Raw genomic sequence first — 144179 nt, 5'->3', positions numbered from 1 at the left:
GGTGTAGGGTGATTATTGAAGATGGTGGTGCACCAGAAAATTTGCTGCAGACAGGTAACAAAAAAACAAGACTTTTGAGATCCTCCAGCACCCAATATCTCATCCTCTAGCAGACTTAAAATCTCAGCATTGACTCCAGGCCATAAAATATTAATTAGATGTTTATCTTTTTCACACAGTTCTTATATTAAATCTAGTATAGAAAGGCTATCAAGAGGATGAGGGCTTGAGTACCACCGGGGACTGTGGGGAGATGATGACCAATAATTAAAATAATAAGGATGGAAAAATTCCTCACTCTCCATACTTGCTCCTGTGTGCATGCAGGATGGGCTCTACTCACAGCCCGCCGGATGTCCTTGTTCTTCGGTTGTGAGCAGGATGGGCACTGCTTGTGGCCCGCCAGATATCCTCGCTTTTTCTTCCACCCTTAATACGTAGTGAATTGCACCCCTTTCTTTGTTTGGATTGTCATTGCCCCAACAGCCCCGGTCAGTGGGTCACAGCACTGGCAATCGCTTATGTTCGGGGGAGGGGGGAGCCAGAGAAAAGGTGATTGGGTCAAAATTGGTGGTGCACGGCCCAACCCGTTTCAAAGCTGGTCTTGCCTGTGTACCACTGTGCAGGATAGATGCTAAGCCCATGGGTCAAGGCAGTTACTGTAGCTGGGTTTAAAAAAGGTTTGGATCATTTCCTGGAGAAGTCCATAAACGGCTATGAATCAATAAGTAATAGTGGAAACACTGAGAGGAGAGGATCACCTTGCTGGTGGCTGAAAGGAATCAGTAAGTTTTTGCTTGGGACATTGACATTGACTTTTTTAAAAGTATTGGGGCAAAGTTAACTATTTGGGAATATTATGTAGTGTGTTTGTGCCTTTAATAGTCAGGCAGTGAATAAACAAGTTAGACTGTTTGCATTTTTAAATAGTCAGTCAATAAGGTAGCAGTAGGTAGGCAGTGAATAAACAAGTTAGACTGTTTGTATTTTTAAATAGTCAGTCAATAAGGTAGCAGTAGGTTGGCAGTGAATAAATAAACAAGTTAGACTGTTTGTATTTTTAGTCAGTCAATAAGGTAGCAGTAGGGTTGGCAGTGAATAAACAAGTTAGACTGTTTGTATTTAGTCAGTCAATAAGGTAGCAGTAGGTAGTGTGTTTATTTTTTAAAAGTCTGCCTGACTATTAAAGTGTCCTCCAGACTTTTAAAGAGCTAAGTGTTTTATTTAATAAATAACTGAGTGCATTGTATTGAAAAACAAAAAAAAAACACAAAAAAAAACCCCCCACAAAAAAGTAGCCAGAAGCTAGAAATAAGCTAGGAGCAGTATATACCAAAGTAAAAAAGTTGAATAGTTCAGCTCAGTTACTCACCTTGGAAAGGTGTTGAGGTAGTGTGATTAGGTTTGAATAGGGAACAACATTTTTTAATCAAGGGAGCTGTGAGTCACTCAGGCTGACTAACTAAAGTTAGACTGTTTGTAATTCCCAACCCTCCCACCCCTCGCCCACCCACCCCTAGCTCATCCCTTAATTTATAGGCAGGTGCCACTTGCACAAAAAAAAACAAAAAACCCATCAACAAAAACTTTATTGAGAATTCGATCAGACCCCAGTAGGCCATTACCAGACACATAGTGAATTCACTAATACATTTAAAGGAACTTAGACACATTCCTACTCCCATAGCAACCTAAAACTTAACTAGGAACTGATCAAAATTGAGATGAAGGCAGCAGTCCAGCAGCAAGAGGGGGGCTTCCCAGTCTTTTGCATCGAGTGTCACATGTATGATTTTTTACCCACCGGTGAGAAGTTGTACATGTGCATGCGATGCAAAGAGCTTCTGGCTCTCAGAGAACGAGTCCGATCTCTGGAGGCTAGAGTGGCAGACCTGGAGGAGCTGAGGCAGACAGAGAGGTATATAGATGAGACCTTCAGGGACATAGTATTCAAGTCCCAATTTCAGACTGGCAGCCCTGGTGCTGCCTTGGAGGAAGAAGGTCTCATAATGGGAGAGCACCAACCAGGTGTAGCAGGAAAGGATCCTGTAGCAAGGACCTGCTCTCTAGGTGATGCATTGTCCTTTCGCACTGAGGATATCTCCCCAAGGCCTACTGCCCAGGAGGGAAGGGTTAGGTCGGCCGTCATAGTTGGTGATTCGATTATTAGGAATGTAGATAGCTGGGTGGCGGGTGGGCGTGAGGATCGCCTGGTAACATGCCTACCTGGTGCGAAGGTGGCGGACCTCACGCGTCACCTAGATAGGATTTTAGACAGTGCTGGGGAGGAGCCGGCTGTCGTGGTACACGTGGGCACCAACGACATAGGAAAATGTGGGAGGGAGTTTCTGGAAGCCAAATTTAGGCTCTTAGGTAGAAAGATTAAATCCAGAACCTCCAGGGTAGCATTCTCTGAAATGCTCCCTGTTCCACGCGCAGGTCACCAGAGGCAGGCAGAGCTCCAGAGTCTCAATGCGTGGATGAGACGATGGTGCAAGGAAGAGGGATTCAGTTTTGTTAGGAACTGGGGAACCTTTTGGGGAAGGGAGAGTCTCTTCCGAAGGGATGGGCTCCACCTTAACCAGGGTGGAACCAGACTGCTGGCGCTAACCTTTAAAAAGGAGATAGAGCAGCTTTTAAACTAGAACAAAGGGGAAAGCCGACAGTCGCTCAGCAGCGCATGGTTCGGAGAGATGTATCTTTAAAGGATACTAATGATGCATTAGAATTAGGGCATCCCGACAGTGAGGTTCCAATAATTAGAAAAGTAGTCCAAGTGCCTGTAAATAAAAACTCACCTGAGCTAAAAAATTCTAACTTATCCCTATCAATTAAAAAGCAGAATAAAAATACAAACAAAAAACAAACTTTGAAATATTTGTATGCTAATGCCAGAAGTCTAAGAAGTAAGATGGGAGAATTAGAATGTATAGCAGTAAATGATGACATAGACTTAATTGGCATCTCAGAGACATGGTGGAAAGAGGATAACCAATGGGACAGTGCTATACCGGGGTACAAATTATATCGCAATGACAGAGAGGAGCAGTCGGGAGGAGGTGTGGTGCTTTATGTCCGGGATGGCATAGAGTCCAACAGGATAAACATCCTGCATGAGACTAAATACAAAATTGAATCTTTATGGGTAGAAATCCCTTGTGTATCAGGGAAGACTACAGTGATAGGGGTATACTACCGTCCACCTGGTCAAGATGGTGAGATGGACAGTGAAATGCTAAGAGAAATTAGGGAAGCTAACCAAATTGGTAGTGCAGTAATAATGGGAGACTTCAATTACCCCAATATAGACTGGGTAACTGTATCATCGGGTCACGCTAGAGAGATAACGTTCCTGGATGGAATAAATGATAGCTTTATGGAGCAATTGGTTCAGGAACCGACGAGAGAGGGAGCAATTTTAGATCTAATTCTCAGTGGAGCACAGGACTTGGTGAGAGAGGTAACGGTGGTGGGGCCGCTTGGCAATAGTGATCATAATATGATCAAATTTGATTTAATGACTGGAAAAGGAACAGTGTGCAAATCCAAGGCTCTCGTGCTAAACTTTCAAAAGGGAAACTTTGATAAAATGAGAAAAATTGTTAGAAAAAAACTGAAAGAAGCAGCTACAAAAGTAAAAAATGTCCAAGAGGCGTGGTCATTGTTAAAAAATACCATTCTAGAAGCACAGTCCAGATGTATTCCACACATTAAGAAAGGTGGAAAGAAGGCAAAACGATTACCGGCATGGTTAAAAGGGGAGGTGAAAGAAGCTATTTTAGCCAAAAGATCTTCATTCAAAAATTGGAAGAAGGATCCAACAGAAGAAAATAGGATAAAGCATAAACATTGGCAAGTTAAATGTAAGACATTGATAAGACAGGCTAAGAGAGAATTTGAAAAGAAGTTGGCTGTAGAGGCAAAAACTCACAGTAAAAACTGTTTTAAATATATCCGAAGCAGAAAGCCTGTGAGGGAGTCAGTTGGACTGTTAGATGATCGAGGGGTTAAAGGGGCACTTAAAGAAGATAAGGCCATCGCGGAAAGATTAAATGATTTCTTTGCTTCAGTGTTTACTGAAGAGGATGTTGGGGAGGTACCCGTAATGGAGAAGGTTTTCATGGGTAATGATTCAGATGGACTGAATCAAATCACGGTGAACCTAGAAGATGTGGTAGGCCTGATTGACAAACTGAAGAGTAGTAAATCACCTGGACCGGATGGTATACACCCCAGAGTTCTGAAGGAACTAAAAAATGAAATTTCAGACCTATTAGTAAAAATTTGTAACTTATCATTAAAATCATCCATTGTACCTGAAGACTGGAGGATAGCAAATGTAACCCCAATATTTAAAAAGGGCTCCAGGGGCGATCCGGGAAACTACAGACCGGTTAGCCTGACTTCAATGCCAGGAAAAATAGTGGAAAGTGTTCTAAACATCAAAATCACAGAACATATAGAAAGACATGGTTTAATGGAACAAAGTCAGCATGGCTTTACCCAGGGCAAGTCTTGCCTCACAAATCTGCTTCACTTTTTTGAAGGAGTTAATAAACATGTGGATAAAGGTGAACCGGTAGATATAGTATACTTGGATTTTCAGAAGGCGTTTGACAAAGTTCCTCATGAGAGGCTTCTAGGAAAAGTAAAAAGTCATGGGATAGGTGGCGATGTCCTTTCGTGGATTGCAAACTGGCTAAAAGACAGGAAACAGATAGTAGGATTAAATGGGCAATTTTCTCAGTGGAAGGGAGTGGACAGTGGAGTGCCTCAGGGATCTGTATTGGGATCCTTACTGTTCAATATATTTATAAATGATCTGAAAAGAAATACGACGAGTGAGATAATCAAATTTGCAGATGACACAAAATTGTTCAGAGTAGTTAAATCACAAGCAGATTGTGATAAATTGCAGGAAGACCTTGTGAGACTGGAAAATTGGGCATCCAAATGGCAGATGAAATTTAATGTGGATAAGTGCAAGATGATGCATATAGGGAAAAATAACCCATGCTATAATTACACGATGTTGGGTTCCATATTAGGTGCTACAACCCAAGAAAGAGATCTAGGTGTCATAGTGGATAACACATTGAAATCGTCGGTTCAGTGTGCTGCGGCAGTCAAAAAAGCAAACAGAATGTTGGGAATTATTAGAAAAGGAATGATGAATAAAACGGAAAATGTCATAATGCCTCTGTATCGCTCCATGGTGAGACCGCACCTTGAATACTGTGTACAATTCTGGTCGCCGCATCTCAAAAAAGATATAATTGCGATGGAGAAGGTACAGAGAAGGGCTACCAAAATGATAAGGGGAATGGAACAACTCCCCTATGAGGAAAGACTAAAGAGGTTAGGACTTTTCAGCTTGGAGAAGAGACGACTGAGGGGGGATATGATAGATGTGTTTAAAATCATGAGAGGTCTAGAACGGGTAGATGTGAATCGGTTATTTACTCTTTCGGATAGTAGAAAAACTAGGGGACACTCCATGAAGTTAGCATGGGGCACATTTAAAACTAATCGGAGAAAGTTCTTTTTTACTCAACTCTGGAATCTGTTGCCAGAGGATGTGGTTAGTGCAGTTAGTATAGCTGTGTTTAAAAAAGGATTGGATAAGTTCTTGGAGGAGAAGTCCATTACCTGCTATTAAGTTCACTTAGAGAATAGCCACTGCCATTAGCAATGGTTACATGGAATAGACTTAGTTTTTGGGTACTTGCCAGGTTCTTATGGCCTGGATTGGCCACTGTTGGAAACAGGATGCTGGGCTTGATGGACCCTTGGTCTGACCCAGTATGGCATTTTCTTATGTTCTTATGTTCTTATGTTCTTAGTAGCTTGGGATCTGTCTGGTATTTGGGTACTTGCCAGGTTCTTATAGCCTGGATTGGCCACTGGATTGGCCACTGTTGGAAAACAGGATGCTGGGCTTGATGGACCCTTGGTCTGACCCAGTATGGCGTTTCTTATGTCCGTTATCATCGTCATTTATTTATTTATTTATATCTTGCTTTTCCAGCAGAAGAGTTCTAAGCATCTTACAGTAAAATTGGGCCTTTCATTAGGCCATGGCACATTGGTAAACAACATTCAACAAGTACACGTTTCTTTTCACAATTTAGTTTAAACACTTTTTTATTGAGCAATGAAAAAAAGCAATACATAGCAACCTGCCCGGGAGGCTGTTACCCTTAGCCCCCCGTAGCATTCACATAAACAAATAGCTCTTTTACAAAGGTCTTTCCCCACCCTACCAAATCAGATCAAAGCAGATATTAAAACAAGTTGAGGCTTAACAATAAGCGTAGAGTACATCTGTAACTGAAAATGCCCAAATATAAGTGGGTGGTGACCGGTGAGTGTGTCTTAGTCCAGCTCATTTGAGTTGTAGGAAGCTAGGACTTTGGAAGAAGGAATACGGTTGTGGGGTGACGGTTTGGGCCGAGGGCCGCGGGCTGGCCTCTGGCACCTGATGACCATTATGAACAACTTTCTTCATGCAGCCTTTAAGTGAACATTGTACTCCACAGTGCAGAGGGGAAACGAGGCATCTGAGCATATTCTGCTGCTCGGGGCCAGGCAGGCCTGAAATGTGTCTTCCCCCCTCCTCTTTGGCATCCCCTGCAGCCTCTGCTTCGAATAGTAAATATTTGTAGTTGCCCAATCTGCCTGAATAGCTATTCTTCTTTGCAGCCTCCACTTGGGTGAATGGAGCCCAAAAGGAATGGCCTGGCATCCGTAACTATTGCCCAAGCCAATCACTAGGAATGCTAAGCAATGTCCTGAACATCATTTTTGGGATGCCGTGTAATTTTGTTGCCACTTCACAGTAGGGTCTACAAACTACCACTGGCCTATAGCGCATAGAGATTCAGTGGATTCAGGCTCATTAACAATTTAGTCATCATTAAGAAGCTCCAGTAATAGCAGGTAGGCAAAGTGCACTGACTTCCCACTAATCGGAGGTGAACAAGCACATTTCTTGTCCATTTAAAATGGTTACAAAGCTTTCAGCGCTAAGTGACACATCATTGCAGTCATTTTTCATCATTTTGGCTGACTGACATGGTAAAGGGAAGAGAAGGCCCACGGACGTGCTGTGGATCTCCGAATCCTCGTGCTTTCTACAGCCTGTGCGGTGAGTGGCCATTGGGTGAGTTGTGTTTTTTGCGTTGACGACACTTGCTTCCTTGCGCTCTGAAAGCGGGACAGAGCGGCGCCGGCTGGGTGCTAGCACCGCCCGCCGCCACGCGGAGACATCTGGATTCCGATTCCTGGCTCCGCTTGGACTGCTGCTGTTGGCGCTGCTGTGGAGGCGGCGTTCATAGCCTCCGCACGTTGGCGACACCTGCTGGCCACATTTGGAGCCCATGGTCACAGGGCTCCAGAAGGAGGTCTGGAGCTTGGCCGTCGCTGTGATGGCTGCACTGAAGTACGTTGGAAGGAGGAAATAAAACAGGAGAGAGAAAAACAAAATCCCCCAGATAGTTGCGAACGATGGCTCAGCTGGGTGCCAGATCCCAGCCCCCTACAGGAGGTACTCCCGAGTCGAAAAAGGACAACGCACGCAGGACCGAGGCCACGTTGTCACTTGGTTAGGAAAATGTTGCAGGCTGTACATTATATTACAGCCCTCTTTAATACAACTGTTCCTCCTGTGTTCAGAAGGATACGCATTGGGCACATAAGAAATCAGATAAAGCGAACAGACCTTATTAATCCTGCATGTCAAGGGAGGGGTGCGACGTTGCAGGTGGAAATCCTGATGATAAAATACTTGCAGGCCGATATAGTACGTAAGGGGTAATTGCGCGTGGCCAACCCCCCCCCCCTCCCCCCCGAAACTAATAGTGCTCATCTCATGCACATGCATGTTGATGAGCACTATTAGTTATTTGCCCGGAATACTGAAATAAAATAAAAAAATTAAAAAAAATCTGTCGGTAAAATTAAGCGTCGGTTGCTGGACCCGCTGACAGCCGACTCTTCCGCTAATAAGGAGACGCTAAGGACGCGCTATTGACCCTAGCACCTCCTTAATAGCACCTGGCCTAAGTTAAATACAGAATCGCGCGCCCAGGAGAGGTGCCTGGGCATGCGTTGGGAGAGCGGTCGCTCAACTCGGAGCGCCGGCTCCCCCCGCGGGTAACGTGTTCTCTGGCACATTTTTACCTCTCTTCTTGGTTACAGCCTGCTCCGGTGTGCTGATTCGGGAGCCTTTCACGTGGAATGACACGCAGATATACACGCACACGCGACAAGTAGCCAAAATGCAGGGAGCAGCAGCCCTCACCCTCAGTGGGATGCTCTGCGGCCTCGCTATCTTTTTATTTCAGATGCAAGAGCTGATATTTTTAGACAGCTGCGGCCGCTTTCTTCCACCTCACAGTGGTGCTTCAGCAGCAGCAGTAGAAACCTCCCACGGGCCCATCTAAGCAACCGGGAACTGGCGGCAATCTGCGCTCCAGTGCTAATAGCCCTGGAAAGGTAATTAATGATACAGAAGAGATGATCTTTGGCTGCCTGGGAGCCATGGTTTCTTCAGCCCAGAGAATTTGTGTTGCTTAACCCTCTCAATTTGGAGCATGAAAATAAAAGAATTTCCTGTAAAAAAATCATAGCAGTGGTAAAAAAAAATAAAATAAAAAATGTTGAATCTTGCCAATTACTTTCAGGTTGCTAAGATACCTGGGAACTTCTGAGCAGGGCGTGGGCCGGGGGTGTCGGAAAAGCATCAACTCTCTCTCTGTTCCTTACCCCCTCTATTCCAGACCCTCACACACACACACTCACTGTCTCTCTCTCTCTCTCTCCCCCGGCACAGACCTTCTCGCCTGCATCCTCGGGCCGGCCCCCAGCATTCTCCTTTCTTCCCCGTCCCCCTACCAGGGCCAACCCCAGCGCACTTCTCCCCCTGCCCTCATGCCCCACCCAACACCAGCACTCGCCCTCTTTTCTCTTCCCCGACCCCCAGCACTTCTCTTCCTCCCCCCATCAACCCCAGGCCAGACCCCGCTTCCTCCGATCATGGCTGCCGCGGGGGCCAATGTCGCTGTCTTTTTCCAGCCAGCGTGACACACATGATGCCTACACCGAAGAAGGTGTCAGTGGCGTACCTAAAGTATTTGGCACCCGGGGTGGATAATTCCTTTGGCACCCCCCTAGACTCACTTCTCTGTCCCTCCCGTGATCTCTGGTTCCCCTCTCCCTCGCACAGGCTCCCTCTCTCTCTTGCACACACCCCTGCTCGCGGGCACCCTCCATTTCTCTCTCTCTCTCACATACACACCCCTTCACACAGCTCCCTCTCTCACACACACAGGCACTCTCACTCCCATTCACACACACACACACACACAAAGACATAAACACTCTCTCACTTCCTACCCCGCTCCCCATCAGGAGCACAGCAGCAGCTTCAGCCCACAGATGGGGTCTCTTCATTTTTCTTGAGGCAGCACGGGGAGAGGAGGTGGGGGCTGGTGCGGCTCTGCTTCCTGCATCTGCGGTGGGGAGGGGGAGGGGGGACAGTGCTGTTGCTCTTCCTACTGCTTCGGGCCGCGACTGCATGACCTTTCCTTCTTCCCGCCCGTGCGGATCCACCACTTCCTCTTCCGGGCTGCGGGGCGGGGGGGGAGAAGACAAACCTGTGCAGTTGACGGCTTCAGACTCGTGGCGCTCTAGGCGACCGCCCAGTGCTCCCACCGCCCGCGGCTCGGAGGCCTCCCTCTTCTTCTGCCTCAAGCGGGATGGGCTCCCGCTCGTGGCCGCCGACCTCCCGGCTGTCACTCGGGGGGCGGCCTGCACCCCCCCCCCCCTTAGTATGCCACTCTTGCAGGTGCTTGTGATGCTTCATCCCGCCTGCGTCGCGATAGCGGGGGTAAGACGGGCAGCAGTGTGCGCCTGCGCTGGCCCCACTTACCCAGAGGCCTGGCAATTTGCGCTAAAACCTGGAATCTCTGGGCCAAATCGAGAGAGTTCCCGGGTATGAAGATTGCTGGGAGAGCTTAAGGGGCCTGGTTACAACAGGGGTTGATTTTCTGGAGGGCCCGGCAGTTTCCCCTTGCTCTCTTGAGCTTCTCCAGTTCCATCAGAACCATCACTGGGATCCGGTGCCAGGACATTTCATTCACCACTACCTGTTGTTTTTTTCCTCCTTGTATCATTATTATTATTATTATTATTATTATTATTAATATCCCCTCCTAAATCACCTAACCCTATTGATTATAGCGACAGCCCCTCGGTTGGGAACTATTCACCAGGGCCTTCTTCGGAAACGCAATCGCGGGTCCTAAATTCACCCACTAGGTGTCAGCACATTGCGCAATGATCGATGCGCCTTCCTCTTAGAGCAGTGGTTCCCAACCCTGTCCTGGGGACTCAGGTTTTCAGGATATCCACAATGAATATGCAGGGTTGGGAACCACTGCCTTAGAGGATGTGAGCACCATCTCTGCGGCATGCCCATACTCCTATGGCCTGGAGAGGAGACGATCTGACCCAGGAAATCAAACCCAGGGTCTCCGCCTGGCAGTGCAGCGAGGCACTGAGCCTGCCTCAGCTTGTTGGGTTTTGAGGGTTTATTAGTGACCTGTTATATAGCAGGAGGTTCCCTAGGTCGTCAAAACAAAATCCAAAGAGCCATGCCTACAAGGTGCACTATTTTGGATTTTACAGATCTAATTTATATTTTGTAAGACTATTTCTTCAGGTTTATAGCAGTGTTCGATTGTAGTAGCTATCCTGGTCCTGGAGAAAACGGTAGAGAGTTCCCCACTGTGAAAATGTGCTCGCAGGCCCATGCAGGTTATAAAAAAACAATTGCTTCGTCAAAAACTAGAAACCAGAATAAAGTTTTTCCAGAAAACTTATGGAGGTAGCACAAAACTGAAAAAAAAAAAAAAAGTCATAATATTTTCCTATTAAACAGAGGAAAAAAAGTGCAGGCACAACCTGCTCTGCAATTCTTTCCTTTCTTGTAAGAAGTTTGCATGACAGTGATAATCTTATTATTTATGACTGGCTGGAGTTAATTTGATAAACTATCTCATGATGTATCTCATGTAAACCTCTTCTACCAAGGAGAATTTGCAAGGTAGGCATCGATCGTTGTAGCTACGATTTTAATATGATAACGGTGGACTGTGAAAATTGGGTTTGTTCTATTAAGGAGAGCAAGCGAGCTGGTTTCATATCTTATGCCCAGGAGTCATTTTGCAAGGGGTATAATTTTTCACAAAGCATGAGACTGGAACACAAAATATATTCTTCCTTGCCTGCTACAGTCAGTGACCGTGCGCCATGAATTGTTCCAGTTATCGGAAGGATAAGCCTCATGAAATGTACTGTGTTTTTTTTTAAACGGGAGATATGACCTAAGGGGCCTGCCCCTTAGTGCGCCCCCTTGTGGATCCCCTTAAAACTGTCCCACAGTTTTTCCATTTCTTCTTTCTCTCCCACTGCAAATATTCACAACCCTACCAGCTTCAGAAACTACCCTCCTCTACCCATGACTCCCCTCAGTTCATCAAGACCCTAACTTCAACCTTTTGAAGTTGCCCGCTTCTCGTCCCTCACCCCCCATCATCCAGGAAAAACTCCGGGAGTTTTCCCCCACCTCCTATATCTACTCCCTATCCCAGCCTACCCATTCGTTTACTTTTCACCCCCCCCCCCTACCAAAGAGTCTCAGGTACTTTATTCCCTCCGACTTGTCATCTGTCCCTCTCCCGGCACCTCATGCCCTCCTCTTCCTCCTCACCCTCTCCAAATCCCCACAGTGCATCTACTATGCACACGTCCCTCATCTCCGCCATCAAAACTATCCCTTTGCACACCATCTCCCTCTTCCCAAATTCCCGATAAAGCACCATAGAAACCTCCTCCCCATCATGACTACTCCCCTCACACAATTAATAGGCCTAATCACTTTCCTTATCCTCCTGATAAATACCCAATCTATTTCCAAAAAACCCTCCTTAATCCATGACATACTTACAGATGACAAACCAGACATACTAGCCATTACTGAAACATGGCTGAAGGAAACTGACACCACCCTCATCAATCAACTTCCAATTGACACCTATGATATCTTCTCCATCCCCAGACCCCCCAAAAAAGGAGGCGGCCTCCTCCTAGCAGCTAAAAAGGCCTTAAAACTCTCCCACAAACCCGTCCCCTCACCTCACAAACTAGAAATCAGCATTTTTACTGCTCTGAACCTACAAGTCTGCCTAGCTTACGCCCCCCCCCCCCGGGCTCCTCGAAAAGAACCCCTCCCTCATAATTGAATACATATCCAAACATATAAACTGTCACTCACCTACTATCATCCTAGGAGACTTCAACCTCCATGTTGATGCCACTCCCAATTCACCATCCTGTGAAGCCATACTAACTGCACTAGATGCGCTAGGATTCAAGCAGCTTATATCTAACCCCACTCACCGAGCAGGTCATACCCTTGACCTCATTTTCATTAATACCGGTATCCAATCCAACCATCCTATATTCTCCCCCATCCCCTGTTCTGATCACTACCGCATTGACATCACCTGCACTACAAATAACACCCTGCACCACTACAATCCAATAAAAAAAACATTCACTTTAGGCGTAACTGCAACCAAGAAGATTTAGTAGCTGCTCTCACCACCGAACTTAACAAACTTGACTTAACTAATGCTGAAACTACGCTTAATTCCTGGAGCCACTGTACTGACTCCATCGCTAACAAACTTTGCCCCATGCAATCTCATGTGATTGACCCAGCAAAATCCAAAAAACAACCGTGGTACACCTCCGATTTAAAAGCTATGAAGCACAATCTTAGAAAACTAGAAAGAAACTGGAGAAAAAACCCCACTCCTACACTGCTTACCACCTTCAGATCCTTCCTCCACACTTACAGAACAGCTATTGAAAAAACCAAGAGAGACTTCTACTCACGCAAAATCCACAACCTCCAATTTAACCCTCACGCCCTCTTTGAAATAGTAAACAGTTTAACTCAATCCACCCCTAATTTTGCACCCTCAGAAACAGACAATCAAGACAAATGTGACAACCTGGCCAAATACTTTCACAGGAAAATTGTCAACATTATGTCCCGTTTTCTTCCCACTCAGGCACCAACCAGTGTCTCCTCAACCATACTCATGCAAGCCTACCCACTTTCGATACCACCTCCACATTGGAAGTTAACTTGATCCTAAAGAAAATGAAACCATGCTCACACCCATTTGACACCCTCCCCACTAAATCACTACTCTCCATCCCTGACACTATTGCCAAGCCAATCTCCAATATCATCAACAGATCTATCACACTTGGCATCGTTACCAAAAATCTTAAACATGCCATTATAAAACCAACTCTGAAAAACCCCACACTTGATCCCTCTGACCTCGCCAACTTTCATCCTATTTCGAACCTTCCCCTATTAACCAAAATACTAGAAAAGTCAGTCAATTGTCAACTAACTGAATACCTTGACGAAAACAACATTCTTTCATAGTCTCAATACGGCTTCCGGCGACATCACAGTACTGAGACCTTACTTATCTCTCTATCTGACTACATCCTTAAAAACCTCGACAAAGGTCTCTCTCATATCCTGATTCTCCTTGACGTCTCCTCAGCCTTCGACACAGTCAACCACAAAATACTAATAGAATGCCTGACTGACATTGGCATCACAAACACAGCTCTCCAATGGTTTCAATCCTACCTACAGGACAGACAGTACAGTGTCCAAATAGGTAACCACACTTCCAAACCCATCCCCCTTACACAAGGTGTGCCTCAAGACTCCTCACTCTCTTCCACTCTGTTTAATATCTATCTCCTTCCCCTCTGTAACCTTCTGTCCAACCTCGGCCTTCTGCACTTCATCTATGCTGATGATGTGCAAATTCTTATACCTGTACATGACACTATTCATAAAGCTACTGAGACCTGGAACTCCACCTTACCTATCATTAACTCTCTTTTGACAAACAACTTCCTTGCACTCAACACTGCTAAAACAGAGATTCTCTACATTGCTCCACAAAACATTCCCCCACCCATTCTCTCAAACACCCACCCTTCCACCACTGCCTCCAACCAACAGGCGCGTAGCCTTGGAATTACCATTGATAACCATTTTACCCTCAAAAAATTCATTAATAATACAGTCAAATCCTGTTACTTTAAACTTAATTTACTTAAAAAACTGAAACCCCTTTTACACCTCAATGACTTCCGCACTATCCTGCAGGCCTTCATCCTATCTAAAACCGACTACTGCAATGCCCTCCTCCTTGGTCTACCCAAAAACACACTGCAACCACTCCAACTTCTCCAAAACGCTGCGGCCCGGATATTAACCAACACCCACAAACGTGACCACATCACCCCCGTACTCCAACACCTGCACTGGCTTCCAGTCACTGCTAGGATAACCTACAAAACGCTCACACTAATCCATAAAGCCCTCTACAGCCAAAATATGCACTGGTTTAATGAACAACTTACATTTCACAACTCAAACAGACCCACTAGACTGCAACACCAAGCTACACTGCATATCCCCTCACCCAAAGACGCTAAGCTAAGCTCCACTGAAGCCCGGGCACTATCATTAGCTGCCCCCGCTCTTTGGAACAAACTCCCCCCTTCACTACGACAAGAAGTATGCCCAAAAAGAATTCAAAAAAGACCTGAAAACTTACTTGTTCATGCAAGCATTTTCTGAAAAACACCCCCCCCCCCCTCCCATGACACCTTCCCCCTCTGTCACCCTGGTCTCCAGTTTCAATAATGACTCTTTTGTAATTAATGACTCCTCTGTATATAATGTCTCCTTTGTAATTAATGACTTTGTTAAGCTGCTTATGGCATACTATCTGTTCTTTTATCTATAAGTTGATTATTATTATGTGTGTCGTATAGCTTTCAGTTTCATTGTTTCACTGTAAAGCGCTTGTTGCGGAGTTTTGTTCTTTGTGAACCGGTGAGATGTTCCCAACGTTCATCGGTATATAAAAAAAACCCTTCTAAATAAAATAAATAAAAATAAAAAATATGTTCCTTCCTGTTTGGCCAGAGTCCAAATGATTTCATGACCCCAATGGGGTTGGCGGGGCAGGGTTGTTAACACCTCCCCCCCCCCCCTGCCGACACAAACACCCACAGACCGCACAGGTTCTTGCTAAGTCTGCTCCAGTGTCTCTTGGAAACCCTTCCCCTCCTCCAGACATTGGGAGCTGGCAGGCATGGAAGAGCTTTCTTGAATCTGCCTGGCCCAGGTGCCAGTCCAGGTCTGGCACCTGCAGTAGAGGGGGAGAGAGGAAGGGGATTCGGCACATACGCCTGATGGTTTTTTTTTCCCCCCCTCTGCCACTGGTCCTGCCCCTTTCTTGCATAACCTGAAAAAAATTACTGCTGAGCCCACGATAGAAAATTTGCCTGCGGTTATCTGTAGGTTATTAGCTGAAGAGGACCCAAGCCGCCTGACTCCCCCCATCCTCCCCTTCCTTTTTCTCCCGCTGCTGCCAGAAAAGACGAGCCCCGGGGTTATCAGAATAGGATGTGCTGGGTGCCAGCATCCGAGGGCCAGGCAGGAGGATCTCATCATCAGCCACCCAGGGGGAAGCGGCCGTCTCAGGTCTCTGTCGCCGGGGGGCTTAATTACGGCCTGGGCCTTCCAAACGTCAGCTTCAATGTATCATCAACAAACGTGGTGCTGGGATGGAAATATCATTAAAGAATGCAATGCTGTCAAGGGGCAAGTGATGTTCATTCTGGCTCGGGAACAGAAAGTGATGATACGAGCATGGGAAGGAGAAGTCGCTGGCAGTGACAAGTCATCTGTGGGAATAAAAGTATTGTCTAGGGGTAAAGGATAGGATCTGGATTTTTTTTTTTTTGGTCCTATGGCTGTGACCCGGAGGAGTGACATTTGGCTTCCCATGGTCGGCTAGCATTGCATGCAGCCAGGTGAATTTATTGAAATGCTGCAGTTTTTAATGCAACACCTTTTTAAAAAAATTGTTTTCTAGAAACGGAACCCACTTTTTCTTACCTCTCAGAACTGGCACTCGTTTTATCTGCCTCAGAAGGAGGAATGGCCAAGCTCTGATCCTGTGTGTCACAGCTCTGCAAAGATGCCAGCGGGGTCGCGGCTCGGACATGAGAGACACTGGAGTGGAAGGAGTGCTGGGCACAGGGGGCTTCCCAAATCCCTCCTGGGCACCCCAAGTCCAGTCCAGGTTTTCAGGGAGTCTGCAATGAATACGGATGGGACAAATTTGCCTATGTAAATCTACTGCATGCAGACTCATTGTGGATATCCTGAAGCCCAGCTGGCTGTGGGATCCAGCGGACACATTTGGGGAAACCCTGAAAGCGGGGATCTTGCCCGCTCACCTGCCCACGGAGATGGAGCGTAAACAAGGAAGAGAACAGATACGGCTGGCAGCTGGGACGTGGACAGGAATAACTGAGCAGACTGGAAGGGATTGGTGGATCTTTTTAGCCATCATTTACTGTGTTACCACCTTTCCAGTTATCTTTTAGCAGGCAAGCTTCCTATTCTTTTTCACAACACAAAGAGAGCAGGTGAAGGTGAAAAAGAGAACATGAGAGAGAGAGAGAATGTTAAGGAGGAGAGATTTCAAGATTTGGAAATACTGAAAAACATTTGGATTTCGATGCAGGAATCTGGTGTAGGATGAGTATGAGTTAGAGTTACACTTTGCTGGGCTGTGCAAGTTACACTCGAGAGCAGAAGGGGTCGATTTCTGAGTTATCTGATCCAGCATCAATAACTGGTTTTGCTTGCATTAGGTACTGGTGAAACCACTGAGCACTGATGCATTCCACAGTTTGGGGGTAGGGTTGGCAACTGGCCCCATATTGTCAGGACAGGTGGATCTTGGTCCAGTTTCATCCCCACTGCATGCAGGGACCTGTAGTCCTGATTTTCTTGCCATAATTAGTAGGGAAATCAGAACCATGCAATGGGGTAAAACCAGGACTGGATCAGCCTACCCTGAAAATCTGGAGCCAGTTGACAATCTAGAGCCGGGGTCTAGGATAGGGGTAGGCAACTCCGGTCCTGGAGTGCCACAAACAGGCCTGGTTTTCAGGTCTCCACAATGAATATGCATGAGATAGATTTGCATGCAGTGAAGGAGTGCATACAAATATACCTCATACATATTCATTGTGGAGAGAATAAAAACCAGACCTGTTGTGGCACTCCCAAAACGGAGCTGCCTACAACTGGTGTAGAAGATGTCTGATTCTGGCGGAGGCTCAGCGAAGAGAGCCCATCCTTGAAGCACAGTACCAGACGGCTTGACATCCTCCTGAACTGATGCGCATATCTAAAGCATGAGAGCATGAAAGTTAAATAGTGGTAAAAACACTTTGCATGAATATCAAGAGCAGTGGCTTCATGCCTGACCCAAATGTTTTAACATTGATCACTGCAAACCAGCATGAAATGTAAGCAATAGAAAACTTCCAAGTGTAATCATTTATTTAGCAGTAAGCAGTTGTCTTACAAGAATAAAGAGACAGGTATATGACTTACAGAAGGTCTTCTTCCACCATGGGCAGAAAATCAAACCCTTTTCTAAACAAGTCACTTAGGTTTCTGTTCTGTTTTCTTATATCAGAAGCACTTGAAAAAAATACATTGGCAGTGATTTCTACCTGGAGTTCAAGACTTGGAAAGACATACTTGTGTTATTGCCCAGGAACAAGCACTAATAACGAATCTTATTAAGAGAACCCATTCTTTCATCCAAAGACAGAGAACTCTGCAAGGGTTAATTTGCATCCAGCAGCATCAAAACGGCCATTCATCTTGAGTGAGGTAACAAAATCAAAGGGAGGATTTGGCACTCCTCAGACTGCGGGGTCACTACCACCTGTAGCTAATGCTGGGGGACTTCAGAGCAGCAGCAGCTGAAAAAAACCAGAATGCCCTGACTCGAAAAATCTATTACACAGAACAAAACCGGCAGTGGTAAGCAAACTCCACTGCCATGCACCTCCCTGCAAAGTGTCGTCAAACATAGCCTCTTGGATTCTGCTGAATTTCTCTGCAGTAAAATGAGTAGTGAAGCAATTGTGCATCTCTCTCTCCCTATATATGTATGTATGTATGTACGTAACAGGCTCCTGATTCTGTTACCAATCTCTGCACCTCTTCTCCCCAGGGTGAAGACTCCAGATGGGGTCCTACGTTAGGCACCTATTTTTAGCCAAGCTTAGATCCCTAAGTTTACAGCTGAAAATTCACATACATTTAGGACCCTAAAAGTTAGGGACCTAAATTTAGGTCTGCTGGGGTCAATTTTCAGAGATTTTTGGCACCTAACTTAGGAGGGGACTAAGTTTAGGCAATAGATAGCAGACCTAAAATTTAGTAGGTGCCTAGTTCTGAAAATCAGTGCCAAGCTCCTAACTCTGTTTCCCCACCCCAACTCCGGCCCCATAACCATTCACGTTTTAAGCTCCTAAATTTACATAGCAACATAGACATGATGGCAGAAAAGGACCGATGGTCCATCCAGTCTGCCCAGCAAGCTTCCCATTGTAGTAAGTGCCGCGCCGTGCAGGTTACCCCCAGGTATCAGTCGGTGCTGCTTGATGTGCTTTGCTTACGGACTTGGCTGTAGAAGCAGTCCTGTGTTTTTTCTTAATGTCTGAGCATCAGTAGTCCAGACTGTAAAAAAAAATCATGGCTCGGGTTGGTTGTCCCTGAATCCAAATTCCTCTTTCCTATCAGCCCCCCCCCCCCCCCCCTTCAAAGCAAAGAGCAATGTTGCAGTTGCATCAAAAGCTTATTGGTTAAGGGTAATAATCCCATGCTTCTGTTAAGGGTAGTAACCACTGCACTGTGCTGGTTTCCCGCATGCTCATCAGTTCCACAGACCGTAAAAGCAGGTCAAGTATCACACCCTCCCTCATAGGCTCCATTACCATTTGTTTGAATAGAGCCTCTTGCAGGGCATCCACTATCTCTCTATTTCTGTTAGAGTCCGCAGAAGGGATCCTCCAGTCTACATCTGGCAGATTAAAATCTCCAACAATCACCACTTCTCCCTTCTTTCCCTCCTTTTGGATGTCTTCAATCAGATCTCTGTCCAGTTCTTCTGTTTGAGTTGGAGGCCTGTAGACCACACCGATGTAAATAGAAGCACCATCTTCTTTTTTTTACGACAGCCCATAATGCTTCTTCCCTAATTTTAATGACACCACGTTTTTACGTTTAAGAACATAAGAACATAAGAAATTGCCATGCTGGGTCAGACCAAGGGTCCATCAAGCCCAGCATCCTGTTTCCAACAGAGGCCAAAACCAGGCAATTACCCAAACACTAAGAAGAATCCATGCTACTGATGCAATTAATAGCAGTGGCTATTCCCTAAGTATAATTGATTAATAGCAGTTAATGGACTTCTCCTCCAAGAACTTATCCAAACCTTTTTTGAACCCAGCTACACTAACCACATCCTCTGGCAACAAATTCCAGAGCTTTATTGTGCGTTGAGTGAAAAAGAATTTTCTCCGATTAGTCTTAAATGTGCTACTTGCTAACTTCATGGAATGCCCCCTAGTCTTTCTATTATTCGAAAGTGTAAATAACCGAGTCACATCTACTCGTTCAAGACCTCTCATGATCTTAAAGACCTCTATCATATCCCCCCTCAGCCGTCTCTTCTCCAAGCTGAACAGCCCTAACATCTTCAGCCTTTCCTCATAGGGAAGCTGTTCCATCCCCTTTATCATTTTGGTTGCCCTTCTCTGTACCTTCTCCATCGCAACTACATCTTTCTTGAGATGCGGCGACCAGAACTGCACACAGTGGGGTAGATTTTAAAACCCCTGCGTGCGTAAATCCTCCTGGATTTACGCGCGCAGGGCACTCGCGCGCTGGCACGCCTATTTTGCATAGGCCGCCGGCGCGTGCAAAGCCCCGGGACTCGCGTAAGTCCCGGGGCTTCCTAAAAGGGGTGGGAGGGGGCGTGTCCGGGGCGTGTCCGGGGCATGTCCGGGGGCAGGGGGCGGTCCGGGGCGAGTCCGGGGGCGTGGTGACGGTTCGGGGGCGGGCCGGGAGGGCGGTCCCGAGTCCCCTGGCACTGTGGCCTGTGCCGGGGGATGCCGGGGCGGCGCACGCAAGTTACGCCTGCTTCAAGCAGGCGTAACTTGCCCAACAAAGGTAGGGGGGGGGGGGATTTAGGTAGGGCTGGGGGGTGGGGTAGACAGGGGAAGGGAGGGGAAGGTGGGGGGACGTGGAAGGAAAGTTCCCTCTGAAGCCGCTCCGATTTCGGAGCGGCCTCAAAGGGAACGGAGGCAGGCTGCGCGGCTCGGCGCGCGCAGGCTGCCGATTTTGCGCAGCCTTGCATGCGCCGACCCCGGATTTTATAAGATACGCGCAGCTACGCGCTTATCTTATAAAATCTGGTGTACTTTTGTTGGCGCCGGTGGCGTGAACAAAAGTACGCGCATGCGTATTTTTAGAAGATCTACCTCAGTACGCATACATATAAAAAATATATCAGTGGATGGAGGAGGGACGTTAATGATTACAAATATTACAAGAACACCTGGTTGGTGTTTCATAACATTAATATGAAACATTCCTGTCATCCATAAAAATTTTTCTTTTGGTTTTGATTAGAGTTTTGACCATTTTTGAATAGAATAAAAAATGCTAGCATATCTGTTTAGGAGGCATATAGCTTGTTTTCTATGGTTAAAGAGTTGTTGAAATAATTTCTGTTAAGAGGTGATACGTTCTTCATTTTTTGGTGTCATTATAGTAAACTCCCTCTAGCATCCTATAGTGCAATTTTTTTCCGTCTTCCCTACCTTTGACACAGAGCCTCTTAATGTTACCTACATGGCCCCAGCCCCCAATATATTCCAAACTTTCTTCCTTACACCAGATTTTGAATCATGCATTGAAATTATTTATACGGCTTAGCCTATCCTTCCCCTTTCCATAAATTTAGGCACTCAGCCCTAGTAAATTTTCAAAAGGGTTAATTTAGGAGCCTAACTCCAAAACCTAGAAGCCTAAACATATTGAAAATTGGCCCCCTATGAAAATACCCCAAAACTTTCAGGTATTTTCATATTTGTGGCATTTTAAACAAAACAAAACCAGCCTCTGGTTGCCTTGGCAGGGCCTCCCAACACCAAAAACCTGGCCTGCCTTCAAGGCCTACCCAGAACCGGTCCAGCACTGGGATCTGCCTGAAGTTGCCACAGCATCAAAGTCTACCTGGCACCAGAACCTGCCCCGAGCTGGCCCGACACACGCCTACTCAGTGCCAGGGCCTGCCATCAAGGCCTACCTAGCACTGGGGCCTGCTTGAGCTGGTCCAGGATTTGCAGTTGATCTCTCTCCCTGTTCCACTTTAAAATTGCCAGAGCCAGGGAGTTCCCACCCCAGCCCACACTTACCCTCTTCCCAAATCCTCCAAAATGGGCACGAGCAATGCCCAGTTGATCCTACCCTGAAGTGCCGTCACGTTGGCGACTTCCTCTGGTGCAGCCAGCATCATTTGCTGTACGGATGTACATTTTACATAAGGTCTCTGGTAGGCCTGATGAGGATTCTCTGTGGTTAAACAGGTGTTTATCCACAGAGAGAGCCCTTTGAAAACTGCCCTCTGCCCTGCTGGGATCAGAGGGCATCATCAGGGATGAGGCTGGTCCAGCAAGGTACGCGCTGGGAGTTTGTTTGTAACTCCTTATGTATACTTCCTGGTGGGGAGTTTGTGCCTGTGAACTCTGTACCCTCGGGCCCTGCCAGGGAAGGAATTTTCAAAGGGAAAGCCACCCTGGGTCTTGGCGTATTTTTTTTTTTTTTTGGACCATCCCTAAAGGTTCCTTCTCCCGAGGCTTGGGATTGGTTAGCTCTGCCCTCTGACTTGAGGTGGAGCATGTGCAGTGAGGGGGTGTTGCAGCTGAGAGGAGTTGAGAGTTGAGGTGAAAGTTGAAGAGGACCCTTTTCTAGGCCCCCTCCCGGCTCAGTCAATAAAGGAACGGGACGGCAGGAGTGAAGAGTGAGAGAGGGTTTGGAGGTTTTGAAGAGGAGCTCCGTGGTTCGATTGGTGTCCTTTCAGGAGGGAAACCCCCCTGCCTGAGGGGATCTGGGATTGGGCGTTGCTCTACCCGACCACCCATTCAAGTGGGGTTTGCAGTTGCCCAAGAGAAGAGAAGAGATGTTTTTCGAGAGGAGTTTTAAATTTTGGAAATTTTTGGACTTTGCCATCCAAAGCGTTTTCATTACCATCAGAGAGGGAACGAGACATGGCCTTTTTTTTCCAGGAGCGCACTTTCAGTCGCCCAGGACTATGGGTATTGCAAATGTACCATCCCCATAGGGATACTGCTTCAGAGACACTAGTTTGATAACAGACACTCTGGACTTTTGTCTTAATTTTTGAAAGATTCATGGACATCAGTTTTGTTTTTGAAGTGGACTTTCAGGTTTAGTTGCAGCAAAAGTTTACTTTGAACACCATTCAAGTTGTCCTAACTGTTCTAAAGGAAAACAGCCACAAGTTGAGTCAACTGACGGTGAGTACCAACGGTGAGAGAGTGAAAGGACCCCCCATCCCATGCACTCGGGCCATGGAGGTTGTATCCTTCTCCCAGCTGGAACAGATCCCTTCACTCCGGTGGCCTGTGGAGAACAGTGTGGAGAGAGAAAGTGGAGAGAAACAGAGGTCCGGATAGATAAATGGCCCCAGGGAAACTGTATGGCAGGTAATTTTGAGACTTTTATGTTTGCCTGCTCTTTGAAGATATCTCACGCTGAACCACGAGCTCCTGAGTGACTGTCGAGACAGGTATCAGAATGAGGTGGGCCCAACCAAGATCTGGCCCTTTCCACAGAATCGCTCCAGGGGATCCAGGGCCAGGTCAGGTCAACAGGCAGTGGTGCATCAGCCACGTCTTCCACCGCTGCATCTCTGTGCTCAACTTTGAGCCGCACGGGGCTCTGTACAGCTGCGCCGTTCAAAGAAGCAGTCGGGCCAGGCAACAGAGGAGGGAGAGGAGGAGGAAGACCCGAGGCATCACTGCTCTCCACCTTCCAGTGCTGATCAGCGGAAAAGGGGTTAAGGGGGATGGTAGAGAAGAGAAAGCAAGAGGAGAGTGAGAAGGGGGTGAGGAAACGGGAAGAGAAAGAGGGATGGGAGGAGGGTGTGGGGTCAGGAGGGAAGAGAGAGAGACCAGTGGGGGAGGGGGGAGCAGGACAAATGGAGGGGGTGAGGCTTGGTTGGCTTGGCTCCCCCAACCAAAGGCGTTTTGCTGCCCCTGACTGTCGGCTTTTCCTTATATTCTAGTTTGAAAGCTGCTCTGCTTCCTTTCATGGCAGCAGCCGGGGTCCCCCCTGATTAAGGTGGAGCTTATCCTCTCAGAATAGGCTCCCCCTTCCCACAAAATGTTGCCCAGTTTCTAACAAATCTACAGTCCTCTTCCCTGCACCCTCATCTCACCCATGAATTGGGACTCTGGGGCTCCTGCGCGTGGGAGCATTTCTGAGAACGCTAACTGGCGTGAAAGTTTCCTACCAGAACCTCCCATTTATTTATGAGTATTTGATATTATGACTTTTCCCAGAGTTGGTCTCCGGGTGGATTACATTAAATTTAAAGGAACAGAGGCGGGTGGTGAATTGCTTTTAAGAAGGCTCAGGCAAACAACTTAAATGTCATCCTGAGTTTGACAAGTGACTCTTCCTGAATGCAAATGGCAGCGACTGGGCTGATCAATAAGCATATAATGAGCTGGCCCCTCTCTGAACAGAGGAATGAATTATCTGCCTTATGAAGGCAATCAGAAACCCTCCCTGTTGCGCTGAACAATTTATTCTGGCTTAGAAATTCTATTGAAAATCCTGCACAAACCTTAGCCTGTCTTATTCAACTGTACAAACGTCATTGATACTGTGTTCATGGGATGGTCCACATGTACAGAATTCTGATTTCCTTTATTAAATAAAAAGTGGTGGACGGGTCTAGCTTGATATGCACTGAAAAAAAACAAACCAGTCCAATTCAGGGTTTTCTATCTGAAATGTCATGCGAGTTTTAAAACCGCTCTGCTTACGCACGCTCAGACACCTTGACTTTCCATATTCATTTGAAATATTTAAGCAACAATATGTTTTGCTGGAGAACAAATGGCTTCATGATCCCCAAGGCAAATTGATCTGGCATCCATGGAAACCGGTGCTGTTATCCTATAATGCATTTACGCCTGCAGTGGGAAAACACTCCATCAGCTGAAGTAGGTCAGGGTTTCAGTTACCGTACATTACTCGCCTTGAAAACTCTTCTCCTTTGGTGCGATAGGATCCCTGCAGGAACCGAGAGAAAACCGAACGTGGATGGAAAAAACAGAAAAGGGGGGCAAGGAAATGCTGAACGCGGCTGGCAGCGCTCTTGGCGTATAATGGGGGAAATAAGACTGAAGCTGTCTGCTGCATCTTGACGCTATGGAGGCGATCAAATTCAGATGCGTTCAGCGGGAGATCCTGAATGTGAATCTCATGCCGGTTTGAAAAATGTGTCTTGCCTGCCGGGTGGAATTCCCTCCAGGCCTGTGACTTCATACCATGGCTAAAAGCTAATGCTAGACCATTGCGGATATTTATTGGAACTGAAGTTATATGAGAAAACATTTGTTTCTCTAGAGGACGCTCTCAGATAATTTGGGACAGGCCCCAAGCTCTATGAGGAAGTGGCTTAATTGGTAAAGCATTGGCCCAGCACCCCTTTCCCCCAGATTTGTTCCCAGTAGGTCTGATGGGGAGTGCCCTCTCTCCCCCCCCCCCCCTGAGGAAAACAATGTTAGGGGATGGGGGCTGGATCCGAGGCCTGTATGGTGAAAGTTGTATTGCAGGTCCCGGCTCTAATTTTATCTTCTAGGTCATGAAGATTCAGGAAGAAGACTTCACGATACAGTTTTTCCCACTCATCACAATTGGAGGCAAACAGCACCAAAGGACGCCCCTGCTTTGGTAATCGAGCAGCAACCAAGGCAGAGGGAGGCCAAGGGCAGAATCAGTGGAGGCAGCATGGAGATTCCACCCTCTGCTGATGGGGACGCACATGGAGACATCCCAGAGGGCTATGGTCAGCACTTGACCCAGCACTGGAGGCCGCAACTAGTGGCAACAGTTGACGGGAGCTGTGGGATTTAGTTGGGATGCTCCAGGTGTGATCCTCTCAGCTCAAGATACATCAGTCATGCCACTTCCAACGAGGTCATGATCTTAGGGACAGAGGCTACGCTCCTCAGGCCCACCAAGCTGGTTTCTAATCCACAGTAATTGCAGACTTGTGGTCATCTTTGAGAAAGGGGTCGATGTGGTCTCAAAAGCTCAAGTACAACATCGTTGAATAATTCCTACACTGATTCAATAAAACGTATCAGGATCCGCAGAGAAACTGTTTTCCTCCAGGACCAGTATGAGTACCAGACCTCTACACTACTAGAGAATGGGGGGAAAAAACCACAAGAGAATTTTTTTCCTGGCCCAGCCCTCATAAGCTGTTGGCCCAGTCCTCATAAGCTGTTTCCAAGATTGGCTGATGCAAAAAGAATCCATATTTAAGGCTGGATTTAAAAACCCTGATGTGCGTAAATCCTGGGGTTTACGAGCGTGGCCGGGCCTTACGCTCGCCAGGCCAACTTCAAACAGCCACGCGCGTAAACCCATTTGCTGCTGTGCTGGCGCACGCAACTTGCTCCTGTTCCTTTGCAGGAGCAAAACATGAGTTTACAAAATGGGGGGAGGCTAGAATAGGGATAGGGTGAGGTTAGGATAAGGGAAGGGAAAGGGAGGTTAGGGTAGGGGGGTTGGAAAGTTTCCTCCCAGTCCGCGCGCACATGTTATAAAATCGCATGTTTTGTTTTTTTTTTATTTACCCCTTCTTGATTAATTTACCTAGATTTTAAATCAGCTTTCCACAAAGTTCAAAGAGCTGTACAACATTACATTAATGATTAAAACATATCATAAGCCCAACAGCAAGAAAATATAAAACAAACATTCTAAAAAACTTTCATAACACAGTCTTAAGTCAATACATCATTGTAAGACATACAATTCATGTGCAATGGCTATGTCTGCAAAATACAGTCCCAACCCAGGGTTCTTATGCCTGACTTGCTAATGTAAGAGTGTCCCAAAAGTGTCACTTACTTGTTGCATCAGTGTCTCCCCGGACACTGGAGTATGAAATCAGAGCAGGAGTGTAGTGGTTTTCAGATGCTCCTCAAAGGGAGTTGTCTGGCAAGGAGTAGGTTTTCACAAAATTCATCAGCCTAATTTGCCTCTGGTTTCTTTCTTTCAGTCTTTCATCCTAGGAAGGTAGCCATGCGTCCAGGGCAGAGTTCTCAGATCTCTAAGATTTTGGAAGGCTTTCTGGGGTCCAAGAAGATCCCACGAATGTGAGAATATAAAGGTGGTCTTGTGTGAGAGAGGCATTAGCTCCATGTTCCTCGTCTGCCTTGAGAGATTTCCTCAGTTAGTTGGATGAGTGGATTTTGCCCTGCTGGAGGACTGCCACGATGTGAACTGACAAAAGAAGTCTGCAGGAACTCATCTGTGTCTTATTTAGGAAGAGTTCCAGTTCCATCAGCTGGAACCTGGAGATCTGCACCATATTAATCAGGTACCCGTGGAGGGAGTGTCATGGTGGTGGGGCATCTCTAGAAGAGTGAGTGCACCGGGAGGGAGTTCGGAGGAAAGGATTCCCTAGTGCAGCAGATTTCTGAGTCTGTAACCATTGACTGTCTTTGGATTTTTACATTTCTGTAGGACTTGCACTACTCACAAATGCTAGACTGTTCACTTGCATCACATACCCCAGTAAACAGATTTATTTTGCATCCTTGCGTGGTGTTTGTATACTTGGAGGTGCTACTAGAGGACATCCCACAAGCCTAAGAGCCTTGGAAGATTTGTCTTCCCCCCACCTGCATGGGGTGTTTAGTTGCCTCACCGATCCCAAGTTTGCCCCCAAGTTCTACCAGATGGTGGAATGGGAGTTACACTGACATCAGTTGATTCAGAATTGAAGTTTGCTGCCATAATTTTGCAAATGTTTTCCAAAATGATTACAGCATTGGGACCTATCTCATTTGATTATCGGCCACATGAAAGTCTGGGTAGAATATCTGAATCTATAATTCGTAAACAATCCCATCCTTCAGCCTTTTCAGAGTAAAAGCAAATGTGACCTGGCCTGGCTTATCACTAAGATTCCCTTAGATTTTTCTAGCCTAGATAGGGGAAGGGGTTTTGGATTGTATTAACTCCACTTTTTTTTTTTTGTGTGTGGGAGGCTTCGATGGACTATAAATGTCCCAGAAGCCTGCTCAGAAGACAGTGGAAATGAGAGAAGAAGGAGGAGACGGTCTCTGCCATCCCCAAGGGGGAACGAAGCACGAGGAGAAGATTTCTCTGACTTGGGGATTGTGCTATTTTGGGATTTGTGATTGGAGCCAGTTCCTGACAGGAGGGAAGTCTTCTCCTCATCTTGAAGGGCTGGGATCTGATTCTTTTTTTCAGAAGTGAAGATGTATGGAAGCGTTTTGATCGGTGGGCTGTGACTTCCATGTTATCGTTGGACGGTTTTTGAACTGATCTTTCTAAGGATCTGGTTTTTTCCAGAGTGTTTTTAGGACTAGAGGTATTTGCCCCCTTTTTCACACACCCCCCCCCCCAGCTAATTTGGATACAGGCGCTCGAATGGGGATATCCTACCTGTCAAGGGGAGGGATTTTTGGATCCGGATACTGGCGCAGGGCTGATAAGAATTGAAAGGAGGAGAGGTATGGATAAGGAGTCCATGGCTTTTCTTATCTTGATTTTTCTGATGCTGTTTTTGATTTTTTTTTTTTTCCCCATTCTTGCTTGGATTTAGATTTTTAATCTGAAGTAAATATTTTCCTTTGAAGATCACTTTGCACTCGCAGACTCTCTATTTAATTGGGATCTCACAACCTTGAGGGACCGTGGCTGGGGTTTTCTTTTCTTTTTCCCTTGCGTCTTCCTTGATCCTACTACAGACCCCCTGGCACTGCAGTTGAGACGAGTGAATCTTGACTGGACTGCCAAGGGCCGAGGAAGTTAAGCTTTCACGCAGCATCGCGGCGCCCCGGATGCAGCAAACGAGCCAGACGACGAGGATACTGCTGCACAAAGATTTGCATCCATTCTCTTTCAGCCGTTCTTGTTTCCTCTCCGGCTCACCATCCTTCACACCTGATCTTGCAGTTTCAGTCAGAACCTGTCCCCAGCCCCCCCTCACAGCCATGGATCTTACTTGATGGGCACTCCAGTACGATTTCTCTTTCCATAACCCAGGAGGAGGCCTCAGATCGTTGTTCCCTTTGAAACCTCGTAGGCGTCACTGCATCGGTTCCCCCTTGCACTTCGGCATACAATTCAAGCTCCTCTTAACTCACCGACAATTGCACTCACACTCCACAGCTCCTTCTTCCCTCTCCTTTTGTATTGCCCTCCTGCCCCCCCCCCCCCAAACTCCCTTCATCAGTCAAGATCCTTTCCCATGTGCCCCTCTCCTCCATCTCCAGTTCCAGCTCCCATGCTTTCCACTCTGCTCCGCCGGACGCCTGGAAGAGCCATCCTGAAGCTGGCACACCGAGCTCCCTCTCTCACAGCGTGGAAGTCCTGCTTAAAACCTCACCTAAAACGTAAACCCGGGTTCTCCCTGATCAACCATTTTCTACGAGGATCCTAAACGCCATGGAGTGGGTGGGGGTCTGCCCAGCACTGCACCTGTCGTGCAGTGCTCTATGAACGATTACTAGGGGTGGCAGTGGAAGAAGCTTCGACTTTCTCTATGCGGTGCAATTAATGCTTGCTTTCTGCATCTCACCCTCCCCTGCTGCCTTTCTCCTGTGCCTGCAGGAAGAAGGAAAAGTGACATCTCTTTCATCGCTTCAGGTCAAAGGTATCCCCCCCTGGTAAACACTCTGCATTTTTAATTCTATTTCTGCCCTAACTGTTGCAGAGGAAAGGAGACTGGGCCCTGCCAAGTGGTGCTTATCTGTCTGTGGCCATTTCCTGGGATCTGGTGGCACTAGATCTCAAGACAATGTTCTGATGCATTCTGGTAGGATGCAAGCACTGTTTGGATCATGGCAGCGGCGGTTGGTGGAAGCAGAATTGCATCATTTCCTTTGGCACAGCCCTGGCAGAACTGTAGCAAACAGGCTGGGTGTCTGGCCTTCACGGTTTGCATTGGCACAATCTTCTGTTTTCTACTGCAGTCGGTTTGACATTGGAAGAAACCTTGGCACATTCCTGCCACTGGTGAGATGGATGCCTGCTGTAACAAAACCGTAAAGCCATTATCTGAACCGGGCCTCTGTTTGCAGGTGGGGGTTTATTGACTCGGACAACACAGCATATGATGGCACGTTAGGAACACAATCATGCAAACTGGAGAATTGCAGAATTCATTTTGCCTCCCATCACTACCCTGTGAGATGCCCCCCTGCTTCCCGTTTGCCAGACTGAGCTGGAATTTTTTTAGGCCTATCAGGCTCTTACCAATGTGGACATTTCTGGCAAAGGGTGCAACAGAAGGAGTGTGTGTGTGTTTTCATGGTCCATCCCCGCAGCGAGAGTCCTTCCTGCCAGAAGTATAAAAGAACTTGAATTGTCACTGGGTCAGTGAGAGGAGCCGTGTGGGTAGGAAGGGAGAGGCCGCACAGTGTGGGCTCTCTCGCTCTCTGAGCTGGAGCAGGAAGGGACATTTTGTTTTTTTCCTCCAGTGGAGAGAAATGTAAGGCGTTCTCCTGGTTGATGTGTTGAAGTATTGGCGTGGAGTTTCAAGGAGTAGGAACCCACAACAACGGTCCTTGGAAGGAGACCCAGCCCAGCCCAGGGGACAGGGGATCGATCCAGGAGCTGCTGCACCAAAGCAAAGCGGCAGTGAAGCAAACCCGCCTGTTCTTACTGAGGAGCTCGGGGGGTAAAAGACACCCACAGCAGCCTGTGAAATTTTAAGCCACTGCAACCTCTCTCAAGTGCCTTGAGGATTTGGATCGTGTGATTTTAGTCTATTGAACGCTTTGGAGAACTGTTTCTACCACTGCATTGATGCTTTCTATTTTTCTTTCCGTACTTGATTTTGTGTGAGGACTTTGAGGGACTGAGAATTGAACCCCTTGGGCCGTGGAGCAAGCGTTCCCTCTCTTCCCCTCATTAGAGGAGCTCTGTCCTGGGACTACAGCAAATCTTTCCGGGACTCTGTAGCACCTGAAGGCAGCCCCTTGGTCTGCACAGCGAGGACCCCGCAGAAGGGGATTGAACGAGTAGATGTGACTCGGTTATTTACACTTTCGGATAATAGAAGGACTAGGGGGCCCTCCATGAAGTTAGCAAGTAGCACATTTAAGACTAATCGGAGAAAGTTCTTTTTCACTCAACGCACAATAAAGCTCTGGAATTTGTTGCCAGAGGATGTGGTTAGTGCAGTTAGTGTAGCTGGGTTCAAAAAAGGTTTGGATAAGTTCTTGGAGGAGAAGTCCATTAATGGCTATTAATCAAGTTTACTTAGGGGTAGATTTTTTAAAAAAGCGCGTTCGCGTACTTTTGTTTGCGCATCAGGCGCAAACAAAAGTACGCTGGATTTTATAAGATACGTGCGTAGACGCGCGTATCTTCTAAAATCCTGGATCGGTGCACGCAAGGCTGCCGATTTTGGGCAGCCGGCGCGTGCCAAGCCGCGCAGCCTGTCACCGTTCCCTCCGAGGCTGCTCTGAAATCGGAGCGGCCTCGGAGGGAACTTTCTTTCGCCCTCCCCTCACCTTCCCCTCCCTTCCCCTACCTAACCCACCCCCCCAGCCCTATCTAAACCCCCCCCCTACCTTTATCCTCGGATTTACGCCTCCCGGAGGGAGACGTAAATCCACGCGCGCCAGCGGGCTGCTGGCGCGCCGAGACTTGACCCGGGGGCGGTTCCGGAGGGCGCGGCCACGCCCCCGAAATGCCCCGGGCCGAAACCATGCCCCCGGGCCCGCCCCCGAAACGCCACATTGTTCGGCCCCGCCCCCAACACGCCCCCTTCAGAAAACCCCGGGACCTATGCGCGTCCCGGGGCTCTGCGCGCGCCGGCGGCCTATGCAAAATAGGCGCGCCGGTGCGCAAGGCCCTGCTTGCGTAAATCCGAGCGGATTTACGCGAGCAGGGCTTTTAAAATCTGCCCGTTAGGGAATAGCCACTGCTATTAATTGCATCGGTAGCATGGGATCTTCTTAGTGTTTGGGTAATTGCCAGGTTCTTGTGGCCTGGTTTGGCCTCTGTTGGAAACAGGATGCTGGGCTTGATGGACCCTCGGTCTGACCCAGCATGGCAATTTCTTATGTTCTTATGTTCCTATGCATTTATAGTAGACTTTTAATGACGCCTGAGTTGACTTTATGCTGCTTTATGAAGAAGGATCCGGCCCAGTTAACCTTTGACGGTTAACAAAAAACCACTTGCACAAAATAAGTTAGGGATGAACCATATTTTAATGCTAAACACAGTGCAAGAATAAAGCAGAAGTACATTTATTATGAAGATAAATGAATCACAACCAGAACAGCGAGGATAATAAATCTCTTCTATCTTCTAGGAACATAACTGGAAATTAGTGAGGCAGAGACCCCCTCCCCCCCTACCACCACGTACGCCCCCTCCTCCTGCCCACACAAACATTCCCTTAGCATTTAACAGTTCCAGGAACACTTCCATAAACGGAGCTGCAAGTCATTACAAGAATAAAGGTTTTCCTTCTGCAAAACGGTCCATCCAATACAAAAAAAAAGCACTGGAAGGGGCTGCCTCAGCAGGGACCCTTCGCTCCGGTGCCCGGAAGCGCCCTGGTGTTTAGTGAGGGGAAAGCTGCCTCCACAGCAGTGACACCACCTGCACTGTTTTACAAAACCACTGAAGCAACATGGAGGCAAAAAGCTTACAAATATTACAAAAGAATGCGCCACCCTTAGTGTTTTCTTATTTATATCCATGAAAAAAAAGAATCTTTCTGAACGGTTCGCGACGTCTGTTCTTCGTGGAGGTCGCGCATCGCCCCGTGGTGACGAAAGCAGAGCCTACCGCGCGTTTTATCTCGTGCGGCCTTTGACTTGCACGCTCCCACCGCACTCGCTCAGCGTGGAAGGCTCTTGCGGTTGTCGCGCCAATTGGCCGAGCTCATGGTGGGCGGCCTGTACGCAGGGCTTTGCAGTTCTGATTCCCCCCATGGAAAAGCAGGGCTACACGTCTCCGGCCACACAGTGTGGTTAAACAAAAAAATAAAACCAGGACCGGGGTCAGCCTGTCCCGAACAGACAGAGGCAGGCGATAGCCAGCACCTTCCTCCCCGACCCACCTCACTCCTGCCTCCTGGACTGCACTTCACTGTAGTCCTTAATAGGAAAAGGAGAATTACAGGTCCCAGAAGACCCTGGGGATAGGAGTTAGAAAGAGACAGGGCCAGCTCTAGAGGTCCAGAGTAACCCTGGCTCATTTTGCATCTCTGAGTTTTCTTCCGTTGCGGGCTCATGGAAAAATATAATCTTTACTAAACGCTGCGTTCTAACGGCCTGCTGATTCAACAGGAAACCCGACTTCTCACGTAAAACAACCTAACGAGGCTTTAATGACGGAGGCCTGCTCATGCCCAGGGTAGTAATCCATTTCTGCTGCAGTGGCCTTAGAGCCGGGCTCTACAGCACCGCTGTCCTCTGTGAAATACATTTCGGACAGAACGTTCCCAGGTGCATCGCTTCGTGCACCGTCCGGCTGCATCTACCATGATCTGCCTGTGAGGGCAAAAGGCATTTTTGGCTTTGAAATGTCTTAGTGTCTCTGCAGTCGAAGCAGGGAAACAGAACCATTGCAGTCCTGGGGGGTTTTTTTGTGTTTTTTTTTTTACCAAGGACTTTTCTCCTGAACTGGAATCCAGCGCCGTCAGCCATAATTCGGAACTAGGCAGGGATTTTTTCCTTCTATTTTATATCGTGCCCCCACCATCCCCACTTTGTGACTAGTCTGGTCACTGCAGGGTCAGTCCTTCAGCTTGGGGGCCACGCACCAGGGCGCCCTCTGGAACCCCCTGTAATGGTCCTTGAATTTGCCACTAGATGCCACCCTTCGGCAATGATCGCAGCTACCTCTTCCCCCTCCCCTGCCTCCCCAGGGTGAAGAAAACAGACTTGACTCGGGGATTGAACCAGGGGCCTTCCACACGGCAGTCTGCCAGCACCACCAGGCCAGCCCTGCAGAACCAACCAGCTCTAGGTTTTTTTTTTTCAGGATAGGCGGATCTGAGCCTTATACTTCTGATTTTCCTAAGCGAAGCATGCAGTGGGGTAAATCCAGGACTGTATCAACTGGTCCTGCAAAAAAAAAAAAAAGAATGGAGCCATTCAAGAAGCCCTGCATTATAGATCATCCTCCTCATCTAGGCAGGGATAGGATTAGCTTAATTTACTTCCAAAAGCCACTGATCTCAACCGGCAAGGTGGGTGCTTCCATTACGCAAACTAGGCAGTTGCTCAGAGCTCCGTAACTTTTGAGGGAGGCAGCAAAATCCTGCCAGGCCCTGACGGTTGCTGTGCCAGAGCCAATGCTAGCAAAGAGAAGATGATGTACTGCAGCCCCTGCCGCCGGTAGTGAGCTCTCTGGGGAACAGGGAAATACTGACACTCTTAGACTCAAAGAGGGCATTCTCATCATGTTTTTTCCAGTTTAACTACAAACAGGCAGCGAATAAACCAGGCACAGTGCGTAAACCACCAGGAAGCAATACAGTGTCGCACACACCAACTGCAAAGGATGTAGAAACCCAAAAGGTCAACGTCTTGCAAAAACGTCTGCATGCAATCCATTTCTGTCTCTCAACTCAGAAGTTCTTTAAAACAGTAAAATCATTTTAAATGAGTAACTGTTATGAGAATCACTCTTTCCTGCACCGTTATACCTTCAGCCAAAGATGGTCAAACAGGTTCTTTGCTCTCCTCCCCCCGCCCAGGCTAGGCAGGTTTTCAGGATATCCCTAATGAATATGCCTCTACTGTATGCAAATACATCTCATGCATATTCACTAAGGATACCCCAAAAAGCCTGACTGGCTAAGAGGTCCGAGGACCTGGTTGAATACCACTGTCTTCCATCGATGCACTTCAAGCTCCGAAAGCCTTCAGTGAATTAGGTCTCCGGCCAATCCTCAGTTATCAGCCTTAAGTCACAGGTGGCAGTTTCATGCTAGCGTTAGCCGTCGGATCTCGGGAAAGCAGTACTTTTGAGGCTATCTCTGGGTGAGAAGATTGCTACTGTTGGGTTGGGACACCCTGCCAATGACAGACCACCACCTGCCTCAGCACCAAACATCCACGATGCAAACTGATGAGCTGCCTGGGCTGGAAGTGGAGGAGAAAAGGTTTTGACAGGCAAAATGCAGTCTGGAGAAGTATATTTAATAACTGGGCACAATGTTGTAGTACGCTGCATGTGGCTGACTCTTATAAAAAAGCCTACTGACGTATAAAAAATACATGTACAAAATTACAAGGGAAAATACAAACGTATTAAGATGGTTCCACAGAGTATTCTAGTGCAGTGCAAGTCAAAGGGAAACATAGTTGTAAAATTACTGTGATCAGGCTGTCATTTCAAATGTAGGACTCTGCATGCCCACGGGCTGCCTCGCACTGTAGATCGGAGGATATTAATAATATAAACATGACAGAATTACAAACCACCAGTTCAACTGATTGAACTGAAACTGGTCGCCCATGCTTTCCGGACCTTTGAAGAGTATTACCTGGTGCACCAATGCCATTATGAACACCACTGACACATAAAACTTAACCTAATTCTCCGTAATCAGAGCTCTGTTGTAAACTGGCTGATGGGAATCTTTTCACGATCCTGAAATCCTTTAAAAAAAAAAAAATTCTCTTGACAAAAGCAATCTAGCATCAAACACTGAATTCACACTTGCTGATGATTTTCTGCCTATTTAATTTGTTCTGAACGGCAGAAAATTAGGGTATCCCAAGACCTTAAGACTTTTTGTTGACATTTTCACCCAAACTGTTTTAACTCTGCATGGGGAGCTCTTATTGTCCCACATTTAAGAGTATACCTTACCGAGATCTGAAGCAAAGTCATGAAACCGAGGTTGGGCACGACAATGTGTGTGTGATCCAAGAGCTGTCTCCCATCAGTCTAGGCTTCTCTGCTGTACCTGAGGGAGAAGAACGAGGGGGTCTAGAGCCTGAGGCTTAGGGGTGAATTTTAAAAGCATCGCTCATGCTAAAAGGCCCATACACGCGAGTATCTGGGCCACGCGTGAGCAACGCATATTTTAGAAGCCGCAAATTACATGCTTATATGCTCATGCTCAAACAAAAAGGGGTGGAGTTTGGGGGGGTGCGGGTCATGAGTGTTTCGGGGTGGGGCTAATAGTTACACGCATAAATCCGTATTTTAAATCCAGCGGCTGCAATACGTGGCGGGCTGTTAGCTGCGCGTGTTTACTTCTGTTTTTGATGAGGTACAAGTCTGTATAAATCTGTTTAGGTCTAACCTAACCAGATGAGGAGTCTGGGTCAACTGGGGGAGTGCAGGCCGAAGAAAGAGAGGGATCTGGATGACCTCGAGATGGACAGGGCCAACTGGTAGACTAACCGGTAAAACTGAGAATGCCCTTCCTGTGAGCATGTTTTAAAACGCGCTTACACAGGCGCGTTAAAGCCGACAAAGTCCTAAGCAAGATATGCAAATCACGCTTGCTCGAATCACGGCATCAAATTAGGAGCACACATACATGCAGCAGGCATGCTTCAAACCACGCGGTAAGCATAGTTTAAATCATACGCACGCAACTGCACACACAGTTTAAAATTCCAGTGTAAGTGTGCTTGTGCGCCCATACACACCTATATGGGCACCTACGGGCTTGTTCTAAAGTTACCTTCTTAAAACATTTGCTCCTGCTTCAGAAGAACTCATACAGGAGTTCAAGAATGCGCTGTGCCACTGCCATGCGAGTCGCCCTCTCCCTGTGCTCCAGAACCAAGCTGAGAGCAAAGATTCTGCCCTCATTCTGCTCTTCACCTCAACTCTTTTCTTCTTCTTATTTTTCTGTGTTGCCTACTCCTATCTTTTAGGATTCTGCATTTTAAATGGCCAGGCCCTATGCAGCCAGGTCTTCATAAGCTAATGGTTCCCAGGCTGATCCTCGAGGTCCTTTCAGAGGGCTGGGTTTCAGGATGTCTAGAATAAAAACGCATGCAAGCGTTTGCACAGTGAAAGGTGAATTTTCAAAAGGTTGCACACACAAAAATTAACGTAAACAGAATATACGGAGTCAACATTTCCACATATAAGATGTTATTTTTATAACACAATGTGGGGTAGATTTTCAAAGGGGTAGGCGCATAAAACCTACCCCAAACCCCCCCTGCGCGCACCGAGCCTATTTTGCATAGGCTCGACGGCGCGCGCAAGCCCCAGGACGCGTGTAAGTCCCGGGGCTTGCAAAAAGGGGCGGTCGGGGGTGTGGCCAGGGGGCATGGTTAGGGATCGGGGGTGTGACCGGGGGTGTGACCGGGGGTGTGACCGGGGGCGTGTGGGCGGTCCAGGGGCGTGGCCGAGTGCCCTGACACAGCGGCCTGTGTCGGGGCCTGCTGCGCCGGCGCGCGTAAGTTACTACTGCCCAGAGGCAGTAGTAACTTTTCCCATAAAGGTAGGAGGGGTTCTAGATAGGGCGGGGGGGGGGGGGGGTGGGTTAGGTAGGGGAAGGGAAGGGAAGGTGCGGGGGGGTAGAAAGAAAGTTCCCTCCGAGGCCGCTCCGATTTCGGAGCGGCCTCGGAGGGAACGGGTAGCGCGCGCAGGGCTTGGCGCACACAAGTTGCACCGGTGTGCACCCCCTTGCGCGCGCCGGTCCTGGATTTTATAAGATACGCGCGGCTTCACGCATATCTTATAAAATCCAGCATACTTTTGTTCGCGCCTGATGCGCGCGCGCTCTCTTTTAAAATGTCCCCCAGCATGCTTATAGATTTGGTAGCTTACTAATATACATTTACTCCTGCTCTTTATCTGGCATAAGTAAGAGTAAACATCTTAAATGCGAAATACTGACTAGGTGGGTGGTCTGGGTGAACTAGGGTAAGTTCAGGCTGAAGAGCCAGAAGGGTCTTGATGACCTACAGATGGACTGGGCAAACTGGTAGACAACGTGGTAAAATTCATTGATACGCGCATGTTGGAAAATCTGCCAGCTTGCACATAAAAGCTGATTTACGGGGGATAGATGTGTATGAATTTCGCATGTAAAATTTCCCCATGTATATTTTTTAAAGTAAGAAGTAAAAATATATGCGTAGAGCAGTGGCATGCTACTTAGCTGGATACATTTATGAGGGGTAAATGTGTATAAATTCCGACTTATCTGGCAATGTAGCACTACTTAGCCAGCTAAGTCAGATCAGTTAAGTCTCAAACTGAACTGCTTATCTGATAACTCTCTCTATTTGAGACTTATCCGGCTATATTATTATCCGGCTAAGTAGCACTATTTGAGACTTGTCCATCTCTCTTATGTAGCTGGATAAGTAGTGCTTTTTAAGATTTATGTGGCTATCTGACTTATCCGGATAAGTAGCTCTATTTGAGACTTATCCATTTCCCTTATGTAGCCAGATAAGCAGTGCTTTTCAGACTTAGCTAGATAAATCAGAACTTACATGGCTAATGTAAATATCTATTCATGCACATGTTTTACTTAAGCACGAATACCGCAGGGTAGGTTTACATGAATTTTATAACCCACGCTCATCATATGCACCCAGGTTATAAAATACTGGTGTCGATGTGCGTGTGCCCATATACATCCATATTACGGGCGTATGCACAAGTGTTCTAAAGTTACTCTCAAAAAGTAGGAAAATATACCACATGAATATTTATTGTAGATATCCTGAAAACCAGACCTGCTGGACGGAGCTTGAGATGGGAGTTGGACCCCAGAGCTACAGCCTAGCAGTACAACATGCGTCCTATACAGTGCATGAACACTGGGAAAGATGACATTTTATAAAGAGAAGACTTTAAGAATGGATACAGACTGTTGGCACAGGCTCTTATATTAAAATGATTTTTTTTTTTTTTAATAAAAAAGCTGAGGCTTCATTTTTAGGAGGAATTTATTCAGAAGGATTTCCAGTTGTCTCTTCGCCTAGGGAAGGTAATTTTAAAAGAAAACATCCTTTTATAAACATTGCCTGCCCGATAGAGGGGTAAAAGTGCTCACATAAGACCTGTCTGTGTGCACAGTTACCCACAATGAAGAGAGGCATTTGGGGGTGAGGGGGCTTCATTTATGTGCATAACTTCCCAATTTAAAAAAAAATAATAATAATATGCACATCCATTTCCATAGCAAAACTGCCCGCACCAAACAGCGCATGTGAGCATTCGTGGTGGAGACAGTTTCAAGTTCACTGTGAAAATTGGTGTAACTTACGCATGCCCTTCTCTCCCGTTTCCCCTTTGCAATGTACCCTATTGCAGATGTTATTTCTTTATTATAAATTTACTATAAATCTTTTATTATTATTATTATCAGTTTTATTATTAGCTATCCATAGAATACATATTATGTTGAAGTTGCACGTGGGTTGTATTTGCATATGTATTTGAGTTATTCATGTAACTTGTGTCTCAAACTTTCTAATTTTACAAATGTTTCACTGTATCGCTCCTTCGCGACGGTTCTGTTGTACTGTATACCGGTATTATCAGTGCTCTCTACAGGAATGTCGGTATATAAGAATTTAAAATAAATAAATAAATGTAACAGCCCCTAAATAATCTGCTTAGTCCCATGCTTGATTTCCCATTTTCCTCTGGGAGTTTTATGGTCTCTGAACAGGGAGCAGATGATTCTTATGTCCCACTGAGAGTTTCTCCCGCATTCCTAGATGGGTCTTTATTTGATCTTTAATTTGCATTCGTCATTTGAGCTAAACCACCTCATTCCTTTTATATAGGGGGAGGGGAGGAAGGTTCTCATCTGCTCCAAGGAAGAGTATGTCCTGTTGTAGCAGTATAACATACCCACATGTTACTACAGGTTACAGGCTCTCTCGTTCTGCCACGCATTCAGCTCACAGCCTTCAGCTGCCTTTTTTTTTTGTTACTGGCTTTTGTGCAGGGCACCCTTAGCTTGCTTTAAAGCGGTATTTTTTTCTTGCTATCTGTACAATTAGTCTTCTGACTGTCTTGACAGCAGACGTTAACAATTGCTGACCTCCTCCATTTTACATGTCACGCTGTCAAAGCCCATTAGGATTGCTAAATTACATTCCACCTAAACTGAGGACAAGCCAAACACTAGCCATGCAAAATGCGTATGAAGTAGACAACGGGTGAAACGGCGCTTGTCGGCATTAGGCGTGTCTTATAAAAGTAGAGCATTACCTTGCAAGGCACAATATGATAAACCCGGGGTTCCTAATTCGTCTTCTCATTTGGTCAACGACAGTGCTCACTTTAGCACCTTTCTTCCTTTACAAAAGCGCCCGTCCATCCGTTCTCTCTTCACCTATCCCTTTCCTGGATGTTCAAATGCTGGCAGGCATGCAAGTCATTCGCAAAAGTGAGAGTTATATTTACCTTAATTCCCCAAACCAAAAATGTCATTATTGAAAAGACTTTTCCCTACGGAAAAAAGCAACGCTTTCTGCATTGACGTCTTTTGCCAACAGTTTCCCTCCGTGAACAGGAACCTTCGGAAGAACGACTGTCCAGTAATTTCACAGCGGCAACAAAAATACTCAAGCCACGGTGTTTTAAACGGCGTTACTACTTCAATAGTGCCACAAGTACACGATAACGAAACGGATGTTTTCTTTCCTGATGGTAGCAGGAATCACCGAAAACAAATACTTTTTTGTCTATAAGCATGAACATTGAAGAGGCCCTGCTAGAAAGGAAGCCTAAAACTGCAAAATCGCCATTTCCTTGGGCCCTATGCCTTTACGTGACAGATGTGGTTGGCTACAGCCTTTTGCTCTATTCTGAGGCACGGCGCAGAGATCGGTCTGTACATCCTTCTCTTAAGCAGTCCATCAGTGAGTACTTCCACTACTTTGGAAAAATGAAATTAAGTTATTTCCTTCAAAAGCGCTTATTCTTTTACAGATGCAGCGAACGTTGTGCATGTGTGGCTTAACTGGCTGAGCAAAACGACTGCATGGAGCTTGTTCTTCATTGGGAATGTTTAGCACCTACATACAAGAAGGCCCCCTGCCTCTAGCTGATCCTATGTGGAAGGCAGAATTAACTTAGGCTTAAAACAGAGTCACCAGACTGCCAACGCCTTGAGTCTAGGATGCTTCCAATGCTCGCAGCTTCATTCTGGAGATGTAAAATTTGACGGCGAAATTCACGTTTTCCACAGCTCCTTCTGCCCTAAGGAAGAGTCTTAGCTTGTGCAGCCACCTCTCTCTCAGTGTACAGGTAGGGTCCGATTTACAAAAAGTGTTTTTTTTTTCCCCATTCTGCGTCCACAGGAAGAAAGCATTTAGCAAAAAAGGCCCATAGTGGCCATGGAGAAAATATGGTGCTCTGAATATCTATTAGTTTTTGAATGGCAAGGATAGGAGGTGTCTTATCTGAATTTTTCGGGTTATGCTCGGAAAGCAGCCGACACGTTTCCAGCAAGTCTGGAAAAATCAGCTAATTAGACATGGAAAAATGGACTTCTTTTTTCCCCAGTCGCTACGGCCGGGGAACCTGTTCACCAAATGCTAGGGGACTGTAACAAGCCTGACATGTCAATATCTGTGTTTTCAAAATATTGATCAGCAAGAAAAAGGAAAAAAAGCGCTAATCCTAACTGAGGCTGGTGGAAAACCAGGACCCTTTATAAGCAATGTTTCCAGCAGCCTTGATCTTTTTTTTTTTTATAGACAACTTGTAAAGAGGTGTACAGTTTATGGATACAAAACATTTACTAAAACTTTCACATCTGTAAGGTTTTGTGACATTTATAAATTTTAGAAATTACCAACTTAAAGCTTAACGATGGTATCTTTTTTTTTTTTTTAATTTGGGATTATCAGCACTAAACAAACATGAGAAATTCAGAACACGGTGTCATCTTCTCCCATCTGTAGTTCCCATAGCTTCCAATCTTCTTAAAAAGTAAAGGCATATACCACTCCTACAACCACAATGTTTCCAATTGTCGCTATGATGGCAATCCACAGCAAAATGGCATCGTTTGAGGAACGGGGCGGCTCTTCCGGCAGGTTCTGAGTAGAAGCTGCATGCACATTGGTCGAGGAGTTAAATAAGGAATACTCTGTGCCAAAGTCCTCATTGGGCGAATCCATAAAAGCCCCTCCCATAACAGGAAGCTGTAAATAAGGATTGGAGAGTATTAGAAGATAGTTTTTATGCACATTAATTTATAAACATTGCTTACGTTGATAAAAAAAATCAACTTTAAATTCCACCTGCACAGAATATGCTACTGCAGAGAGCAATGGAGCACAAAGCAGTGATCAGCCTCTTGTTCTAGGGCGCTCCTCTGAAAGCAGTGTCTCGGTAAACGGGAATACTCTAGAGTTAACAGTTTTGGAAGTCTACCTGGTCAAAGTGATGCAGCTTTCCAAAGTGTCAAATCAGTGAGCTGAATGTGCAGGATCTCAGTGGGTAGGTGATACTGTTATTGCTCACTTTTTACATATACAGTATGGTAAATATTTGATGCATCTACTGATGAACCAAATAGCCAGTTACCCTTCATTCCCTTATTGAACGATACTCTTACAGGAAAACCATACTTTTGCCTGTACTGTCACACGTTTCAAAGAACACAAGTCACGTTTAGTATCAATTACGCTGGTTCTATTGTAAATGTTCATTTTGGGGGTTAATTTTTTTAACAGCCCACTTAAGAAAGGTGGTAAATATGCGCAGTTGGTTGTACCAATTTTCAAAGTGAACTTGCCCGTGTACATTCACTTGGAAAACGATCCCACCAACACTACCTGCACACAGGTACACCTGCTAAGTCACAGACAGAAAATGGAAATGAACATTTACATGCATACTTTTGAAAATCCAAAAGAACATGTGTAGGTCCAAACGTCTGCCCACCTCTGCTTCCAGGAGCACCTCCACTCAGTCCAGGTAACCTTAACACGCATACAGGGCATACATTTACTCACTTAAGGCCCGGTTTTAAAAAACCCGGTGGGTGTTAAACCCGGGAGATATGCGCGTGGCCCGTGGGGCCTTTTCAATCTCTCGCTACGCACTGAAGAACGGGTTAGAGAAAAAGGGGCGGCCCGGGGACAGCGTCATCAGGCACCGTCCCACTGAAGCGCGTGCCGGCAGCCGGCCAGCCCGCACAACCTACTGCTGCTCTGGAGAGCAGGTAAGTGTTAAACCAAAATAAAGTTAGTGGAGGTTGGGGTGGATAGGGGAAAAGGGAGGTCTTTATTGGAGCGGACTGGGAGGGAACTGGGGAAAGGGCCTATCACAAGGCCGCGCACATCTTATGAAATTTCCCCTCCCTCACGCGTGCGAGTCGGTACTTGTACGACCCGATATAAAATCGGCTCCTCCACGTGCACACGCCATGAACTATGCGCACATGGACTCCCGCGCCTCAGCTTTTAAAATGCATATTGGATAGGCAATTCTATAACAAGCCATTTGTATGAGTAAAGCACCATTCTGTTCTTGAAAATTACCCTCTTTAAGCCCTTATTTGTACATCTTATTACGCCGTTGTGTTGCATTCTTTCTATCCCTGTTTGGAAGAGTATTACCCACCTGCAAAACTTGTATATTCATATTTGGATCTTAAGTAGAAACCTTTTTAAAATAGGGTTTGCCAAATAAGTTGACAAACACAGCAAAATTCTGCAGGTTCCTCAAATCTGTTTGAAAAAAACATTTTCTTCTTTTAAGAGAAATCTAAAATGGATCTCAAAATCCACTTTGTATCTTTGAAAAATCTGACTTGAGATTGCCTGCGACAGTCTGAAGGTCCAAAGATGGATCCTTTTAGATCCAGTTCAGAATGCTTCCAGATCTTCTGGGGGAAAAAAATCCCAAACAGATCTGGGAGATAAGTCAAAATTTTCATCAAAACTGGAAGCAGACTGAATCCAGCTTTCTATTGTTTGCACGTTTCTTAGCTTGAACCACAGACTCAGCATCCCCATTCCAAAAGATTGCAGGTCCGGTTCTGCTGTTCCCTCCTTGGTTGTGCGCTTACTAGAAATTGCTAATACATTCTTTTTAAAATGTAAATGCTCCTGGTCTGGAAAATGAGAAATTTGAGAACATCTAATAAAAACGGAACTGCACTGATGGAAAATAGCTACCATATTTAAACAAAGAGAAGATGTGATGACCTATCCTTCAATTCCCTGTCCCTGCTCCCCCACCCCAAGATTTGGCAATCCCCAGTGTTCACAAAGGCTGTGCCATAGACAGACAACTCCAGTACAATCTAGGAACATTCAGAATGCTTCTTAGTTACTCTCATTAATGAGAAAGCTTCCCTAGCGGAAAATGTTTGGTAAGACGATTCGTCTATGCCGAAGAATGCATTCCGTGTCTTAACCAAACAGATGGAACTGAGCTGTTTCCAAGAAGATTAGAGCGAACACAAAGAGTTTCTAAAAAAAACATGATATCCCAAATACTCAAATGCTGAACACTGAACAGTCAATTCTCAAACCGAGCTAGGCACCTGCAGCCTCCAAGTCATGAGAATTTGAGGGAGACATAGCAGATAAGTGAGGAGGCCAGAGGGAGTAGGATTTAGACTTTCCTCCAATCTAATCAGAGGCAATGCCTAGGTTCAAATCTTACTTTGGGATTATATTTTTCTCTTGAACCGGTTCAAATCTGTGCAAATATTCAATGCAGCATATCCAGGGCCCGGAAATAGTGCAAACATCTTTAAATAGAAGTTGAACTGTGATCTGAGCAGAGTCAAAAAACTATCCAAACCAGAGAAATCTTGAAATGCAAGTCACATCATGAATGATCCAGATTTTATCTGACCCAGTTCACAATTTTTAATGATTTAACGCCAAAACCCAAATCTGTACTGGCATTAAAATACCAGCTGTGAGGCTAATTCCCCACAACCTCCTGTGGCAGCTTTGGGAACCGTCCAGGAACATAACGAGACTTGACTAGTCCAGTTCTGGTACGAGTATTTATTTTCAGTGCTTCACACTTACAGAAACAAAATAGTGGTTCCCCTTGTGTCCGGTACAATTGTCAGGTAAAGATACTCTGTACGAATATACCAGGAGGCCCTACCAGCTACCTGGGATCTCCTCAGGTCTGTTAGGCCTGGGTTCTTATGGTAGGGTGGAGGGCACCTCCCTTCACCCAGAATACTTTATGGTATTCTGCCTTAAAAGAGGACTGGGTTAGAAACCTGAACTGGGCTCCTTAAGGTGGAACGAGGGAGTTGTCAGTACCCGCCGTCACACCTCGAATTTATGGCGCATAAACTGACATTTTTTTTTATTTCTGAAAGTCTGAGGCTCTCTGGTTCTGTTTTGTCAACATCTTCAGATTAAAGCATGATTAATGGCTCGTGTGTTGTACTTGCTTACATTAATGCCACTACTGTTTTAGCTTAAATCAACTACAAATCGGTTGCTTGCCCTTCAGTCTAATAGCATACTTGGTGTAATCAATATCAATATTTATTAAAATGATGAGAGCTGCCTGTAAAGGTCTATAATAGAGCTGTGAAGTAATATGCATATTTTATTGTTCTGCTACCAAATCTTATTCAACTTGCCAGTAAAGAGAGATCAATCACAAAACTCTGAGCCTGTCCTGGCCTAATGAAAGACCCGATAGCGCATATTGTTTCTGATGTATTGCCGAGGACAACCCAGTGGAAAAGCTGGAATTAAAGATTCAGCCCCTTTGTCAATTTGCTTCTAGCCTTAAACTATGAGAAATCTCTGTTATTAAACATAGCATACATCAAAAAATGCCCAATGACCCAATCACATCACAGCATAAAAAGGCACAACGTATGTTTCAACTCGCGCAGCAAAACGGCAGGCCAGCTGCTGAGGATTCGGCAGCGTATCTCCTCTATTAAGACAGTGCCGCACTACGACTTCCGGACGTTCTTGTGTTCATGACGACCATTTCAAAGAAAGGTTTCAAAATTGCAAAACTTGCTTGCACGTTTAACCACTGCAAGCCACAGGGCCAAGATAAAAGGCTCAACAGTGCTCTGGCCTGCCACAGCAACGATACAATTCACAGGCCGGAGAACTGGTAGCTGCACGTGGCCTGGTTTTCCCTGAAAACAGCATCTCCAAATGGGTTTATTCTGTGCAATGGAAACGATGAGACCCCCCTCACACAACTGTGACAGATAAATTGTTTGCGAAGAATAGGACACTCTGTGAGGACACGCACAATATTATAATATGATAAGAGGACCTTCATCGCTGCAGGCGCTGGGCATCGCCACCTGGCTTTAGAGTTGCAAAGCCGGCTCCTCCTGCTTAGCCCAAATGTAATCATCGCTCCCAGAAGCAGTTTTTATTTGTCAGTGTAGAACTTTCAGAATGCAAGTAAAACACTGAAACGTCCATAAAAAAAAAAAAAAAAAAAGGAAATGCGCGTTGAAGTGCGCGCAGAATGGTGTGGTCAGCTGAACGCACCTTTCCGCATCGGCCTGAAGGAGCTTACCACTTTAAGTACCCCTCTAGTATTATCCGCCTTGGCGATAAGGCCCGAATAATATTTCCACTAAACCCGCTGAATGAGCAGCGGTGGATGAATGGCAGCTCGGGGTTAGGGACAAGGGGAGAAAGCGGTGAGAGTGGACGGGCTCTTTCCCTGTAACCCCCCCCCCCTCCTCGGTGCCCTGCTGATCCTGATCCTCCTTCCCCAGCGCCCCCCCATAAATTCCCCAGTGCCCCTAAAGTCCTTCAGTGGAAGCCCCCCTACCCCTGGTGATCCTCGAGCCCCTCTCCTCCGCAGCAGCAGCAGCTCTCTTCCTCTCCCTCCTCGGCCGGTAATCAGCTGGCTCCCCTCCGCTCTGGCGCGTGCCCTGCCTGCTGTTTCCCTCGCACCAGGGCGCGGGGGCCTGCGATTCAAAAGCCTGGCCTGCCTGTGCGACTCCCTGGGCGTGGCAGAAAAGGAGCAATGCCGCGTGCTTCTCCTTGCCCCCCTGTCTCCTCTCGCCTTCTCTCCAGCAAGGGCACTGCCTGCTCGCACTTCTGGATTAAGTGAAAACCTTTTTTTGTGTCTGTTTTTTCCTCTGCGAGCGGGTGGGGGTCTGCTTCGCTATCGCCCCCTTCCCCTTTTGTTTCACTGCGATACAGGAGGAGAGGTGGGGGGAGGGGAAGGTAAATGAGGGAAGCGACTGGATCAGGGAGGGAGCAGGATGGCCGTTTTCTCCTCCGCCAGGCCGATGCATTTACGGGCGCGCGTTAAACAGGCGTTTCACGATTGAGCGCCCGCTCTCCCAACGCGCGTCAATGCCTCTCTCCCGGGCGCCCGATGTAATATTTAAATCGGCTGCTGTGGTAAAAAAAAAAAAAAAAAAAAAAGGAGGCACTAGGGACAATAGCGCACCCCTAGTGCTCCCTCTGCAGCGGGCGCCCTGGGACAACGGATGCTCAGTTTTACGAGCATCCCTTTTCCTAACCTGCCAGCACACTTTTTTTTTTTTTTTTTTAGGGTTCTCCTTTTTCAGTTCCTCAGACACAATATCATCGCGAAATGAAGTCGGAGGAACTACAGAAAAACTCCTCAAGAATTAAACGCTTGCTCGGAGGAAGGCATTCATTTTTGAGGGTAAAAATGCGCACATCAGGCACACGTTTTTTGGGGTTTTTTTGCATCGGGGGAAATAGCTAAGTCTCATCAACATGAATTTTCATGTGATGAGCGCTATTAGTTACGCGCTCTGTTGGACGCTCTAACCCCCCGTTTCGCATCGGGGGTTATGGACATGCATCCAAAACGCGTGCCCAGTCGTGTGCTGAGCCGTGCGTTGTGGCCAGTGCTCGGTATTGCATCGGCCTGTGTGTGCTCCTGGCTCACTTCCTCCTCTCCTCTTCCCTGCAGGCTGCCCGGAGGGGAGGGGCTGGAGCAGAACACCCCTGCTCCTCTGCCTCTTAAGCCTGAAAAGAAGAGCCCGAACTGCGTTCCTAGCCTTCCCCCCGGAAATTAAGCCCTGAAGAGAAAGCAAAGTGGATGGCAGCTTCCTTCAGTAAATGCAAAAAAAAAATCAAGGACAAAACCTCTCCTCCTCAATCAGCAAAATGAACCCAAAGTCTCTACTTTTCCACACAACCAGTCTGCAAAAGGTGGGGCTAGAGATGATTCCTCTTTCCAGAAGAAATGAAAAATTTTTTTTAAAAAAGGGACTAAAAGAAATGCTCCTTCTCCTTCCAGACCCAAGCCTTTTATGGAAACGAGCAACAACCACTGCAGCGGCCCACAGGGGAGAACTAGAAAACAGGAGGTGCGCTTACCCTCTACCTACGCTGATGGAAAGTCGTTTTAGTAGTGGATCAGCGGGGCTCTACGTACATAAGAGGCGGTCAGTTACATTGTGGCCCTGGCCCCTATTGATAAAAACAAACCCCAAAACCTCCTTCCATCCTCCCACTCTTCAACTAACCATGCTTCATGTGCAGCTGCGGGGCGCTCGACAGCGGTGGTGCAGAGCAGGCTTCACGTGCAGCTTCGGCGCACGCGACAGCGGTGGTGCAGAGCAGGCTTTATGCGCAGCTGCAGGATGCCCGACAGCGGTGATGCAGAGCAGGCTTTACGTGCAGCTGCAGGACGCCCGACAGCGGTGATGCAGAGCAGGCTTCAAGTGCAGCTGCGGGGCGCCCGACAGCAGTGGTGCAGAGCAGGCTTTACGTGCATCTGCGGGACGCCCGACAGCGGTGATGCAGAGCAGGCTTCACGTGCAGCTGCGGGACGCCCGACAGCGGTGATGCAGAGCAGGCTTTACGTGCAGCTGCGGGTCGCCCGACAGCGGTGATGCAGAGCAGGCTTTAAGTGCAGCTGCAGGACGTCCGACAGCGGCGATGCAGAGCAGGCTTCACGTACAGCTGTGGGGTGCCCGACAGCGGCGGTGCAGAGCAGGCTTCACGTGCAGCTGCGGGGCGCATGACAGCGGCGGTGCAGAGCAGGCTTCACGTGCAGCTGCGGGGCGCCCGACAGCGGTGATGCAGAGCAGGCTTTACGTGCATCTGCGGGACGCCCGACAGTGGTGATGCAGAGCAGGCTTCACGTGCAGCTGCGGGGCGCCCGACAGCGGTGATGCAGAGCAGGCTTTACGTGCAGCTGCGGGATGCCCGACAGCGGTGAAGCAGAGCAGGCTTTACGTGCAGCTGCAGGACGTCCGACAGCGGTGATGCAGAGCAGGCTTCACGTACAGCTGCGGGGTGCCCGACAGCGGCGGTGCAGAGCAGGCTTCACGTGCAGCTGCGGGGCGCATGACAGCGGCGGTGCAGAGCAGGCTTCACGTGCAGCTGCGGGGTGCCTGACAGCGGTGGTGCAGAGGCAGGCTTTCCCCACCCCTCTCCTGGAGGCACCCCTAGCCGGTCGGGTTTTCAGGAGTCCCACAATGAATATGTGCAAGAGAGATTTGCGCACCCCGAGTCTCCAATACACGCGAATCTCTCTCACGCATATTCATCGTGAATATCCTGAAAACCCGAACTGCTGGGCATGCCTCCAGGTCAGGGTTGGCAAACTCTGGTGTAGAGGGCTCAACTCCCCGGCACCCCGATTTAAGTTTGTAATGGTAAGAGGAAGGGCATTCAAAAATGTGCAGAATATGCCTCAGGACTTAAAATCAGAATGAAAAGGGGGAATTTTACCGGGTCTCATCAGTTTTAACTGCCAGCTGCACTCATGTACTTTGCTAGTCCTGTTGCTTTAAGACCTCATTTTACTTTTCTTGCATGTTTTGTCCAAGTATCTCTGTACAGGCTCCTTTCCCCGCTAGTCTGGAAAGTCAGATTTTTACAAATTCCGTCTCTGGCATAATTGCTTGTTTGTTCCTTTGAGATTATTTTTTGCAAACTGCTGTACTGTGCTTAGTCTCTTGCAGCTTTCATTCCGTCTTTTCTTCAATAAAATCTCTCTTGGAAAGCAGCCTGCTCCCAAAAGACTAATGCGCGCCATCTCTGGAGCAGAGAATAGAAGAATTATTCACTCTGGGATACTTGCCGAGGGTTTATTTTTCCATTGCAAAAGAAATCTAAAAAATTGGAGAGGGCCATGTGAGAGCAAAGGGAGCGTTTACTGCTGCCGCGGATCACCAGGAGGACCGTAAAGTGCAGCCGGCATCATTCACATTTCAAATTCCCTGAGCTTTCAAAGAGCACACGGAGCTCTGCTTCAAAGCATGGCAGCCTACCCGGTCTCATGGACTGCTGCTCCTACTAAACGTTGTCACAACCTAGGAGAACTCCAGCTTTTTTGCATTTTTTTTTTTCTCCAGGACCGATGTGGATTGAACTCTGCACAGCTAAAATCAGAAGCATCCCCTTCCCAGGACGTTTCTCCCAGTGTAATGGCCTATGCTACGGCCCACAGCCTGATCAGCGACATGTTCCTATTCATCAATTGTATTACTAATCAAATAGCAACCTCACGGGCAGGCCACGACGGATGGCTTTAAAGCATCCCACCACCGATAAAAGCCGCTCGGCCAGTTAGACCAGGGCTGAGCAAACATTTTCAGCGGTGCTCCCTCTCCCTTCCATCCATGCACTTGCTTGGGGTCCTCCCAAGATGGTTTACTGTACCCATGCATGTGTGTGGGTGTGCATATATACATATACTATACATATAGATATATGCACGCCCACATCCACACAAATGTGAAGGGTACTCCGACAAGAGGCTGAAAGCCCCTTTTTCTCTTCAAGCTGCTGAAAGTAGTAATCTCACACACAAACACACCTGGGGCAGAGAGAGGCAGACAGACACAGAGAGAAAAATAGATACCTCATACCCAGACAGACACAAAGACCCCACACACACAGACAGAAAAAGAGACAAAGAAACGTTGCCCCCCCCCCCCTCCACAAAGAAACGGAAACCCATCTAGACAGGAACAGACTCACAGACATACCTCACATGGAACCCCCCCCCCCCCCCCCGACACACACACACACACACAAGCACACCACCCCCAGACAGAAGACACACAGATACACCACAGAGAGCAGCACAGACGCAGCATACCTAGACAGACAAACACAGGCAGACGCAGAGAGAGACACGGGCAGGCAAACCTTATCACACAGAGACACAGGCCACAGCACACCAGACACACACATACACCACAGAGAGCAGCACAGACGCAGCATACCTAGACAGACAAACACAGGCAGACGCAGAGAGAGACACGGGCAGGCAAACCTTATCACACACAGAGACACAGGCCACAGCACACCAGACACACACATACACCACAGAGAGCAGCACAGACGCAACATACCTAGACAGACAAAAACAGGCAGACGCAGAGAGAGACACGGGCAGGCAAACCTTATCACACACAGAGACACAGGCCACAGCACACCAGACACACACATATACCACAGAGAGCAGCACAGACGCAACATACCTAGACAGACAAAAACAGGCAGACGCAGAGAGAGACACGGGCAGGCAAACCTTATCACACACAGAGACACAGGCCACAGCACACCAGACACATAGAGAAACACACACCACAATGGTAAGCGCTGGAAAATGTTTCAGAAAACTTAGTAGCCAGCCTAATGTTTGTAGGAGATGAGAAAAACTCCATCCCACCCTGTCCAACTTTTGGATGGCTTTTTTACTGTTCTCTCTCATTTTTCCTATTTTCCTCTCTATTTTTGGATTTTTCTTAGTTGGCTCATCTTTATTTTCTTAGGATTACATTTGCTTTTTTAACCTTATTTTTTTTTTTTTTTTTGCCTTTATTCTCCCTTCTCAGTCTCCTCTCTCTCTCTCCCGTCCTTCTTTTATTTTCTCTGGCCTCTTCATCCATTCCCCTCCCCGACCTCACCGATCCTCTTACCCTGGCAGGGTGGCAGCTCTTTCTGTGTTGTGGACACCGCAGAGGCTGTTCCCATGTCCGGCTCTGCTGCAGAGTAAGCAGCATCCCCCCCCCTGGACCCACCCCAGCTGAAGCAGCTCCTCTCCCTGGCCCATCGGAAGATTCACGGCTAAGCTGCGGCCTAGGTTTTAGGAGTTTCCCGCCCTCCGCAGCTTACAGTGCCTGCACGGCACCAAGACTTAGACATCATAGCCGTATTTTTCTTCCCCGATTAGGCAGCCAGTTTCCTGACCCCTGGTTAGACCTTCTCAATGTGTTGTATTCCATGATTGCTTAGTTTAGTGGTTAAAATCGTCTACTGTGTACATTCTAACTCTCTGAACAGGGAAAACAGTATATGGAACTCAAGCTGTATGGAGCTCAAGCTGTACTCTTCCAATGACGCAGCGTGCGTTTCAAAAGCCGCATTCACTGCACAGTGACACAGGGTCACACCTTCATCAGGGCACCTAGGCAGCAAACGGATTCTGAGAATTATAGAGCCAGACCTTTCAACCCTACGGAGTGGCTAAAGAGCGAACGTTTTCTGATTTTCTAATATTTTGAAAGGCAATACCCTGGAAGCCTCTGGGTTAGTATCCCCCGATGAGTGTCCATCCACCATGTAAGGAGAGAGAGTTGGAAGGTGGGTGCAGCGACCCCGCATGTTGAGTGCCATGCCAAGGGCTCGTCTTTCAATGCTATTGATAGCCTTGGATTTTAATTCTGATTTTTAGTTTTGCGTTGTTTTTATGTGGAGTACTGGCTTAAGTTATTGGTGTGTCCTTATTTTACAACTGTTTTAGTGTATGTGCATCTTTGGCTATTAACCTGTGTTACATATTTTGGGTGTGATTGCGTATTTATATGGTCGTTTATGGTATTTTTGTTTTAATTTTATGTTGTTTCAGTCTACAGGGACTGTTAATCTGCTGCATATGAATGCTTTTGTATTTTGATTATTGTGCTTTAATTGATTTTAATACTTTTTGTTTAATGAGTTATGTTGTTAATATTGCACAGTGCCAGGAGCAGTTAATTGGAATGGCTATTAACAAAATCATTAAGTTAATCTTATTCCCTGTAATCTTTACTGAATAGCAACTATGTCGTCTACATTATGCGTCATTATTAATTAAAGAGATGACTCTAGCACTTCAGCCATCATTCTAACATTTGGAGGTAATTTTAAAAAGAGTCACCTGTGTAAGTGTAACATAGCATCGTAGCAAATTTAAAAAGCCACTTACACACGTAAAGTGCACTTACATGTGAATATCCTAGTGACAACTCAAAGGGATATAGTGTAGCAATTTTCAAAAGCCCACTTACATAGGTAAAGTACATTTACAAGTGCAAACGTTTTTTCAAAATCAGGCCCTTAGGGTTTCACCCTTGAAATACCAGATCTAAACAGACAGGAATGTAATATAAATCAGAATAAGGAAGGAAATCAAAGGAATCCAGGCACTAAAACTCACACTGCATCTTAGCATGCATGTGGGTAATACAAATTATAACCTGCATGCTAAAATGCCACTAACAGGCAAAGCACTAAATTATAGCACACAGACAAAATTAGTTAGCCTCAGTAGTGTACACACAGTAGTAGTCTGCATGTTAACTCAATAAATTATAGCATCTCAGTACTTCTCTTGCCTGAGCACTAAACAGCATGTGGAAGCCACACAAAATAGCGCCTACAAGCTTAAATGGAGCATGCGCAGTCTTCTTTTCCCACTGTTCCATCTCCTTGTTTCAAAGTTGTATCGAAGTAAGGATTGCTTGTCAGTACCGTCAACTCTGACCATCCCCTCTACGAGTACCTTACAGTGTCTGGCCAGCAATGGTAAAAAAAAACAAAACATTCATGCTAGGGTTATAAAAGTGGGTGCGAATACTTATAAAATCTTACTAATTTTCAAAGGAGTAAATGTAAATGCAACATACTATCCTAGCAATTTTCAAAAGCCATTTACCTACATTCCCTATTGTCTTCTCAATAGCCTGTGTTGTAGCAATTTTCAAAATCCCACTTACACGGGCAAAGTGCATTTATGTGTGTAAAACCCGGTTTTAAGGGCCTGATTTTCAAAAGCATTTGCAGGCTTAAAACAGAGTTTTATATTCGTAAATGCACTTATCCGTGTAAGTGGGATTTTGAAAATTGCTACAATATATGCCATAGAATTAACTTGGGCAAAACCTATTGTCGAGTGAACATAACGCAGGTAAATGGCTTTCGAAAATTGCTAGGATAGTATGTTACATTTCCATGCGAAACTCCTTTGAAAATTCCCTTGTAAGCGTGCAAATGCTTTTGAGAATCAGGCCATAAGGCTGACCATAACTAAGCCCCAATTGACTCTGCCAAGACTTATGAAAGAGTTAAGGGATGTTGGGTAGCTTGCAGGTTTTATAGTGAACATGGATAAGACAGAGGCTTTGAAGGTTAATTTACCTGAGGAGGAGGTGGATCTTTCGAAGCAGAACTTTCCACTTAGATTGGCCAAGGAGTGCATAAAGTATTACGGATTAAAATCCAAGGTAACATTACAAAATTATGTCAACTTTTCCCAAGGCTCAATTATTTAAATCTTTTCCCATATTGTACTGTGTACAATTCTGGTCGTCGCATCTCAAAAAAGATATAATTGCGATGGAGAAGGTACAGAGAAGGGCAACCAAAATGATAAGGGGACTGGAACAGCTCCCCTATGAGGAAAGGCTGAAGAGGTTAGGACTTTTCAGCTTGGAGAAGAGACGACTGAGGGGGGATATGATAGAAGTGTTTAAAATCATGAGAGGTCTAGAACGGGTAGATGTGAATCGGTTATTTACTCTTTCGGATAGTAGAAAGACTAGGGAGCACTCCATGAAGTTAGCAAGTAGCACATTTAAAACTAATCGGAGAAAGTTCTTTTTTACTCAACGCACAATTAAACTCTGGAATTTGTTGCCAGAGGATGTGGTTAGTGCAGTTAGTATAGCTGTGTTTAAAAAAGGATTGGATAAGTTCTTGGAGGAGAAGTCCATTACCTGCTATTAAGTTCACTTACGGGCGGATTTTAAAAGCCCTGCTTGCGTAAATCCGCCCGGATTTACGTGAGCAGGGCCTTGCGCGCCTATTTTCCATAGGCCGCCGGCGCGCGCAGAGCCCCAGGACGCGTGTAGGTCCCGGGGTTTTTGGAAGGGGCGTGTCGGGGGCGGGACCCGATGACATGGCGTTTCGGGGGCAGAGCGCGGCGTTTCGGGGGCGGGACTGGGGGCGTGGCGCCGGCCCGGGGGCGTGGTCCAGGCCTTCAGACCAGCCCCCAGGTCGGAGCACGGCGCGCCAGCAGTCTGCTGGCGCGCGTAGATTTACGTCTGCTTCTCGCAGGCGTAAATCTACGGACAAAGGTAAGGGGGGGGTTTAGATAGGGCCGGGGGGGTGGGTTAGGTAGAGGAAGGGAGGAGAAGGGAAGGGGAGGGGAGGGTGAAAGAGAGTTCCCTCCGAGGCCGCTCCGATTTCGGAGCGGCCTTGGAGGGAATGGTGACAGGCTGCGCGGCTTGGCACGCGCCGGCTGCCCAAAATCGGCAGCCTTGCGCGCACCAATCCAGGATTTTAGAAGATACGCGCGGCTACGCGCGTATCTTATAAAATCCAGCGTACTTTTGTTTGCGCCTGGTGCGCAAACAAAAGTATGCGAACGCGCTTTTTAAAAAAAATCTACCCCTTAGAGAATAGCCACTGCCATTAGCAATGGTAACATGGAATAGACTTAGTTTTTGGGTACTTGCCAGGTTCTTGTGGCCTGGATTGGCCACTGTTGGAAACAGGATGCTGGGCTTGATGGACCCTTGGTCTGACCCAGTATGGCATGTTCTTATGTTCTTATGATAACCTGAAGGTGTATTCAATCATGTTAAAAAAAAAAAAAAGCAGTTCAGGACATTTGTAGGAAGAGACCTCCAAGAATTATGTACCAGGATAAAAGGGAAGGAGGACAGAGTCCTAGATTTTAAGGTTTACTATTTAGGAGGTTAAATATAGAACGGCAAAGGGAAGGGAATGAGAAGAAGTGGGAATAGAAAGAGCAGAATATCTGGGAAAGAACGCCTACATAGTTTTTGCCATGGTTGGCGATGCATAACATTAAAATTTGCGAAATAAGAAACCCATTTTGTTACATGCCCCGCCCGCAGCCGTCCAGCGCACGGGTCCGCTCACCTCCATGGTTCCACAGCGGGTCCTGGGCCGACCTCCCTCGCGGTGGTTGCCAGCCCAGCTAGGCCCCGGTGTCCCGCGGCGGCGGTCACTAGGCCTTCTACTGCGTGCCAGGTCTCACACCGAGGCTCGGCATCCTCAGCTATACTGACCACGCCCCTATGCGCGCGTGTGCGAACCGTCCAGTCTTATGTAGGCCCCAGGGCGGGTCTTAGCTCCGTGGCGCGTTCTGATTGATTCCCTGTTATAAGGAAGTCCCTGGCTTCACTTCCTTGCCTTGGCAATCGGGTCAGTTTGATCCTGAGATTGCCCTTGCGTTTGTTCCTGCTTGCTTGTTCCTAGTTTCGTTCCAGAATCCTTCTGTTCCAGTTCCGTTCCTGCTTGTTCCTGCGTTTGTCTCTCTGTCTCCCTGGTCGTACCTCGGACTGTCTCACTGGTACTGACTCAGCTTGTTCCTTGACCTGCCTGCCTGCCTGCCGCCTGCCTCAAGACCTCAGCTTGTTCCTTGACCTGCCTGCCTGCCTGCCACCTGCCTCAAGACCTCAGCTTGTTCCTTGACCTGCCTGCCTGTCTGCCGCCTGCCTCAAGACCTCAGCTTGTTCCTAGACTACTCTGCCTGCCTCCGGACCTCTGCCCGTCTTCGACCTCATCTGACCTCCAGCTTCTGACCTCTGCTTCGTTGACCAATCCTCGGACTGACTTCTGGACTTTGACCTATGCCTGCCTGACCTTGTCCATAGATTCTGGCTCTGTCCCTAGCCTTGTCTTCTCCATCATTGTTCTGGTTCTCCTTGCTTCAACCAGTCTCTAGCCTCGAACCCGATAGTGCTCCCCTAGTGTCTGTGGGCACGCGGACTTCCACTCTCCCAGGAGACCCTGCACGGCCCACCTAAGTCCAAGCGGCCCGGGTCCCTATGGCTCCTCCCGGGAGGACCTCGGGCTTCCAGTGGTGAAGCTCTACATTGCCTCTGTCTCCTTCCGTGCTCCGCCCCCTGGGGGCAGTTCCCGCACTGTCCCAGGACAAGGGTCCACCACTGAGCGCAACACATTTATTAAGCACGGAGTACATTTTCAAAACATTTATGTGCATAAAATTAGCATATATGTGCTTAAGTAGCTTATACATGCTATTTAATAAACATCATTAAGTACGCACAAAATTTTGATCTTGCGCACGTATTTACACTTGAAGAAAAGGGCGGTCTGGGATATTTTAGAGCGGAGCCAACAGGTACACACACACGTTGCTATTTTATCAGAGACTTGTGTGTGAACATCTGGTAATTTATTCACGTAGGAGTGGATATTTAAAGGGTTACGTGCGTAATATATGCGTGTAATCCTTTTAAACCCCTCCTGCGAGCGCCGAGCCTATTTTGCATAGGCCCGGTGATGCGCGCAAGCCCTGGGACGCGCGTATGTCCCGGGGCTTGAAAAAGGGGGCGGGGCAGGGGCCGGAGCCTCCAGGCACAGGCGACCATCTGCCGCTGTGCCCGGGATTGCGAGCTGGCCAATGGCCGGCACGCGCAACCTAAGCCTGCCCAGAGGCAGGCGCAATTTTTAAGTTAAAAGTAAGGGGGGGTTTTAGGTAGGGCTAGGGGGCGGGTTAGGTAGGGGAAGCGGAAGGAAAGTTCCCTCCAAGGTCGCTCCAATTTCGGAGCAGCCTCGGAGGGAACGGAGGAAGACTGCGCGGCTCAGTGCGCGTAAGGTGCACAAGTGTGCACCCCCTTGCGTGCACCGACCCCCGATTTTAGAACATGCGAGCGGCTGCGCGCGCATGTTATAAAATCGGGCGTAGATCTTAAAATCCGGCCCATAAATTTTTCATCTGCAGTAACAGCAAATGATCTACTGAATCAAAGGCGGCTGTCATATCCAATAGGAATAATTTATCCAGTTTAAGACTATGATATTAGTTTTTTAATGTATTCACGAGTAGGTGAATTTTCAAAAGTTGAGTGCATAAAAATTAACACTTACGTACGCAAAATAGCATATTCCCGAGTATATAACTTTTTAAAAACCTCAGCTTACACGCGTAGATCAGGGTCCATGAGTAAATCTGCACATTTAAAACAGGGAGGGCCGGGGCATTCCAGTGAGGGGTCAACATTTCCACGAGCATGTTATTTTATAAGCAATTTACGCATGTAGATTTGGCAGCTTACAGGTGGATATTTACTGCTATTCAGTATCTGGAGTAAGTGATCATAAACGTCTGAAAAGTAAAAAGAAGGGATCTGGGTGAAATGAGGGGACTTCAGGATGAAGAGCCAGGAGGGTCCTCATGAGCTGCAGATAGACTGGGCAAACTGGTAGACTAATTGGTAAAACCAGTTAATTCATTGCTGTGCGCATGTTAGAAAATTCCCTGACTTACGCATGTAAAAGTTAATTTATGAGGGAGGGGGTAAGTGCATCTAAATAATATGTGTAAAATCTACTTGCATATCCCTTTAAAATTAGAAGTAAAAAATATGTGGGTATATCATTTGCGCACACTTATCCAGCTAAATTCTGACTTATATAAGCTAAGAAGCACCTTTGCTGCTACAAAGACAAATTCAAACTTATCTGGATAAGTGGCTACTTAGCCAAACAAGTCTGAAAACGCTACTAAGGGGGTCATTTTCTATGCGGATCGCATGTGATACCAAGTTCGGGGCAGAGTCGGGGTGGAGTCAGCCCTGGAAGAGGAGGAGTCGGGGCGGCACCGGGGCTGACACCACAAAGACTTTGTCGACAGCGAAAGGTACGCACCTTTATCGCTGTCAGTTTCGCGCCGAATAACTACACCTTTTATGGTGTAGTTATTCGGCGCGACGCCATCAGCGATCGCACCGCGGAGGTGCGATCACTGCCGGCTAGGGCAGGACCGCCCCCTGCTTCGCCCCCCTGCCCCCCGTTACTGCAGGATTCAAAGAGCCCAGCGGTATTAGTAAATCCAGCCCTTATTTAGATAAGTCTATCTGATTTAACTGGATATGTAGCGTTTTTTAGACCTATCTGTCTATTGGAGAAATTACTTACCTGATAATTTCGTTTTCCTTACTGTAGACAGATGGACTCAGGACCAATGGGTATAGTGTACTCCTGATAGCAGCTGGAGACGGATCAGATTTCAATCTGATGTCAGCCCTAGCACATATACCCCTGCAGGAAGTGCAGCTCTTCAGTATTCTCCTCGAAAAGCAATTGTGGATATATGTGTAACTGAATAATTTGAATAACTTGGATAACTTGATTAACTTTATAACTTGGATAACTTGATTAACTTTATAACTTGGTTAACTTGATTAATTTGAACTGGTTGAATTGGTTATAGCTGGAGACTGCCAGTGCCTTCAACCGAGAAATGTTGACACCCAGTAGGATGGGTGTCCTAGTTGGAGGAAAGCATGGCTTACCCGTGAATCACTCGCTCTCGGGGATGTCACTTGAGAATTCCATGAATAACAGCAGCCATGGGTGGGATGCTGAGTCCATCTGTCTACACTAAGGAAAACGAAATTATCAGGTAAGAAATTTCTCCATTTCCTAGCGTGTAGCAGATGGACTCAGGACCAATGGGATGTATAAAAGCTACTCCCTAACCGGGTGGGAAGCTGCCCATGGCCAACTTAGTACTGCCCTTGCAAATGCTGTGTCCTCTCGAGCCTGAACATTCAGGTGGTAGGACCTGGAGAAGGTGTGGATGGAGGACCATGTCGCCGCCCAACAGATCTCGGTGGGTGACAGCATCTTGGTTTCCGCCCAGGACACTGCCTGGGCTCTAGTGGAATGGGCCTTGACTTGTAAAGGCGGTGGCTTGCCTGCTTCTACGTAGGCTGCCTTGATGACTTCTTTGATCCAGCGAGCTATGGTTGCTCACGAGGCCGCTTCCCCTTGCTTCTTCCCGCTGTGAAGGACGAATAGATGGTCCATCTTTCGTATGGATTCCGACCTTTCCAGGTATCGGAGTAGGAGTCTGCCGACGTTGAGGTGGCATAGACTGCGAGATTCTTCTGAATTCTTATGCTCATCTGGCAATGGTAGCGAGATGGTTTGGTTGAGATGGAAGTGAGAAACCACTTTGGGGAGGAAGGACGGGACCGTGCATAACTGGATGGTTCCCGGGGTGAGTCTGAGGAACAGCTCCCGGCAGGACAGTGCTTGTAGCTCGGAGATACGATGGGCCGAACAGACTGCCACCAGGAAGGCTGTCTTCAATGTTAATAGTTGGAGAGACAGGCCATGAAGAGGTCTGAAGGAGGCTCCCGCTAAGAAATCTAAGACCAGATTGAGGTTCAAAAGATCCACCGGCCACTTTAGGGGTGGTCGGATCTGCTTGACTCCTTTCAGAAAGCGGGAGACATCCGAGTGAGAGGCTAGGCTGCCGCTCTCACTCTTGGTTCCGTAGCATCACAATGCGGCCACATGTACCTTAATGGAGTTGAGAGACAATCCCTTCTGTAGTCCGTTCTGCAAGAATTCCAAAATCGCAGGAATTTTGACTGAGCGTGGAACAATGTCGCAGTCCTCACACCAGGCTTCGAATACTCTCCAAATCCTTATGTATGTTAGGGATGTGGAGAACTTGCATGCTTGGAGCAGGGTGTCAATTACTGCCCCTGAGTATCCGCTCTTCCTCAGGCGAGTCGTCTCAATGGCCAGGCCGTAAGAGAGAATCGAGCTGGATCCTCGTGAAGGATCGGTCCTTGTTGGAGCAGGTCTCTGTGTGGAGGTAGTGGGAGGGGGCTCCCTGTCAGCAGCCTTCGCATGTCTGTGTACCACGGTCTTCTTGGCCAGTCCGGGGCCACTAGAAGTACTTGTCCCCTGTGGTGTTCTATCTTGTGGATGACTGCGCCCAATAGGGGCCACGGTGGGAAGGCATATAATAGAGTTTCCTGTGGCCAGGTCTGTACCAGGGCGTCAAGAGCTTGCGGCTGAAGAAGCTGGGCACTTGGGTGTTGGACCGGTTTGCCAGGAGGTCCATGGTTGGTGTTCCCCAACGGTTTACTATCAATTGGAATGCTGTAGTCGACAGCCTCCATTCTCCTGGGTCTAGACTTTCTCTGCTGAGGTAATCCACAGTGACGTTGTCTTTCCCCTCGATGTGGATGGCCGAGATCTTTTGAAGGTTCGCTTCCGCCCATGACATTAGGGGGTCTATTTCCAGGGACACCTGTTGGCTTCCGGTTCCTCCCTGACAGTTAATGTATGCCACTGTTGTGGCGTTGTCCGACATTACTCTGAAGGATTTGTCTCGGAGTCTGTGACCAAACTGTAGGCAGGTTAGTCTGGCTGCCCAGGCTTCTAGGCGATTGATGTCCCATCCCGACTCTTCTTTGTTCCATTGCCCCTGGGTGGTTAGCTCCTGGCAGCGTACTCCCCATCCTTGTAGGCTGGCGTCTGTGGTGAGCAGGATCCAGGTTGTTGAGGATAGTCTCACTCCCTGGCTCAGATGGCCTTCTTCTAGCCACCATCGTAGTTGGGTACGAACTTTATCCTGGAGCTGAAGACGTACGGTGTAGTTCTGGGACAGCGGATTCCATCATGATAGTAGTGAGCGCTGTAGGGGTCTCATGTGATCTCTTGCCCATTGCACAACTTCCAGTGTGGATGCCATGAGGCTGAGAACTTGGAGGTAGTCCCATGCCGTGGGGCGAAGCTCGCTCAACAGGGATCACAACTGGGTCATCAGTTTTGATCTCCTTGTCGGTGTCAGGATGACCTTGTCTTGTTTGGTGTCGAACAGGACTCCCAAGTATTTTAGAGATTGGGAGGGCTGCAGACAGCTCTTGTTTGTGTTGACCACCCACCCGAGGCTCTCTAGTAGAGTTTTGACTCTGTTGGTCACCTGGTGGCTTTCCTCTGGGGATTTCGCCCTGATCAGTCAATCGTCTAGATAAAGGTGTATGAGGATTCCTTCCTTCCTCAGTGTTGCTGCCACTATCATCATGATCTTGATGAATGTCCGGGGTGCTGTGGCTAACCCGAATGGAAGTGCCCGGAACTGGTAGTGATGGTCCAGGATCGTGAAGTGTAGAAAACGCTGATGCTCTTGTTGGATCGGAATGTGTAGGTAGGCTTCCGACAGATCCAGGGATGTAAGGAACTCTCCTGGTTGTATCGCCCTTATTACTGAGTGTAGGGTTTCCATGCGGAAGCAAGAAATCTTCAGGTGGCGGTTGACCGACTTGAGGTCCAGGAAGGGCAGAAATGTTCCTTTTTTCTTGGGAACGATAAAATAGATGAAATAATGTGTAGTATTTATTTGTTGTGCGGGCACCGGTGTTATAGCCTCTAAAGCTAGCAATCTGGTCAGTGTAGCTTCCACTGCCATCCTCTTGGAAGGGTCTTGGCAGGGGGATTCCACAAACTTGTCCGGAGGGAGGTGGTGGAAATCCAGGTAATATCCCTCTCGAATGATGGAAGGACTCACTTGTCCGAAGTTATCTCGACCCATCTTTGGTAGAATAGGGCAAGTCTGCCCCCTATGGCTTCTTCCTTTGGACGGGTCGGCTGATTTTCATTGTGGGGTGTGGCTGGGGCCTGGGCCCGAGCCAGCTCCCCTTTTGTTGTGCTTGTTCCGAAAGGACTGGCTCCTGCCTGCGGGCTGAGCCGATTGATATGTGCTTCTGTATTGGTTGAAGCGCTGTGATCCTCTGACCCTGGAAGTTCGGGAGAAGGGTCGCTGGTTTCTCTTATTCCTGTCCTCCGGTAGCCGCGGAAGTGGGAATTCACCCCAATTGTTGGCTAATTTCTCTAGTTCGCTTCCGAACAGGAGGGTTCCCTTGAAGGGCATCCTTGTGAGTCTCGTTTTGGAAGATGCGTCGGCCGACCAGCTTCGGAGCCAGAGTTGTCTTCTGGCTGCCACTGCTGATGATACTCCTCTAGCTGCGGTGCGCACCAGATGAGAAGTGGCATCCGTGAGGAATGATACTGCTGGTTCCAGGGCTTCCCCGGGAGTGTTGTTCCTGGTCTGTGATAAGCAGGTGCGTGTCACCATGGCACAGCAGGCCGCAATCTGTAGAGACATAGCAGAGACGTCAAAAGACTGTTTGAGACGTCTGTCTTGAGCATCCTTGAGTGCTGCTCCTCCCTCAACTGGGATAGTAGTGCACTTCGAGACCGCGCAGACCATGGCATCCACTTTCGGACATGCCAGGAGATCTTTGGCAGCTGGGTCCACAGGGTACATGGCTGCCAGGGTACGCCCCGTTTGAACGTAGTCTCTGGGGCATCCTATTCCAGGTCAATTAGCTGCTGGATGGCTTGTAATAGCGGGAAATGATGGGAGGTCTGACGGAGTCCCTCTAGTAGAGGATTCATCTTAGGTTCCCCCGAGGCACTTGTGCCCAGGATAGCGAGCTCTTTCAAGCTGTGTGTGACCAGGTCTGGAAGCTCATCCTTGGTGAAGAAGCACCTCATGGTTCAGTGGAGCTCTGTCCCCGGAGGGAGTTCCCCTTCCTCCAGGGGTTCTGATTCCTCATCTGAGTTGTCCGTGTCCCCAAAGGTGGGGCTTCTGGGCTTTGGAATCACTTCCCTGGGCATAGAGGGTCCTAGGATGTTGAGGTCCTCTGTCAGAGGTTGTGGCCATATTATCGGAGGCCCCGGTTGCATGTGGATGAAGGTATGCAGACCTTTGAAGAATTCCACCCAGGAGATAGATGCTGGGGCTAAATTAAGAGGCGCTGTGTCCCTGGGGAGCCCGGTTTGAGGGAGGGTCCCGCTGGGAGACGCTAGGTCCGGCGTACTGTTCGAGAAGCTGGAACTCGGTACCGGCTGGGGATGGCCATGAGGATAAGTCTGAAAAGTGCTACATAGATGGACAAGTAGCACTTCAGACTTTTCTGGCTAAGTAGCAGCTTGCCTGTACTTAGCTGGATAAATAGGAACTTATCCGGATAAGTGCTGCTACTTGCTCAGATATGTCCACACTCTCGTGGCTCGCAGTTTTTATATACATGACCATGTTTGCATGCATCTGTACTCTTATTTTATAATCTGCGCATACTGTTTGCATGCTGGTCATAAAATAGTGTTGCAACTTTGTGAACACCAGTATACATGCGTATATGGGCTTGCGCAAGCTGTTTTAACAATTATCCTCTGTGGTTCGTCAGGCTACCTTGCTCGGTTAATTTCAAAATACACTCCAGTCCGATAATTAAGATCATCTCAACTACATTTTCTGGATATTCCATCCTCATCTGTCAAACTGCCAACAATTAGAAAGGCAGCTTTTAGCTATTATGCTCCATTTATGTGAAACAAATTGCCCATTGAGAGCAAGGAAGAACAGAATTACTTCAAATTTTGCAGACAGCAAAATTAGCCAGGCCTTAAGATAAAGATTCCAGACTGTTATAATTAAAATGTGATGAGGAAGAGTATTATTAGAGGAATTCTACTGTAATATAAATCTAACATATACAGAAGGTTATTGTATTTCTTGTAAGTGTATATTTTATGGTTTATTGTTAGTTTTTTATGTTTATATATACTGTAAACTGTTTCAGTGTATCTCTCTATCAGGGCCATTCTTTATTCTGCGATGTGTCAAGATCATGTGCGGTAGGGTCTTATCGCACGCAATACCAGCCACATTGCGGCAGTATTATTATAATTAGGGGAAGAGGAGGAGTGTAGGCTGGGTTTGGGCGGAGTTATCTCCTGGCAGAGCTGCGGGCGATGATGTTTTTCACATTATTGCCAGCAGCACCGCGGGAAATAACTACACCTTTTCCCGTGACGCTATGGAGGCGATAGTGTGCTGTGCGGCTGCACCGTTGCAGGCGAAACCGCAATGGTGCAGCCCACTATCGCCCCCCCTTTTTTTTGCACCTTATCATTCTGCTAAAAATATATTTATAGAGTTAACCTCAAACAACAAGACCGTACAAATTCCCCCATGGCAATCCAATAAACAAGTAAACGGGGAATGAATGTACCGTGCTCTGGTGTGCGGTAGCACTTGTGAATGTGATTACCATATGATGGTTATTTATATTTTGACTAATGTGTACCGTCTTTAATTTCAAAATTTTTTTTGATTATTTTTTTGGTTTTTTTTTTAATATTATACTTCAATTATAGTGCTTCAGCATTGGCTTTATACGATGCTTAACAATGTTCACTCTCCTGGTAGATCAACCCGACGCACTCATATCACATTTTTCAAAGCAGTCCTCTACTCATCACTGTTTCCGACAGTGGCCAATCCAGGCCATAAGAACCTGGCAAGTACCCAAAAACTAAGTCTATTCCATGTTACCATTGCTAGTAATAGCAGTGGCTATTTTCTAAGTCAACTTAATTAATAGCAGGTAATAGACTTCTCCTCCAAGAACTTATCCAATCCTTTTTTTAAACACAGCTATACTAACTGCACTAACCACATCCTCTGGCAACAAATTCCAGAGTTTAATTGTGCGTTGAGTAAAAAAGAACTTTCTCCGATTAGTTTTAAATGTGCCACATGCTAACTTCATGGAGTGCCCCCTAGTCTTTCTATTATCCGAAAGAGTAAATAACCGATTCACATCTACCCGTTCTAGACCTCTCATGATTTTAAACATCTCTATCATATCCCCCCCTCAGCCATCTCTTCTCCAAGCTGAAAAGCCCTAACCTCTTTAGTCTTTCCTCATAGGGGAGCTGTTCCATTCCCCTATATCATTTTGGTCACCCTTCTCTGTACCTTCTCCATCGCAATTATATCTTTTTTGAGATGTGGCGACTAGAATTGTACACAGTATTTAAGGTGTGGTCTCACCATGGAGCGATACAGAGGCATTATGACATTTTCTGTTTTATTCACCATTCCCTTTCTAATAATTCCCAACATTCTGTTTGCTTTTTTGACTGTGTTATCCACTATGACGCCTAGATCTCTTTCTTGGGTTGTAGCACCTAATATGGAACCAAACATTGTGTAACTATAGCATGGGTTATTTTTCCCTGTATGCATCACCTTGCACTTGTCCACATTAAATTTCATCTGCCATTTTGATGCCCAATTTTCCAGTCTCACAAGGTCTTCCTGCAATTTATCACAATCTGCTTGTGATTTAACTACTCTGAACAATTTTGTATCACCTGCAAATTTGATTATCTTACTCGTCGTATTTCTTTCTAGATCATTTATAAATATATTGAAAAGTAAGGGTCCCAATACAGATCCCTGAGGCACTCCACTGCCCACTCCCTTCCACTGAGAAAATTGAACATTTAATCCTACTCTCTGTTTCCTGTCTTATAGCCAGTTTGCAATCCACGAAAGGACATCGCCACCTATCCCATGACTTTTTACTTTTCCTAGAAGCCTCTCATGAGGAACTTTGTCAAATGCCTTCTGAAAATCCAAGTACACTACATGTACTGGTTCACCTTTATCCACATGTTTATTAATTCCTTCAAAAAAGTGAAGCAGATTTGTGAGGCAAGACTTGCCCTGGGTAAAGCCATGCTGACTTTGTTCCATTAAACCATGTCTTTCTATATGTTCTGTGATTTTGATGTTTAGAACACTTTCCACTATTTTTCCTGGCACTGAAGTCAGGCTAACCGGTCTGTAGTTTCCCGGATCGCCCCTGGAGCCCTTTTTAAATATTGGGTTACATTAGCTATCCTCCAGTCTTCAGGTTCAATGGATGATTTTAATGATAGGTTACAAATTTTTACTAATAGGTCTGAAATTTAATTTTTTAGTTCCTTCAGAACTCTGGGGTGTATACCTCTATCATATCACCTCCGGTCCAGGTGATTTACTACTCTTCAATTCAGATGCAAATCCGAAAAAGAGGAGGAGTTAGGGGCAGAAGTGGGTTAACAAAAGCTGCGTGATAGCTTGTGTTATGGGGTTAGTGCATTTTACAATGTCTCCTCAATGGCCTGTTTTAGTAGGTTTGGAGGGAGGGAGGGAGAGAGAGAGAGAGAGAGAGAGAGAGAGAGAGAGAATAGCCATAATGCCTACTCCCTAGATAGGTTTTTATAGCCTTATGGGAGGCCCACCTAGTAATGCGAGGTGAGGTTTAGTTATTAGTGTAGGGGGTTAGGGGCCACTTTGACATTCAAAGTGAGACGTACGAACAGAACAGTGGTCTCTTGTGAAGATTTGATGCCTTCGGAGTGAGGAAACTCACTCAAAGATGAGATTTGTGCTATGTTCTCTCCACCTAGCTTGATGTTACCCAGGTAGAGAGTCCATCAAGCTAAGATGAGAGAACCTTGTGCGCGCCATCCCCCAGCACAGTGGCTGTTCCGGAGGCCTCGGCCCTGTCCCCGGGCTAGCGCCCCGCCCATGGCCCCGCCCCCGGAACGCCCCTTTTTCGAAGCCCCGGGACATACGCGCGTCCAGGGGCTTGTGTGCGCCGCCGAGCCTATGCAAGATAGGTTCGGCGCGCGCAGGAGCAGCTTTTCAGGGGTTACGCGCATATGTTACACTCACATAACCCTTTGAAAATCTGCCCCATAGGTATTAGTGCAAATTGCAATAAACTATTACCATAAAACATGCCCCTTTTGCTATCGCATGCGATACTGATTGCATTTTGATAAATCCAGGCCTAAGAGATTAATATTCAGATTGGTTGTCTGGCTAAATTAAGAACGTACAACCAAACCATGGACTGTAAATTTTACACTGCTCTATCTCAGACTTACATGGCTGTTTAGCTGGCTAAAAGTTATCTGAATAAGTTGAAGGCATTCCAGAGGTTTTCCAGAGCAGGCTTAAGTTAGCTGATAACTATCCTGCTAACTCCAGTCATGCTGGAGATCAGTCCTGAAGTTAGCCGGAAATGTTTATCCAGCCCACTGGGACTTTATCTGGCTACATTCAGTGCCGTGCCTAAATCGGCAGCATTCCACTGAATCTTTAGCCGGATAAATTATCCGCTCGCCTTACTCAGCCCTAAACGAGAAGGATCATTTCATAATCTTTATCCCAGGAAAAATACAAAGAATACAGATAAAATGATTACAAAAAATGAAGAAAACCCTAACTTGCCTACAAAGCACCATGCATATGTTTAGATCAGATTGTTTTTATTTGCGAGTTTATAGATCATCTTCCCCTTAATATCCAATGGGCCGATACAGCACAGTGTGCTCCGACGGAGTGCACTGTTAACCCTCTATTGGACGTGCGTTTTCGACGCACTAGCGTTACCCCTTATTCAGTAAGGGGCCGAAAACGCGCGTCCAACCCCCCGGAACCTAATAGCACCCGCAACAAGCAAATGCATGTTGATGGCCCTATTAGGTATTCCCGCGCGATTCAGAAAGGAAAATGTGCAGCCAAGCCGCACATTTTACTTTCAGAAATTAGCGCCTACCCAAAGGTAGACGCTAATTTCTTCGGCACCGGGAAAGTGCACAGAAAAGCAGAGATAGGTATTTTATAAAGTACTTAATTTCATGGTGATATTAAGTCGGAGGTCCCGAAAGTTACCAAAAGTAAAAAAAAAAAAATTGAAGTTGGCCCGCGGCTCGTGGGTTGAAAACTGGACACTCAATTTTGCCGGCGTCCGGTTTCCGAACCCATGGCTGTCAGCGGGCTCGAGAACAGACGCCGGCAAAATTGAGCGTCGGCTGTCAAACCCGCTGACAGCCACCGCTCCGGTCCAAAAGGAGGCGCTAGGGACGTGCTAGTGTCCCTGGCGCCTCCTTTACCTGTTTTTACCGCCGGGCCTAATTTGCATACTGAATTGCGCGCACAGGAGAGTGGCCTGTGCGCACGCCGGGAGAGCAGGCATTCGCCCGCTCTCCTGCGGACTTTTCTGTATCAGCCCGCAAGTTTGTACTGAAGACAAATTACAATTCAGACACAGGTGTTGGGTCCCTGCAAAGAGGGTTTACAAGCTGGGCGATCAACCTTTAAAAGTGTATGGGAAACACCATTTGCGCACATAAGGGGCCTCGCAGAGATTTATGGCGGGAGCTGCACAGTTTATAAAATACAGAGTGTCATGGCCCCAGAAATATGTATTATATGTTTGAGTATGCGCATACATTGGTAATGCAGAACGCATTTTCTCTCTACCCATTTTCTAACATTGCATGCATATATTTCATGCACATCATAAATATAACAATGTGCATGTAATAACCCAGAGTTAAATGCAGAGACAGGTGTTTTATAAAGTACATGTGTACTCTGCTGATGAAAATACTTGCTTGTGCATGTACTTGGATCCACCGGTTCACCAATACCTCCACCAGTTAATCTAGACCCTTCAGGACGTCACACTGAACCCCCCAGCAGTTCCCCCAGACCTCCCTCCCACAAACTCGGCTACGGTACCGTGAGCTTTTGTCTGCAATTACCCAGGAATTCACCCCCCCCCCCCCCCCCCATTTCGCAGCCCAGCCCTCACAAGGGCAATTCTTGGCCACAGATCGCAGCTCTTTTCAGAATCCAGGACGAGTGCGCAGTCTGGTCTGCGGCATCTCTGGTCAGCCTGAGTGGAGGCCAAGCTAGGGAACCAAACCCGGGTCTTCGGCGTGGTGAAGGGCACCACTGCCACTGAGCCTCAGGGCTGGCCCCACACTTTCCCTTTCTAATACTTTGTCCCCCCTTTTGCATTCTTCTTTGAGAAATTTTAGAAACATGCTTCCTAAGTCTAGAGTACTTTGTCTCTTTTGAAAAATAATTTGTAAATTCGAAGCACATCTTAGATAATTAATAAAGTATGTAGCAGGGAATACATTAGAATTTTTCACGTAGTTGGATGTGGGTCATGTTCTTTAGCTCTTTTCTCCCATGAAGAATTCTGGTAGCAGTTCTGGCCTGGAGACAAACTGTATTATCTGCATGTTGGGAAACCTTGTGTTGGCCAAGCTAAGGACTGATAATGTCGTACGCAAGCATTCAGGATGATAAAGGTTTCTTCTTCACGCTCTATAAAGAGCCTCAGTCCCGTTATGTCACCTTGGTTATTACTTATTGTAAAACAGAGATGTAGCAGAAGCAATTGGCTGCATGTTGCTTATGGTGGAGCTTTTCGGTATCGGTTCTACCACAGACCCTCCAACTTGTTGATTTCCGAATGGAGTTGATTTTGTCTTTCTTAATGAAAAAAGATGGCAATTAGATTATAATGGAGTAACAATTGCGAGCTAATGTCAATGGAGGCCAAATATGTGAAAAGAAAGGGGGCTGGTAGTAAAATCTATTGGGGATGATTCATGTCAAGAGGACAGCGAAGACAGTGAAATCTACAGGGGGGCCAAAGATGTGAAGCGATGGTGATGACACAAAAGTGGAGGCCAAGGAGGTGACATGGAGGATGACTTTGTTAAAAGGAAAGTGCCAACCTCAACAGAAGAGTTGGATGGTTTGCTTTGGTTAAGTACAATAAACAACAAAATGGGGAATAACTTCAGTGTTCTGGTGTTCAGTAGCACTTGTGAATGTGATAAAAAGTTATAACCATCACATGGTTAACTAGTGTGTACCGTCTTTAATTTCAAGAATTTATTTTATTTTTTTAATTTTATGATTCAATTATAATGCTTCAGCATTGGCTTATGTAATACTTAATGTTCACTCTCCTTGTCAATCAACCCGACTCACTCATATGAAATTTTTCAAAGCAGTATTATTGTCGCAATACTAAGGGCATCGAGATGACATTTTTTTACTCTGTCTAATGCTCTCCTAAGTCCCTGAAGCAGACAGCTTTTGTCAAAACACGGCCAATATCGGGCAGACGGCCCCGACTCACGCAGAAAAGTTCAAAACAGCAGGAGAGACAGTATCAAGAGAAGTACAGTATTGCTTTAAAAAATTTCACATGAATGAGTTGGGTTGATCGACAAGGAGAGTGAACATTAAGTATTACATAAGCCAATGCTGAAGCATTCAAACTGAATCATAAAATAAAAAAAACAAAAACAAAACAAAAAAATTCTTGAAATTAAAGACGGTATACACTAGTTAAAATGTTATAACCATCACATGGTTATCACATTCACAAGTGCTACCGAACACCAGAACACATTACACTCAATTTATTCCCCGTTTTGTTGCTCATTGGATTTTTATAGAGGGAATTTGTAAGGTCTTGTTGTTTTTGTTTAACTACAAAGCACAGAATACATTTTGGTGATATGAACGTAGGACAAAATGTTGCTTTGGAGCTGTCTTTCTGCTGGACATATGAAAATGCATTTACTGGAGCACTGACATCACGACTATCCCAGCAAACTGCTAAAATATCACCAGGGAAAGGAAAATGTCTGGCTCCATGGTGCAGGAAAACTCAACAAAGGCAAACTTTTTTTTTCTCCAAAAAGTTCTCTCCACTTCCAATAGGAGCAGACGTGCATGAACTGTTTGCGAGCTGCAGCTGGTTTTAATGAAAACCTGGGACCCACTAGTTTTGCTGAAATAATGTTCTCATTAGTGCTTACTTTTCTGCATCTGTGTACTTTTACATTTTTCAAATTTTACTATGAAAAATAAAGCATTACTCCTCAAAGACAATCCAGGAACACAATGATCAATGACAGTGCTACTGCATACATCTGTCACACTGTATTTCAGGAATTAATAGTTTAGATCGGTATAATGTATTTTATTCAGAACAGAATTTTAGAATCCTGTGCTTCAGAAATATATAACGTCGACCCCCTTGGGCTGCCTGCAAACCTTTGATAGAAACAAAGGAGAGGAAAGCCACCCTACAAGAATGAGCACAACATTATGAGCAGTGGAAAAAGCAAGGTCATCAGATTTCTACTGGGTGAGGAAACCGGTTAGCGTTGTCAAAGCGCCCTCTCTATAATTATCTTTCCATCACAGCCCACGCAGGGCTGAAGGCCGCGTGTAGTAAGTACACGCAGACTTCGGCCTGAATTTTCAAACTGAAGTTAACTTGCCCAAGTCCGCTTTGAAAATTAACGGGGCTCGCCAAACCCAGCGCGGCGTACACACACACACACACACACACTCACACACACGTTTAAGACCCTGCTTTTGAAAATCTAAAGTACATGCACAAATGGCTTCTCCGCCCTCTCCGGGAACATCTCTTTCCAGTGCGTGTAAAAAGTGCAAGAAATTTTGCATGTCCCGCTGCAGCTGTTCTGTTGAAAGAACAGAAAAGGTAGTTCGGGGCCTTCCGAGGCGGGGTTCCGAGGTTTCTGCGCAAGCTGCCATCTTGAAAGCAGTACACACGCGTACATGACTGAACTTGCTCGTAAGCTTTCACACCTGCTGACCGACTTGCACAACTGAAACCGGCGTTGTATAACAGCGAGACCTAGTGTGGGCCGGACTGCGCACCTGTTCTGGGTTCTGGAAAGAGCAGCAGTCTGTGATGAAGAACCTCCCTTGAGAAACGGGAGAAAAGAAATCCTGGGGAGTTGAAGAGGAAGGCTGGGAAGGAGGAAACTTCCATGCCAAAAAAAAACAAACAACAAACCAAAAGCACATTGTAATTCTGTGATATTTGGTGGCCCAGCTTTGTGCCCTCTCCAGTGATTTACTGCATCACAAGTGTAAGGCATCAATTGCTCTCCAACTGTAAGCATAGGAAGATGAAAAGGACAAGCGTTGTCTATGCCACAGTGACAGAATCCCTTGGAGGAACGGAAAATAGAGAGAGAGAGATGCAAGTGACCTTGTCTCAGCAAATTAAAGTGGTTCTTCTGCTGGCAGCTTTTAGCGCCCCGTGGGGGCAGCCTGGGCTGGCTCACCCCTTTATTTGTGTCTGCCACAAGCGCTGCTTGGAAGCTGGCTCGCCACGTCATCTGCCACAATGCACCTCCAGAGTGAGCATCCGTGCCTTGCTCCTTCCCTGCCGAGTCCAGCCTGCCTTGATGATCGTTATCATCATCCCTCTGGCCTTCTGTATTTTCACCCCGGTATTCCTGATTTTTTTTTTTTTTTTTTAATCAGGGTGGGAACCAGGGCTGGGAACCTGGCACCGGGAGCCTTTATTTATACTTATCCAGGGATTTTTCCCCCCTCTTAAATGCCCCCTCCCCTCTTCAAACACATCTAGTCTAGTAATCGCATTGCTCTTCCGGTGCCAGGGACCATGCCCCAGGGCTGCATCCAGAATCCTGCCCAGCATGGGTCCTGAATCTGGCCAGTAAGTGTCGCTGATGCACAAGGACTGGGACTCCCTGGGCCCCAGGGGGAGGGCTGTGAACGCTGCCTCCACAACATCTCCAGCCCCTGCCAACCCGGGGAGCAGAAGATACAACTCGGGGATTTGAATTGGGGCCCTTCCACATGGCAGAGCACGGCGCTAGCACCGGGCAGGCCTAGCAGTCCCGATTTTGAGCTGAACGCAGCACTGCATATAGACGAAAACGACCGTACATTAGCAGCTTGCAGCTGGCTAAATCTATGACCTGAGGATCCTTCTTCTAAATCCTGCTGCAGTCCTATTTCACATTTTCTTTTTCTCCTTTTGAACTGTGAACACTGTGAACACTGCAAAAAGAAAAACAGCAGATTCTCTTTGAGTGATAATGTCAGAAACTCCTGCAAGTTTATTTCTCTCTTCTATTAATAATTTTAGGCTTCCGTTGTCATGGCAACTGATTTAACAAGATACCAATGAGAGGTAACTCAGCCGAGGAGCTGGGATGGCATCTAAATAGTAAGATCTATTGTGATTGGTCGTTTAGGATGAAAAGGCAGATAAGCGAATTCAGTGCATGAAAAGATGTCTTTAGCGAAAGCCCTCACGGTGTTCTGGTGACAAACGTTTTATCTGGCAGAACTCTGGGCAGCTGTGCGAGCAAGCCACGCTTAGATTTCCTGTCCAAAAGGCCTAGCAGGGACCTGGTAAATAACTGGGTGATGAAGTCTGGGTCCTTAGGCGAAGCGGGCTGGTTCATATGTGTATGGAACAGAGGCCGCTGTTGCCCGTCCCGTCCGCACTAGGCCTGCGCCCGGGCCTGCTCACCTTCCTCCTGCGCTAACAGGCCCAAGACCGTCCTCCCCCGCTGCCAGTACCTCCCGTCTGCGGCGTTCCGCAGCGGTGTCTCCCAAGCCCTCCACCTCGGGCCTAGCTCCACGCCGGGGCGCAGCGTCCTCTCCGGCGCCGGCCCCGCCCCTAGGCGAGCACACGCGGCCCGCCCAACCCTTTAAAGGGCCAAGGGCGGGAACCAGCTCCGCGGCGCCGCCCAATGATGTCACCTAACCTCCACATAAAAACGAGGCCTTGTTCCCCAGGACCTCGCCTTGGCAATCGGGTCGACACCGTGGTATTCTGAGTTTGCCTAACCTCGTGTTCCAGCGTTTCCTTGTTCCAGTGTTTCCTTGTTCCAGCGTCTCCCTGTTCCAGAGTCTCCTTGTTCCAGAGTCTCCGTGTGTTTCTGTATCCTACTCAGTTAGTACCTCCTCGGGCTGTTCTCTGGTACTGACCTCTGCCTGCCTGACCATTCTCTTGTCTGCTGCCTGGAACTGACCACTGCCTGCCTGACTATTCCTTTCATCTGCCGCCTGGAACTGACCCTTGCTTGCTTTGACTATGCTCGGACTGACCTTGGTATTGACCCCTGCTTTGGCTGACCACCTCTGGACTGACACTCTGGCTCTGACCCTTGCGCTTCGCTCGGACTCCCTCTTCTGGCCTACTGAGGCTACCAGACCAACCTGCTTGGAATCCATCTGCGGCCTTCATTCGACTAGACCCGCAGGCGCTGCCTGTCTCGCCCGGAGAACCTTCCTGAACTGTTACCTCCCTGAGGTCTCCGGAGCTTCCAGTTTGGGTCTGGTCCATCACCTCCACATCAGCCGCGCACCCTTGCTTGTGGTGGGCACACCCCTCCGCTACCTCTCCGAGAGATCATCCGAGGTCCACCTAAGTCCAGGCGCACATTTAATACACACATCTGAATTCGCTATATGCATCAAAAATGCCTATCGGGAAATAAATGCTCTATTCAAAAATTTACACTGAGTTTCTCGTAGTTGTGCATTATTTGATAATCTGGATACACCGCAAAACAGGCATTGAATGTTGTCCATCTATTTTCTAAAGGGGTTAGATCTCTATTATTCTCAGTACAAGTCAAAGATACGGTGGACCATCCCAGGTCTTCTATACCAAACCACTCATGTAAAACTGAACAGTTTTCCTTGGTCAGCTCAACATGAGACAGTGAATCCAAATACTGATGAGCCTGAATGTACATGGAATAATCTCTCCCAGGTAAAGTAGATGTTTCTTGTGATTCTGCAAATTTGAATATTTCCCTTTGGTCATTTAGCGGTTCCCAAATACTTTCAATCTTTTCCTTCTCCAACTTGTGATTATCCTCTTCTGCATTCCCGGCAAAACATTTTCATTGCCTTCAAAGGGCAGAAAGGGAGAACCAGAACATTGAAACTGCAATTTATGGGTCAGCCAGTGCCACGATTTTTGCAATGGGACAATTAAACAGTGGTGTTGTAGGTAAGTAGGTAATCGCCTATTGGCGACATGAAGGATAAACGGAAGAGAGAAAGGAGCTACCAAACTTTTTTCAGATTGGAACTCTGCGTAATAATTAATTGGTGCCTTGAAGTCAAGCTCCAATACGCTGCAGATTAGCCTAGTATTAACATGTTATTATCCTATGTTAACCTTATGTATTGATTTTATCATTTGTTACACTCCGTTCCATGTAAACGTTCCCATCTTAATGCTCCATGTAAACCGATACGATGTGCAAATGGTTATCGGTATAAAAAAGCCTTAAATAAATAAAATAAATAAATAAAAATAAATATATATTATATAATCTCAAATTAGGACACTCAAACCTCCTTTCCCCCAAGGTTTCAGAAGTTGGTTACTTGCTGTACGAGACCTCTTCCCCCTCCGTAGATATGTTTTCATTTTTTTTTAGAAAAATTGCGTGAGAGAATTAATCTAGGTAAAGAGGCGGTAACCCAAAAACATACAAACATTTAGGCAAAATAACCATTTTAAAGAATCATGTTCTCCCTAAAACTGAAATATTCAAAAGGTGTCCAGGCTCTCAGCCTATTCTGGGTGGTGGCTAATAATCTTTGAAGGTTTAGTTCTTGCAAAGAATTTAAATCCCCTGGCAATAGAATCCCCAGATCCTATCATCCTTTCAAAGGAAGCACACCTGTCCATTCCTGTTGGAAGGGCTTTGAAGTTTTCTAAGTTAAACCAGAGGCTTGCAAGCCTTCCAATATCAGTCAAATTATCCTAACAAATTCCTCAGAGATATTTCAGGTTTTAGAACACGTAAGAGGAGATCATCTGCAAAAGCAAACAATTTAAGATGCTGAGCTCCTACCATGATGCCATGTGTTCTAGGATTTTGAATTATATTTATTTATTTTATTTATTTATTTAACAATTTTTATATACCGGCATTCGTAGGACACATCATGTCGGTTCACAATTAACTGAGAAAGGAAATTACAATGAACGAGGATAGAGAGAGTCAACGATATTACAATGAACTAGGAACAAGGATAGAGAGAGTCAACGAGCAGGGATACAACTTTGTAAAACGAACTGGATGATGATTATCCATGTTAAGAATAGGTATGCATCAGGATGTTAAGGATGCATGTACACTTAAGAACTTAACATATGAACTTATTTACAATATTAATATTAAATGCAGGGGCAGGGAGAAGGGGAGAGGGGGAGCGAGGAGGGGAAAGGAGAGGAGGGGGTAGGGGTATAGGAGAACGTTAAGGCAATGGCACTTTCAAGGAAAGGCTGATTGTAGGAAGAGAGGGGAGGGGTAGGGGAGAGGAGCTAGAGTGGTAAGGGAGAAGGGGGGAGCTGGGAAGGTAAGGGAGCAGGGGGAGTTGGGATGGCGAAGGGGAGGTTGAGGAGGGGGTGTGTAGGCTGAGCGGGAGCTGAGTAAGTTCGAGACATGACAATGACTAGGATTGGGAGGAGTTGGGGTATGCCTGTTTAAAGAGCCATGTCTTGATTCCTTTTTTGAAATGGCTCAGGGACGGTTCTAGGCGGAGTTTAGTTGGGAGGGAGTTCCAGAGGGTAGGACCCGCAATGGAGAAGGCTCTGTCCTGGGTAGAGGTAAGGTGCCCAATTTTGAGTGAAGGGGTTTGAAGGGTGCCAGCGAGGGTGTTTCTGGTGGGGCGATTAGTTTGACGGAAATGTGGCATATCCTCAAGCCAGGGGGAGTTGTTTTTGTATAATGTGTTATGGAGGATAGTAAGTGTTTTGTATTGGGAACGGTAGGAAATGGGGAGCCAGTGGAGATCCTGTAGTATGGGAGTGATGTGGTCAGTTTTCCTGGTGTTTGTTAAGATTCTAGCCATTGCATTTTGGAGGGGTTTAATAGTGGAGGCAGGGAGACCTATGAGAAGGGAGTTGCAATAGTCGATTTTAGATAGCATGGTGGTTTGCATAACAGTGCGGAAGTCGTGGGCGTGGAGGAGGGGCTTCAGTTTTTTGAGGGTTTGAAGTTTAAAGAAGCCCCCTTTTAGCAGTGATTTAATGTGAGATTTGAAGCTTAGCTGATTGTCTAGGGAAACTCCTAAATCTCTGACACTGGGCGGTAGTGTGTGAGCTTGTGAGGCGTTTTGATTCATTTGGTGGATCGAGTCGATTGATTGATTTGTTAGGATAAGGATTTCTGTTTTAGAGGCGTTGAGTGCAAGGTGGATATTGGAGAGGAGAGAGTTGATGGATGTCAGGCAAGTTTCCCAATATTGCAGGGTTTCAGTGAGGGATTTCCGAATGGGAATGAGTATTTGTACGTCGTCTGCATATAAGAAAAATTTTAGTCCTAGTTTAGAGAGTAAGTGGCAGAGTGGGAGTAGATATGTATTGAAGAGGGTGGACGATAAAGAGGAGCCTTGTGGTACGCCTTGTGTGAGGGGAATGTGAGCGGATTCAAAGTTATCAAGTTTGACTAGGTACTTTCTGTGGTCAAGGTATGAGGAGAACCAGGATAGGATCTAAAGCAAAAAAAAAAAAAAACCAAGTAATAGCGGGGATAAAGGGCTGCTAGAATATTTTTAAGGGTTATTGGTTGAGACATGGTGCAACATTTACCAATCCAGCAGTTCTGTGTTCCACTAAAACATCCATAAGCACATCATTGTCTGTTGAGCTATACCTGACAGGTTTGGCTTGCACCTCTGCTCGGTATTCTCTGTGGATAAAATGATTTAATCATCTCCTGCTGCAGATAGGGCACTTTAGATCCCAGTAAATCCAGGGGTCGCGCCCTTCTCCAGGCTCTTTGTGAAAGACATTGGACAGCTGAGGGAGTTCTAGCTCCGGGTGCCGGGGGTTGATAAACATCTCCAGAAACCAAACAATTCTCTCTGCTTCGGCGCGCACAGTATTATTTCTAATTACTTCATATGTGAATTTAATTTTGATTAATTCTGCTTTCTACAGGTAGCAGTGAGGAACCCAGCAGAAAGTTATGCTGCAGTACAGGAGCTCTCTCAGAAGCACAAATTCACACCGCGTTGCAAATCTTGACAAGCAATTGGTAGAGTTTATTTTTGCTATTTTGGGGTGAGTGGCATGGAGTAGAAGTTGTTTGCCAGTCCCGCCCACAGCCCCACCCCATGACAGCCAACGTAAAAGTACCAGTACTGTGAAGAGCTGGGTATCTTTTCCTCGGGGGGGGGGGGGGGGGGAGAGGGAAGAGGGATTTTCAGCCCCTGATTTTAGCCAAGTAACTACTTAGTTACTCAGGTAACATTTTTAGAACATGACTCCCTCCGGGGCCAAATATAAGAGGGAGTTTCCTTCCATGTTGTCTCCACGGGAAAAATGCTTGACGCATACGGTACTTCCCTGAAGAACCTGGACACATAGCACACAATAGGGAACTTTCTCCCTCTGTAACTTAGCTACAGCAGTGTCGGCAGGAACAACCAGACAGACCGAGCGGGCCAAACCCAGCGTCTCCCATGTTACTATGTAACCGGTTTAAATGTTCAAGAGAAGCCCAACCCTTAGACATGGAAAAGTGAAACCGGCCTTCAAGCGCTGGGAGCCATCACCACCGATCCTAGAACTGTCTGACGGGAGGAAAAGATTTGAGAACTCTATTATGTTTCTGCATAAAATATCTTGCAGAGATAATAATAATAATAATAGTACTCTCTCTCAGTCTATAAGAAATGGAGTAGTTATACTAGCAATCACCGTGGACTAGATTCACTGCAGCTTCCCCCCCCCCCCCCCATTCTGTATTTACAGGGAAAAAAAAAGCTTAGTGAATCCTCTGTACTCGGGCCCCACCTACTCAAAAGCTGACCCTCATCCATACACGCTGTCTTAGACATCCTCATTCTATGACAGTTCTAGGGCTAAAATTAAATATTTCTCTTCAGCATCACCAATGGTTGAAAACGAATTGGACAAAAGTTGTCCTTATGTAATACTTCTCAGTAGTGGAGAGCTCACCCGGTTGATTTCCTTCGTTTAACTGTTCTAGAAAGAGACCTTCCATTCTAGCCTCACCAAATTGTTTTCCTGACTATTTCTATTTTTCTCCTCACTCGCCCACTCTGAAACCGACAGGAAGGGGAAATTTTGACCTAAAAACAGTCATTAAAGCATGCATGTTTAATGCTGCATTATATTATGGACACTACAAAATCTACAGTACCTTAGAAAAACAGTATCCTTGCTTACTGTGGAATTCCGCCCTCATTTTATGTGCATGCGAAAAATGCAAAATACACACTGCCTGGAATATACCCTAACTGTTGGACACAGAATGTGACTGCCTTCATGATAACAAATAAATACCCCCTGCCTTTCATCTCCAAGGCGCTACCATCTTTACCAAGTTGGACCTTAGAGGAGCATATAATCTGATCTGGATCCGGGAAGAAGATGAGGGGGAAATGGCATTCAACACCAGAGATGGCCACTATGAACATCTTATTATTCTTTGCAGCCTAGGCAATGCCCCAGCAGTATTTCAGAATTTCATCAATGTCATTTTCAGAGATCTTCTCAATTCATGTGTCCTTGACGATATCCTAATCTATTCCATATCCTTTCTTAAGCACTGTAAGTAAAAACTGTGCTGCAATGCCTAAAGCAACATGGACTCTATGCAAAACTCAAGAAGTGCTCATTTGAACAGTCCTCAGATACATTATCTCTACGCAAGGTCTCAAGAAGGACTCATCTTATCTAAACTCTCTGAAATTCAGGACTGGCCATGACCAGTGGGCCTTAAAGCTCTGCAATGCTTCCTTAGGCTCTCCAACTACTTCCAACAGTTCATTCAAGGCTACTCCATCACAGCACCACTCACTGCTCTCACTAAGAAGGGAACTGACACCCAGAGCTGGCCTACTGAAGCAGTTCAGACTTTCCTCCCAACTCAAATCAGCCTTCTTAGAAGCCCCCATATTACAACACCCAGACACCTCTCGGCCGTTCTTCCTGGAGGTTGACGCCTCATCCATAGGTGCCGGGGCAGTGGTTTTGCAGGCACCACCAGATGGCAAACTCTTGCCATGTTCATTCTTCTCAAGGAAATGCTCTCCTGCGAAAAGAAATTACATCATAGGAGATCGGGAACTTGTAGCCATTAAACTGGCAGTCAAGGAATGGTAAAACAATAATGACCCAGTGGTTTGTACACTCTCATCAAAAATAGATACTAAATGAGAGAGATAACTTTCTTACTTTTCTGCTTTGTCTCCACTAATTATAAAAAGTTGTTCCTTTGTTATGTTATGTTACACTGATCTACCCCTGTTCGATGTAAACCGACCTGATATGGTATTCAACCTTGAAGGTCGGTATAGAAAAATGTTAAATAAATAAATAAATAAATAAATATTACTTCAATGTAACATAAACATTAATAAAAACACCATATTATCAAAACCTATATAATTAATTTTTTTATTCCAAAAGATTTTTTAATACAAAAAATAAATACAAAAAATTTCTTTTTTATCCCCAAAACATTTTACATTACAAAAATGGTACAAAATAATATGCATAAATATACACCTTAAAATTGGGTTTAGAAGACAGGTTAAGTGTTGGAAGCAAGGGCTAAGAAGATAGGTTAATTGTTAAAAAAATTTGCGAGGGTCAAGAAGACTGTTCAAGTGTTGGAAGTAAAAGAAAAGTAAAGTTTTCGTGAATAAAAGAAAGCTTGGAAATAAATTCAAAGAGCTAGATTGAAGAAGTTACTTCAATATGGAAGTTAAAAACTGATAGCTATATGGGCTATTAGATTTTCCATGCTTTCAAATTATTTGCGGATGGATGTGAACGAGTGAGTTTGTGTGTTTTGGATAATGTCTATTAATTACAATTTTAAGGTGTATATTTATGCATATTGATTTGTATCATTTTTGTAATGTAAAATTTCTTTGGGATAAAAAAGAAATTTTGTGCATTTATTTTTTGTAATAAAAAATCTTTTGGAATAAAAAAAATTCATTATATAGGTTTTGATAATATGGCGTTTTTATTGTTAATGCTTCTGTTACATTGAAGTAATCTCTCTCATTTAGTATCAGTCAAGGAATGGTGACATCTTTCAGAAGGGGCCACACAGCCCTTCATCATTGCCACAGATCACAAGAATTTACTGAACCTTCAGGAGGCCAGGAGACATAACCCACGTAAAGCTAGATGGTTCCTATTCTTCAATTGTTTCGACTTTTGCCTAGTTTACTAGTCTGCTGTGAAGAATACTAGGGACACCACTCTCTCTGGGTCATTTGATGCTATGGACACTCTCTCGAATCCCCAAGGTCATCGCTGCCACCACACTTTCAGTAGTCCTGGATAAGATGGTGGTCCCCAAACGTCCTTAAATGAGAGCACAACTTGAAGCTCGCCGGCCATCCAAACATCAAAAAACCTTTGAAGTGATCTTGTGCTACTTCTGGTGGCTCAGCTAACTCAAGATGTTAAACGATACATGGAATCTTGTGAGAATTGTGCCCATAATAAAACCTCACACCTGTGCCAATAGGGACTTTTCCAACCACTGCCTGCACATGACCAACCATGGACCCACGACGCCATTGACTTCATAACCAACCTCCTGCCTTTAATGGCCATACTGTCATCTGGTCACTGTGGACTGTTTTTCTAAAATGGCCTATTTTGTACCTCTGGAGCCCTTGCCCACAAATCCTTCCCTTACCATTCACTTCTTCAGGAACATCTTCCGACTCCACAGTCTGCCTGAGTACATTGCAAGTAATAGAAAAGTGCAGTTCACATCTATATTTGGCAGAATCTCTGCAAAAAAAAAACTAGGGACTACACTGGACTTTTCATTTGCAAACCACCTGCAAATATACATTCAGAAGGAAAGGATCAATCAAATCCTCAATAGTTTCTCGAGGCTTATGTCTCCACCCAACAAGACAATTGGTCCCAGCTATTGCCGTGGACTGAATTTAGCTATAATAACCACAGCAGCGAATCCTCTGGATCCTTGCCCTTTTATATCATCATCTATGGAAGACATCCTAATGTTCCGTTACCTAAGCAACTGTCCACACAGGCCCCAACAGTAGAAGAAGGATCTCTAAACATGTCTGAAATCTGGAAGATGATCCAAGAATAATTGTTGAAAGCCAATAACGGAGTGCAGACAAGAAATGTCATCCAGCCCCCCCCCCCCCCCCGCCCCCAGTTCTTGCCTGGTGACAAGATAAATACCAAGAACATCTGCTTAAAACTACCCTTGGCCAAGTTTGCACCTTGATTCATTGGGCCTTATCCTATCCTATGACAACTTGACCCAATCACATACTAACTGAAGCTATTACTCTTGCTACAAATACACAATTCACTCCATGTATCTCTTTTGAAACCCTTGATCCGCAATTGGAAAACACAAAAAAATTCCAACAGCCACCATGATGGCCACTGACCCACACACCAAGTATGGAGGTTCAAGACATCCTGGATGACAAGCTCTTACAGGGGAATCTCCGTTACCACATACAACGGAATGGATACGGAACAGAAGAGAAATCCTGGGAGCCAGCCAGCAGCATCCAGGCTCCCAAGCTAACCCAGAGATTCCATTGCCTCTTCCCTCATAAACCCAGGAGGGATAAGCTTGGGGATGGGGAAGGTACTGTAATGCCTCTTACATCTAAGCACCTCCAGCATATCGCCCTGCACTATGCAGCATCTAGACATCCTGACTAGAACTTCCTGCATCCTGGGCTTTATATAAGTTCTGCAGCTGGGACTTCCTGGAGGTACAGCTGATGATGTCACATCCTGACTAATATATAAGGAAGCTCTGAGTAACCAGCCGGTGCCTCAACAACAGGTCCTCCTGTGCTAATCATTGGTGTACATTGCTTCTGTTCCTGCCTTGCCATATCCCTTCCTTTTCCAGCCTCGCCTCTCCGTCCTGCCTTGCCTTGCCCTCCAGTCAGCCTTTCCTCAGACTGATCTTCTGTTACTGACCCAGAGTGACTTCTGCCTTTGCTGTGCAGTTTCTCCTCCTGCCCTGACCTCTGCCTGGACTCTGTACCTGTTGGTGCACTGCCAGCCCTGACTCTTGTCTAGTCTCTCTCTTTGCCCTGTGGTGTATCAGCTGCCGCCTGCTAGGGCTTGGTCCGTGCTTGTGCTTCCCAAGCTGTGTCAGCCTAGCAGTGGCCCATGGGCTCACAAGCCCCAAAGCATGACAATAAAGCTGCTGTTATAGGCCTTCAGGAACACTTAAAGGCATCCAAAAATACTCAAAAAGTGCTGAAGCATGAAAGTGAACAGCCAAAAATTGGTCTCCATCCTTAAAGCTGGACAATCATTTTAATGAGCAGAAGGACTGAGTGAAAATCTACCAGCGAACAAGTGGAAAGAAGCAATAGAATTTGAAAAACAAGAGAAAAAATTGGGAAAAGCACAAATACAGTGAGAAATACAGAGAGGATCCAAACCTGACAGAGGAATGGTTAAACAGAGATGAACTTAAACCTAAAGCTGAGAGCCTGATATTGCAGCACAGAAAAGGGGACTATGAACTAGATGGCTCACAGCCGGCACAGATAAATGAAGATTCTGCAAAACAGACCCAGAAAAGGGTACACATCTCATCGCTGGGCTCAACGTGCCGACGTCAGAAGGCCTGTGTACAAAAAGGCACAATAAGACGGCACGGCTCATCCACTGAAAACTGCGTAGACGCTATGATATCAGGAAACCAGAAATGCCTGGGATCACGACCCTGAAAGAATTGTGATTCCCTGGGCTATTCCTATTCCGATAAAAAAAACTGGGCATGATGGCAAAGGAGAAAAAGCACAAGAACTGCACTGCCGCAAGAGATGCAATTAGAGACCAGGCAAATGTGTCAGAAAGGGACAGAGAGAGTCCCAGTTGTCCTGGTGAAGAGGTTACACTGGGAGCCACAGGCCTAATTAAAAAAAAAGAATTTCCAAGGGTACTTTTGATATATCGCCTGTACATATTACATCCTATGAACTCCGGAAGGTAGCTCTCTTTGGTACAATGCAACCATTAGGAAGGGCATCAGCAGTAAAGGTGAGAGATTGAGCACAGATCCAACATCCCCTGGCTTACCAGCGAGGTTCATTCCTGTCATTGTACAGTGCATTCAGAAAGATTTCACACCCCTTCACTTTTTCCACATTTTCTCACGTTACAGCCTTATTCTAAAACGGGATAGTATGCAAAGCAAAATCAGGTTTGTAGAAATTTGTGCAAATTAATAATAAAAAAATGTAAAAAAAAACCCCACTGAGATATCCCATTTACATAAGTATTTAGCCCCTCTACTCAGTACTTTGAGGCACCTTTTGCAGTGATTACAGCCTAAAGTCATCTTGGGTATGAAGCTACAATCTTGGCACACCTGGATTTGGGGATTTTCTCCCATTCTTCTCTGCAGGTCCTCTCAATCTCTGTCTGGTTGGATGGAGAACCTCAGTGCACAGCTATTTTCAGGTCTCTCCGGAGGTGTTCGATCGCGTTCAAGTCCGGGTTCTGGCTGGGGCCACGAAAGGACATTCACAGAACTTGTGCCAAAACCCCTCCTGCATTGTCTGGGCTGCGTGTTCAGGGTCGTTGTCTTGTAGGAAGGTGAATCGTCGCCCCAGTCTGAGGTCCAGGGCGCTCTAGAATAGATTTTCATCAAGGATCTCTCTGTACTTTGCTCCGTTCATCTTTCCCTCAGTCCTGATTAGTCTCCCAGTTCCTGCAGCTGAAAAACATCCCTACAGCAGGACGCTGCCACCACCATGCTTCACCGTAGGGATTGTATTTGCTAGGTGATGAGCAGTGCCGGGTTTCCTCCAGACATGACGCTTGGCATTCAGGCCAAAGAGTTCAGTCTTGGTTTCATCAGACCAGAGAATCTTGTTTCTCATGCACTGAGAGTCCTTTAAGTGCCTTTTGGCAAACACCAAGTGGACTGTCATGTGCCTTTTACTGAGGAGTGGCTTCCGTCTGGCCACTCTTCCTTAAAGGCCTGATTGGCAGCGTGCCTCAGAGATGGTTCTCCTTCTGGCAGGTTCTCCCATCTCCGCAGCAGAACTCTGGAGCTCTGTCAGAGGGACCATCGGGTTCTGGGTCACCTCCCTGAGCAAGGCCCCTTCTCTCCCCTGACTGCTCAGTTTTGGGCGGCTGCCAACTCTAGGAAGAGTTCTGGTGGTTCTGAACTTCTTCCATTTAAGAATGATGGAGGCCACTGTGTTCTTCTGGACCTTCAATTCTACAGCAGGTTTTTTGTACCCTTCCCCATACCTGTGCCTCTACTCAATCCTGTCCCGGAGGTCTACAGACGATTCCTTTGACTTCGTGGCTTTGATTTTGCTCTGACATGCACTGTCATCTGTGGCAGCTTACGCAGACAGGCGGGTGCCTCTCCCAATCCTGTCCAATCAATTTAATTTACCACAGGTAGACTCCAGTCAAGCTGGAGAAACATCTCACGGATGATCAATGGAAACCGGATGCACCTGAGCTCACAGCAAAGGGTCTGAATTCTTGTGTAAATGTGATATTTCAGGGGGGGGGGGGGGGGGGGGGGGGTTGGTTTTTTTTATTAATTTGCAAAAATGTCTACAAACCAGATTTTGCTTTGTCATTATGGGGTATTGTGTATAGACTGAGGAGGGAAAAAATGTATATTATCCATTTTAGAATAAGGCTATAACATAAAATGTGGAAAAGGTGAAGGTGGTCTGAATACTTTGTCTGTGCAAAAGTGAACCCATTGAGAGTCATTACCCAGCAAGCAGAGAGCACCAGCCCCTGGCACAGGGAACTTACCTGTCCTTGACCAAGCTGTCTCATGCCTCTTTATTAAGAACACCTGCACTTGGTCCTGCTGCCTTTATTTATACTTGCAATGGATTACTTCATGACACATTAGGGTTATTTTGTGCTCAGGCACCTCAGCAGTCCTGGCTGGTGATGGATATTTTAAAATAAAATCCCTGTACTTCCAAAAACATGAGTTTGTCCCTACATAAGAAGCTGGTTTTCAGGGTTAGATTCCAATCCATTTTTTTTTTAAATATAATTTACTTATTTAAAATCATCCAGGGCCACGGATCTTCCTGTACGAATTCTTTTCGTGTCTTCAAGTCCCTAGGTCTGCATAGTAATAACAACCTCCCCCCATGCTTTGATGTGACATCTGAGCTCTCTGACCGACCCTATAACCCAAACACCACCTGAACCAGCCTCAAACAGCCACCCTGGACCCAAATATTCTAACCAGGAGGGAGCTGATAAAACTACCAAATGTAAGCACTGAAGGCAAGGCAGTTGGATACGACGGAGGCAGGCAGTCCAAGCTGAATCACTTTTAAGTTAGCTCTGACTTCCATACAAGGGGAAAGCACAGGGTGCAGCGCAGACGAGAACTGGCCACCCCCTTTAAAGCGCTGATTTTTCTGAAGAGCCTCTCTCGTTTCATCTGGAACAGAAAAAAACGCAATCGGGCTGTGCAAGGCTGCATGCAATAAACAGGAGAGGGGTGCGGTGCTCCCATCCTGGCTGCAGCACGGGACCGAAATCAGACGGGAAAGCCGCGGCTCGTTTTACCCCCAGAGAAAGTGGTAAATACGGTGTCGAGGAAGCATGAAGCAGGCCCAGCACGCCCGCTAGCCCGGATCAGCTTTGCCCGTCTGGGCGAGCAGAAGCAGCTGTTTGTATCCCCCCCCCCCCCCTGCAGCAGCAGCTGTTTGTATCCCCCCCCCCCTGCAGCCCCTGAAACTTGCTCCGTCTCTCTCAGAGTAACTCGCCCAGGGGCTACCACCTCCCCCCCCCCGGAAAGCGCGCTACTTGGCAGCTTTCACCCAGGGAAGGGCTGGCCAGCAGCTGCCAGCAAGGAGATGCACCGCGCGCCCGGGGGCCGTCGGATCACTTCCCCGATCGCTTACCTGCGCTGCCATGAAGGAGAGGTCCATCGTGCGGGGGGCTCCGGCTGCTGACAGGTGGGGGCTGGGGGCTTTCTTCTGCTCACTCCCTTCCTCCCACGTTTCTCAGCCTCCCTGGGGGGGGGGAGGAGCAGGAGGCGGTGGCGGCGGATTGCGAGCTGCCGGCAACACTCCCCGCTCCCGGTGCTACCAGGCTGCGTGCAGACGAACCCGGGGCGCAAGCCGGTAGTAGCGCTTCCTTCCTGCCTCCCGCGAAACCCAAGCCCGCACGCGCTCCGGGAATGTACTTTTCCGTCCTCTCTCTCTCTCTCTTAGGCTCTGCTAAGCACGATCCTGCCTTCCTCCCAGTGCAACCCGTGGTGCCGGATCTAGAAGCCCGCGATCCTCTTAGCAACAGCCAATTCTAGAAGATGCAGCCCCTGGGGGGAAACACAGCCTAAAGGAGCCAGAGCCAGGGATTTTCCTCCGTGTCCTAATTATCCACCCTACTCCGCCCTGCCCAGAGAGAACAAAAAATGTTCCACTCCACTCCAGATCCAAAACACGATCAGAGGCATTGCTAGTATTGTCACAAACCAATCAACAAGTAGCAATTTAAAAAAACGAAATCCATCGATGCTTAGGAAAGTTATTTCTAAAAAAAAATAAAAAAAAATCACCGACTGACATTTTATATTTAAATGAATAAGAACGCAAAAAATCAGCTGTCAGCAAGAAGAAAAAAAATGCAGGATTTGCTCTATTTAATCTCAAATGAATCCTTTTACTATGGATCCCCTAAATTATGCCAAGATAGTTCCTCTTAAAAAACAAAATGAAGTCATATCTAACGGTATCTAATCCTAGACTACCACTGAGCTATATATTACCGAAATCCTAGCATTGCTAAAAGTATAAGCATTTGCTGAGAAGAATTTTAATATCCAAGAATGTTGCAAGTTTAATGGGAGTAGTTCTTTTTTACCCAAATTCATCTGCAGTTTTCATTTATTTATTTACATTAAAAACCATCTGCGGCGACAAAAATTACAATCACTCCCATTTACATAGTTCTGGAACCTGTTAGTAGTGCAAGGATTCAGTATGAGAAGCAAACAAATTCGGAAAATGCATGTTGCAGGCACAGCACAATAATTAGATCCAGTTTTCCATCCTGCCTCTCCTTTTCTCTCTCTCAATTCCCTCCCCCTCCCCAAACCACCACAGACTAATTTAAAAACAAATGACATGTCCAAAAATATAATTAAATGTTATTAAAAAATGCCATGAGCAATGGGCCTGTGTCTTCAGCGTCTTGTGCTCAGGCTCGGGCTCTGTCACTTTGCACTGTTCAGGAGTTAGGACCCAGGTCTTGGTGAATATAAAGGTGAACCTCAGCATAATGAGTTCAACCTGGCTGTGCACAATGTCTGAAAAAAAAAAAAAAAAAGTAAAAACCTGGAAGACTCTCAGTTAAAAATGTTCATGAGATTGGCTCCCCTGGTACCTGCTGCCATGTTCCTGGGTCAGGAATGCCACACACACATTGCTCACTCCCAGACTCCAGCGCCTCCTTCTGTACATCCATGCCAGTCATTCATGCTTGCGGACAGATGGCTGGACAGACACGGCAGTCACCGTATAGAAAGGGCAAACCTTCCATATCTACCTGTTCAGTGGTGACTAAATAACCAGTCGTTTGGGGGTTTTGGGTTTTTTAAAACTTTTTAGAACGCCCACAATAACTAAGTTAACACTCGCACAAATCTTTTGAACAGTCTGTTAAACATCGAAACTTTGTAAACCGTTGTGATGGCAAAACCGAAGGACGGTATATAGAACTCGATAAATAAATAAATAAATGTATTCATTTTAGAATGTTAACAAGTTAATACAACTTGACAAGAAATGGTACTTCGGAGATAGTTAATTACAAAAAAGAGGAAATAATGTAATTAAGAAATATATATCTCATGGTGTCCTGTCAGACTACAAAAAAAGGAGGAGATCCAACGAAAAGAGGAGAAGAAATATAAGAAAAGCGGAAAAAAGACCCAGCAAATACTAAGGGAAAGAATCTTCAAAATACATTTGCACTGCATGTCACGAAAATTACTGGCTTGGCATCAAGGGAGCTGTGCCCTGTCTGGATTTATCATGAAGGAAAAACGTTTAACTGGGAAGGATCAAAGAAGACATGTTTAACGCCCTGAAATTTAACACCACATTTACATGGAAAATATAACCAAAACAAAGCCCCCAGATTCAAAACAGCAGGACGCATCAACAGAAACCGTTTCCTTTTAATCTGACTTACTTTAAACAAATCTGGGAACATGCGGATCTTAAATTCTGAAAAAGGAGATTCACGATTATGAAAAAAATTTCAAAATAAAGTCACAATCCGAATCTAATGCAAAAGTAACAAGTAAAGTAGAAGAAACAGATCCTTCATCTGATGAACACTCAGGAAAAGAAGATAGATGTGATGAATCTAGTAAGCCAGCATCTGCAGGACCATCTCTCACTTCTCCATCCTTCAGATTCATAGGAACCTAACAGGCTTTGGAGATAGGAGGAAGCAAACTTTCTTTAATTGATAAGTTCTCCCAAAAATATCTACATAGCATCTCTACTGGAGCAGTACGTTTTTTCTTAGGAAAATTAATAATCCCTATGATCCAACGGCGTACAACATTTTTAGGTTTCCAACTTATTCTGCAAATATAGGTGCCCAACTGAGATCGTTTCAACAGGTTTCTGCAGAGTTAATTCCTTGGTCTCACAAGAATCCACTCGCTTTGAATTTCAATTATTTGAGAATGAGAAGTCTGAAAAGAGCTAGCTAACTCACCTTGCTGTAACACAAACTGAGAAACTTGATTGAAAAGCTTAGCTATAGCTTCTGATGTGTGCCTGAACAGAAAACCAACATGGAGAACGGTATCTGCCCCAGAATTCTTAGCCTATGTGACCTCAAAGTGAATTGCTGAAAATGACTTGCAGAATTCAGCTGGACAGGCAAGTCAAGCTGACTCCATAAGATGATGCCTATTCATAGGGTCATACAAAGAAGAAACCAACGGCGGGAGCTCCAGGCACTATTCTCAGGAGAATCAATAAACACAGCCACAAATGTGTTAATTACCTTGACCAGCAAGATTCTAATAGAACAAAAGACTATCCAAAGAGTGATGGTAAATAGGCCCCACCTAATGAGTCCCACCTGGGAAAACTAATCAGGGCAGTTCAGGAATAGTCACATCATGCAGTTGACATGACAACCTATGTAAATGATTCTTTGGGCAGTCACGGAATGCTAGAATCTTCTGCAATATTGTATGTTATCTATAAAAGAAGGATCATTTCCTGTATATGACATGGTCTGTTTGTCAGAGACATGGCTTCGGCATCTCCCAAGAATACTTACACTGAATAATAAAAAATTATGCTTTCAACAAAAATCTAAGTGGCGCTTAACACTTCCCAAATTATGTCCAAAGTACTGATAGGAGGCTTAACCATAGGAGTTAACAGTACCTCTTTGAACGTAGTCCCATCCAATGAAATGGCAGAAGAAAAAAGAAACGGGCAGAGATTCAGCTCCCAACATACTCAAACCCTCTGTTTCATGACTCGAATCCGCTGTTCAGGCACCTCCCGACACTCATCCAATCATCTCCATGATGTCATCTAAGCGCGACATGGGCAAAACCATCCCGTCAGTGCTGAATTCAGGGGGGAGCCAGGTCGAGGGGGAGTTTGGCGCAGCTTCGGAGTTAAGGATGTCTTAGAGTCTGGGGCAGCTGGCAACAGACCACTGCTCGACAGCAAGCCCAGAGACGCCTCTACGGAGCTAAGAGGAAGGTCTTGGCTCTGGTACGGAATACATGTTTATCCATCCGGCCAGTTGTAGATGAACCTTTGGAGATCTCCGGGTACGTTTTGGCCTTGCCCTTCCTCTTGCCCATAGTAAGAAATGAAGAAGACATTTTTTAAAAAGGTAAATATTTAAAGGGCAAGAAGGGAGTCGATGGAGCAGTGTCCCTTAGCATGCGAAATAATTAGTCGTTTCATTCATACTGGTCAGGTATACGGTGTTCTATCTAAATATCCCTCTGACTCTCTTTCAAACAATATTTTTTCCAATCTATTTATTTAATAATTTGATTTATATTCTGCTTTTCGACACTGCAGAGGGATTACATTCAGGTACAACATGTCATGCGTTATCCTTTTATAAATTCACTTAAAATAAAAATGTTTGCTGTTACCCACTCAGCAGACGTTCATCAAGATATTTAAGCCTTGCCAGTGTTTCATTTTCTCATGGAATAGTCCACCTGGCACGCTTTCTGTGTAATTTGGCCTTAATACGTTTTTCCTCCTTCAGCAAGGTCACAAACAAGCAATTTCTTCACTTAGCAAGGCTGTAAAATAAAATGGCGCCAGCCTCTGGGCTGGCTAGCAGTATTTTCGAACCTGGAGCCAGCAGTGCCAATGATCCTTTCTCAAACAATAGTCAATGAAAAGAAAAACATTTCGGGGTGGGGGGAGGGGCTGTTTCATTTTTAAACTAAACAAAGTGCGAGTGTTTCGTCAACTTTTTTGTTGCCTTTAAAAAAACTAAATGCAAACCTCTAGGCCCATCACTCAGGGTTCACTCAGGCGAGTCGGATGCTATGAACGCTTAAATACATGCAGCTAGATCGCAAGGTCATGCTTTCCCCTCCATCCAGTTTCGGCAACTAAGGTTTCCTCTGTGCTTATCTAATGCCCTCTTAAACCAGCCCATTATGTGCAAATGCTCCTTTTATTCTGTGCCACACTCACACAATCATTGGCTACCACCACATAAGCCACTCACACCACTAACACCTTTTTGAACAATCACTGTCTTATGAGCAAGGGCTACCACATCTCTCCTCCCCTAGAAGCCACCCACTTCTTGTAATCTCAAGATGAACCCTTTGAACCAGGATATTCCTATTGTAAAATACGGCACGAACTTTAACCATGAGCCCTTAAGAACATAAGAAATTGCCATGCTGGGTCAGACCAAGGGTCCATCAAGCCCAGCATCCTGTTTCTAACAGAGGCCAAACCAGGCCACAAGAACCTGGCAATTACCCAAACACTAAGAAGATCCCATGCTACTGATGCAATTAATAGCAGTGGCTATTCCCTAAGTAAAATTGATTAATAGCCATTACTGGACTTCTCCTCCAAGAACTTTCCAAACCTTTTTTAAACCCAGTTCCACCAATGCATTAACCACATCCTCTGGCAACAAATTCCAGAGCTTTATTGTGTGTTGAGTGAAAAATAATTTTCTCTGATTAGTCTTAAATGTGCTACTTGCTAACTTCATGGAGTGCCCCCTAGTCCTTCTATTATCCAAAAGTGTAAATAACCGATTCACATCTACTCGTTCAAGACCTCTCATGATTTTATTTTTTTATTTTATTTAAAAACTTTTCTATACCGTCACTAAGTTATATACCATCGCAATGGTTTACAGATAGGCACATAGACTAAGGTAAGTAAATGTAGGATATCTTACATTCTAACTGATTTTAAAGACCTCTATCATATCCCCCCTCTCAGCCGTCTCTTTTCCAAGCTGAACAGTCCTAACCTCTTTAGCCTTTCCTCATAGGGGAGCTCTTCCATCCTCTTTATCATTTTGGTCGCCCTGCTCTGTACCTGAACAGGCATATACATGCCATACAGTGGCACCCGGGCTGCACTGGGGGAGGTGAAGTGGAGCTGAATGCCATCTTCTCACGATCCCTCTCTTGCACCCTGTCTCTCTGAAGTCAGCAGTCTAACCCTGGGCTATCTGGCACGTTTTTCCTCCCGCAGGTCCACACTGCCATGTGTTCTGCAGCAGGTGTCTGAACTGGGGCTCAGGTGGGGGGACTGGACCACTGTGGGATAAGGTAGAGGGGCTCTGAGAGAGCTGGCAGGAGGTACAGGCTCTGAGAGAGCTGGCAGGAGGTACAGGCAGTGAGAGAGCTGGCAGGAGGTACAGGCAGTGAGAGAGCTGGCAGGAGGTACAGGCTCTGAGAGAGCTGGCAGGAGGTACAGGCAGTGAGAGAGCTGGCAGGAGGTACAGGCAGTGAGAGAGCTGGCAGGAGGTACAGGCTCTGAGAGAGCTGGCAGGAGGTACAGGCAGTGAGAGAGCTGGCAGGAGGTACAGGCTCTGAGAGAGCTGGCAGGAGGTACAGGCAGTGAGAGAGCTGGCAGGAGGTACAGGCTCTGAGAGAGCTGGCAGGAGGTACAGGCAGTGAGAGAGCTGGCAGGAGGTACAGGCAGTGAGAGAGCTGGCAGGGAATAGATGGCGTTGGACAAAACTGACAGGAAGTAGAAGGAGTTTAAGAGGGCTGGGGAAAAGGGGTTAGGAGTCTAAGAGAGTCAGAGGGGGAATGTGTGTCTGACATAAAGCCGGAGGAGATAGCAGTGGGTGAAAGAGAGCCAGAGATGGTAGGGGGGGGGGGGGGGAAGGGGGTGAGGCAGAGGTGATGATGAAGGGTGTGTGTGCAAGAGAGAAAGCCAGAGGTGATGGAAGATAGGAGAGAGAGAGAGAGAGCGAGATCCAGAGGTGATAATTGGTGTAGAAGATGTAGTAAGAGAAAGCCAGAAAGAGTATTGGGAGAAGTTGTGAAGAGCATGCATGGAAATGACTGGGGTGAGAGACAATTAGTGAGAGGGTGATGGGGAGCATGAGAGATGATGATTGAGGCTGAGGGAGTGGGGATGATGGGAAGCGAGATAGCAGAAGAAGGGATAACTGAGGGAGAGCAAGTCAGAGCAGGGATGATGGAGTGAGAAAGTCAGATTGGAGGAGATGGTAGAACCTGAGAGTGGGTAAATGGAATGGTTTAGAGGGAGGGAGATTAAAATGGGATGGTGGGGAGTGGTGATAGAGCCAGAGAAGAGGTGGTTCTGGCTGGATGATTATCGAGAGCAACCCATGGGGAAGGAAAAAAGTGCCAGATAGCCCAAGTTTAGGCTGCTGACTTCAGAGAGACAGGGGGCAAGAGAGGGATAGTGAGAAGGTGGCATTCAGCTCCATTTTTGCTTTTGTTGTTGGCACTCAGCTCCAAATTGCTTTTGTTGTTAGTTGCTGTGAGCATTCAAGGAAAAGTGAGTCAGAAATTAAAATAAATAAGAAGGGAGTCAGCAGGAGTTTGGAGGCGGGGTGGGGGGAGAGCAGCCCATGGGGGTGAAGAAGATGGAGAATTAGAAGCTGACAATCGAGGGGAGAGTTGGTGAAGGAGAGATAGGAGAGATGGAGAAGGAAAAGTGAGATCCTAGTCTTAGTGGATAAAAAGAGTGAAGAGGTGATGAAATAAGAGATGGGTCCAAAGGCAGAGAAGGGAGAAATGGAAAAAAGTGCGATAAAGGAGTGAGACAGAGGGAGGAAGTAATGAAGACAAGAGAAGAGAGAAGAAAAGTACAATGGAAAAGAGCCCTGAGAAAAGGAATTGGGAGAAGAGACGAAATACAATTGAAATGTAGAAAACAGAGACTGAGATCAATGTAGTTAAAAAAAAAGAAACCTTCTCAGAGATTGGAAAGCAGAAGCAGAGTAGAAAAATGAGCAGGTGAATGAGGGCACCTGAGCAGAAAGGGCTCTCAGCCCTCCTGTTGCTGCTTCTATCACAGGCTCAGCCAGCACAGACAGCTGGTACAGCCATAGCTCCCTATCCCCACCCTATCCCAGGTTCACTGGGTCACATCATATTAAGTCTCCTGGGAACCTCAGCAAAGTCAGCTTGATCTCCTGCCCCCCTGCCAGTGTGTGTATGCGCACATATCCAGTCCAAGCTAGTCAATGGGCACGCTCGGGTGAACGTCATATCCATTAACTAGGTTCCAGGAGTGTCAACTTTTCTGGTTTGCTTGGTCTGTATCTGTTTCATATTGTTTTTACACTGTAATGCAGACATTATTTGTACTTTGTGTGCTTTTGATTTACTGATGCAATCCTTTGAAAAGCATGCATTAACAATATTTAACATTGCAGAGTAGAGGGAGGCAAAATGCATCTTCCAGACAAATATGATCTCATACCTTTTATCTTATAGATATCCAAACCTAATCGTTTTAGCTTTCAAAAAATCTATTCAAATCATCAGCAAGCTTACAGGAGCTTAGAAAATATCATTTAACTTGCTAGGGCTTAGCAAAATAACCTCAGGGGCGAGTTAAATAATGCTAAGCAGACTGTGTGCTCCAACAGTGGGTGCATGAAGGAAGGAGGGAGACATAGGAAGAAAGGGAAGGAAGATACAAGATACACAAAGAAGCCAGGGGGACACAGGAAAGGAGATAAAGAGGAAGGCATTGGGGAGGAGAGGGAGACAGAAGGGAAGAAGGAAGGAAGGACGGAGGGGACTAGAGATAGGAGGGAAGCACAAGAGAGGGGTGCACAGAGGAAGGGGAGGGCATATTAAGAGATAGGTGGCCCAAGGGAGACAGAGATGAAAGGCTGGGAAAGTTTTAAGGAAAGGGAGCATGAACCACCTGTGTCTGAGAGAGGTGGCTGTGTGTTTGGGAGTGTGCATATATGTCTGAGAGAGGAGGCTGTGTGTTTAGGAGTGTACATATATGTATGAGAGAGGAGCTGTGTGTTTGGGAGTGTGCATATGTTTGGGAGAGGAGGCTGTGTGTTTGGGAGTGTGCATATATGTATAAGAGAGGAGGCTGTGTGTTTGGGAGTGTGTATGTGTATGTGAAAGGAGGCTGTGTGTTTGGAAGTGTGTGTATGTGCATGAGAGAGGAGGCTCAGTGTTTATGGGGAAATAAAGAGGTGGGTGTGTATATGAAAGGTTTTAGTTGTGACAGAGAGCAAAACTGCCTGAGAGAGGCTGTGGTTAATGTGTTTATGAGGATAGTTGAAATAATATTTTATAAAACAAAGTATTGAGGAAGGTGCTTGAAAGCCAAGTAATGAGTGGATCAACAACTAACAATAGTCTGCAACTCTCCCCCCCCCCCCCTCCCCAAGCATTAAGCTTAGTGGAGTGTGCAGTTATGGTACATGGAAAAGTAGGCCATCCTAGTGCTAGCCTCCACCTTCTTAGGTGCATATGATGAAAGGATGCTGTGAAGAGGCCGGTGGAATACTGTACCACATTTGAGTTTTCCACTAATCAAGGGATCCAGATCCCATCCAGATGTGTAATTAGCAAGGCCGATGCAAGGGTATTTGGCACCCTAGGCAAACCTTACAGTCTGGCGCCCCCTCCCCATACACAATTTTAAATTATGCATTTATAACATATTTTACATGAACAAGGACATTCTGAGGTAAAATTAATATACAAGTTGTTGTGATAATTTCATGCACTGTTGTGATGCCAACAAGAAACCTTTGCATCTTGGAATTCATATGGCATCATACCTATTGTGATATGTTTTGGCATGGTCCTCCCGTATCACAGTACTATCTGCCAACACTCAAAGAATAACAACCCTACCTATGAAAAAGAATACCAAAAATATTACACCAGAATCTAAAATACCAATACACCTCCTATCAGGAAAACAGAACAGGCCAAGCTACTACAGATCACTACAGAAAACCACATGCTAAAAGAATGCTTCATCTCAGTCTTTGCATGCAGAACACAAACCCTCACCAAATACAGAATAAAGCCACATAAAGTATAAATAGAAACGTGCAGACAAAAACTGAACTGTAAAACGCATCACGCCAGACTCTATACAGTGTAACAATGGAAAACCAAAAATGTCACCATTCCTCGTGAAACAAATCAATAAAATAAAGATATATAAATCATTACTCATAATTATAAAATCATACAAATAAAATAATTTCAAAACAGCTGATGAATAGAATATCCAATAATTAAAGACTCATGCAAATTTTGAAAGGTTTACAAAACACCAATAAAATATTTCAAACAGCAGACACATCACATACTACCCAATAATTAAAATGATAGTCAATCAAGAAAAATGAACTTAAAAAGCCACCTTTACTTACCCTCTCCAGCAGTTCTCCTACTCCTTTCCCTTGCAGGCCATTCCAGAAGCAGCAGTATCTGCTGAAGCTGTCCTCACAGACCTCTTCCTTAGGGACCACAACCAGTCTCTTCTCTCTCTCACACACATACCAGTCACACCCTCAGGACCAGTTTCTGTCTCTCACACACCAATCTCTCCCCAACCAGTCTCTCTCTCTCACACACACACACACCAGTCATCTCCCTGATCAGCCGTTCTCACACATACACACGTCACCTCTCTGGCCAGTCTCTCTCAATCACACATGCTCTCGCTCTCTCTTACTTACACACAAGCTTTCAATCACACACATGCTCTATTTCACTTACACACAAGCTCTCAAACACACACATGTTCTATCTCACTTACAAACAGGCTCAATCACACACATGCCCTCTCTCACAGCCACAAGCCAGCCAAAAACTTGCTCCATCTCTCTTGCGCACACACATTGACACACACAAGCATCCTCCCTGCCTCACATATACACCACACACACATACAGAAGCACCCTCCCTGTCTCACATACATATTACACTCTCACAGAAGCACCTTGCTTTCAGACTTGCAGCATTTTTCACTTTTACTAAAAGTGAAAGTGATGCTCCCAACCGTTAAATAAGAAAACCACATTCCTATCAAAAGGTGAAATGATACCCTTCCTTCAGGTTCTGTCCTCCCAAGGGACAGCCACCCACACAGTACAGCTTCTCTTGTTTTCAGTCTTAGAGATTGTTCCCCCCTCTGTGAGGGGTGGAGACTATGCCGAGCTGTTAGGTAAAAGAGAACAGAGATGGATTTTTACTTTAAAGACCATTCACCCCCACGGGCTCAACAAGGATATTGAATGGCACTTATTTGGGTAAATGGGGGCGGGACTAACTTTGACGTTCTCGCGATGACATCTGTTTTGGCGCCAAGGCTTCTTCTTTAAAATGAGTTGACAGAGTGAGGGTGCTTGCGCTCCATGATTCCATTAAAGGGTGTGAGTATACATTGTATTTTTGCTGTTTTACTAGCCTCTTATGTTATGTTCCACCTTGACTAAATGTGTTTGCATTTTAGAATTTATAATCATTGTGGTCCCTCCCGATGCAGCTACCAGCGAAACACGGGACCGTGTCGGGGGACTGATACCTGGTTATATATACAAACGTGGAGTTGCCGTTTTCTACTGACTGTAAGAATAAAAACTGAATATTTATATACTACATTGTGGTGGAACTGAAACTGAAACTTTCTCCTTGCACGTTGTGTTTGGATACTTGCTTAGTGCAAGGCTTTGCTTCTGCTATCTTTTGGCAATGTCTATTGAATCCAATCTATGCTTCTGTAAAGTTAGACATTCTTGAATCTATGTAAATGAACCAGAAGTTGTGATGTTTGTTCTTATTTATTTATTTATTTATTTTTAATTTTTCTATACCGAAATTCCTGCATTAGATACAAATCATTCCGGTTTACAGAGAATAGGAACTCGCCCGGGGCTTGTCTGGCCGGGGCTTTTTACATTAAAACATTAAAACCGTTAAACATGGCTTATTTACAGTGAACAAGTAAACATATAAACAGTTAAATAGTTAACATGTAACAATTCAATAATAATTTTAAATAAACAGTTAGATAAATAAACAGATCAAAGAACTGGTTCCGATCAATATGAGCAGGAAACAGATCGGCCATGAGACCCCAACTGTATAGATGATATTTACAGTAGTGAGTCTTGAAGAGGATATGATGGTGATTGCCTTAAAAGAATTAATATTATGGCTGGATATAGTCTTGAGCTGAATAGTTCGTCAGCGGAATGATTTGGGGCAATAAGCAATGGGTAGGGTGGGAGCAGAGGGTGAAGGAAGGAGGTCGGGAAGCCTGTTTACATTATGAGTCAGGGAACGCCTGTCTAAATATCCAAGTTTTTAGTTGTTTTTTAAACTCTGGAAGGCTGGGTTCAAGGCGTAAGTCTGGTGGAAGGGAGTTCCATAGGTGTGGTCCTGCTGTTGATAGTGCTCTCTTACATAATAGTGATTTTGCTGGAAGCGCATACAGAGATCCTTTATAAGAGCTTCTGATGGGTCTGGAAGATGTGTGGGCTCGAATTTGTGTCTTTAATGAGATGGGTGCAATGTTGTTTATAGCTTTGTATATGATGGTGAGTGTTTTGTACTGAATCCTGTGTTTGATGGGTAGCCAGTGTAGATTGCATAGAATAGGGGTAATATGTTCTCTTTTATTGGTGTTTGTGAGAATTCTGGCAGCAGCATTAAGAACCATCTGCAGGGGTTTGATAGTGCTAGCGGGGAGTCCGAGAAGGATGGAGTTGCAGTAGTCGAGTTTTGTTAGGATGATGGATTGTAGTACTAGTTGGAAGTCACTGAAATGGAGGAGAGGTTTTAGCCTTTTGAGGACCTGCAGTTTATAAAAGCAGTCCTTAGTGGTGTTGTTTATAATTTTTTTTAGGTTTAGTTGGTTGTCCAACCATGTTCCTAGGTCTCTGACATCTGTGGCGAAATCCATGTTTAATGTGGAGGATAGTGTAGGGATTGCTGTGTTAATCATGGAGTCGTGAGAGATAATTAGCATCTCTGTTTTGTTGGCATTCAGGACTAGGTTTAGGCTGGAGAGTAGGTCTTTAATTGATTGTACCGTGTTTCCCCGATAGTAAGACACCCCTGATAGTAAGACGTAGTGGGAATTTTAGGGGGGTCGGCTAATGTAAGACATCCCCCGAAAGTAAGACGTAGTGTTCAAAAAAAAATTATTTTTAAATACCTGTCGGAGGGCCGCGTGGGTCCAGGCGGCTGGCGGCGGGAGCCGGGTGGTCGCGTGTTAAATCTAGGCCGCGGGCGGGTGGGCGCTTGTTCCCGGGGAGGGGGGGGGGGGGGCGGGTGGACATGCGTTAGTTCGAGACGGCCGGCGGGCGGTGGGTGGTCGCGTGTTAAATCTAGGCCGGGTCGCACAGGCGCGCATTCATTCACTGCCGGTGGGGGCTGCCCCGGCAGCCCCCACCGGCAGTGAATGAATGCGCGCACAGGCCCACAGCGCCTGTGCGAACCCCTGCGATTCGGCGCTGGGGGCTGCCGGTGGGGGCTGCTTTCGGCGCTCAAGGCAGTCACATGCTGTGACGTCACGGCATGTGACTGCCTTGAGCGCCGAAAGCAGCCCCCACCGGCAGCCCCCAGCGCCGAATCGCAGGGGTCGCACAGGCTGCTGTGGGCCTGTGCGAGCATTCATTCACTGCCGGTGGGGGCTGCCGGGCCTGCCCCCACCGGCAGTGAATGAATGCGCGCCTGTGCGACCCGGCCTAGATTTAACACGAGACCACCCGCCGCCCTTCTCGAACTAACGCGCGTCCCCCCGCCGCCTGGAACAAGCACCCACCCGCCCGCGGCCTAGATTTAACACGCGACCACCCGGCTCCCGCCGGCCGCCTGGACCCACGCGGCCCTCCGACAGGTATTTAAAAAATTTTAATTTTTTTTTGAACACTACGTCTTACTTTCGGGGGATGTCTTACAGGTTTTTTCCAATATAAGACATACCCTGAAAGTAAGACATAGTGGGACTTTTTGGGGTAAAAAGAAAGTAAGACGCTGTCTTACTTTCGGGGAAACACGGTAGGTAGTCTTTCCAATGGATGATGGTTCTTTGAAGTGATTCGGTGTTAGGGATTAGTATCTGTATGTCGTCGGCAAAGAGGTAATGGGTGAGATTGAGGTTGGAGAGTAATTGGCAGAGAGGGAGGAGGTATATATTGAAGAGTGTTGGTGAGAGTGATGAGCCTTGAGGTACACCTTGGTCTGAAAGGATTGGTTGAGATTCTTTGTTGTTTATCCTAACTTTGTAGAATCTATTTATAACCTGTAATTTATTTATTATTTATTTTATAAAAAAAAAATTTGTATTTTATTTATTTATTTATTTTATTCGTTTATTATTTATTTATTTGTTATTTTTTTTGTTTTATTATTTATTTATTATTTATTATTATTATTATTATTATTATTATTATTATTATTATTATTATTATTATTATATGTAATTATAACCTGTAATTTATAACCTATAATTTATTCTTATAACCTGTTAATAAACTCTCAATTACAAAAAAAAAAATGTTATGGGAATGTCCATCTGATTCTGTACCCCATGGTTAGCCGGGTGCCCTTCTCTGTTTTTCTCCACCTCCTTCCCTCTGTCTACTCTTGCTGTTCTCCTCTGGTTCCTTTTATGAGAATGAGTAGCCTCTTGGTGAGCTGGGGGAGCCTCCTTCTAACTCAGCCCCTTTTTTGTACAACCTTTCTCAAACTAGGTGATTGGAATCCTGGGATTTGTAGTCCTGCGAGATAGGCCACTTAACCCAAGCTTCATGCTGTTCCTGCCTTTTGCTTAAAGACCTATACTAATGTCACTATATCATCACAATATGTGGAATCTCTTTTTAAAGGACACACTTATTTATTTATTTAAAATCTTTTCTATACCATCCTTTAGTAATGTACCATCAAAATGGTTTACATAGAGGCACTTATATTTAGTTTGGTTAAAAAAATGTATCTACGAAAGTGCCATTACAGTGTCAGTACATGCTTATATAATATAAGTTATAAGATAGGTGACATGGATCTAGTCCATTTATATGATTAATAGGGTAATCATACAAGAGTTGTGCTTAAACTGAAGTTCTCTAACATTATCATTTGAGTACAAAAAAATTAAAAGAATGTGAGACCACGCATCTCGGTAACCTTGTTCGGTGTTTCTTATTCTCATTGTGAAATGCTTTTCTGAATAGCCAGGTTTTTAAGCTTTTTTTTGAAGAGTTTCGGATCACTCTGTAATCTTGTCTCTAGTGGCAATGTGTTCCATAATGTTGGACCAGCCAAGGATGGTGCTCGCTCTCGAACTTGGTTTGTTTTGCTGTCTTTACCGAGGGGATGGTTAGTAGAGCTTTACCCATGGCCGCTGCTTTCATTAGGCAAAACTAGACGGCAGCGGAATTCCCCCGGCATAAGACACAGAGTTGATGCTGTGCCAGGGCCGTATTACCGAAGAAGAGAGGGCTATGCTGAAGCTGCTGCACGAGAGGTATGTTGGGGAGGAGGGTGCACGACCAAAGGATTGCCGAGGGCAGAGGCTTCCAAACCTGTCCTGGCGACCCCCAGCAGGTCGGGTTTTCTGAAGATCTACAATGAATATGCAAGAGATAGATTTACACGCGCTGCCTCCATTGCCTGCTGGTGCCGTGGCCAGGCCTGCTCACCTCGAGCTCCCCCTCCATGAGGCCTGGTCCATCCTCCCTCGCAGCTGCAGCCAACCCCCGGCATCCGCGGTGTCCCACTACTCCTCACGGTGGGGCTCAGCGTCCTCGTCGGCGTCGGGTCCGCCCCTAGGCGGGCGCGCGCGGATCACCCGGCCCTTTAAAGGGCCAAGTGCGGGAAACTCCTCCGCAGCATGCAACGATGACGTCACCTGAGCCCTGCATAAAGGCAGGGCTCAGGCTCCAGTTCCTTGCCTTTGCAAACGGGTCGTCTCATTCGTGAGAAGTTAGTTGCCGTCCTGTGTTCCTGCTCCCTTGATCCTCTCCTTGTTCCAGGGTTCCTGCGTCTGTGTTCCCGTGGTCCTTCCTGTGTGCTAGCATCTGTTCCTGATTCCTGCTTCGCTCCCAGGTTGTACCTTCTTGGACTGATTCACGGGACTGACCTTGGCTTGCCTCTGACCATGTTTGGACTGACACCCAGTATTGACCTCTGCTCGCCATTGACCACGTTTGGACCGCTGCCTGGAACTGACCTCTGCTCGGCATTGACCATGCTCGGACTGATACCTGGAACTGACCTCTGCTTATGACTGATCACGCTCGGACTGATACCTGGACCTGACCCTTGCTTTGGCTGACCACCCTCGGATGGATACCCTGGCTTTGACCCTTGTGCTTCACTCGGACACTCTCTTCGCTTCTCCTGTGACCACCAGGTCTGCCTGCTCTGACGCTGCCCATGGCCTTCTACAAGCTAGACCACTAGGCGCTGCCTATCCTGTCCGGAGGACCTTCAGTTCCTGTTCCCTTCCAGTGGTCTCCGGTACACTCTGTTCCGGTCTAGCTCAGCTGTTCTCCACCACTTTGCTCGTGGTGGGCACACCTCTCCGCCACTTCTCCGGGAGACCCTCTGAGGCCCACTTAAGCCCAGGCAGTACAGGTACTCAAAGGCTCAACCTGCAGAAACCCCGGACTGTTATTGGTGAAGCTCCAGCTTGCCTCTGTCTCCTCATGTTCTCCGCCTCCTGGCGGCAGGCGCCGTCTAGGACCTCTCTGAGGGTCGTACCAACCCTGTGCCAGGCCAAGGATCCACCTCCAGTGCAACACAAATACTCTTGTACTGGCCCTGTTTTACCCATGGTCAGGTGCCCCACCAAAAACTGTGCCTTGTCAATCTTAACTGAAGATGAAATGCAATAAGAATTATCTTCTCAGGGGATGCAAAGAAGGCAATTTCCTGCACATTTCATGTCAGTAACAAGTGTTTACGGTATAAGACAGCGTGCTTTTGCCCGCTGAGAGAAGTGTCTGTCTGCAGGGGAAAATTACATGTGCTGAGGAGGGGAGAGGTAAGTTGGAGGAGTTAACCTACCTGTGTGCATGCCTTTGGTACTCCAAAGGGCCCCTGCGCCAGTGCACAGTGTTTAAAGGTGACCTGTTCCTACACCATCACTTCTCTTTTTATTTTTTTTTAACAAAAACCTTTTTGTAAAAAAAAAACAAAAACCTAACAAACAAAAACAAATCCCTTTTCTGTGCAGTGCATTTAGAAAGGACATTGCAGGGTTCACACTTTAGGTGAAATGCTTGAAGGGCTGCGACTTTTCAGCAACTGTTCACAGTCTCTGACTCTTTCCCTCTTTCTGTAACATCAGATCGCAGCTGTCAGGCAGCAGCAGCAGTCTGAGAAGGGCTCAGCTTTGCAATATATTTATTCCAGAAAAAAAAAAAAAATCTGGCTTGACCTACATATTGCTCTTGCTCCGCCGTGCACACAGCTGTGACATCTGTAAGAGCCGAAGCTTAGTTTTACAACGAAATAAGCACGGGGACTGAACTCGGTTGGGGAGTGAGATGCTTTTTCCAAAGAGAGTAGGCCGTACCTTGAATTCCTCTGAGAAAAACGGCCTTGGAAGGAGGCAATGCTAGTCCTGCAAGTAGAATGTCATCATCCCCCAGGAAGACTTTGCAATTAAAAAAAAAATGTTACCTGTTAGCTGATCTTTCTTATAATAATAGTTTTATGAGAAGGACTCGTTCTTTCCATGTGAGACCCCCTCCTGATCCATGTAATTTCTATCTGAATGAGATCATATTCCTTAGAAGCATCTGGCAGGTTTTTTTTTGAGGGGGAAAATGATGCCACAAAACCAGATCTATGTCGTTTATGCAAGAATCACCAATCACAGGCTGCTAAGGCTCACTAATGAAAGATCAATCAAAACCAGAATCAGATAATGCATATATAAAAGGAGTGGGGCAGTATTCGTTTTAAGGATTGGGGATATGCCTCGAACCTTCTCGCCCTGCGGGTTGTAACGAATAATCCCCATGTTCCAGGCGGTGCATTTTTATGGATTCACTTCCACGTCCTCACCGCCTCTTTCGAGAGCCCTTGTATCCCTGTACTCACAAAGCAGTGTCTTGGAGATGTGCCTGAGGGGGCTCCCGGCAGCCCCTTACTTAAATTGCTCTGTGATCAGGAAGATTTCCTCTCTGACCCAAGCAGAGCTGGCTGGAGCCACTCGTGAAAACAAACAACCCACTTTTGTCTCACTGCAACACCAGAGCCAGAAGTCTTCCCTCTGCCAGGACCGAGCTTCGTGGGTTCAAAGGTAGCCCTGGGCTAAAATGAGTGAAAACCTTACTTCTCAACTCGAATGACCGTGCTTGGTTTAAAAAAACAAATAATTCAATCTTGTTTTTAAGGGTTCCCTGTGTATAAGTAGAGGGCAGCTTTCAAAGCCATTCCCGCAGTTATGGGCACTTTAAAGCTGCCCGCCCTGACCGTTAGTATGGACATCACGGGAGAAAAAGCCCCGGCTGAGTCTGCACCAGTGTGGGCGGTTTAATTTCTTTTTTTATGTCTCAAATATTCTCTTTATTAAAGTGAGAAGCTTATGGGAACAAACAGCAAAGCCACATGCAAAACGTATGTATGTATAAAAATAACAAAGCATGTCCTCGCCATCTCGTCATAAGGATTTGCCTTTTTAACCCCATCAGCCCACCCCACTCACCCTACTACATTTCCTCCTATAGAAGCAACCGCACCCAATCTTCAGCATTACGTGAGATTAGTCATCTCTGAATACAATATATGGACGCATTACGTGAGATTAGTCATCTCTGAATACAATATATGGACGCATTATGTGAGATTAGTCATCGCTGAATACAATATATAGACGCATTATGTGAGATTAGTCATCACTGAATACAATATATGGACGCATTACGTGAGATTAGTCATCACTGAATACAATATATAGACGCATTATGTGAGATTAGTCATCACTGAATACAATATATGGACGCATTACGTGAGATTAGTCATCACTGAATACAATATAGAGACACATTATGTGAGATTAGTCATCACTGAATACAATATATGGACGCATTACGTGAGATTAGTCATCACTGAATACAATATAGAGACACATTATGTGAGATTAGTCATCGCTGAATACAATATATGGACGCATTACGTGAGATTAGTCATCACTGAATACAATATATAGACGCATTATGTGAGATTAGTCATCACTGAATACAATATAGAGACGCATTATGTGAGATTAGTCATCACTGAATACAATATATGGACGCATTACGTGAGATTAGTCATCTCTGAATACAATATATGGACGCATTACGTGAGATTAGTCATCTCTGAATACAATATATAGACGCATTACGTGAGATTAGTCATCGCTGAATACAATATATAGACGTATTGTATTATGCATCTTCACTTTTCCCACAGTAAGACACAGCCTTTATGAAGGCACACAGACGAATAATTAGATATGTCACTTTTACTTAATGCTTCCATTGTATTTTTCCAAGTACTAAACCATGAGATTTCCTCACTATTCCATGAGGAAAGGATTACTTTCTTGCACCCCCCTTAAAGTGCTCACTGAGTTCTGGTAGACTGGGGGAAATCGATGGTGATGGTTTGGGATAAATTGTTAAAGGCATGGATGGGTCCTACGAGCCCAATATTAAGGCATTATGAGGGTGGAATGGCTTTTCAGTTTCCCTAACAGTCCAAGTCTAGCGATGTTTCATGCGTGTGTTCAGAAACCTGCGCATGCATTTCATTTCCAAGAATGTGTGCATGTCGTGGGCATGCTGCAGCCACTTTATTGCATGGCTTAAATGGATCGTAACCAGAAGTTAAAATGCTAAAATATTAAAAGAGATGCAGTTTCTGTTTCCACTTTGACATGGATGGTAATGGCTGTGCCCTGTCTCTTTAAGACAGAGGTCCCCAAACTATGACCCATGGGCCACATCCAGCTTGTCAACCAAGTTTGTACAGTCCAGCAAACTATCCCTGCCCTCGGCCGAATTGTCCTGTGGAGAGATATAGTAATAGAACAGTTGCAGATCCCTATGACAGTGCTCAAAAGTTCACCTTTTGGGGTTTTTTTTCTTAAGCTCATGCATGCGGCAACAGTGAAGGCTTCAGCACAGGTGGAGTCCCCAACCCCTGCCAATGGCAGAAAAAATCCAGTTCAGTGGCACGGTGAGGACTGCAGTGCTGGCAAGATCCCTAACCCCCACCTGAGCTTTAGCAGAGTGCGTGCACAAAGCCCCCGGGGCCGGCTTCATGCTGCCACTATCACTTCCCTAATCCAGCATGCGATTGAGGGTTTAGAAGCTGCCTGGCTCCTTTTTTTGGCCCTCCAAGAGGACAAACAACCTGCCTGTCTTCCTGAATTCACTGGTGACCTTTAAGTAATGTAGCAGCATCCTTGGGACGTCTAGCGGGTGAGGGATCCCCCCTCCCCTGTTTCTCACCTCTCTGTTCTCCTCAGAGCTGGTAAAACAATCTCCTGATTTGAGTGAAATTCTGACAGCTCCTTAGGTAAGAAGGATGGGACAGGACGAATAACTACTCTGTCCTTGTGAATCGAACAGGTAGGGCTCCCCACAGGACAAGGCCTGCATCTCCGAGACCCTCTGGGCTGAGGATATCTCCACTGGAAAGACCGCCTTTAAAGTGAGGTCCTTTAATGTTGCCCCTCTAAGCAGTTCAAAGGGTGCCTTGGGTAAGACCCTAAATACTAAATTAAAGTCTCACGAGGGTATTACCTGGCGCTTCGGAGGCCGCACACGTTTTACTGCCCTCAAGAAACAGTGCTATGTCAGGGTGAGCCCCCTAGGGAGCTTCCTTGCACCTGGCCCCTAAAACAGGCTGATGCCGCCACCTGCACTTTGAGAGAGTTCGGGGCTAACCCTTTCTCTAGGCCCATTCTGCTGGGAACTGCAAGATTTCCCTTGCTCCCGCCGTTTCTGGCAGCGACTCAGCCAGAACTGGGTTTTTTTTGGGTGGGCACAAGTTTAACATGGGTGGGCTGTAGGCAGGCAGGTCTGAGACCTACTAGTGTTGTATTCTTATTAATAAAGAACGGCATACGCTGCGCTCTACAATCAGGACCGGTGCACGGGGATTAGGCGCCCTAGGCGGACCTTCTGCCCTGCGCACCACCACCCCCCGTCGCGCCGCCCCCTCCGTCCTCACCCGACCACCGGCTCCAGTCAAATTAGTTTGACTCGAGCCAATATAGGGGGGGGGGGATAGCGCGACGGACGGATCGCTTGTCATTCGTCAGTGACACATCCTGCCGGCAGCTGCTGAGCTGCCACTACGGCCACCGCGGCAGCGGCTGTCTCTTCTCTCCTGCTGCCGCAGCTGCAGCCCCTGGGACCTTGGTGCCCTGGCGCCGGCCCTGCCTGCAATGACTTTCTAAGTAGTTAGCAACAGCCATTACGCATCAAGCATGAAACTTTAAAACATTTTACCTCAATTACTTCAAGCACTTACCAGAATTTAAAAAATTCCTTATTAATCTGATTTAATTTATTTCATCGCAGTTTATAAATGCACAAGTATATAATGTAAAAAGCAAAGAAAACAAACAGATCCAACTATATAATAAAATCCTCTTTGCAGAAAGTCAGAAATCATCATAACTACAATAAAATATCATTAATCATCAGAACAGGTGTAGAGCAGAGCTAGGACAAGTCACATTACAACTAACAGGAAAAAATATATTCAAATCCTGAAGTCACCTCACCAAATTCTGAAGTCACCTCACTGCTATTTTGTGAAGCAAAACAAACTCCTACAAAGAAAGAGACGTCTAGAACCTTGCATACTGACTCTCAAGATTCAAATAAGAGCAACCTTATGAAAAAGCAGCAATGGAAATAGTACACCAGGCCCTAGAACATTAAAACATCACCTACTGGAATAACAGAACAAGCTGGACTACTACTACAGAGAAACTACATGCGAGCGAATTCAGTCACACACAGATCCTTATAGAAATAAGAGACTACAAATTAGAAAAGAAACATGCAGATAAAACCAAAATAGAAAGCCTGAGAAACTAAAGTCTCTGAACAGTGGAATACTGAAGAAAGAGCAAATTACAAAAATATAAGAAATGCACATTCCCAAAGATGGCATATTCAAATTGCTAAAATTTCAAAATAATTTTTTTTTTCCTTTGTTGTCTGATCTTGGTATTTTTCGAATCAGTTGGTCCCAGTCTCTTTTTTCCCATGTTAATCTTGTCACTCATTTCCAAATTCCTTTTCAGTGTCTCTCTTCTCATACTGTCTTCTTCCCTTCCTCTCTCACACACACAAGCTCTCTCACTCTCATATTCTCTCCCCCCCCCCCCACAAACTCACATTCTCTACACACACACACACACAAGCTCTCACTCTACATGCTTTATCATACACACACACATACACACACACAAGCTCTCACTCTACATGCTTTATCATACACACACACACATACACACACACAAGCTCTCACTCTCTCATCCCCTCCTCCCAGGTTCCCATTCTTATACATGCAGAGACGCACACCCAGGTTCCCATTCTTATACACAAACAGATGCACACCCAGGCTCCCATTCTCACTCACAAACACACATTCAAGCTCCCATTCTCACCCACACACAGGCAAAGTCCTACTTTCACCACCGCGGGGATGGGAAACAGCGATGGCCTTGCTGCTCTGGCCCTCCTCTTCGACATCGCGGGGATGGGATCCCGTGGTGGCCTTGCTTCTTCTGGGGCCCTCCTCTTCACCGTCATGGGGATGGGATCCCGCAACGGCATTGCTCCAACAGGTCTCTTCCGGTTGGATGGGCCTGAGCCCAAAGTGGTGGGCCATTGTCCACCCAGGCCTGCCTGTGCCTACACTACTGGTTTTCTAAGGAGACCTTTTGTCCCTCTTCACCACTCTTCAAAACATTTTCAGACCCTACCATACGCCTGGAAAGTAGAGTGTCTCCTAGGTCTTAACAAAGTAGCTACTACTGCCCTTGAATAGCCTTTTTTCTCTAGCCTGTCCTTCTCAGAGGCAGGCTGTATGATAATAATGATCTGACTTTCCCCACCTGACTGGGCCCTGCCTGAGCAGGCTCTCTGCTTTCCCTAGTTTTAGAGGTGCATCCCTCCTCAGCTTCACTAGGTCCATGTTGTGTTCCGTGCTCGTGGAAGGCCACGAGCACGGCCCCCTACCTTGCCCATGATGGTGACCCGCCGCGGGAACTCCGGGGGAGACCCCTGATGCCGCGAGGGACTCCTGACCCTCGCGGCATCCTGCAGTATTTCCTCCGCGGAGGAAATCCAAGATGGCCGCCACCATCTTTAGGCACGAGGCCGCGCCTCCTCATTAGATTTAAAGGGACCTGATCCCTTTAACCAAGTTCAGCTGTTCCTTATGAGCCAGAGCAGAGGAAGTATAAAAGGAGACTTCCTCTGCTCATTCCTCGACTTGGCAACTTTTGGGTTAGTCAGGTCTGCTTGCTTCGGTGAGTTCTTCTACTTCGGATCCTTGTTCCTGTCTTGTCTTGGTGTTCCTGGTTCCTGACTTCGGATCGGTTAGCGGTGATTCCTGGTGTGTGACTTCGGACTGGAAAGCGGTGATTCTCTGGTGTGTGACTTCGGACTGGAAAGCGGTGATTCCTCGGTGTGTGACCTCGGACTGGTAAGCGACGACCCTCTGGCACTTGACCTTGGACTTCCTCTTGACCATCGTCTCCAGGGGCCCACCTAAGTCCCAGCGGCCCGAGTCCCTACGGGCTCCTCCCGGGGGGACCGCGGGCTTCCAGGGATGAAGCTGCAGTCAGCCCTTGCACCGAACACTCGACTTCTTGACCTCTCAAAGGTCCACCTAAGTCCCAGCGGTCCGGGTCCCTATGGGCTCCTCCTGGGGGGACTGTGGGCTTTCAGTGGCGAAGACACAGTCCCTTTCCTTGACGTCACGACTCGTCGTCTGCCTCCACAGTCGTCTCTGTCTCCAGTGCCAAGGGTCAGCTGGTCACGTCTTCTGTTTCTGCCTCACCACCCGACGGGAGAACCTACGGATCTTCCTCCTAAGGTATTCCATCCTCCCGTCGGCCCAAAGGTTCACAAGCCTGAGCACAACAGTCCACATACCATGACCTTCTCGACCAGTCTGGGGCTACCAGCCCCTGTGTTCTGCTGCTTTCCTCAGTACCCTCGCTATTAAGGGCAATGGTGGAAATATGTACAGTAGCTGATCCACCAGTGGTTGGACTAGGGCATCGCTTCCTTTTAATCCCTGTTCCTGGTGCTTGCTGAAAAAATATTTCTGCCTTTGTATTCCTTCCTGTTGCCATCACATCCCATTCTGGCTTTCCCCACACCCTCTAACACTCTTGAAAATGCTTCCTCTCATGCTCCCTGGTCTGGCGCGTGCCTGCTGAGGTAGTCTGCCTCTGTGTTCTCCTTCCCTGCTATGTAACTGGCTGTTAGCCCCCACCAGGTTCTTTTCTGCCCAGCTCATTAGCTTCTCTGCTTCTTCATCTAACTACCAACTTTGTATGCCTCCTTGCCTGTTTATATAGGCCACTGCTGTCCAAAAGGACCCTTACCAGCTTTGCTTTGACCCTGGGACTTAGGTACTTGAGCGCCAGCCTTACTGCTCTCAGCTCCAACAGTTTCACTGAGGCCTTCCTCTCCTTGGCTGACCATTTGCCCTGCACCACCTGTCCTCAGTGGGCCTTACTCCCTGCTTCTCAGTCTATGGCTTGGAGGTCCATCACAGGAGATAAACCTGCCCCTCAGTGAGTTCAGTGTGTCAGCTTGGAGTTCCCTGTTTTCCTGGTTGTGGGCCTTGTCACTCTTGCTGGTTTGGCTCCTGTGTTGTGTGATCTGCTCTTGTGGTTGTTATTATTTGAACTAGCCCAATTCAGTGGCCATCTGGTTTCCTGTCTGTTTCTGTTCTTGTTTTGTATCTTGTTCTCTTTAGCCCTGTATTTAGCCCAATTTTATGGTCCTCGGTTTTGGCTTTATTTTGTCCGCTTGTCTGTCCTGTGTCTTGTGGTGCACTCCCCGTCCTGGGTTTGTTTTATGGACACTCTTTTCGACACTGTTTCTGTAGTTCTGCCCTGCTCTTGTGGGTGCCCTTTGTTCTCTGGGTGTACCGCCTGCTAAATCCTGCCAGTCCCCAGAACATGAGGGCTCAACCTGAGGTGGCTAATGTAGGCAGAAGATCCTGGTGCTAGGCTGGTCCTGGTCTTCTTCTAGCCAGCTCTAAGTGAGTCCAGCCTGCTCCTTCTCTGGGGGTAATCACCGCCGGCAGCCTTGCCATTACAGTACATTTTATTTTGGTGAAAAATGTTCTGTGAGTCCAATTTTGTGCATAATTTAACCATGTACTAACAGTTTATGAGCTGCTTTGCATGATTATGCATTGCAACAGCTCATTAACCACTAATTTGAATAAAATAGTGCAAGCGGAAAACTACCTGTAAAATTGTATTCAGTGTGAATGCGGAAAGCTTTGCAAATGATGCTTTGATTTGCTAAATCCCGAAACAGCACACAATCACAAATAATGCACACTATTTGGCGTTTTGACGTGTGAATCGCCATTTGTGGAATTTTCCATGTTTTAAATACATCAACTTTGATGTTTTTTTTCTATGTGAATTTCTGTGTAATTAATGCATCATTAAATATTAATTTGGTAACCTAGGAAATGGACTAGAAATGATACCACAGGATATATCATTCCTGTATAAAATGAGGATATAACCAGCAACGGTAATGGGGTGTGATTTCCCTGGGGAAAATCTAGTATGTGGAAGGTTTAGCTCATGCGTGGTAAAGTTTGATCCAAATACAGGGCCTTCTGTTCTGGGAAGACAGCTGAAGAGATGGAAGAGAGGAGAAAAGAGATGATTTCAAATTGATGACATTTTTGGAGAGTCCTAAATGCTTGTTGAAAAGGGAGGGTCCCTACAGCGGGAGAGAACAGCATCCATGGCACTTTACAAAAGATGTTAACAGGCCTCAAAAATTGATGACCATAAAAACAGAGGACACACGTGAACTTTAAAGTAAGAGATCAGGTGTGGCTAGAGCAAGAGAGAGCGATCAAGAAAAATCAAAGAAATATTTTAAGGGTCAGAAACATGCCCGCAGGGATGACTAGGACGGTGTGGTGGTGGTGGCAGTCGTCTGAGACCGGATCACTACCACATGAGGCATAGACCCTGCTCTGAGGGAGCAGGACAGATAGTGCATGTCTGCTTTAGGTGAATCAGGCCTGGGAGACAGGTCCGTGGACAGAATTGAGGGAACTAGCGGAGAGTATATAAGGGCCACGTCTTTGATATGGCAATGAACATTTTCTTTTTCAAGAAATATTTTTTTTTTAAGTTATGTTTCAGGGAAAAAAAAACAAACCTCCCAGTATTTACCTTCTGGAGGTCAACATGAAATTGACTGAATGCAGTCCATGGCTTTTATCTAGGAGTATTATATAAGTAAACCATGCTAACTGTTTATAGTGTAAATCCATCCGTATCTCTTCAATGTTAGCACAAGTCAGCCCTGACCCACATCTCCCAGTCACATTCTGCTGGGTTTTTTTTTGTTCAGAGCAGGATTGCATCTTTCATCCATGCAATTCACTGAAAGTATTGAACCAAAGCAGAAACAGGCTTCTGATGTATGATTAAGAAGGTTTATTGCAGCAATCATAATTAATTTAAGCAATGTATACAGCTGCCTCCATTTATCCACCATTCAGTGAGCTGCATATAATATTATCAATGCATATCGTAAATGAAGGTGCTTAATGTTTTGTGAATTACAGTACAGCAAATTAACACTTTCTCCGGTTCATAACCCAGGGCTATAAAACACTGAGGGATAAAATGTATACTGTAGCTGATGGATGAACTTTAATTACATGGCCATCACTGGTGACTGTTCATGGATAATAGTAAATCTAATTTTCCTCTAAGACAAAAAATTAGAAAAACGCCTCACAAGTAGCTAAGTATAGTCAGTGAGCACCTGCACAACGCAATGTAGTAAAGCAAAGTAGGTTAGACATCCTTCTCGCCAGCACTTACTGAGCCTGGCAGGAACTTGACACTTCAGGGTTCCAGTATCCATGCACCATCACGCTTCACATCCCACAGTCGGGATGTGCAGTCCTTTAAGATGTCGTTTCATTCCATGTTGTTTCCAATCTGAAATGACACACAAAAACAACACATTTGTTTAATCTTTTTCTGCACGTTAGCATGCGCTAAAACAAGCTGCTGTGTTGCTAAATGTTGCTGGCAGATGCTAAAGTGCAGAAACAAAATGAAATGAATGCATTTTAAAAATATTAAAAGAAAAACAAAATGAAACAAAAGTTTTTCCCATGTGCACACTTATCTTACAATATCCAATGACGCCATTATGCGAGAGAACCTGCTGGTTTACTCTTGCACAGCTGTCTTAGCATAAACAATGAGGCCATGGTGCATTTTGTGCACCACTAAAGTTGCCTTCCCCTTACATGGTGCCAAATGTTTTGTGGACAGAAATATTGATGCATGATCATGCTGGGGTTTCCCACACAGCAGGCCTGATTTTCACAACCATTCTATGTTGTCGGATAAAGAATCCACTGCCATGCAATAGGCAATGTACACATGTATGCTTGCTTGCTATTAGATATGTTTAGTACAGTGTATAGAGGCAAACTACTGATTTTTCAATGTGGAAAGACAAGAATAAACTAAGTGGAGGGATCAAGTAACACTATCAATAACAATAGAGTCCTATATAATATTGAACCATCACAGTGGGGTCATAATAGGCACTTCCGGTGTAGTCAGACCTTCATTTGCCTTATCAATAACCATCGGCCAGTCAAATATTTTGTGTATATATATTTTTTTATACTGCAGGTAAAATGTACTTATCTTGACAACATAGCCCCGACATGGAGCCGTGTTTCGAAGCTCGCATCAGGGGGCAATTCCTTGTAATTCGAAGTCATCAATGCTCAATAATCATAGAAAGATATTTTACTCAGAACGCCGAATCTTTGGCACGAAAATGTGACTACAGCAGAAGTGGCTATTATGACTGGCCCCTTTGATGGTTCAATATTAATATAGGACTCTTCGGTTATTGATAGCTTTAAGTTGGTCTTACATTGGCCCTCGTTGTGCAGGGGATCAAGTAACAGACATCCCCATCAGCTTCCAAGTGTACGCCTGAAGTCTATTTTTCTGATTTTCTGATTCTTGTTGTCTTCTGTGTATTCAGGCATCCGATATTTTAAAGCACTTTTTTTGTCAAAGAAATATGCATTGTGTAGCTCCATCTGTACCTGTAAATAAATATAAATAACTAATAGAATGAACAGCAAAGCTTCTGCAGATCAGAGTTTTAAAAAAGCAAGAAGCAGAGTATAATGTACTAGAAATGATCTTCCTCCTTAGCCTCTTGGTCACCCACTGACCAGGCAGGTGCTCCAAATCCACGGCTCTCCCCGGAGTAGGACACATTTGGTTTTGACGTCATTTTAGCAAGTGCTTTCTCTCCTCACCTCTGGTGTAATCCTTTCCCTAGTACCACCCTCCCCCGCCCCAGCACAATCCTCTCCCCTCCCCACCCACCCACCCATGGGCAAGCTGAAGGCAGAACCTTCTTGTCTTCAGCTTTCTCCTCCTCTGCCAGCTTCAGTCTGAATCCAATTCCCCTTTCCCCCTGCTGACGTCGAGAGCAATGTTGGAGTTGCATCAAAAGCATCAGGGCTTATTAGTTAAGGGCAGCAACCGCTGCACCAGCAAGTTACCCCCATGCTTACCAGTTCCCCAGACCATAAAAGTCGGAGCCCTTGTTGGTTGCTATCTAAATCCAATTCCCCTTTCCCCCTGCTGATATTGAGAGCAATGTTGGAGTTGCATCAAAAGCATCAAGGCTTATTAGTTAAGGGTAACAACCACCACACCAGCAAGTTACCCTCATGCACTCTTTTCCTCATTTCTCATTTGAGATAGACAAGGTTACACCTCTAATATCCTCGCCATGTGTGCTTGTAGGCAGACTCTCGGTGTCCTACTTGTACTTTGTGCTCGTTTTATATCTTTGGGGTGATTATTCTTTTTTTTTCAAAATAATTTGTTTTGAAAGACGGAAACCTATGGCCATAGGACCACAGGTTTGTTTATTCAATTTTTATTATTACAATTGCTTTTATATTGTTCAATGCAGACTCCACACTGCTATTTAGATCATTTTACCACCACTCTTCACTTTTTTTTACCTTACGGTGATGTGAAGTCTACATCATTTCATTTGGCTCTGGATGCAGACCAAATAAGACTTCAAGTTGGTTTTGTACTGCTGGTGAGAAAATCGATGCCCATGAGCTCAGTCCAAGTCACAGAAACCAAAACCCAGCCCCATGATTTTGATGTGCGGTGACATGGATGAGCTGCCGGCTAAACACAGACCAAGCTGAAGCCAAGCAAAGTCGCCCAGAGATCCTGGAACGCACTTCTGGGTTTGGCAGTAAAACATTATTATGACAAACGTGACATGATGGCATTTCTCAAGAATCCAAATCAGCTTAAACCAGCCCCGCCAGGAGGTTAGTGTTATACAATGCTAACTACTTCAGTTTGATTCTCCACATAGGCTTTTGGCTGTTCTGTGGTCAGAAGGCAATTCCAGAAATATTCAGAGCCAAATGCACACTTTTTTACAGTCACACCCACTGGTCAGTCAAAGCATAACACGTGGGATGTCTCTGGAAATACTTGGTTTATTCTAGAGAGGGAACTATGGGGATAAAATGTAAAACTTCCAGCTGCCGCTCCTGATGACGCCTCTGGCTCCCTCTGCCACTCCTGATGACTCCTCTGGCTCCCTCAGACTACACAACTGCTTTTCCCTGGAGGTTTTCTTCCTTTTAAGGTCTCCCTGTCGTAGATAAATCACAGACACATGAAATAAGCAGCAACCAGGCAGCCACGACATCCTGAGTTCTATCCCGCCAGGCTGGCTGTCCATCCTGCAGTTACACGCAGACACAAGAAGAGCCTCAGTCATCGTTGGGATGAGAATTGGCTGCAGCCGTTTATTAGATGACCCTAACAAGGGAATCTAAACTTGGTGCCGACTCCAGTAACTATCAGCAGGGGCGGTGCCGATGACTCCGCCCCCCTCCTGCTCTAGTGGAATCTGAAAGGGGGGGCGTGAAGGGGGGGACAGACTCGTGGTAAACCCCTCCCCCATCCAGCGGCGGAGCACCGCTTCCAGAGGGACCCCATTGGGCCACCACGCAGCAAGCCCCGCCGGGGCCACTCGCAGATTTTCCAGGCTGTCAAAAATCGTCAAGGCCCACTCCCTGTGCCCGATATGCATCCACGACAGCCAATCGTCAAGAGACAGCCCCTAGGCCCCTCTCATTTTCATCAGTGGCTCCCTGCCTTATATGCATCATTCATTATTACATTAATCTTCAGGACTGGTCACCACCGTTGCAAGTTAACAAGTTAACAACAAGCCATCAATGATTGCTAACTAACACCTGAAACTAGCTAGAGTAGGGGGGGAGTTGGGAGGGAAATCGTGCCACGCTGGGCCGGGCCAGGGAAGAAGAGGCTGGACGAGAGGGAGTCAGCGGGTTTTAAACCTCCCGCCGGTCCCTCCCCCACGTCCAACGTCAGTGCATCGCTCCCCCAGCCAATTGAGTGGCTCGGCATCGGGGTGCGTTCTTTTGACATCACTGCGCCCGACGCCGGGCCAACCAGGGGGTCTTGATGCCGTCAGCAGCACCCCCACAGAGCCCGGGAGTGCGGCGCTACAAGCGTTCCCGAATCACGCGGGCGGCACTATTGCCGGTCTCGCCGGAGAGTATGGAGAGGGAGGGAAGGGGAGGAGATCAGAACCTCTCCCCCGGGCCCCCAGCGACGCAGCAGGCGCCCGGTTACTCACGGCACACGCACATCCGTGCTGGGGGTGCCTTCCATGACTGCGTGAGGTTAAGTAGCAGAAAGGAATCAGAAAGGAATAAAATATGGGGAAAGAGGGAAGGAGGCAGTGAGGATCAGAAAATGAAAAAAGATTTTCTAGAGAGAGAATTTTCTAGGTGATATGCTTTTTCCATATAAAAGGATCCTTTGTGGTAGAGCAGCTGTCCAGATGCTGATTTCAATATCTTGAGGGTTTTTTTTTTGTTTTGTTTTGTTTTCTAATTGCAAGTCAGGACTGAGCTGTGGCTGCACTGCTGCTACATTTCGGACCTCTCCCCTTGCCTGATGTACTACAGGATGAGCCCTGGATATTTTTCAGCTGTTTCAGCCCGACCAGCTGTACTGACTGGAGGCAGAAGCTGGAGGTGCACTATCTACAATCTGGTGCACAGCTTGACATCCGGCACCTGTTACAGAGCGTTGCATTTCATAAAAAAGATCACATGCAATGAGGAGCCGTCAACTCTGGCTTCATTTTCCCTTCCATGTTAAATGCTAAAGCTCTGTGAGATTTCCTTCGCAACAATCATTCCCTTTCTCCAGAGCTGTAGCCAGGCAATTTGGCATCTATGGCCAAGTGAAAAAGCATGCCCTTACCCTGTACATTAGATGTATATGTAAATATATATACACATACAAAAGAATAAAGCTGAGAAACCTGAGGCCTGCATGATGGTGGCGTGTGAGCCAGTGTGGGAAGAGGCGGAGCCACAGGCCACTCCACGCATGCGTCCTCCTCACACGCAAGCCTTCAGGCCAGGGCAGGGTAGACTGGACTCATTCAAGGGCATAAACAACTGTTCTCCTATCCTCACCCTAAATTAAAAAGGAAAAGATAACGCTGCCTTCTTTTCATCCTGACAATTTCCGGGCCCACGGGGGTGGCACAGCATCACAGCATCACAGCGCCTACGGCCATGGCAACATTGGCCCCAGGCTAGCTACGCCTCCGCCTTTCTCTGGCCCATCTCCTCTCATGATCCATTGCACTCACAGTCATACAATGCAGCTGCAGAGCTATAACTGTGATGCTGCAGCTGCTGCTCTGCGATGGCGCTCCAGGACGTGGAACAGGAATTGTGCAGGAAGACACCTACGTTGCACGCATACAGCACAGCAGAAACTAGAAGTCTTAGTGGAAACACAGGCGCTGACATAGCCAGGTTGCCTGGCAGGCTATGCAGGGGGCCTTAGATGCTTGTGTAATGGTCACGCTAGCATGGATAGCTATTTAGGTCATTACGAAGCTTTCTGGTTAGTCATCTGAATAAGTTTAGACCTGATCTCCACCACCGATGTACGTAACCCAGATAACTTTATCCAGATAGCGCAGAATATCAGCGCTAACCACCAGATAAAGTTAAGCCCCTCCCCTGGAACATCCCATCACCGGGAGCGAGGGTGGGCCCTTAACGTTAACTCCCAAAGTTAGCCAGACAAATATTTAGAATATGGACCTCAAAATGGGGAATTTGCATGTTCATCTGCCCATGGTGAGAGAGGACAAATGAGAGGCATCTTACAGGAGGTCATGTTGTATGGTTGGCAGCTGGGATAGATCCTTATGGTGTGGACATGGGACTGACGAGGCAGAAGGGATGGTTGACCTTTTTCTGATATAATCTACAATGTTACTATGTAACAGAGATAATAAAGGACCACAAGATTACAGAAAAAGTACAGGACAGTCCATTCAGGTTTTGGTATATTCTTTGTGGTATTTGCTAGGGTACGGCAAGAAGTCCTCAGATTTCCTTCAGAGTGGAAAATATCTGTAGTGTGAGTTTTCCAGATATGTTTCACAAACGTCCGCCACCAGATGGCCCTAGATCCTTCATCAAGAGAAACAGCTTAGTGGTATTTTCATTCCTTTTCAGCCCCTCCCAGCCTGGAGGGATGTGATTGGTTGTCTCAGGGCACTTAGTGAGGTGGTCAGGAAGATTAGTTAAGCCTTTGGTGAGCCAAAAGCTTTTCTTTCCCTTTCTAAATTGGGCTCAAATCCCAACTCAAGGCTTTTTTGTTTGAGGAGCCTCCTCTCAGAACCCTCCCTGTCTGAAGGGCCCTACCTCAATTTTTGGGACGAGAGATAGATTTTTGCCGGATTCCTTTGGATTTGTATTCTGAGGCAAACCCCAATCCCAGGACCGGGGGCTGAAGACCTGTGAGCCATCCCCTCTACTCCCTAGGGGAGGGAAGCATCAGTGAGAGCACTACCCAGCGAGGGAGTTTTGATGGCTACAACTTATCCTGTTTTTTTTTGTGACTGGGACTGTTTAAACCTTAAACGTTTTTAGAGAAGGCAACTCCCCGCACCCAAAGGACAAGGGCTGGAGACCTGTGAGCCTTTTTCTGCTCCCTAGAAGAGGCAAGCACCAGTGACAGCATAACATCAGCCACAGAGAGATTTTCGAAAATAAGAAGACTTTCCCATTGCGTTTTGTGGGGAGATTTTTTGATCCACCCCTCCCTCACTGGGAAACAGGGCTGGGGACAGCCAGTTTCCCGTCCCCCATAGACTTTTTCCTTCAGAGACGTCACAGACCCCCTGAGATCAGGAAGACAGACCAAGATCGTGGAGAGCTCCCACAGGATCTCCACCCAAAGGGACCAGGACGCAGGCTGGGTGATCGTGATTAAGGACTGGACTCAGGTAGGATTTTTCCGGGACTAAGGGGGAATCCCCATATGTAGGTTCTTCCTGACCTCCTGGGGCAGTCTGTGCACGTGGATCAGCAGGCTATACTTCACCCCCGGGACCGTTTGGATAAATTGGACTTTTGATTGGATTTTGAAGACTCTGTAAACTTTTTATTTTGAACACCCAGTAACTTGTCCTGCCTGTCTGTCCCAGAAACAGCATTAAAGTTACTGAGGAAGAAGGGGCTAGAACCCCCCCCCCCCCTCCCCCGTAGGAAGGACCCACCTCCTTGGGACAAAGAGAGATGGGGTAAGCGCTAGCCGGAGCAGCTCCAGAGATAAAATTAGTGTGTGTGTGTGCCCTTGGGAAGCGGAACTCCAGAGATCTCCAAATCCGTTCATTTTGGAACGCTCTCGTTCTGAGATGGAAATAAAGGCAAAAAAAAAAATATGGAAGGCGTTGCCTTTCATTGGATCAAACAATATTTATTTATTTTATTTTATTTAAAATCTTTTCTATACCTTCGTTAAGCGGGTGCCATCACAACGGTTCACAATAAGGCACAAAAACTATGTTGAATAAAGTGTCTGGTATTCTAACTCTTAAACAGGCGCCATCAAAAATACTGTAACATAATATCATAATAAATACAATTTGGTGAGTGTTATAAGTCATGTCTAGTTTCTTCTAACTCCGCTATAAGATTGGTGTTACTTAACTCTAGTTCTTTGCTGTTTAAATTAAAAAGAAGAAGTTAGAATATAGGAGAGAAGAGACACTTTAAGAAGAAAGGTGTGTGTGTGTGTGTGGGAGTTTGCCTGACTGCGACTAACATTTCCCTGGGTTCTGCTCTCGATTCTCTTTGTGGTATGCTTCGGGATACTCCCTTCCTCCTGTCACAACAGAATAAGCAAAAAAAAAATGACGTCACCAGGAAATATAAGAGAGAGGCCTGTGGTAACAGATTCATCTTTTGGCCATTTTATAAAGATTGTTCGTCTGGGGAGGGGATCATGATGAGAACATTCTGCTGATCAGTTTGCACAGGCGTCTCCCACCTTCCACTGAAAATATTCATCAAAGGACTGTGCCTGCAGGTGGCTAGCGGCAGCCAGCGCATTGGTTTCGTAACTACGGCAGAAGCTTGAATGTACCCGAGATGGAAAGTTGTCACAAATCAGCTGCAATAAACCCGTGGCACCCTTGCAGTGCAGGCCCCAGCACGAGCTCTCCTTTCTCCGATCCTGCAGTCGGGTGGTGGGAGATGGCGTTTGCGCCAAGGAAAGCAGGTCTATCAGTGGTGTGCCTCAGGGATCAGTCCCGGGGCTCGTTCTACTCATTATTTTCACTCTTATTTCCTGTTTAAACAGGTCACACTCATTTTCAGACTGGGAAAATACTCACTTTGATTATGCTCACATATTTTTGGGGCTGTCTGTTGTAGCTGACCCTGCTCGGTCAGTCCTGAAATAAAATACATCACCATATCTGCTCACACCCAGTAAACACATGAGATTTAGCTAGTTTTCTCCTAACAGCGACCTGTGAGGCTATCTAGACCTTCCCGCAGAGTATTCCACGCCACAGTGAGCTAGGTAGCCATTCCATGAATTTTCTGAAGTGTTTAGTTCCTAAATAAAGTTGACGAGCCCTGATAATTTCATAGCACGTCACGGGTGGCCACTGGAATGCGGAAGGGGATCTGTTCGTCACTGACTGGGCAGGTCTGAATCCCTGCACGGGGGATTGTGAATAAGAATACCATATCCTGATCTGGCTTTCTTATTGGAAGAAGTCTGTGAATGCTCCGGACAGGCCTGAAGGAGAGCCACAGAAGGAAGGGGTGAAGTAGACAGACGGAGACAAATGAACGCTTGTACAAACCTGCCCACTGCGCCTATTCACCCTTCCGCGCACACAAGCGCACCTCAGGCTTAACAGTCCGGCATCTGGTGTGCTGCCGGTCTATTGCAAAGAGGCGGTTGTATAGTAACCAGGTACGTACCGTGACCATGCTACACACGTTGGGGATTGCACTGGCATTGGTGTGTCATTCTTCTGCCCTCGTGTGGATAATTGGTTAACTGAATTACTGCTAAGGCTGGAATTGCATAATCCATAGTTACTGTCATCTAAAAATGCTGCATGGAAACCAGTTAATACAAGTACTACAATGTGCACACCTGTGGGGCTGCTTCTGCTATTGAATTGGCAGTAAAATGAGACTGAAACTAGCAGAAGTCTGAAACTTGTAAGCAGTAGCACCAATCCTCACAGCTTCAAACCTGGCTCCTGTCCCTTTGCGCATCTTTCATGCACTTTCATAATTCAGTTATTTAAAAAAAAGTCTGCTTAGAGTGAGGGATAAATGTTAAACTTTGACCTTTATTATCTTGGGGGCGTGGATGTAGATAAGGAAAAAATATTTAAACTGGGACAAAGAATAAGAGAAGGGGTTAGTAGGATTTAACTGTAATCGGCCTGTCCGTCACTAGCAATACAGGAAGTGGGAAGGCAAAGTAACAAAATCGATCAGTTCAAAAAACACAGAAAAGGCAACTAGGAAGAGCAGCGGGAAAGCTATGACCACAAATGTTTGTAGGTTGAGCAATAAAATCCCAGACCTGTAGGCCCTAATGGTAGAGGCGGAACTGGACAATGCTGCTGCTACGGAGATATGGTTTCTGAGTTTCATGACTGGGATGTGGCCATCCCAGTCTATAATTTGTTATGGAAGGATAGAGGACAGAAAATGGGGAGGAGTAGCTCTTTATGTCGAAAACAATATCCAAGCAACTGAACTGCAAGGAATATGGGGTAGAGAAGAAGCATTAAGGGCCGTCCTAAAAAAAAGATTCTGGTGCCTCCATTTTTACTGGTGTGATCTACAGGCCTCCAACCCAAACAGATGAACTGGACAGAAATCTGATCGAGGACATCCAAAAGTTGGAAAAGAAGGGAGAAGTTTTGCTTGTTGGAGATTTTAATCTGCTAGGTGTGGATTGGAGCATCCTTTCTGCAGAATTTACCAGAAATAGAGAGATAGTGGATATCCTTCAAGGTGCTCTGCTCAAACAAATGGTAATGGAACTCACGGGGGAGGGTGTGATCATACCTGGGAACTTTTAAATCCTGCTCTCTCTGAGATTTCTCAAGATTAGGGGGGGGGCATGGGGGGAGCGGCGATTTATCACCATCATTAATTACCATTCATATAATCATTGTTTTAATCACCAATTCATCACTATTATTCAATCAATATAATCAGTATCAATATTTAATATTAATCATCAATTCATCAGGCAGACCAATGAAACCCTGCCCTTACTGTGGTGTATATTTAGTCATTGTGTTTGCCTTTATTAGTTCTATCTCTTTCTCTCTCTCCTTCCAGCGTGAGAGATGTGGAAATAGCAGCGGCGGCCTGGAGATTTTATCTTCCTGCCCAGAGACCCAGAAATTTGTCTCAATTTCCAGAATCTCCGGGCTAAATCCGGAGAGTTCCCAGGTATAGGTGTGATCCTCAATCTAGTGCTCACTAATGGGGATAATGTCTCTAATGATCAGGTATGGGCTCACCTGAGCACTAGTGATCATCAGACGGTATGGTTCAATATCGCAAATAATCAAAGAAGTCATACAAAACCCAAGTTTTGAACTTTGTCAAAATGGGGATGTACTTAGAGAAAGAACTGGAAGACTGGGAGAAAACGAGTGAGGTGGAACAACAGTGGGTCAAGTTAAAAGGAGCTATTACAAAGGCAACAAACCTATATGTTAGGAAAGTAAAGAAGAGTAAGAGGAAAAAGAAAGCCATCTGGTTCTCTAAGGAGGTGGCTGAAAAAAATTAAGACAAAAAGAACAACATTCGAGATTTATAAAGGATCTCAAAAAAAAAGGAACACAAGGAAGAATATCTTTTAAAAATGAGGGCGAAAAAGAAAGAAATCAGGAAAGCTAAAAGTCAAGCGGAAGAAAGAATTGCCAAAGGGGTAAAGAGAGGAGACAAAATATTTTTCAGATATAGCAGAGAAAGAAAGGAGGCCCGAAGTGGTACAGTGAAATTGAAAGGTGACAAGGAGCACTGTGTGGACAGAGATGAAGAAATGGCGGAAATATTAAATAAATACTTCAGTTCTGTGATCACTAAAGAAGATCCTAGAGAAGGACTGTTGCTGGTTGACAAGACCATAGATGGAGATGGTGTAGATAAAACCCTTTTTATGGAATAGAATGTGTGGGAAGAGCTAGGAAAACTGAAAGTGGACAAGATTATGTGGCTGGATGAGGCTCATCCCAGGATACTGAGGGAGCTCAGAGATGTACTGGCAGGTCCGCTGCATGATCTGTTCAATAGATCCCTGGAAACGGGAGTGATGCCAAGTGATTAGAGAAGAGTGGTGGTGATCCCGCTTCACAAGAGTGGGAGCGGAGAGGAGGCTGGAAACTACAGGCCGGTTAGCCTCACCTCGGTGGTGGGAAAATTAATGGAGACTCTGCTGAAAGAAAGGATAGTGAACTATCTACAGTCAGGAAGATTGCTGGACCCAAAGCATCATGGATTCACTAGGGGAAGGTCCTGTCAGACAAATCTGATTTATTTTTTCATTGGGTGACTAAAGAATTGGAAGAGCACTTGATGTGATCTACTTCAATTTCAGCAAAGCTTTTGATGTGGTCCTGATTGGAGGCTTGTGAATAAAATGAGAAACTTGGGAGTGAGCATTAAGTTGGTGGTGCGGATTACAAACTGGTTGATGGATAGAAGAACGTGTGTGATGGTAAATGGAACCTACTCCGAAGAGAGAACGGTGTTAAGCGAAGTGCCACAAGGATTGGTGTTGGGACCAATTCTGTTCAATAACTTTGTGAATGGCATTGCGGAAGGGATAGAAGGTAAAGTTTTTGTATATTTTCGGATGATACTAAGATCTGCAACAGAGTGGACATACCGGAAAGAGTAGTGATTTAAGGAAGCTTGAATAGTGTTTGAAGATATGGCAGCTGGGATTCAATGAAAAGAAGTGCAGAGTCATGCATCTGTGGGGCGGTAATCCAAAAGAGCTGTATGTGATGGGGGGTGAAGAGTTGTTCTGCACGGAGCAAGAGAGGGACCTTGGAGTGATAATGTCTAGCAATCTAAAGACAGCAAAGCAATGTGACAAGGTGATAGCTAAAGCCAGAAGAATGCTGGGCTGCATATAGAAAGGAATAACCAATAAGAAAAAGGAGGTGATAATCTCCTTGCATGGGTCCTTGATGAGGCCTCACTTGGAGTACTGTGTTCTCTAATGAATAGCAGGCCGGGAGGCAGATGTTCAGGCAGGACGTAGATGCTCTTCACCCTGGAAGCTGGTACTCCCCCGGGAGGAGCCCGTAGGAGCCCGGCCGCTGGGACTTAGGTGGCTTCTCCCTTGGAAGCCGAAGCCCCCCGGGAGGAGCCCATAGGGGCCTGGCCGCTGGGACTTAGGCAGGTTGTGGATCAGGACAGGTAACTGGAACCAGACTAGGACAGTAGCAATACTGTAACAGGGCTCGGGTACTGGAACCAGGCAGGAACTGTAGCAAGACTCGGGTACTGGAACCAGGCAGGAACTGTAGCAGGATTCGGGTACTGGGCCCAGGCAAGAACTGTAGCAGGATTCGGGTACTGGAACCAGGCAGGAACTGTAGTAGGATTCAGGTACTGGAACCAAGCAGGTACTGTAGCAGGCAGGCAGGAACCAGGCAGGTACTGCAGCAGGAACGGAGTGACGAAGCAAAGCGAGTCACTCCGGGGCACAGCGCAACAGGAAACCGGGAGGCTAACCCGTTGCAAGGCAAAGACTGGATGGCCGCGGCCGGCTTATCAAGGCCGTGGCGTCTGACGTCAGGAGTTGGGCGGAGTCACCACTGGCGGGAAACGGCCTAGAAAAGCGCCCAAGTGGCGCGCACCTAGGAGCTGGGCATCCATGGGAGACCTCGTAGCGGTGCAGTCCCAGCGGGGATGCCGCCAAACAGGCCGCAAATCAGGCTTCTGGAAGCGGGAGCAGGTCCGGGAGCCAGGAGGTAAGGGCCTGGCCACGGTGCTCGCAGCCAGAACTGCAACAGTACCTCCCCTCTTAGCCGGTCTGGGTTTACTTGGGTGGTCCAGATGGAACTGCCGTAATAAGTCCTTGTCGAGGATGTTACGGGCCGGTTCCCAAGAATTATCCTCGGGTCCGCAACCCTCCCAGGCAAGCAAGTATTCCCATCGGCGTCGATGAAACCGGACATCCAAAACTTCACGCACTTGATACGTGACCTCGTTTGGTACTGAAGGATCTGATGGTTCAGGAGCCCGGGAGTGGTACCTGGATAACACAAGAGGCTTAGCAATGACACATGGAAGACGTCATGTATGCGCATAGAGGAGGATAGGCGCAGACGGTATGAGACTGCTCCCACTCGTTCGGCGACTCGAAAAGGCCCACAAAATTTCGGAGCTAGTCTTCTAGATGGAATACGTAGCTGTAGATTTCTGGTGCTAAGCCAGACACGGTCTCCTGGAAGGAAGATGGGTGCTGGCTGACGATGCCTATCTGCCCACTTCTTAGCGGACAGGGCAGCTTTACAGATCTTTTCCTGGGTAGAGATCCACAAGGAACGAAGCTGGCGAGCTGAGAGTTGCACTGCCGGGAGTGCACTAGGTTCAGGCGAAGGTAAGGGCGGAAGAAGTTGCTTCCCATAAACAACGAGGAACGGCTACTTTGAAGTGCTGAAAAAAAGTGCAAAAAGTGGAATATAAATCTAAATCAAATAAGGGGAGTGCAAGACTTTGCGATGTTGTGGCTCCAGCAGAACCTGTACTGTTTCCTCAATACTAGGTGCAGTCAGCTGCTGCCACAAGAATCACGTGCATGCTGGTTCTGTGTCGGTTCAAGCTACAGAGGGGAATGATAGTGTTAGAAGCACTCTTTCCTCACTGTGGGGCCTGGACTCTCCTTCTAGTATCCCCTTCCTCCAGTGACCAGCACTGACCATGTAGTGCTGCAACCACCTCTCTCTTCCTGCTGCCAGGCCTCCCCCTCTCTCAGGGGTTTCTGACCAGCGTGTGGGAGACCCTATGCTAGAAAAACTTTCAGCAAGTGACTACTTAAAACACAGAGCATTAATAGGGAAGCTTTGCGGGCATCTTAGCAGCTTTGTCATAAAGGGTCCTTACATAATGAGCTCAAGGGAAATTGGGAGACTTAATTAGAGAGGCATCTGCAGAGACAAAGTTCTAATAACAAATTAATGTGAAGAAAAATAATTGTTTAACAGGAAAAGCCAGATTACAACAAATGCCTTATTTTCAATGAGGTCCCAGCGCATGTCACCGTTAAAGAAAGAGGCCACTGCACCTGCCCAAAAGGAGCGCTTTTCTCTTGCTCCTTTTGGGCTCCAGCTCAGTTGGCGCCGGCCTCTGTTGGGCATCATAAGCCCCATATCCCTTGTGTCTTTTTGTACCCTACCATCTTGGGGAGAATATACGAGAGCCCCTCTTAGTGTCCTCCAGCAGCCACCTTTGCAGGCCTAACCACAAGGCTCTGCAAGAATCTAAATGACCGGCAGCACTAGGGCGGACATAGGCCAAACATCTGGCTCCCTGCGCAGCTTGTCAGACAGACCCAGCTCTGCGAATGCTTAGGTTTCCACTCAGTGCGATGATTTCTGTACTTGTGATGTGTGCAGTCAGGCCATAAGATATTACACAGACATGCAAAGTGTACTGGCAGCGTGCAGTTCCCAAAGAGACATGCACATTTCTAGAAACAGTCTGTTTGTTGCCGAAGGATATGGATCATTAGTGTTTCTTAGGATTAAGGCTAAATCCATAATCCCAGGAATGATGACAGGGAATCTCTCTGAAATAGTCCTCACTGGCTCTTGATGTAAGAAATGACATATCGTCCATCTTCATAAGTCAGATGGAGTGTAGTCTGCCACATTTTCGTGATATATTTGATGTACTCAATTAATTCAAGATTCATTCTGTACATTTCAGAGCAATTTATTATCCAACAGTGTAGGATGCTAGCAAAAGCTTTTTTTTTTTTTTTTTTTTTTTTTTAGAATAAAGTCAATCCATGATTTACTGAGGTTTCAAACTTTTCTTACAGCTGGCCATGAGAGCTTTATTCAGCATCAATTGGTCTTTTGTTCTATATGCTCTTTTGTTGCCTTTCTATTCTGCTGCCATGATGTTATTAACATCTATGTGATTGTATATTCCATCTGCATCTATTGCAGTTGTGACCCTGGCTAGGGTCTCCAAGCAGTTTTCTGGAGGGTTCCTGCCCTCAGGGCAGGTGCAACCATTAGGCGGGACTAGGCAGTCGCCTAGGGCGGTGTCAGTGGGTGGGGCGCCACCGGGGAATGCAAGGGCGCCATTTTCAAAATGTGAAAGGAAGGGGTGACACAGTCACGGAGCACGCGCTAGGTTTTTGTGGTGCATGGAGAAAGAGAGAGCCACTGTAAGAGTATGACAATAGCTCTATATATCTACCACTGTCAGAGGGAGACATTCAACTCGTGTTTGGGGTGGGGGGGATGGTGTTACATTGGTCTGCCTAGGGCCTTACAGATCCTTGCACGGCCCTGCCTGCCCTGAGCTCAGCTAGAGGACAGAGAGCTCTGCTACTGCAGAGCTACGTAGGTTGCATGTTTCTTCCTTGAAGGTTGTGTTTTGGGAAGGCTTACATCTAAATTTGAATGATTATAGGAGGAGGCATCCGCCCACAGGGGATGGGTTTAGGGTGAGGAAATAAAAGATACTTCCACAAGCACTGGGGGGTAAGTTGTGGGAGAGATTTCTGAGGCTGTGGATCTTACATTCTCAGATGTAAGTCCTCAAGGCCTTCAGGGCTAGACAGTGTCTGATGAAATATGTTAGATGAGCAGTAAAGAGCTGAGGGTCACCAAGAAGAATAAGGACCCCAAGTCCAGAGTGGGGTAGCCCACAGTTGCCAAAGTGTAGTAAGAAGTGAAGGTGCCGATTTTAAAACAAGCACGTGCTGGTGCGCACATGTTCTAAAGTCCAATGGCCGCACGCACATGTGCGCCGGATTTTAAAATCCACGCATGCATGTGTGGATGACCTGCGACTCGCACACGCGGGGGGGGGGGAATTTTACAAAGCAACATGCGGCGACACAATCGGTCCTCCCCCAGTTCCTTCCCAGTCTGCTCCAATTAAGGAGTGGACTGGGAGGGAACTTTCCTATCACTAACCCTACCCTTCCTACCTCCTCCCCTCTCCTCCTTGACCCCTAACCTAACCCTAACTATTCCTAATTATTTTATTTTAATACTTACTGCTCCTCCGGTGTGGTTAATGGTGCTGTCCCGGCCCTCCTTGCCCAGACCACGCCCCCCTCCCCCCCCCCGGCTGCCCCTTTTCCCACACTTCAGTGCGTACCAGGATTTACGCTCGTGGCTGGGCCCATCGTAAATTGCACATGCAAGACATGGCCTATGCGGAAACCCCGAAATGTACGCACTATAGCCCTTTGAAAATTTGCTTGTAAGTTAGTAAAATGAACAAGGCAGTTTGGGCTCCAACAAGTGTATTTGGTGCTGGTTATTGAGCCACACTGCACGGACACAAAACACAGAGATAGCAGAAAGGTGAGCGCCCTGTGTCCACCTGAACAACTGCAAGACATAGTTAATCGAGTGAGTGCAGGTGTTCTACCTCCGCAGTGTATTTATATGTTTCTTTAGTATGCTGCCACCCTGTGTCATCTATTAGTATTGCTTAGCTTAGATTCTCTGCATGCTGTGGAGCACTTTTTCCTGATTGGTTATTGTTTGAATATTTCTGATCTCCCTATTGGATCTATTCCTGTTTTTGCTCTGACTCTCTGTGTTCTCTTTCCTCTTCCTTGACCCAAGGAATGCCTGGGACAGTTTATTTCCTGCAGGGGCTTTCTGCTGGAAGAAGGTTCTCTTGGCGGGCTAACTGCTTGTTCTCATCCTTTTCCAGGCTCTGGGACACCTCATCTTTTCACTTCTTATTTTCTGTTAATCTACAGCTATTGTCAGTTTTCAGAGATTGTTATTACAACATCTCTATCTGTATCATCAACTGGTTTGGCTACTCATGGGATCTTCTCATTTACTGTGAGTGTTCAATTGGTTTTCATTCAAAAACATGTTTTTGGTAACCAAGAAATTAGTTCAGCTGTTTTCTGCAACTGGGGTAGAGGTTTAGCTGACTTTCTAGAGCAGTGTTTCCCAACTCTCTCCTGCAGCCATACATATTCAGTCTGGTTTTCAAGATTGCCACATTGAATATGCATGAGATAGATTTTCATATTTTGGAGACCCAGTGCATGCATATCTATTTCATGCATATTCATTGCAGTAATCTGAAAACCTGACTGGATAGGTTGCCTCTAGGACAGGGTTAGGAAACACTGGTGGAGGGGTTCAATCTAGACATCGAACACTGAGGGCAGTATAGTGAAAAGATGTTGAAAATCTAAAGGAGCTATAAATCAGAGGATACAGTGCAGGTCTGGGCTGTGGAAACCTTTCATAAAAGAAAATTTAGAAGATTCTTTTTGCCAGTTTAAGGGCAGATTATGCTTGCTGCGTGCATCTCTCCTGGTTTATTGTGCAACATTTCAAATCTGCAGTTAGCCCCTTCCACTTCCAACAGTGATTGCACCATTAGCCTGAATGCAATGCTGTGCTTACTATTGATTGCCACAGTAGCAAAGGACACACCCACAGAAACCGTTGTGTTCAGTGAAAATGCAAATGAGGTTGCTTTCTCAACCAGGGCTACTTCTACTAGGAAACAAGTCTTGACAGCCAAAACCTTAGAGAATTATGAATCCGAGAAGGCTGGTTTCCTAAGGAATATTAATAGAATGTGAAAAGAATTACAGTCTGATAGACATCAGCTTGCTAGTGCTACAGGTATAGAAGAAATTCAACAAGTCATAGGCCAACTCATACAGATGGATACTTATGTTCTTAACCAGAATCAATACATAGGGAAGCACTGAGGAACATGACCTGCACAAGAATATTGATCTAGAACATGACAAGTTAGTGCAAGACACTGTTACACAAGCCACAGCAAAGAACTGGGAGTTTAAAAGAAACTGCCTCCAAGTACTCCAGCCTTTCCAGACACTCCTGAAGATCTTCAAGGTCACTGAAATCAGCCTATTCAAACCTGTCTTCAGCAATTGCAACAGCCACCAGGGCACATGCTGAAGCAGAAGCAGCATGAGCTTGTGCGTCTTTCAGTAAACAAGAAGCTGCTATATAGTTTTATCAGAGCTAGAATTGAAGAAGAAAAAAGTAAAACAGCAGCCATCACTGCCTTGGCAGCCACACACAAGAAAACTGAGTTGGAGGTAGAAGAACAGACAGTTGCCACTGCTGCCATGGCTGCTGCAACATCAGCCACACACAGGAAGGCTGAGTTAAATGCTGAGCTAGAAATACTAAAGTCAAGAAAGGAAAGCAGTGACTGCAGAAGCCCAAGCTAAGAGCCTTGAAGCTGCTGTGGGATAGGAAAGCGGGAAGATCCATTTTAATTGGGTTCTCTCAGAGGATTCTGTTCAATGTACTAGAAACTATGTCCTAGCACTTGCCTCTGAGCATGGTGACTCACTTTCACACCTGCAGCCAAGAGAAATAACAGATGCTGAAACAATGCAGCCTGTCCATGAAATAGACTCTACATGAAACAGAAATCAATTCAATCCATGCTCTACCATGAATATATTTATTTACTTATTTCAACAATTTTTATATACCAGTTTTTTTACTGGGAGGTAGTCAAAACGGTTTACAAGGTGAACATACATGTTAAAAACAAAATAAAATACTAAATACAGACAAAGGTATGTAATACAAGAAAATACATTAAAAGATTTGAGTTAAATTAAAATCATAAGAACAGGTAACATAATTAAAATCGAAGGAGAAAAGAGTTAGATTCCAACTGGATTGTCAAAAACAGACATATAGTAAGAATATTGAAGGAGGGCTCCTGTCTAATGAGCTAGTCAGGAAAGGTAGTGGGTGCCGAGTCATTATTTCTTACTGGGGATACGTTTTCAAGTTCTTTTTGAATTCTTTCTTACCGGAGGAGTTTCTAAGATTGTCTGGGATCGAATTCCAGAGTAGGGGTCCAACTACTGAAAAAGCTCTCTTTCTGGTTAAGTCTAAATGTGCCATCTTGATGGTGGGTACTTCTGGAAGGTTTTTATTGGTGGAGCGGAGGCTTCTAACCAGTTTATAAATACGTAGCTGTGAGTTAAGCCATGAGGTGATGTCGTCATTCAATAGATTATAAATCAACATAAGCATTTTGTATTTTATTCTAGCGTCTATTGGTAGCCAGTGTAGGAAGTAGAAAATTGGGGAGATATGCTCTTTGTGAGAGGTTCCTGTGAGAATGCGCGCTGCAGCATTCTGGATCAGTTGACGTGGATGGAGGGCGTTTTGTTGGAGACCAATAAGCAATGCACTGCAGTAATCCAGACCACTGAAAATTAGAGATTGAAGAATTATTCTGAAATCATTGAAATGTAAAATCAGTCGAAGTCTTTTCAACATGTGTAGTTTAAAAAAGGAAGTTTTTACCAAAGTGGATATGTGATTGTTCATGGAGAGGCGGGAGTTGATAATTACTCCAAGGTTACGTACTTTATTAACGATTGGAAGGGGAGTGCTGTTTCGATCAAGCGTGGGAGGAGGACCATTGTTAGAATTGGGGATGGATGACAGGTAGATTATTTCAGTTTTGGAGGTGTTGAGTTTTAGGCGGTTATGTGAAAGCCAGACTTTTATTGTATTTATGTATAGAGAGACGAGTGAAAGGGTATAGGACCATGAGGTTGAGTAAGAGATATAGAACTGTATATGTAAGTGCCACCACAATGAGCCATACGCATATATACTTATGGATGTACTACAACCAGCTCACAGTCCAGGTACATATGGCCTCTGCTTCAGGCCAGCACTCTATATAGATTGGGTTCAAGACATGGCTAAGAGTGTGTCATCAGCAAGAACATATGCTACATGTCCTCCAAAGGAACCAAATGCACGTGTTCAACCTTGCACTTCCTCAATGCCTAGAACTTATGCAGTAAGAAAGAAATCTAATGACACTTCACACAACAGAATTCTGCAACACTTCATCACCTGTTAGACAGTCAGATCTGGCCAAATACATAGCCGGTCATGAGCTTGTTAAATCAAGGCTCACTAAATTTGACGATCATCCTGAGAATTACAGAGCATTGAGATCTACATTTATAACTGTCTTCAAAGACCTGAGCACCATTGCAAATGAAGAAATGGACCTGTTAGTGAAATGCCTGAGGAGCAAGGTCTCAGAACATGTGAAGAGGTTAAAGTCAGTGAATATAAACAATCCCTCAGCAGGTCTGGTGAAGAAGTGGAGAAGAACTGAGCATCCAGATAGACAATGCCCTAAACATAAAAAGCACTCCACTCTAAAGAAGTGCCATGGCTTTAGGGAAAAGACTCTAACAGAGTGTAGAAAATTACTTAAAGTGTATAGAATCTGTTGCAAATGCTGTTCTTCAGCAAGCCACCTCTCTAAAGATTGTAAGATAGTAATTAAATGTACAGAGAGTAGCAGCGACAAACATATCATGGATTTCCATCCAGATTCTGTAAGTCTAAACTCCCAGAATGCTGCTGTCTTATATTGAAGGACAGCAGGAACAACAGTGTATCTGAGATGTTGGTATCTGAAGTCACACCAAATGCACTGAAATCTGAAGTCCTGTTCCAAGATATGCCTAGCTATGGAATACCCCAAGGGACCAAGCCTGAGAAGTTAGTAAGGATACACATCATGATGTACAATAAAAGCACCAGGTCCTTGACAAGGTCATAGTTCTTTGACCTGTTTAATATGAAAGAAGACTACTCCATTTACATGCTCAAAATGTGTGCAGGTGAAGTAGAGAAAACAGGGAGAAGAGCTAAGGCATTTGTGATAGAAGCCATAGATGGCAACATTAGATCATCACTTCCTAAGCTCTTACAGGTGAATTTTCAAAGGAATTATACATGTAAATGTAACATACTATCATAGCAATTTTCAAAAGCCATTTACCTGCATTAAGAACACTTTGGGGTAGATTTTCAAAAACGGTGCGTTCGTGTACTTTTGTTGGCGCTCCAGGAGCAAACAAAAGTACGCAGGATTTTAGTAGATACGCGCGTAGCCGCGCGTATCCGCTAAAATCCTGGATCGGCGCGCACAAGGCTGCCTATTCCGTGTAGCCGGCGCGCGCTGAGCCGCGCAGCCTGCCGCCATTCCCTCCAAGGCCGCTCCGAAATCGGAGCGGCCTCGGAGGGAATTCGCTAACGCCCTCCCCTCACCTTCCCCTCCCTTCCTCTACCTAACCCACCCCCCCGGCCCTGTCTAAACCCCCCCCCACCTTTGTTGGGGATTTACGCCTCCCAGAGGGAGAAGTAAATCCCCGCGCGCCAGCAGGCCGCTGGCGCACCTAGACGCAACCCGGGGGCGGTTCCGGAGGGTGCGGCCACGCCCCCAGACCGCCCCGGGCCGAAACCACGCCCCCGGGCCCGCCCCCGAAACACTGCGTCCCGCCCCGAAAATGGCGTGCCGCTCGGCCCCGCCCCCGACACGCCCCCGGCACGCCCTCTTCGGAAAACCCCGGGACTTACGCGAGTCCCGGGGCTCTGCGCGCGCTGGTAGGCCTATTGAACATAGGTGCACCGGCAGGCAGGGCCCTGCTCACGTAAATCCGGGCGGATTTACGCGAGCAGGGCTCTTAAAATCCGCCCCTTAAAGTGGGTAAATCTTATGAACAATTCAATAGCATATATTGTAGTAATTTTCAAAAGCCTACTTGTATGGGTAAATTACATTTACACATGTAAAACTCAATTTTAAATGTGTAAATGCTTTTGAAAAGCAGGCCCTTAGAATACAACCAGTTACTAAACAGTAGGAGAGAAATTCCTATGCTAGAAATAGTGTGGTATCATCCTTGTGTAGGTCTATAGCTAAACATCTCCTGCCTTTGGATCTTGATGCACAAATTCTACTCCTTCTTGGCAGAGATGTCCTGGGACTACACAATGTTCATCAACTGAGCAAAAGTCCACACAATGCCCCCTATGCTCGTAGCCTCAACATAGGATGGGTGATAGTAAGTGATATCTGTATTGATAAATGTGCAAACTGGAAAATGTTAATACCTTCACCACTAATGTACTGGAGGATGGACACACTTCCTAATTCAAGCCATGTCCAAATCATTTCACCCTCAGAGAAATACCTGTCCATAAAACATAACCAAGTCATCATCCTCAGACTACATAGAAACTCTCACACCAAAAGATTGGGAGGACCATCTGAGAAATGCAGTAGTCCAAACTACAAAGGATGATGACAAATCTGCCCTCTCTATGGAGAACAAGAAGTTCCTGAAGATAATGGAAAAAGAATTCTTCAAAGATGAGTGAAACAGCTGGGTGGCTCCCCTACTACTCCAAATACCCAGACATCGACTTCCCAATAACAAAGAGCAGGCCCTTTCACAGCTTACTTTACTACATTGAAGCTTAGAAAGGAAGTCAGAGTCAAAGGACCACTTGTGACATTTATGAAGGACATGTTCAAGAACAGTCATACAGAGACAGCTCCATCTCTGAAGGAAGGTGAAGAATGCTGGTATCTTCCTAGCTTTGGCATGTACCATCCTCAGAAACCAAGTCAAATCAGAGTTGTATTTGACTCAAGCATGCAGTTCAAAACAAACTCTTAGGAGTCTTAATTTGTTTCAGAAAAGAGCCCATTGCCATCATGGCCGATATCCAACAGATGTTCTACTGTTTCATTGTCCATGAAGACTACAGAAACTATCAGATTCCTGTGGTACCAAGATAACAACATCAGCAAAAAGATTGTTGAGTACAGAATTTGTGTGCAGGTGTTTGGCAACAGTCCATCACCTGCAGTGGCCACCTATGGACTTAGGAGGACAGCATAAAAAGGAGAGAAGGAGTATGGCACAGATGCCAGACAATCTGTAGAAGGAGACTTCTATGTGGATGATGAATTAAAGTCTGTAGTTACTTGTTAAAGCGAATACAGTCAATGTAGGCTGAGGTCAATCTGAAGCACCATATAATAGCTCCAACAGTATCAAGGTAATGAAAGCATTCCCTTCAAAAGACCTCAAGAACTTAGATTTGGGAGTTGAAACATCACCACTTCAGTGTAGCCTTGGACTAAGTTGGGACTTGAAAAGAGACACTTTCATGTTCCAGGTCTCAATCGATGAGAAGTTATATACCTACCATGGTGTTCTGTCCATAGTCAACAGCTTATATGACTCACTTGGGTTTTTGGCTCCAGTTAGCATACAAGGGAGGTCTTTATTAAGAGAATTTTCATCAGAGACAAAAGAATGGGATGAGAATGGGAAATGTAGAAAGATTCCCTGCGACAACTCAAGCAGCTCCAGATTCCACGAATGTATGCCCCTATACTAAGAACTTCTGTCTTCTCAGATGCTTCCATAAAGGCTATAGACACTCTGGTCTATGTGATGATGACAGATGCAAAAGGCAGATCCCAAGTAGGATTTATTCTTGGCAAGGCTAAATTAGCAACTCAGCTTAACCACACCACGCCATGTCTTGGATTATGTGGAGGAGTATTGGCAGTAGAGATGGCAGAGCTGATACTAGGTGAAATAGACATTCAGCCAGACATGGTCAAGTTCTACACCAACCAAGTAGTGCTGGATTACATATACAATCAAACCAGAAGATTTTACATATAGGTAAGTCTCAGAGTAGAGTGCATCAGGAAATCAATGTGACCAGAGCAGTGGCATTATGTGCCCACCAATCAGAACTTAGCTGACCATGCTACGAGATCCATCTCACCAGGTCACTTGATTCAGACAATGTAGCTAACAGGACCTGAGTTCCTCACTAAGAGCAATGATGGATTCCCAGCTGAGAGACTCTTTCGAGCTCATGAACCCTGGATCAGATGCAGAAATCCATCCATAGATAACCACGCTTGCCACTAACATCATCCCTGAAGGCAAGTTTGAAGCACACTGGTTCAATTGTTTTTCAAGGTGATCAGCATTGAGACGAGCCTTGGCACATCTTATTCATAGTGTGCTCTCCTTTCATTAGATCCTGGACAGTACATCAAATGCTTGTTACCACTGGCATTTCTGCATGAAGCCATGCACAGCTGATGAACTCTCACATTCAGAGAAAACCATCCTGCATTGTGTACAGCAAGAGGCTTACGCTAAGGAATATCTGAACATTATGGACTACTGAATGCTTTTGATAATTCTTTGATTTGCATAATGTATGAAAATAATGGTATCTATTGTTGTGGTCCCAGTCACGGCAGCCGTGACTAGGCCCTTACCTCCTTGGTCCCGGCCCGTCTCCGAGGGTCTGTGGCCGGTTTCGCGGCATCCCCGCAGGGGGGACGCCGCCGAGAAGCCCTGCCTGGGTGCCTTCTCCCTAGGCACGTGCGTGCGCAAGCCACACTTATGAAGGCCGTTTCCCGCCACTGAAGGCTCCGCCCTTAACGTAAATAAAGAGGAGGCAGCAAAACACTGCACGGAGCGGCAGTAGCCACAGAGGCATTCACGGAGCGGGATGCCTGTGGCCAGTACTTGGTGTTCCACCTTCAAGCAGCAAAACACTGCACGGAGCGGCAGGAGCCACAGAGGCATTCACGGAGCGGGATGCCAGTGGCCAGTACTTGGTGTTCCACCTTCAGGCAGCAAAACACTGCACGGAGCGGCAGTAGCCACAGAGGCATTCACGGAGCGGGATGCCAGTGGCCAGTGGTTGGTGTTCCACCTTCAAGCAGCAAAACACTGCACGGAGCGGCAGGAGCCACAGAGGCATTCACGGAGCGGGATGCCAGTGACCAGTGGTTGGTGTTCCACCTTCAAGCAGCAAAAACACTGCACGGAGCGGCAGGAGCCACAGAGGCATTCACGGAGCGGGATGCCAGTGGCCAGTGGTTGGTGTTCCACCTTCAAGCAGCAAAACACTGCACAGAGCGGCAGTAGCCACAGAGGCATTCACGGAGCGGGATGCCAGTGGCCAGTGGTTGGTGTTCCACCTTCAAGCAGCAAAACACTGCACGGAGCGGCAGGAGCCACAGAGGCATTCACGGAGCGGGATGCCAGTGGTTGGTGTTCCACCTTCAAGCAGCAAAACACTGCACGGAGCGGCAGGAGCCACAGAGGCATTCACGGAGCGGGATGCCAGTGGCCAGTGGTTGGTGTTCCACCTTCAAGCAGCAAAACACTGCACGGAGCGGCAGGAGCCACAGAGGCATTCACGGAGCGGGATGCCAGTGGCCAGTAGTTGGTGTTCCACTTTCAGGCAGCAAAACACTGCACGGAGCGGCAGTAGCCACAGAGGCATTCACGGAGTGGGATGCCAGTGGCCAGTGGTTGGTGTTCCACCTTCAGGCAGCAAAACACTGCACGGAGCAGCAGTAGCCACAGAGGCATTCACGGAGTGGGATGCCAGTGGCCAGTGGTTGGTGTTCCACCTTCAGGCAGCAAAACACTGCACGGAGCGGCAGGAGCCACAGAGGCATTCACGGAGCGGGATGCCAGTGGCCAGTAGTTGGTGTTCCACCTTCAGGCAGCAAAACACTGCACGGAGTGGCAGGAGCCACAGAGGCATTCACGGAGTGGGATGCCAGTGGCCAGTGGTTGGTGTTCCGCCTTCACGGAGGGCTGCCATCTCCAAAAAAAACAAACAAACAAACAAAGCAGGGGTGGATAAGAGTATGGGGCAGGGGTGTGGCCTGCTTGTTGCGGTGGTTGCTACCCCTGATCGAGCTGGATGTTCACCGGGATGCGGATACGGCGCTGCTCTCTGCATGGTGGAGGGGTGGAAGGGAGTTGGGGCCGGAGGGTGCTGGAAGCCAATAGTGATGGGTGGGAGGGAGAAAAAGGGTGGGGAAAAAAAAAATGGATAAACTGCGTGGCTTGCTGGGCAGACTGGATGGGCCGTTTGGTCTTCTTCTGCCGTCATTTCTATGTTTCTATGTAACGTGACATCAGACGCCGCGGCCTATGTAAGGCCGCCGCGGAGCCCAGGACTTTGCCTTGCAATGGGGTTCCTTGCAGTTCTCTGTTGCGCCGTGCCCCGGAGTGTGCTATTGCGTTAGCAACTCCGTTCCTGCCTGAGACTTGTTTCACTCCGTGCCCAAGTCTTGCTTCTGTCTGGCTTGCTTGCAGTAGCCAGTCCTGCTTCAGCTCCTGTCTGGTTCTTGTGGCCAGTCCTGCTTCAGCTCCTGTCTGGTTCCAGAGCCAGTCTTGCTTCAGTTCCTGCTTGCTTCAGTCCCAGCCTGCTTCAGTTCCTGCCTGACTCTTGATCCCTGCCTGCCTGCTCCAGCTCCAGCTGCCGTGATCTCCCAAGTCCCAGCGGCCGGGATCTTACGGGCTCCTCCCGGGGGAGTACCGGCTTCCAGGGTGAATCGCCTAAGTCTCAGCGGCTGGGCTCCTACGGGCTCCTCCCGGGGGAGTACCGGCTTCCAGGGTGAAGCTCACGTCCAGCTCCTGCCTGGTATCCACCTCCCAACCTGTCAATCACTAGAGACTATAGTACACCTCTCCCCAGTCTCTCACAGGTCGGCCCATGGGTCCACTAAACAGCTTACTCACAACATCTATGATATTAAGTGGGGCATGTTCTGCCTCTACAGTGTATTTTCTTTAATATGCTGCCACCCAGTTTCATCTTTAGATATTGCTTAGCTAAGAGTCTGCATATTGTGAGTTCTTTTTCCTGATTAGTTATTGTTTGAATGTGTTTGAGCTCCCTAATGGATCCAACATACATAGTAACATAGTGATAATAACAGAAAAGGCTATTCAGTCTGTCTAGAAAGCTTTGTAATGCATCTGCTGCACCCTGCAGGTTACCCCCAAGTTTCTCTTAAGGATAGTCTGTGTAGCAGTATTTACAGTATTTACTGTATAGCAGTATTTACAAAAATCAAGCAACTGTCAAACCTTTAAAAAATTACTGCTAGCAACATTTCTACTGGATAAGGAGCCTTCTTGAAAATTCAGGCAATGTTGCTTTACTTGCTTTGCTTTTGGACTTGGCCGCAGAAGCAGTCCTGTGCTTTTTCCCTTATGTCTACATATCAGTACCCCAAACTGTAAAAGCTGGGGCCTGTGTTGGTTGTCGTCTGAATCCAATTCCTGTTTTGCTCTGTCTCTCTGTCTGGGTTCTCTTTCCCATTTCTATTGGTCACTTGTCCCAAGGAATACCTGGAGTAGTTCTTTCCTGCAGAGACTTTCAGTTGGAAGAAGGCTTTTGGCAGGCTAACAGCTTGTTCTCATCCTCTTTCGGGCTCTGAGAAGCATCATCTTTTCACCTCTTATTTACTGTTAACCTACAGCCACTGTCAGTTTTCCGAAAAACTTATTACAGCTCTGTCAGTCTCATCAATCTGTTCGGCTACTCATGGGACCTTCTCATCTACTGTGAGTGTTGAATTGTTCTTCATCCAAATAAATGTTTTTGGTAACCTGAACTGAGTTTATCTGATATCTGCAGCTGGGGAAGAGCCTTAACTAACTATCTAGGGATTCAAGCTAGACATCGAAATCCAAGGGCAATTCAGGAGACAGTTTACAGTTACATATTGTAGAAGATGCAAGCATCAGTTGTACTAAGCTTTTCTCCCATCAACACAAAATCGGAAATACCTTTTAGTACCTCTGACCCTAGGCGTCACTTTCACTTGTTACTGTGGGGAAAACTCATACATGACGTCTTCCTGGTTGCTGATCATTGTTTTCTGTCAGGATGGTGTCAGAACATGTGCAGTTTGCTCCATATGATCGTATAGTTAAAATCTTCACATGCCCAAAGTCTCTTTATTCCTCTGACCAAGCTACTCACAGTCAGCAGCCTATTATAACCCCTTGCAACCCAAAGGCTCTCTGCGATCATGTTGAGTGGACAGTTGTTTATGGGAATTTGTTACAGTGCTTGAATGGGGGTGGGGGTGAGGGGCTGTAAGAAGCTTTATAGAACGTGCAGTTGTGCCGGAAAGGAAGCTGCTGGATCTCATTTGATGAAACCCTTTCTGCTTCCTTTTCTGGCTGGAAATATCAGATAATTAGCAGTTTCCTTGACTACAAAGATTGTATCCCTCACAAGGATAGCAAACAAACTCCACTAAAGGAAATAATCAAGAGCTCTTTCCTGAGGAAAGGGACTGGAGAGAGAACGGGCTGAAACTCAATAGTTCACATAAATGGGGCTAGAGTGAACACCATTCTAGGAACACAATAGCACAGTAGATGATAGCAGGGAAAAGTCCAGTTGTTATCCATTCTACCTTCCTATCCACCGCGGAACGTGACTGCTTGCATGGAGTCAGAGAATGCCCTCCTGGAGCGAGAGCCAGAGGCTAAAACCGTAGCAAGTGAAACCCTTGGATAAGACAGTTTCTGCCATCTTCCTCCCTAGTTTTCCACTCCTGGGTAGATGAGCATACAAGATCCCCTTTTTAGTTTCCAATCAGCACAGCTGTCACCCAAGCATCTGGACCTTCCTGATCCCTGTGGAATTCCCAGCAGTGCCCTGCCCCACCAACCCAACACATTGATCCAGTCAACATAAGGCTTGTGAGGCCTGCCAGAGCTCCTGTCTTTCCACTAGGACTCCTAGTTATTACCGTACAAGCAGCCTGCTAATTCATTCTTCTGCTCTGTACTTTTTCTTACCTCTTAGAGGGTAACTTTCAAAGGGACTTCAGGAAAACCAGTATGTTATACGTAGAAAAGGCCTTTTACAAAATTGCCCATCCAATATACAGATAAACTTAGGTGTGGTACGTCATGATTGTGATTACGTTTGCCCAGACTGAGCATTCCTAGGGGAGGGGTTTGGACACACGAGGGTACTTTTGGATTTCCCAAACTATGAGCATAAGTTTTCGTGGAACATTTCTTTGCAGGTTTTAGCAGGGGTAATTCGCACAGGGTAGATTTGGAGGGATAATTTTCAAAGCAAGTAAGTCTGCTTTGAAAATTGGTGTAACTTATGCCCGTTTCCTGACTTTCTTATCCGCACTGTTTGAAAATGATCACCTATAAAGAAATGTATGTTAGACCCTCCCTAAAGGCCTGGGACCAAGCATTTAGTCTGGTCCACTTTAAGCCACAGACAGGAAGGGAGTTCCACCCTGAGGGTTGTCCCCTTCAGAAGGGAATAGGAAGGTAGGCCCAGGGAGAACAAGGGGCCCCAGGGAAGAGAAAGTTTAGAGGAGACTAATACTGCTGAAATATGACTTTTATTGCTATCTTTATTTTGGGAATTGCAAAGGTAAGCAGAGCTGCTTCTGTTTTGTTTTCTTGTTATTAATAAAGAAGTTTATGAGAGAACAGCCAGAGTCCAGCCTGTGTCTGTTTTCTAGCTATCCCAAGACCGCTCATGGTGCCACACCCCCTAAATGTCTGCTTCCGTTTTAGCCTCCAGCTCTCACTGCTGAAGGGCATTCTCCTGGAGCAACCAGCACTGCTGAATAAATATACCCTGCTGGTTAGCTGAATATGGTTATCCGGCTACCTAGCCGAGATGCTCAGCCGCTAAATATTGCCCCGTAGGTTTTTAAATGTAAGCCTGCTATTCACTTTTCTAAATTTAGGCTCCTAAATTAGGTGCCCGGTGCTGAAAATCAGCGCTAAGCTTCTAACTTTGTTTCCCCACCCTAATTCTGCCCCATAGCCATTTACTTTTAAGGTTCCTAAATTTAGGAGACTAGTGAAACTACGATCCTAAATTTTGGAATTTGGTCTTAGTATATTTTCAAAAGGGCCAACATCAGTTCCTAACTCCAGAGGTTAGGAGCCTAAATCCTTTGAAAATGTGCCCCTTAATTGCCAGGCAGCCAACCACTCCTCAAGGTTTCTTAGATTGATTCTCATGCTGCCCGTTCCCTCAGGCAGGTTCACTTTGCCACGTATCGTAATGTCATCTGTAAATTGACAAACTTTTCCAAGTAATCCCTCCACAATGTTGCTCACAAAAATATTGAACAGAACCATTCTCAGAAATGACCCCTGAGGTGCTCCCCAATCACCTTTATTCTTCAAAGCGACTTCCATTTACCACCATGTCTGCCATCTATCCCGCAACCAGTTACTAGTCCAGGCCACTATCTTAGGTCATAACCCCTAGACTACTCAGCTTATCTATGAGCCTCTTATGTAGGGCAGTATCTAAAGTTTGACTGAAATCCAAACACCCCACATCCAGCACCAGCCCCTTCATGTAATCGTCCGGTCAGCCAACTGAAGAAATCGATTTCTGCCAAAACCCATGTGGCCTCAGAGCTCCTATTTCCAGAAAGCCTCATTCTAACCTCCCCTCCCCGGAGGGAACTGATCCGAACTGCCTTCTTGAAAGGATCTCGAACATGCTGTAGCTGTAAAGTTGCTAACTCGTTCTGTCCTGCAAGTTGCCTTCTTCTCGTTAGCCCTAGCAATTTTTCTAGTTTTCTTCCTCCTAAAATGCCCCAATGCAGATAAACAGGGTATTGAAATCTTTTCCTTTCTCTGCCTAAAAATCTCCCCCTTTAGAAATGTTATTGTGTGTGGTATGTAGGTAGCTTTTGCCAGGGATATGTCACTAATTACTTGCTTTTAGATCTGAACACCACTAGCATAGTGTAAGCCAGCAGATGGCACTGATGTGTAAGCAACGAACCAAGATGCTCCTGATCACCTTACCCCACTCCAACTAGGACAAAAACTTTTCTTTAGACAAATTCTTTTGTACATTTGTAACCTAGCTCTCACTGGACCGGTGCCATCCTCAGAAGAAAACAATGGCCCTTCCCAATTATAAAACTCCCCCTATATACTTCAGTGGTGCTCTTTTCTCCTCCCATGGCTTTCATCTTCCTGCTGACAGCCCCAGATCTACTTCTCTACACCAGAAATTTCATCTGGATTCGAGTACCAAATCTCAGCCTTCTTGCCTGACCCTGCTGCCTGATTGTCCCATTGCCACCTTAAACTCGGCACGGCCAAGGCAAGACTGATCTTTTCCTCCCAAAACCACGTCCCCATTTTCCTCCTTTTC

General features: G+C 46.3%; 1 protein-coding gene across 2 annotated transcripts; it reads right to left on the bottom strand.

Annotated features, from left to right (window-relative positions):
- Positions 1-41148: 41148 nt before the first annotated feature.
- On the bottom strand, positions 41149-87268 carry C4H14orf132 (chromosome 4 C14orf132 homolog). Of its 2 annotated transcripts, none has more exons than XM_029597887.1 (2): positions 86762-87268; positions 41149-41496 (listed from the first exon to the last, which is right to left on the bottom strand). In XM_029597887.1, the coding sequence occupies exons 1-2, from the start codon at positions 86786-86788 to the stop codon at positions 41275-41277; spliced, it is 249 nt and encodes an 82-aa protein (XP_029453747.1). In that variant the 5' UTR covers positions 86789-87268; the 3' UTR covers positions 41149-41274. The 2 variants fall into 2 exon arrangements, with proteins under 2 accessions (XP_029453747.1, XP_029453748.1); XM_029597888.1 differs by lacking the exon at positions 86762-87268 and adding an exon at positions 85644-86285.
- Positions 87269-144179: the final 56911 nt, after the last annotated feature.

This window comes from Rhinatrema bivittatum, chromosome 4, assembly GCF_901001135.1.
Source record: "Rhinatrema bivittatum chromosome 4, aRhiBiv1.1, whole genome shotgun sequence".
Classification (NCBI taxonomy): domain Eukaryota; kingdom Metazoa; phylum Chordata; class Amphibia; order Gymnophiona; family Rhinatrematidae; genus Rhinatrema; species Rhinatrema bivittatum.
Note: the sequence above shows the minus strand (reverse complement) of the source record. Positions and strands in the feature narration are given on the sequence as shown.

Bases quoted from the DNA above. Each gene is read 5' to 3' on its own strand.
- C4H14orf132 (XM_029597887.1), bottom strand. From the start codon at position 86,788: ATGGACCTCTCCTTCATGGCAGCGCAG. The intron at 41,497-86,761 runs GTAAGCGATCGG...CCTTATTTACAG, and splicing joins TCTCCTTCATGGCAGCGCAG to CTTCCTGTTATGGGAGGGGC.